The sequence below is a fragment of the Aulonocara sp. 'chitande type north' Nkhata Bay genome, linkage group LG7 (assembly GCF_057382095.1).
Source record: "Aulonocara sp. 'chitande type north' Nkhata Bay isolate Kocher_YH1m ecotype deep benthic linkage group LG7, A_spYH_male_GT1.1, whole genome shotgun sequence".
Lineage (NCBI taxonomy): Eukaryota > Metazoa > Chordata > Actinopteri > Cichliformes > Cichlidae > Aulonocara > Aulonocara sp. 'chitande type north' Nkhata Bay.
The window spans coordinates 65,582,191-65,699,823 of record NC_141350.1 but is presented as its reverse complement, the minus strand read 5'-3'; the positions used below and the strand labels follow the sequence as shown (position 1 = coordinate 65,699,823).

General features: G+C 42.5%; 2 protein-coding genes across 5 annotated transcripts; one reads left to right on the top strand and one right to left on the bottom strand.

Moving 5' to 3' along the window:
• Positions 1-31,846: 31,846 nt before the first annotated feature.
• ndrg4 (NDRG family member 4) lies at positions 31,847-94,062 on the top strand. 4 transcript variants are annotated; one of them, XM_086302004.1, is made up of 19 exons: positions 31,847-31,981; positions 35,738-35,811; positions 64,243-64,333; positions 66,665-66,823; positions 72,192-72,230; positions 80,896-81,001; positions 83,593-83,713; positions 84,353-84,415; positions 84,830-84,890; positions 84,982-85,068; positions 85,174-85,230; positions 85,809-85,912; positions 86,043-86,099; positions 86,473-86,524; positions 90,421-90,468; positions 91,122-91,157; positions 91,305-91,356; positions 91,541-91,579; positions 92,906-94,062. In XM_086302004.1, exons 2-19 carry the CDS (start codon positions 35,738-35,740, stop codon positions 93,058-93,060), a joined length of 1,401 nt encoding a protein of 466 aa, XP_086158130.1. In that variant the 5' UTR covers positions 31,847-31,981; the 3' UTR covers positions 93,061-94,062. The 4 variants fall into 4 exon arrangements, with proteins under 4 accessions (XP_086158130.1, XP_086158132.1, XP_086158131.1 ...); XM_086302006.1 differs by lacking the exon at positions 66,665-66,823; XM_086302005.1 differs by lacking the exon at positions 91,541-91,579.
• A 3,802-nt stretch (positions 94,063-97,864) lies between these two features.
• Positions 97,865-105,226, bottom strand: LOC147326671 (olfactomedin-4-like). The gene is made up of 7 exons (XM_086302008.1): positions 105,120-105,226; positions 104,905-105,027; positions 104,606-104,824; positions 103,823-103,976; positions 101,514-101,741; positions 99,556-99,724; positions 97,865-99,298 (listed from the first exon to the last, which is right to left on the bottom strand). The coding sequence occupies exons 1-7, from the start codon at positions 105,171-105,173 to the stop codon at positions 98,845-98,847; spliced, it is 1,401 nt and encodes a 466-aa protein (XP_086158134.1). The 5' UTR covers positions 105,174-105,226; the 3' UTR covers positions 97,865-98,844.
• Between the last annotated feature and the right edge of the window lie 12,407 nt (positions 105,227-117,633).

The following is a 117,633-nucleotide window of genomic DNA, read 5'->3' as shown; positions in this document are numbered from 1 at the left end:
GTTTCTGCCATTGTGAAGTGACAAGATAGTGTATAACCATGGAGACATCAACTTACGTAATAGATCCAGCCCCCAAGGAAGTGCTGGACAGTGAGGCCGAGAGTCTACAATTACAGCTGCAGGTGGTCAGGTGGCCTCTCATCCATCCATCCATCCATCCATCCATCCATCCATCCATCCATCCATCCATCCATCCATTTTCTCAACTGCTTTTCCAGCAGTTGATTTTGGAAATAAGTTGATTTTTATGATTCTTCATGATTGCTTTTTAGTGCTCCTTATTACTGCAGCCATCAGTCACCAGCTTACTGGGATCGATCTGATTTTTATTTTTACCTAAAAGAGCCCTGAGATAACTGTCCTTGTGAATCGCTGCTGCATAAATAAAACCAACTGAACTGAAATGTAAGTAAACCAAAGTGAATGTATGAATATAAAACAGACCTGTTCCACCCCTGAGTTTGCCTGAGCTGACTTTTTTATTTATGCATTCCAACACAACACTGGAATCAATTCTGGTTCTACATTTACACCTGCTGTTGCCATTTCTTTCTGTAAAGTCTGGTCTTCACCTTTTGCAAAACAGATAATGCAGATTCACATAGTCAGACACATACGTATATCAGCAGCTACCAAATAGTTTCCTATTTTTTCCTCTCGGCTGCTGGCCACCTGCTACAGATAATGAAATGAGGCCTACAGTGTGTTGGACTCCCTTCCACTCCCAGCCTGGACAACATGGCATTGTATGAGCTGTTGCTCTTGTGCCAGCTTGGGATGGGGGGTGGGCGGTTGAGGAGGATATAATACTCATTTGGAGAGCATTGCTAGGGCGTTGCTTCAGATACAGCTAATCCTCACACCTCATCACAGGGATGTGGGGGGCTGCTGCAGCATTTCTTTACCCTTGGCTTTTTTCCCCTCCTCTCTTCACACATAAGCCCTCTCCCACTGTGTTTTTTCATCTCTAAGCCCTTTTCACATTTTCCCTTTCCTCTCTGGCATCATTTATCCTCTTTTCTGAGGCATAAGGGCTAAAAAGGCAGTAGAAAGAAGGAGGTAATAGAGGATTTAGTACTAGACAAGACTGGCTGAAAAGAACTGAGGACAGAGCACAGCAGGGATCAAAGCATAAAGTAGACTCTGCATTTGGTTCTGAGCTCCATTAAACGTTAAAAGTGTATTCATAAAATTCCAAGAATCTGCCATAGTTTTAGTGCTCATAATAAATCTTATAATAAACAACCTTTTCAAGCTGTTTAAGCATGCCCACAGTTACTACACATATACAAGCCACTTTGCAACCCACCTCCACCACAGCTATTCCTTTCATGCGTTACCTAAGTTAACCACTGTTATGTTGTAGTCATTCACAACTGCTCTGTTCTGTGCTGACATTTTTCTCTATCTAATCACATGCTCACAGAAAGTTGTTTGTGAGGAGGCAGAACACAACTATGCCACTAAACATAAACCTGGCCAACTTCCCACAGCTTCATAAATATATTCAATATGCACAAAAATGTTGGTCCACACCTCTTAATCTTTGAATTCATGTTTTTTGGTGTCTGTCTTTACAAACATTTGTGAAAGAACATGTCAGTGAAGCTCACTGAGTTCTTGTGTGGTACTGCAATAGAATTTCACCTCTGCGACATGTCTGTTTGTGAAATGTCTTCCCTTTGTGATATTCCACATTCAGCTGTAAGTGGTATTACTGCAAAGGGAAAGTGTGTAGGAACCACAGCAACTCAGCCCCAAAGTAGCAGACCATATAAAGTCACAGAGGGAAAAGTCACCAACAATCTGCCGACTCAAAAACTCCAAAAGTTCCAAACCTCCTCTGGCAATAACATCAGCACAGAAACTGTGTGCTGGAAGCTTCATGACATGGAGTCTCACAGTTCAGCAGCTCCACTGTGTAGATGGCCCCATTCTAACTTTATTATTCTTACTTTATAAATGTTCCTTTTCCAGTCTGTGTTCGTCTAATAAATAGAAGGATAGAAGGATGTAGCACATAGTGTCACTTTTATTTAATTTGGGAATTTTTCACAATGCTTAATATACCAAATAATATGGTGATAATAATGTTAGTTTCCAAATTTGTTATTCCAACTTTATTTTCTTGTGCTGGTTTTTTTATTATGCCAGATCCTTTTAAGGCACTTTTTGATTTCCTGTTTGTTTCAAAATTATTGTTTTATCTGTTAATAATGTAACTTTTTTCTGAATGATATTCTACACTCACCAGCACATTATCCTGATAACCGTGTCATAAAGCTCAGGCTCATCTTAGAGTGCTTTCTTGAACATGACAATGAGTTCACTGTACTCCAGTGACCTCCATAGTCACCAGTGATAACTCTCTGACGTCTGACCCTAACTATAGGAAATCAAAATATGTATTTGTATGCCACCTATTGTGACTCTGACCTCAGAGGATTAAGACGCTATGTTAATATCAGTGAAAAATGGCAAATGGACGTGTTGTCATATATCGCTTTCTACTCTATCAGAGCACTCAAAGCACTGACTTCTGTTTGGGAAATGGTGGTTAATCTAAAGCTTAACACTGAACACCAGTCGGAAAGCTCAAAACATACTAGTTTACCTTCTTATTTGTAAAGTTATGATTTGTGCAAAACAAATAAACAAAACAAAAGAAGAAAACAAAACAAAAAGCTGCGGCAGCTGAAAGAAAACATCATTTTAACTGGAGCCCTCTAAGAGAGCTTCATCCACTTTTCAACAGTTGCTTCCAAAACGTGAGCTCTGGGGTTCCTGGTGTGAGCTCAGGTGCAGCCCTGAGGTTTCAGCAAAGGTTAAGCAATTCAATCTCGGCCAAAGTAGTGACATTCACGTCATTAGGATTCAATTCATCGAATGTGGTTCTCAAAATTAAACAGCTTAGACCAGATGGGTTTCTATGTGACATTTGAGGCAATCAGTACTTTGGCACTTTTTGGAGATTTTATAATACAGCTCACAGGCACAAAAACCAGAGCAACACATTCAATTACATTATTTTGTTTTGGTAGTATGACTGGTAAAATTACATAACAACATGATAAATACTAGGTAGGAAAAGGAGCTGAGCTGGGGGAGATTTGATATATGGCACACGGGAATGAACTCAGGATATGCTCAGGAAGCAGCTGCAGTATTTTTCATTAATCCATTTGTTTGTCAGCGTTAACAAACTGCAGCTCGTACAGGTGTACAGACCTGTGGACCGTATCTCAGCTAAAGGAAAGAAGAAAAAAAGAAACCCCAGTCTTGAGCAGTATACACATAGTGTCCATCACTAAAAACTGCAGAATACTTTCAATTTGATGTGTGTTTGTGCTTTTCAGACATTTATGAATTGGTGTTCTTAGATAGATTTAAAAAAATGTCTTTGTGTGTTGTTGCCAAATGTATATTTGTACCCTCTCAACACCAGTTAGATTAGAAGTTGTGGTCAAAATGAAGAATATCCACTCATGAATGTTCTGGTAACTTTAGTTTTTAATGAAATCCTTGAATTGTTCTTTTTCCAGTTTGAAATGATTATACAGAATCAATTTCTTAATGGCTTAAAAGAAACAAGAATTTGAGTTTGAATTTGTTTTGGATTTTCTCTAAATCACACAGAACATTAGTGTCATGATCCGGCTGTGTGCAGGCAGGAAGAGGACCTAAATGCAGACTTAGATGTAGGACGTGAACTCAAAAACCCCAGTTTTGTTGCTCGATGCAAAACAATACAAAACTAAACTGGAAAAACCTAAGAATCTAAATCCACAGGGAGAAACACAGCCGTGAGGGAGAACGCAACACAGAACGGAGGGAGATGCTGATAAACGTGATGGAATAAAACACAAGGAGGGAAAACAAGGCACAAGAACTCAAACAACTATATAAACACAGATGCACAGACGGGGACACAGAGAGCAAAGAGACGAGGGGAGCCTAAATGTACAAAGCTTAACACAGAATAAACTCAGGATTACCACTAAGAATAATAAACCATAACACAAAAGGTCATAAAAACACAAGAAACATAAAATGCTGAGTCAAAAGGACCCAGAACCATGACAATTAGTAAGGTAAAGTAACTTGTTTCACTGCCCACTACTCTTGATGGACTTTCCCTCCCACTTCTTGCTCACGATATGAACATCTTCATTCTGGTCTCCATTCTTTCCATAGTACAAAAACAGCTCTTGTGACCACCTCTCTCATGGTTCACTCTACTTCAGTTAATTGGGGTGTGCCCCAGGGGTTTTCTCTTTATTATTTATCTCCTATCTCTGCAGTATTTTAGGGAATATAATATTCAGTTTCACTTTTATGCAGATGACACCCAGTTCTATTTCTTTTCCAAACCCTCTCCCATTTTCCTGCCCACTAGGGCTGGGCCATATCATACCGTTCACGGTAATACCGGTATAATGTTGGGCAATGATAAGAAAATGAAATATCGCAATAGAATATGGGTAAAACGCGCATGAGCAGTGCCTTTGTTTTCATACGCACATGGCGGAAAAAGCATGGCGGAGAATGAGAAGGGCGAAAGCGGATCGTTGAATGAAACGGATGAACCAGAATTGGTTTGTGAAAATGCTGCAACTTCACTGGTGTGGAACTGGTTTAGCTTTCGTCCATCAGATATACAACAAAGCACTATTTTTGGTAGAGCATGCTAGCGGGCCGTCGTTATTTTGGAAAATACGGCACACTTAAAATCAATCCTTTGATTTTTCTGAAAATCGACAGTGCCCCTTATAATCAGGGGTGCACATAAGTGGTCCGCAGGTGCGCATTCGCTGTCAAAATAAAAGACGTGCACCAGATAAGAAGTTGCAACGCGCGTTACACTAGTAGTAGCACAGGAACAGAGCCGGAGGGAAAGAGAGAGAAAGAGACACAACAGACAACAAATACATTGATGGGGTTTTTTTTTTTGCACTAATAAAGTTGTGGAGTTTAGTATTGGAGTAAAGTATTTTGTCTAGTGTCAATTATATCGTCAGTTATATCGTTATCACAAATTTTCAAATGTATATCGTGATAAATATTTTTGGTCATATTGCCCTGCTCTACTGCCCACACCCGCTTCTGTCAGCCGGTGATCGGCTGTGATCAGCTGATCACGGGGCCGGGGTTAAAAGAGAGACGCCACCCACCTGTTCGCCGCTCAGACATCAGTATCTTCGTGTCAGGAGCTCCGAAACTCTGCCGACGTCAATCTCCGCCTGATTCAGCAACTGTGAGTTACAATCCCTTTCAATCCTTTTTCTCTTCCCGGCTCCGCTCGCTCTCTGTCTGTAACGACCGTTCCGAAGCCACGCTTCGTGCTCTGGTCATTACTAGAATAACTGCGTGTCTGCTCCAAACCCACCGCTAGCCTTCGCCGCGCTTGGGTCTAGCCAGCACGCCACACGGGCACGCCGAATCACTGTGTGTGATCCGCCCGGCCGTGACAGGATGTCTGAGCCGCATATAGACCCAGCGGAATTCGAACGGCTGAAAGCCGAAGTGTTATATCTTCGCGGTGTGGTGGATCGGATGAGCACAAAGATGGAGTCTCTCACCGAAACTGTCCTCCAGCTTTCCTCTTCCGTCACCTCGCTGCAACGTCAGCCAGCGCCGGTGAGCGCTGAACCCCGGATCGGACTACCCGACAAGTGGAACGGAGTAGACGGCCGGCCTGATGGATTGCTCGCCACCTTAGACATGATGTTTGAATGTCAACCCACTAAATACGCCACTGCCCGTGCAAAAGTGGCGATGCTCACCTCTCTCTTGTCTGGCCAGGCTCAGGAATGGGCCGCGGCTCTCTACAACAATAAGTCTGCAGCGTGTAATGACTATGCTCTGTTTGTGGAGGAGTTAAAAAAGACTTTCGTTCCCCCCAGCAGTGAAGTGGAAGTGGAGTCACAGCTGCTTCATCTACGCCAGGGCAGCCGACCAGTCTGTTACTTCGCCTCCCAATTCCGCACCCTGGCTGCTAAGCTTCAATGGGGAGATGCTTCTCTGCGCTCCATCTTTCTAGAGGGGCTGGCTGATTACATCAGAGACGAGATGGCCGGCCGTGAGGCCCCAAAGACCTTGGATGAGGCCGTGGACCTTGCCCTGAAGATCGACCAACGTGTGATGTCGCGGCCTCGCCATGCCCCTCGGGCCTTAAAACCCTTCCAGCCTCAGCGGACCACGTCGTCGCGACCTCCTCCCCCCTCTGATGGAGCCACGGCTAGCCCAAGCAGCACATCCAGCGAGGAGCCCATGCAGCTGGGTGGACTCCCCAAAGAGGAGAAAGAGAGACGCTGGCGTGAGGGCCTCTGCGCCTACTGTGGATCAGCTCGACACCGTCGTCCCCAGTGCCCGCTACGGCCGGGAAACGACGACGCCAGGTAGACTGCGGGGGTGTCCCACCTGGCCCTTCCCACTCCTCCGATCCCTCTCGTTTTCTGTTACCGGTCACATTTCACCTGAAACACCAACAGCTCTCATCCGAAGCCCTCCTGGACACCGGAGCCGCCGAGAACTTCATCGACCAAAAACTAGCCTCTCGGCTTCGCATCCCATTGGCTTCCGTCGACCGATTTCTCCCGGTGACCTCAGTAGACGGGCGACCACTCCAACCCTACCCGGTCCAGTTCCAGACCCAGCCAGTCCGCATGTCTGTCGGGGATCATCAGGAGGAGATCCGGTTTCTAGTAGTCTCGGCCTCTTCCTCTCCTCTCATCCTCGGATACCCCTGGTTCCGTCGACATGACCCCCACGTCTCCTGGTCTTCCTGCCAGATCCTGGACTGGGGTCCCCGGTGTCCACGCCACTGCCTTCTCCTCCGGACTGGACAGGACTCAAAGTCAGAAGAGGCGTCACCCCCGGAGCCCGTCGATCTGGATAGGATCCCTCCGGCTTACCATGACCTGTCCGAGGTCTTCAGTAAGAGGCGAGCCTCCGCTCTCCCTCCTCATCGCTCCTACGACATGGCCATCGAGCTCCTCCCGGGAGCAGTCCCTCCTCGTGGTCGCCTGTTCTCGCTGTCAACCGCAGAGAACAAAGCCATGGAGGAGTACGTCGCTGAGGCTCTCCAACAGGGCTTCATTCGCCCTTCTACCTCCCCTGCAGCTGCGGGGTTCTTCTTTGTAAAGAAGAAAGACGGCGGGCTTCGCCCCTGTATAGACTACCGAGGCTTGAATAAAATCACCGTTAAGAACCGCCATCCTCTTCCTCTGCTATCCACCGCGCTCGATTCCCTCTCCCAGGCCTGCATCTTCACCAAACTAGACCTACGCAGCGCTTACAATTTGGTGCGGATTAGAGAAGGGGACGAATGGAAGACGGCCTTCATCACCCCTAACGGGCACTGGGAGTATCTGGTGATGCCCTTCGGCCTCTGCAACAGCCCTGCTGTCTTCCAACACCTGATCAACGATGTCTTGCGGGACATGCTGGGCCGATGGGTGTTTGCCTATCTGGATGACATCCTGATCTACTCCCGCACCGAAGTGGACCATATTCGCCATGTGCGGGCCGTGCTAAGCAGGCTGCTCGAGTACCAGCTGTTCTGCAAACTGGAAAAGTGTGCCTTCCATCAACGGTCCACTACCTTCCTGGGCTTCACCATCTCCTCCAATGGCCTGACCATGGACCCGCAAAAGCTCCAAGCCGTGACCCAGTGGCCTCAGCCTTCCAGCCTTAAGCAGCTACAGAGCTTCCTGGGCTTTGCCAATTTTTATCGGCGCTTTATCCGCAATTTCAGCACCATTGTCGCGCCACTGACATCCCTCACTAAACCAGCTAACCTGCCCAGGCCCTTCTGCCTCCCCCCTGGTGCGAAACTGGCCTTCCGAGACCTTATCCGTCGGTTTGCTACAGCTCCCGTCCTGCTCCACCCTGATCCTGCCGGAGATTTTGTGGTGGAGGTGGATGCCTCCGATGTTGGCGCTGGCGCCGTCCTCTCTCAACATGGCCCGGATGGAAAACTTCACCCGTGCTGCTATTTTTCAAGGAAGTTCTCTGACACGCAGCGACGGTATGGTGTCGGCGACCGGGAACTCCTGGCCATCAAGTGGGCCTTGGAAGAATGGCGGCATTGGCTCCTGGGAGCGAAAGAACCATTTCTGATCTGGACTGATCACCAGAACCTGATCCATATTCGTTCTGCCAAGCAGCTCAACCCAAGGCAGGCCCGTTGGGCCTTATTCTTCGAACCGTACAACTTCCACCTCGCCTACCGCCCTGGCTCCAAGAACACCAAGGCAGACGCCCTCTCCAGGCAGTTCGCCCAGGACGACTTCACGTCAGACCCTGGACCTATCCTACCGTCTCATTGTTTCGCTGCCCCCCTTCGGTGGCCCTTGGAGGACTCTATCCGGGACGCCCTGACCGCCGAACCGCCTCCGCCGGAGACCCCAGCTGGGCGGCTCTATGTGCCATCCCGGTGCCGTCAGGAGGCCTTGCTCTGGGCTCACTCCTCCCCGCTCTCTGGTCACCCAGGGCCCGACAGAACCCTCCAGCTCCTCCGTCGTGCCTTCTGGTGGCCCTCCATGACTCGGGACGTCTGTGACTTCGTTTCCGCCTGTGACACCTGTGCTCGGGCCAAGTCCTCCACCCAGCCGCCCGCTGGCGACCTTCACCCTCTCCCGGTGCCGAGACGTCCCTGGTCCCATGTCGGCCTCGACTTTGTTACCGGCCTTCCATCTGTGGACGGTCTTGACACCATCCTCACCTTTGTGGACCGGTTTTCTAAGGCGGTGCACCTGGTCGCCCTGGCCGGCCTCCCCTCCGCCAAACGGACGGCCGAGCTCCTCCTGGACCATGTCGTCTGGCTTCACGGATTCCCCAAGGACATAGTCTCCGATCGGGGGCCACAGTTCACCACCAGGTTCTGGAAGGCCTTCTGCCGCCTGATTGGAGCGTCTCCCAGCCTCTCGTCCGGCTATCACCCTCAGACCAATGGGCAGGTTGAACGGACCAATCAACAGTTGGGGCGCTTCTTACGGTGCTTCGTCTCCGCCCAACCGTCGCTATGGCCTCGTTACCTGGTGTGGGCTGAGTTGTCTCATAACCTTCACATCTCTTCCGCCACCGGTCTCTCGCCCTTCGAGGTCTGTCATGGATTTCAACCTCCTATCTTCAGCCATCAGGAAGCGGAGGTCGACGTGCCGGCTGCTGAACGGATGGTCCGCCGCTGTCGCCAGGCCTGGATCAAGGCGCGGGCTGCCATTTCCCGGGCCAACGCTCTGTACACCCGGCAGCATCGTCGCCGCCACCGCCCGGGTCACCCCTTCCGGCCGGGGGACCGCGTCTGGCTCTCCACTAAGCACCTACGGCTGCGCGGTGAGTCCAAGAAGCTCGCTCCCCGGTTCGTCGGCCCGTACGAAGTCACCGCCCGGCTCAACCCCGTGGCTTACCGTCTCCGGCTTCCGCCCGCCATGAAGGTCCATCCGGTTTTCCACGTCTCGCAGCTTAAGCGGCACGTCGCTTCCCCACTGGCGCCCCCCTCCCGGGCCCCGCCCCCGCCCAGGATCGTCGATGGGGGTCCTGTCTACGCTGTCCGTCGGATCTTGGACTCCCGTCCCCGGGGCCGGGGGGTCCAGTATTTGGTGGACTGGGCTGGCTACGGCCCTGATGAGCGCTCCTGGGTGCCGTCCCGCTTCATCTTGGATCCTTCCCTCATCTCGGATTTCCGTCGCCGCCGTCCTGGCCCGTCGGGTGCCGGTCCTCGGGGGGGGGGTCCTGTCAGCCGGTGATCGGCTGTGATCAGCTGATCACGGGGCCGGGGTTAAAAGAGAGACGCCACCCACCTGTTCGCCGCTCAGACATCAGTATCTTCGTGTCAGGAGCTCCGAAACTCTGCCGACGTCAGTCTCCGCCTGATTCAGCAACTGTGAGTTACAATCCCTTTCAATCCTTTTTCTCTTCCCGGCTCCGCTCGCTCTCTGTCTGTAACGACCGTTCCGAAGCCACGCTTCGTGCTCTGGTCATTACTAGAATAACTGCGTGTCTGCTCCAAACCCACCGCTAGCCTTCGCCGCGCTTGGGTCTAGCCAGCACGCCACACGGGCACGCCGAATCACTGTGTGTGATCCGCCCGGCCGTGACAGGTTCTGATCGTTTAAAGGAAATTAAAGTCATTCCTTCCCTTCAGGTTTAGACTCTGGGTGTCATCCTCGACAGCACTCTTGTCCTTCATGGCAGAATTCAGCTGACAACATTATATCCAGAACCAGAACATATAACACCTGGAGTAAAGTGGCTCCATTGGGTTCCAGTTCACCTAAGCATTAACTTCAAGACCCTCCTTCACATTTTCAAACCTCTTCATAACCTTGATTCTCCACACTTGTCTGTTCTCCTGGATACATGCTCGCCCTCTTTGACACTTCAGTCCTCTTCAGCTTTTCTTTTCTTTACTGCAGCTGCTCACACGACTACTGTGTCAGAGCGTTTAGTCCATCTTTTGACCTCTCTCTCTCTCTCTCTCTTTCTCTTTTTAGCAAAATTGGTAGAGCGTATTTAAACTCTTTTGCACAAACCAGGCTTTATAAATAATGTCCACTAATTTTTAATATTGTTGAGGTCAGAGCTTTAGGAAGGCAATTTTATACCTTTTATTTTAAAGGTATAAACGATGGGCTTCACACAGCTGAGATATTCAAAATTACAGTGGTAAGGTAAATCTACAAACTGCAAGTTTGTATTCATACATTGTTTTGGTTAATCAAGATAATCAGCTGATGATAAAACTTTCTGCCCATCACTGTTTCTGTGTGTTAAAAAAAGTATATTATCTTTTCAGGTTGCCTTGTTTAATTAAAAAAGGAACTAAATTTGAAGTATGTAATGACCATCTGAGACCATTAAACACAGCAGTAATAGGTTATAACACAATAATTTATGTTGCAGTTGTACCTAACACCATCACTTTAAAATAATCCTCTGAAAGGATGTCTCAGGTTGTTAAATGTTCTCAGCTCGTCTCTCCTCATGTCCCGAACTTGCCTCCTTGGCTCACATTTCTGGTGGGAATCAGAAGAAATTAGAAAGGAGGTGTGATATGTACACGCAGAGCGGATGAACAATCGAACAGGTGAACCTATTGAAAGCAGCACAGATAGCATGAAAGGAGGGAAAACACCAGACATGCACAAGTTAACTTTACAAACTAGACCAGAAAGCAAGTGGAAAAGACAGAAAGCAGAAAATCAAAGAAAAGCACAAAAGGCACAAAACAAATAATGCCGGATAAAATGAAAGTTACAAAAGAGACAGTTGTACAAAGTACCACAACCTTGTTGGGTGCTTGTTATAGTTGGTTGTGACCCAAATTAAAAACTGAATAAATAAATAAATAATAAGAGAAGAACACATTTATGTTCTAGGCCTGGTCATTCAAAGCCATTTCCTGCATCTGTGGCTGACTACAGAACGCCTGGCTCTGTCTCTTTTGTAAACTATACAACTTCACAACAGTTACTAGAAGCAGTTGATGCCTGTAATGACCCCATACTGCACAGAAACACTTTGGCATACATATCTTTGGAGGCCAATTTGCAGCATAACAGGCAGATGAGTCACAATAATTAAAACAGCAGCTCACTTCTCTCAGAGGTCAGTCAGTCTGTTGGCAGCAGACGCTGTTTGGGCTTCTATAGTTAGGCTATAGTTAGGGCTGGACCAGGTGACCCTGAATCCTCCCTTTGTTATGCTGCAATAGATGTAGGCTGCCGGGGGATTCCCATGATGCATTGAGTTTTTCCTTTCCAGTCACCTTTCTCACTCACTATGTATTAATAGACCTCTCTGCATTGAATCATATCTGTTATTAACCTCTGTCTCTCTTCCACAGCATGTCTTTATCCTGTCTTCCTTCTCTCACCCCAACCGGTCGCAGCAGATGGCCGCCCCTCCCTGAGCCTGGTTCTGCCGGAGGTTTCTTCCTGTTAAAAGGGAGTTTTTCCTTCCCACTGTCGCCAAAGTGCTTGCTCATAGGGGGTCATATGATTGTTGGGTTTTTCTCTGTATCTATGAAGCGCCTTGAGGCGACTTTTGTTGTGATTTGGCGCTATATAAATAAAATTGAATTGAATTGAATTGAATTCTGTGACGTTCGTGCACAGAAAAAGTGCTTTTTAGACTGGATCAATAGGACCGGACATCTGGGACAGGCATGCCAGGGAATTAGCTTTGGGACTCATGCTTCGTTTTAATTTCCTGTCTGTGTTTGAACAGTTGTGCTTCCTAACTGTATGTCTTAAAGAGCATTTTAAAGGTATTTTAAAGGCACTGGGAAGTAGAGATGGCACGATACCACTTTTTAATGTCCGATACCGATTCTGATATCATAAATTTGGATATCTGCCGATACCAATATGGATCCGATATAGCGTATTTTGTAATCAACAAAACTGTTTTATATAACACTGATCAATCTAATAAATTTAAACCTACACCATCCTCCCTATTCTGGTATTTTAAAGAGTACTAACTAATAGGGTTGCCAACTCCCAGCAAAAATATCAGTGAACCACCCCCGCACTTAATCGATGTAATCAACTTTAATTTAATGCGTGTAAAACAAATGCACAGAATCAATTATTTTTCTACAATAATTAAATAGATTCAACATCTTTCTTCAACAGAATTGCAGACTGCACAGATGGTACCTTCCCAAAGGAAAAAGTACTATAGCTTACTAGGGTGTATATTACTATATACAATAATGGATTTCTATACATTTAATCGGATGACCACTTTTGTTTTAAGATTCAGATAATTATTTATTCAAAGTTTTTAAATGACATAACAAAGAAAACTATTTCTTTGTGCCCCCCTTTCCCTGTTAATGCCCAACCTGGCCCCTGACAAAACTTTGCTAGAGTCGCCCCTGCACAGTTACCAGCTGTCAGCTACTTAGAAAAGGATCCTGGTGTTATTTGTCTCTCAGAAACAGTTCATAACTTCCCTTCAACTCATTCATGTCACCTAAAAGGTAAACCTGTTTCTCCATCACCTGTTCAGCTCTGATGATTCAGTAAGGACATCTCCTGGTTTCATCTTCAAGTTTCCCTCTCACCACATATCCAAACCGACATCATGACCAGCAGCTTTTACAGCTGTGGCTCCAGCAAACATCAGCTGATAGTAGAAAGTAATATTAAATAAATTCTAACAACAGCTTATCACTTTTAAACGTGCTGCTGTTGTTTATCCACTGGTTTCCTCTTTCTAGCGCAAAGTGGGTGATAAACAAGAAAGACAGGACTTGCAGCAGAAAAGCCGATCAGCTGATCATTGATCAGTTTCATGTTTGAAGTAATAACAGGAGAGGGAGGGGGAGTGAATGAAAGAAGTAGATGCAACTGCGCAGCAAAGACAGAATAACTCCAGCTTTGTGTCTATTTTTTAATTCTAGCTGAAGTACGGGACAAATTGCTTCCTTTTCACCTCAACATGGAACTCCGATGGCCAGTCCAGCTGTGGCTCAATATATCAGTTGTTAAGCTTAATGTGGAAATACTATGCAAACATTCAGGGATGAACTTACACACTTGCTTTACTTCTCTGGGATAGTTTTCGCCGAGATGAAATGCTGCGATTAGGAAGCATGTAGCGAGGCTCCAAATGCACCAACAGACCACCGACAGGTCTGGCAGACAACAGCCGCTCTGTCACGTGACACATACTGCTCCGATGCGGCGAGCTAGGTTACGCCAAGTAGCGCATTTTGTGAGGTCATTTTGTGATACTCGGATTACATTTTTTTTTATTTCTCTCCGATATCCGATCCAGTAATTTAGTTCAGTATCGGACCGATACCGATACATAATATCGGATCGGTCCATCTCTACTGGGAAGGTGGGTGAAACAAAGATTTTGGTGTTTCCGTTCATATATTTGGCAAGAGAAGAAAAAGCTAATTTAACAGACCCGATACAAACAATCTGTAACAGATTGACAGCCATGCCCACCACAGCTCTGTGAAGCTGTGATGCACTTCAGTACTAATATCAGCTTTCATGTTTTTGACATGTGTTAAATGAGGATGAAGGCACTAGATAAGCAGTTTTTTGATTAGAAATGTCATAATTTATATTGTTTCAGTTTATAGCGATCCATCCAACAGTTGCGGAGACATTCAAAACCACAAGCCAAACCTCATCATAGCAATAAAGGAAAATTTAAATGAAATGAAATGAGGACTGACTGTATGGGGAAAACTGTGTAATAATTAATAGCAGATCAAGGTGCTAGTTTAAGGTCACCAAAACCATGTAAATGACTCTTCTGGAGAGGTTGCATAGAACAATTTGAATGAAAACCCAAAACACATATTTCATAAACCTAATGGTGCGAGTGAAAATACAAATTAAGTCAGGAGGATTAATTGATTAGTAACATTAATTATCAACATGCAATCGAGTCCTAGTTTATATATATATTGTGGTGGACCACTGGAGGGCTCCACTCACACCCAGTTCTCAGGAAGTGTGGTGGCTGTGTTTTGGAGGGAAAGTGTTCAGTTCTGTGGTGATGAGTAATAAACGAGCAGTGTTTATCGAGAGCTCTCGTGTCGTCTGTGTTTACCTCCACATTGGTGACCCCTGACTCGAACATGCTGCAGTCCAATGGTGGCGCCGACTCCGCTCTGGATGCATCAGCAGCCGCCAGCCCTCTGCCTCCGGCTGCAGCTACGTTTGCTGTGGCGCTCGAGCTGCCGGACTTTTGGCTTCACGATCTCCCGTCGTGGTTCGTGCACGTGGAGGCTCAGTTCGCCCTTCGTGGCATCTCGGCTGACGACACGAAATAGCACCATGTGGTGGCTTCTCTCGACCCGCTAGCCACCCGTCGTGCGTTGACTCTCCTCCGGGACCCACCCACCCGAGGGAAGTACGCCGCCCTTAAGGAGCTGCTTCTTCGGCGCTATGCCCTCACCGACGCAGAGCGAGCCGAGAAGCTCCTCTCCCTCTCAGGCCTGGGTGGCGGTACGGCTCTCGAACTGATGGAGCACATACTATCCTTTCTCGGACCAGATGACGGGGGATTCCTCTTCGCCCACATTTTCCTCCGACAGCTGCCGGCGGCCGTGAGAGCCGGCCTCGCCAACTCTCCGCTTCTGGGCACGAAGGATTATCGCTCCCTGGCTGAGGATGCGGATCGTATTCTCCTGGCTACCCGCACTTTCCACGATCACGACCTAGTTCCAGCCTCGTCGGCGGTGCCTTCCACTTCCCCGCTGACCTGCCACGACGTACCCGATCCTTCGCTGACGGCAAAGATCGCGGCACAGCGACACCACGGACGGGACCTCTGTTTCTACCATCAGCGTTTTGGCGCCGGAGCACGCTGCTGCCTGCCGCCTTGCGCTTTTCCGACCCTGGGACATGGACCCCGCCAGCGCGCTGTAGCGGCCGCGACCGCTGGCGACAAAGAAAAACTGCTCTTCATAGAAGACTCGCGCTCTGGGAGACGTTTCCTGGTTGACTCCGGCTCCCAGAAGAGCCTCCTTCCCCCGTCCGGAGCCGACAGTTTAGCAGCGGGCTGCGGACCGCAGCTTATTGCGGCTAATGGCTCTCCCATCGCAACGTTCGGGGAAAGGTTCGTGACTGTTTGTTTTCATGGTCGGGATTTCCAATGGACCTTTGTTGTTGCCGCTAGCTCTGTACCTATTTTGGGCGCTGATTTTCTTTGTGCCCACGGACTGCTGGTCGATGTCGCTAACAGACGCTTAATCGATGCACTGTCTTTTTCTTCAATGCCCTGTTTCACTCGCGCCATCGAGCCCCTGAATTGGGCTAATTTAGTGACTTCAGGGAATGTTTTTCAGCGTTTGCTCTTGGAGTTCCCTTCACTGACTGTTCCTAATTTCTCGAACACGGCAACGAAGCACGGGGTTGAACATTATATTCCGACGGTCGGTCCCCCGGTGTTCGCACGCGCGTGCCGCCTCGACCCCGCGAAACAAATCAAACGTTCCCAAATCAAAAACCCTGGATTAACGGAGATGTTCGCGCGGCACTGGCGGCACGGAGCACCGCCTTTGCCTCCGCGAACACATCGGACTACAAACACGCACATTACCAACTCCGGAAGACGATCAAAGCAGCCAAACGTGAATACAGGGACAGGGTGGAGCAACAGTTTGACAACCCTCGGAGTATGTGGCAGGGACTAAACACGATCACAGACTTTAGAGGGAAAACCAGCACACCGCAGACCACGGCCTCTCTGTGTGAGGATCTAAACGTATTCTACGCTAGATTCGACACAGCGAACACCATGAGACCGGACAGTGTGCGCACCGCGGATGACGTCAGTGCGCACACTGTGTCTGAGGAGGATGTGCGGAGGTGCTTCAGGAAGGTGAACGCACGCAAAGCTACTGGTCCGGACGGGATTCCCGGCCACGTCCTCAAGTCATGCGCGGCTCAGCTGGCTGGAGTGTTCACGCACATCTTCAACCTTTCCCTCTCTCTGTCTGTACTCCCAGCCTGCTTCAAAATGGCCACCATCGTCCCTGTACCCAAATCCTCCACCATCTCCTCATTGAACGACTGGCGACCTGTAGCCCTGACCCCCATCGTAAGCAAATGCTTCGAGAAGCTGGTCAGGAACTTCATCTGCTCTGCACTACCCGACTCACTGGACCCTCTACAGTTCGCATACTGCCACAACAGGTCCACTGATGATGCCATAGCCCTGACACTACATACTGCCCTGTCACACCTGGAGAAGAGAGACACGTATGTGAGAAGGCTGTTTGTAGATTACAGCTTAGCATTCAATACCATCGTTCCCTCGAAGCTGGACAGGAAGCTGCAGGATCTAGGACTGAGCAGCTCCCTCTGCAGCTGGATCCTTAGCTTCCTGTCTGACAGACGCCAAGTTGTCAGACTGGGCAGCATCACCTCATCCCCCATCACACTGAACACTGGTGCTCCACAGGGGTGTGTACTGAGCCCTCTCCTATACTCACTCTACACCTACGACTGCACAGCCACTAACAGCTCCAACATCATTGTGAAGTTTGCGGACGACACTACAGTGGTGGGTCTTATCACCAACAGTGATGAGACAGCTTACAGGGAGGAGGTCAGCGCCCTGACCCACTGGTGTCAAGACAACCATCTCACCCTCAACGTCGCAAAGACAAAGGAGTTGATAGTGGACTTCCGGAGGTGCAGAGAAGTACACACCCCCATCACCATCAACGGCGCTGCTGTGGAGAGAGTGAGCAGCTTCCGGTTCCTTGGTGTACATCTGGCTGAGGATCTTACGTGGTCAGTACACACAAACAAAACAGTGAAGAAGGCCCAGCAGCGCCTCTTCTTTCTCAGGAGACTGAAAAGATTCGGCATGAGCCCCCGCATCCTCAGGACCTTCTATCACTGTGCCATTGAGAGCATCCTCACTGGATGCATCACCACCTGGTATGGCAACAGCACCGCCTACAACTGCAAAGCTCTCCAGCGAGTAGTGCGGTGCTCTGAACGGATAATTGGAGGTGAGCTTCCCTCCCTCCAAGACATCTACAGGAAGCGGTGCCTGAGGAAAGCGGGGAGGATCATCAAGGACTCCAGTCACCCCAGCCATAAACTGTTCAGACTACTTCCATCAGGAAGGAGGTTCTGCAGCATCCGGTCCCGTACCAGCAGACTGAGAGACAGCTTCTTCCATCAGGCCATCAGACTGCTGAACACTTCATAGACACCTCAGCTTCACTACTGGAACTTTAACATTATGCACTACATACTGTACAGTAACGCCACTGTTTTGCACATGTCTCACTCTGTATATTTTATTTTATATATTTTATTTATTGTTTACTCTATTTAATTTGTAAAATATGTGTACACACACACACACACACACACACACACACACACACACACACACACACACACACACGTAGAAAAATATTTAGTATACACATCCAAAAATGCATATACTATTATATATTGTACATATATTTATTAGTTTCAGATGTAGCCATTATTGTATTTTGCACAACTCTGTTGCTTGTGAAGCTCGCACACAAGAATTTCACTCACATGTGCTGTACCAATGTACCTGCACATGTGATGTGACAATAAAAGTGATTTGATTTGATTTGAAACTCTCCGTCGCTCGGGAAGAGTTTGCCGCAATGTGCAGCGCTCGAATAGTGCCTGGGCTTCTCCGCTACACATGGTGCCCAAGTCAGACGGTCTGTGGCGGCCGTGTGGGGATTTTCGCCGTTTGAATAATGTCACGGAGAATGACCGTTACCCCATTCCCCACATCCAGGATTTTTCCGCCCACCTCGCCGGCACCTCGATTTTTTCTAAAATTGACTTGGTGCGGGGGTATAACCAGGTTCCCGTGCGCGCCGAAGACGTCCCCAAAACTGCCGTTATTACCCCTTTCGGCCTGTTTGAATTTTTGCGCATGCCGTTCGGTCTGAAAGGCGCCGCCCAGACTTTTCAGCGGTTGATGGCCACCGCATTTCCGCTGACGGTGTGGTTCCGTTGCCAGACAAGGTCCGGGCCATTTCGGCTTTTCCGCGTCCTACGTCCGTTAAAGCGCTGCAGGAGTTCTTGGGGATGGTCAATTTCTACAACCGCTTTCTCCCCAGAGCTGCGCACCTGCTGCAGCCTCTCTATGCTGCCTTGAAGGGTAAAACAGCTAAGGACCCGATTGATTGGCTCCCTGAACGCATCCAGGCATTTTCTGGGGCCAAGACCGCGCTGGCAAACGCCGCCCTGCTGGCCCACCCGTTTCCGTCGGCGGAGATTGCGTTGACCTCCGACGCGTCGGACGTGGCAGTGGGCGCAGTGTTAGAGCAGCGGGTCTCCGGTGTCTGGCAACCGCTCGCTTTTTTTTAGTCGCACGCTTAGAGACAGTGAGCGCAAATATAGCGTTTTTGACAGGAAGTTGCTTGCCCTACACCTCACCACACGGCATTTTCGTTTTTTTCTCGAGGGTCGGAGCTTCACTGCGTACGTCGATCATAAAGGTCTCTGATCTGTGGAGCGGGCGCCAGCAGCGCCAGTTGGCAGCCATTTCCGAGTTCACAACTGACATTCAGCACGTGGCTGGTAAGTCCAACTGCGTGGCTGACTGTCTATCCCGTGTGCTGGTTTCTCCTGTTTATGTTGGCATAGACTTTGAGGCTATGGCCGCTGACCAACAGGCCGACCCGGACGTCCTTGCCCTTCGGTCTGCGCAAACGGGCCTTGTACTGGAGGACAGACCCGTGTGGAACGGCGGGCCTAGCCTGCTTTGCAATGTTTCCACCAGCCGTCCACGCCCTGTAGTTCCCCTTTCGTGGCGTCGTCGCGTTTTCGACTCCGTACACGCCCTCTCTCATCCAGGCGTCTGGGCCTCGGTCAGGCTGGTCAGCTCTAGGTTCGTTTGGCCAGGCCTTCGTAAATCGGTGAAAGACTGGGCAGCCGCGTGCATCCCATGCCAACGCGCTAAGATCCATAGGCACACACAGGCGCCCCTCGAATCCTTCCGCGTTCCAGGGAGGCGTTTTGATCATGTGCATGTGGATCTGGTTGGTCCTCTGCCGCAGTCACAAGGTTTCACGCACCTTTTGACTGTAGTGGACCGCACAACCCGCTGGCCTGAGGCAGTGCCTCTGGCGTCCACTACAGCAGCAGCAGTGGCCAGGGCATTTTTGTCAACGTGGGTTTCACGTTTCGGTCCCCCCGCTGACATTACCTCAGACAGGGGCCCCCAGTTCGTTTCCAAGCTTTGGTCTGCCATGGCTGACGGCCTGGGGGTCAAGGTCCACCGCACCACTGCGTACCACCCGCAGGCCAACGGGATGTGCAAACGTTTCCACCGGTCGCTTAAGGCCGCATTCCGTGCTTCTCTCACAGATGGCAACTGGGTTGACCGCCTTCCATGGGTTTTACTGGGGTTGCGCTGCACGGTTAAAGAAGACCTTGGGGTTTCCCCGGCTGAACTTGTCCTTGGTCAGCCCCTCCGGGTCCCCGGGGAATTCTTTCCTGAGAGCCCACCCCCGTGCTTTGCTCCCTCTGTGCTGTCTCTCCGTCCCCCTAGAGACTCGTTTTCTCTTCCTGGCCCAGTGCACCATTGTGTGCCCGACACCTTTGTTCCGAGGTCGTTGGACTCTTTGCAGTTTGTTTTTGTCAGGCATGACGCTCACAGGCCTCCGCTGCGTCCACTGTATGACGGCCCCTTTCGGGTTATTCAACCGGCCGGAAGCATTTCCTTTTGGATTTTGGGGGTCGGCAGGAGGCTGTTTCTATTGACAGACTTAAACCAGCACATGTGCTTCTGGATGACCAGGTGGTGCTGGCTCAGGCCCCCCGCCTTCCACTCCCGCCTTCCACTGGACTGGACAACCCTGCTTCTTCCTCTGGGAGCTCCCCCCACCTGGCGGGGCCCGAGCTATCTTCAGTTTTTCCTGACCGCCCATGCCAGCCTGGCCCTCAGGCTCGTTTCCCCTCCGCCAGCTCTCCACCTCCCCGGTTCAGCCGTTCTGGACGTTTAATTAAAGCAAGGGTTCTGGACTAGGGGATGACCCTACTGGGTGTTCGGGGGGGGGGGTGGGGGGGGGGGGGCATGTGTGGTGGACCACTGGAGGGCTCCACTCACACCCAGTTCTCAGGAAGTGTGGTGGCTGTGTTTTGGAGGGAAAGTGTTCAGTTCTGTGGTGATGAGTAATAAACGAGCAGTGTTTATCGAGAGCTCTCGTGTCGTCTGTGTTTACCGCCACAATAATATATATATATATATATATATATATATATATACCATCCGACTACACTTCTCCAGTCCAAACGACATTCCAATGTCATTGCTGTATAGCCTGGTAGTGTGGATCAGTGAATCGATGTCTCGTTCACTCTTGGCATACAGCTTGATGTCATCCATGTACAGGAGGTGGCTGACAACTGCTCCGTTCCGTAGTCGGTATCCGTAGCCAGTCTTGTTAATGATCTCACTGAGGGGGTTCAGGCCTATGCAGAACAGCAGTGGGGACAGAGCATCTCCTTGGTAAGCTAAGATCCTGTGGGACTTCCAGATACAGACGGACAAAATGGTGGTAGCTAACCAACCGGACATAGTGGTGGTAGACAAACAGAAGAAGACGGCCGTAGTGATCGATGTAGCGGTTCCGAATGACAGCAATATCAGGAAGAAGGAACACGAGAAGCTGGAGAAATACCAAGGGCTCAGAGAAGAGCTCGAGAGGATGTGGAGGGTGAAGGTAACGGTGGTCCCCGTGGTAATCGGAGCACTAGGTGCGGTGACTCCCAAGATAGGCGAGTGGCTCCAGCAGATCCCGGGAACAACATCGGAGATCTCTGTCCAGAAGAGCGCAGTCCTGGGAACAGCTAAGATACTGCGCAGGACCCTCAAGCTCCCAGGCCTCTGGTAGAGGACCCGAGCTTGAAGGATAAACCGCCCGCAGGGGCGTGCTGGGTGTTTTTTTTTACTAGGGGTGCAACGATACTCGTATCGATATTGAACCGTTCGATACAGTGCTTTCGGTTCGGTAGGCATATGTATCGAACAATACAAAATTTTTTATTTATTTTATCAACTTTCCTTCTGACGATGCTGTCTGTGTTGAGCGCTCAGTGCAGCCTAGGCGGAGTAGTCAAACGCAGATTCACTGAGTGCAGGGCAAACTAGCGAGACAGAAGCTAAGCTCGTTGCAACATGGCAAATTGAAGCTCCCCCACCCTCATTCAGATCTGGCGTTTGGAACTATTTTGGTTTTCATGTGACCCAGAAGGTAAGCGCGTCATGGACAAAAGTAAAACAGTATGTTGGATGTGCCACGCAATGCTCAGTTACATTGGTGGGAACTAGTGTGTTAGCGCAGTTAGCTCGTTAACGTGTTGGCCGTCCAGCCCCACGCACGCACGGGCGATCCGCAGTAGCTCGTTAACGGAGATTTGCCGTGTTGTGGCGTTAATGTCATTTCAACGAGATTAACGCTGACAGCACTAGTGGGAACACAACGAATATGACTGCACATTTACTCCGACATCATCCTAGTGCAAAGACAAGTGGAAGCAGACAAAAACAACAAGCACGCATGCTACAAACTTTACCCGAGTCATTTAGACAGCCGTTAGCACAGGATTCTCCTTATGCTGGGCATACTGTGTGATTTTTTTTGCTCATTTTGAGCCCATCTCTGAGTCGTGCGACCGTTTTGGCGATCGGCCCGATTTTGCCTTCATCGTGCGTCGTGCATCGTGTAGTATACGTGGGGTAACGAGAAGCGATTAACACCTCACGACCAGCTCCCGATCATCAATTGCTTGGTCGTGAGGATTTCGCGACTGTCGTGAGGCTGTCACCGCAGTTTCTCACACTGCGCACACGCAAAGACAAATGTCAGTGAAAAAGATCTGGACACAAGCGATGGAGGCACAACTTGTAGAACTTTGGAAAGCTCATCCGAGCCTTTTCGATGTGGCCTCACAAAATTATCACGACCACAACAACCGTGAAAATAGTTGGATCTACATCGCTGCTCAATCACAGCTGCCTGATCAATGTTTTTTATTAGCAATTTAGCAAAGTTGATGGTCTGTGTGAGTGCGAGCGACAGAATTTCTGTTATAACCTTCATTTTATGGACGCACAGTGTGAGCACTCGGGTCGCATCAGAGCATCGGGTCGTACAGTGTGAGACCCTGCATTGTGACCTACGAACTTCTAACCCCTGCGAGTCAATCGTACAGTTTGAGCAGGAGCTGTATCGCGCGACTGAAAAAATCGCACAGTGTAAGCCCAGCATTATAGGAACCTGATATGTTTAATATGCTGCTGAGAATATAGCCCAGAAGAAGCGTATAGTATAGCTTTTATTTTGGAAAGAGCCATTTCTCTGTAATAAACTCTCTTTTGCAAAGATGTGGGATTTCTCCATCAGATAGATTAATTTTTTTTATTACTTTGTTGTTTCAGCAACATTAAATTTAAAAACTGTACTTTTGAGTTAAAATGTATATTTATAATTTTAATAAATGACAAATTAAAAATGCTTGAACATTTTTTTTTGTATCAAAAAAATATCGAACCGTGACACCAAAGTATCGAACCGAACCGAACCGTGAATTTTGTGTATCGTTGCACCCCTAATATATATATATATATATATATATATATATATATATCCAGTTTCTTGGCTGCAGGTTCCAGCTACTGCTGTCCGACTATGTTCAGACATAGAAGTATAGTTTAGTTATAGCTATAGTTACAACTAACACTTCTCATTATTGCTGGAAATTCCACCGTTGTGTGACAAGCTCATTGTCAGGTTGATATCACAAAGCCTTGATATTTGTGTATGTGTTGATTATAGAGGATTAGTTTTCCCAGTGGATTCACTGATGCAGCTTATATTCTTTTGCTCCCTATAAGAGGGAAAAACCAGCTATGCAAGGTCCTCCAAAAGTGCCACCAGGTGCATTTTTGTTCATCTGTTGTTATTTTTTTCTTTTTCAGCACATTTTGAAAGGATGAAAAATTAAAACTGGAATCCTAAAGGGGCAATGAACCACAGGCAGAATCATTAAACATAATAAATATGCTGTTACTTTCAAACAAAGATTAATGTAAGGGTTAGAGGAAATGATTAATTCCAGCTCTACAGTGTGGGAACAGTTCCCTAATACATGGAAGCATCAGCCTATATTGCTCTATTATTATGAGATTATTAAAGTCAGTATAAAAAAAAATTCAAATACACAGATGTTACCATTTTATTGCTAGCATACTGTTACCAAACTACTGGTTTACTAACTGGTTTTGCTCTGGCACATTTCTACCTCCAGTTTCTGACCCTTGTTCCCCAGTTACATACATTTCAGCGTAACATTACTCAGATACAACATTGTTGATACAAGATATAACTTGGCCATTACTTGGATATTACTTTGGTTATTTAGAGGTAATAGCTTGCTATTTCAATATTATTACATTCTTGTTTTCATATTATTACCTCAGTATTACAGCATAATTACCAAGCTGGAATAGACACTTACACTGATGAGCTCTTTGAAAAGTTATTCCTCCATCCTCACTGTTTATGTGCTTCTAAATAAGATTTTGTAAATGAATGCATCTATTTTCTATTTTAATAAGAATGGTAAATGGCCTGTATTTGTATAGCACTTTACTCAGTCCCTATGGACCCCAAAGCACTTTACACTACATTCAGTCATCCACCCATTCACACACACATTCACACACTGGTGATGGCAGCTACATTGTAGCCACAGCTGCCCTGGGGTGCACTGACAGAGGCGAGGCTGCCGGACACTGGCGCCACTGTGTCTCGCCCAAGGACACAACGGCCGAGACTGTCGGAGCCGGGGCTTGAACCGGCAACCTTCCGATTACAAGACAAACTGCCAACTCTTGAGCCACGTTAGCCCCAAACCTCTTAATAAAATGGAAAATAGAGTTAAATTGAAAAATCTAAATTTAAAAGAACAGCAATGAACATCCCAAAAAAACACTTAAGCACTTAATTAATTAGCCATAAGAACATAAAATTAGTGAATATTGTGACCTGTTATAAAAATATGTCATTCATATCATGCCTTTAACGGCTCTTTCAATGTCATTTTGATTTTTTTCTTCGTAGTTTAATGAAGCCCCTATAAAAAAAAGTTCACCAGCTGTTTATCTTCATGATTCTGAAACTGTAACGTAGCAGTGAACACAAACATGATAAAAAATAAAATGCTGCACAGACCAACTGAACAGATGAAATTCAATTAAAAAACCTTGAACTATTAAGACAGCGCTATTTCTTTGGCGCGCTCTCCACACAATCCATGCATAGTTTTAACCCTGTGATGCCAAATTGCACTGTACAAAAAATGCCAGATGTAAACAAAAAGAGTACAAATAAAAATTCATATATGCAAATTTCTATTTAATTTCCTTAAAAAAATGACAGAGGGTAAACACTCAAAAAAATTGAATTTTCTAGCAGTTACAATCACACTTAGACTGAACATGTTACATACCTCAGTAAATTGCAGTGTTATGTATTCAGCGGTGTGTTAATGATCTTTATATTGATGTTATGCAACTGTCACATTTAATCCCGGACTGACTCTGACTGCAGTGGCAAAGTCGGCTGCAGTTCGACGTGCGGTTAAAACAACCTTTGAAGGGAAGTCTGAGTTTGCTCGGCAGTGAACGAAACAATTTTCAGGTTGCAGTCTAAAAGTTTCTGACACGTGTCAACAGATATCAAGTAACTCCACATGACACAAATGTGTCAGGAAAAGCTGCTGCTGGCTGTCACAGGGTTGATGAAGAAATCTCATCTGTTCTTTACATTTCCTTTTTTCCTCCTGAGGAAAGTTGTCACATAGCGGTGCTCAATAGTGATGTGCGGATCGATCCTGAAATATCGATTCCTCCGATACCAGTCATTTATGTTCTAGGATCGATTCTCACATTAAAATATCGATATTTTTAATAATTGAGGGTTAATTTGTAGTTTATCATTAACAGCAACACAGTGGAAAGAAACTATAACATTCGGATTGTCTACATTCAAAGGAACTACTTCCTCTTCCGCCTTTCATAGTCATGTGCGAAATACGGCTGTATAAATGTCTTGCAGCGCCTTGGCGTGTGCACTCACAACAATGGCTGAGCCTAATTGTGCGGACTTATTTTACCTCCACAAACAGCTGAGACGTGGTTTGAGATACATGTGGCAAAAACGTGCTCCAAGAGTGAGATGTTGTGGCCATACTTTCCCAACCTTGAGACCTCAAAATTAGGGAGACAATCAAAAGGGCACATTTTACAGTGTTTATTTATCGGATAAAATACGCGAAATGTCACCGTTATTATTGGCCGGCCTGGAAACAGCGGGGGTGTCCAAATTCAGAGGCTGCTTCCACCTGAGGACCCGCCCTTCGCGGTCTTCCCTCGGTGGAGTGAAACTCAGCCGTCTGCTCCTTGCTCTCTAAAACATAACCGGGCGCTGGCGTAAACTCTCGACCATCTCACACTTTCTTTAATTAGTTTTCTGTTTGACGTTTATTCAGCTGTGTGAAAACCCCGGAGGAACCCACCCGAGGGATTAATAAAGTTAAATTTAATTTAAACATTTAAAAGCCAAACCGATTTACTCACGAACAAACAAAACACTGAAAAGGCCAAACAATTAACATTTTTAAATTATCAAAGTGACTTATATATCATGTTTAACCCGAGTAGTGAAAGCCTGCGGGGGTTTGAAGACGATGTGTCGGCTCAGATATTTGAAGTTTACACAACTACATTCTCACCTGAAAACATGTTAAAAGTTGGGTTTTTTTGCGACCCAGAAAGAGAAATAAGAGTAATATTAAAACTAAGTAGCTGCCGCCATTGTTGGAAACTGGAATTGGCTCGGCCACGCTATGAATTCTGCAATATGGTTTTTCAACTTTGTTGTCCAGTTGGAAATTCGGGAGAATGGTGGCTCCGGGATTCTCCCGGAAAAATCGGGAGGGTTGGCATGTTTGGTTGTGGCAACATCACTAACCTTGTCAAACACCTCAGAGTAAATCATATCACAGAATATGAGGCGCGTATGTTGAGGCGAATCGTGTCTCTCACGGAGTCCTTTAGTGCTGCAGGCAGGCAACGTATTCAAATAGCGCACAACTTCAGTTTTTTTTATTTCTATATGATGAACAAGTAATCTGATGTCCTGTAATCATTATGACGCTATAATTTGAGATACAATAAATAAAATACGTTTTTTTGTATAAAGTATCGGTATCGGATCAGTATCGTCGATACCACCCTGAAAAGTACTTGGTATCGGATCGGAAAGGAAATCAGTGGTATCGCACATCACTAGTGCTCAACTCTTTTTTACTAAAAAAACCTTGAATCTTTAATTTTAAAGTTCGTGCACTCGGCTGGCATCTCAGCGCAGAGGGATTTGGAGTAAGCTGATGGGGTCTAAGTTTTTTTGCTCTAGGATGTTTTTGCTGGATACATGACTGTTGATGGACACATTGGGAGATTGCAGAGATTGAGCCTGTGGCGGTCTAGTTAGAGAACAGTTAAGGTCTCCAGCCTCGCTGTAGGGAGCTGACTGGTGTTGAGTCATAATGAGATTAGCCTTTTGGGTTATACCACAAACTCGTTAGGCAGCATTCAGTCAGTGAATACAAATTATGTAAATATATATAGAAAAATTGCTAAAGTATTCAAATATTTATCACCATTTTCCATTACATCACTGACTAAAATGTTTCGTTGTTCTTCAGCAGTAAGTAAGACTGCAAATACACTTATTTGTCAGCTGCTGATAAGCTATGGTTTTTATAATAAACAGTTTCTTAATGTAAATACTTCAAGGGCTACACTGAAAGCAGCACTGTTCTCGTGATAGACCTGGTGACTGGAAAAAAAGGACAGTTACTGGTTAATAAGCCTACGTTAGTGTATTTATACACCACACGCGACAACCGCCAAAGCTAAAAGATGACGGCAGAGCGGAAATTTTCAAAAACTTGTGAACCACAATGAAATTATGTTCACAGCTGGTACAAAACTGGCCTATATGAACAGTTTCTCCCTTAAAAACAACATTATGCTGGGTGATTTTTTTTTAGTGGTTTACTCAAAACCAATGATGTCATGTGAACTGGGTACACCTTTTAAACGTCGTCTATAATCCAAAGTGTTTTCACTGTACAGCTGGTGCCAGAAAAACAACCAAAGAAATCATAATTACTAAAGATTTGTGTTAATAAAGGAACACAGTTTGTGGGCAAAGTACATCTGATGATAATTGTGATTAATATCAGAGTCTAATGCCCAAACACATTTGCAGACATATCAACTATCTAATAACAAAATATATCTGATCTGTAATGCAGTGGGATAAAGTGATCACATAACAAACTGTTCTGCATTTTGTTATTACTGTGAACTCTGTATGAGAGGGCAGGCTGATTATTATTACAGTAATTACTCTCATTTGCAAAACCTTCTTTATCCTGCCAAATAGATATTTTTTGAAAAACAGGCCTGAGTTGCCCACCTACACTCCACTCCCTCACCCCCACCCCCCACCCCCCTCCTCGCTCCCTCCCCCTCCTCAAATATGACTCATCTGTGTGAAATTTTAATTCATCCTCAGGTGGCACTAAAATGAATGAAGATAACTTGGTGGGGGTAATTTGTTGAAGTGTATTGTTGATGAATCATGCAATGTATGAAATACTGCAGAAAGGCTTTATTTACCTTACAACTTTGCTCACTAATTACCACTTATATGATGCTGAATTGTTCCATCTCTTGCGGCATCTCTTTGATTTGTGATTCTGGGCTATTAAAATAAAACTGAGCTGTCTTTCGGCAAATAAAATCACTGCAATTAAAATGTCTCAACTTATTAGTGGCATTGTTGTAAATGCTCTCCACTGCAGCAGCACTAAAGGAAGCAGGTATGAGAAAAAAGTGGCTTCTATCGCTGTCTGAGTCTGAAAGAAAGGAGAATCTCATCACAAGCACCATATGGATGCCAAATCTGCCAAATGCTCTAAATTTGCATGTGATGACGTAAATTGGACTCACATATGTCTTTAAAAGCTCTATCTGTATCACATTTAGTGCTTTATTGAATGACACAGCATAGCTTTACATAATGACGGTCTGAGTCATGCATCCCTTTAAACCGAATACATTAAATTTAAATTGGACTCAGAGGAATTCTTAAATGCTGCTCGATCAAGATGAGTTGTGAGAGTGCGTTGGCAAGATCGCCATCAGTTTGGACGTGCTGTGTAATGGGTCAGCTCAGGGTTTGCTACATAGGTTAGACTGTCTGTGACAATAATACGATCCTCATCTTGCCCCGATACATCAGATGATCCTTATCCTTTAGTTGCTTCCTTTTTTAAATTTTCTAACCAGTTATTTACAATCCAACAATGAAGACGACAATCCTACAGCCTAGTAACAACAAACATTTGATGAAAGCGCTCTGACAGCGAGGTTATGGGAGCTGCCTGTAGACACAGATGCTTGTGATTAGATCATAAATGTCAAGTGTTTCAAGCAAAATGTGATATGTTTGTATTTTCTGTTATTATCTAATATTTTCTATTAAGAATGATATCATGTTAAGCAGCCACACGGTTTTGGTAACAAGAACAGACCACTCATTTTATCATCTAATATATGTGTACATGGAGTATGATGATATTACCAGCAGTGTTTAATGTTACGTTTTATCGTACTGTCAGTATTTATAAATATACATTCATTATGTGTCTTATTATGTCTTTCAACAAATTGATACATTCTCATAAATACTAAAAATGAACAAAAATAATAAATGCATAATTCTATTAATTAAAAACTACACAAGATAAGGCTGGTTTGTTGAATTCAGTGGTCGAATACAGTCGTATGCACGTGGCCAGACACAAATGCAGAACACTGAAGCTGGAGAAGAAGGGAACTCGTAGGCATGTGTGTGCCGTGGAGGCATATTTTGTTTTGTGTCTGCACCTTCAGATTCAAGTTATGCAGGACCATACCTATATTTTATCATCTGAGATAAAACGCGAGGAAAGAGACGACGCCACCAGCACCTGAATACCACGTGATCCTCTTCCTCCTCACCTCATCTCCTCAACTGAAGTCAGGGCTTTATCAAAAACATTATTTATTAATTATTCCTGATCTTGTCGCAATTACTTATTGTCAGCAAATTAGCCATACAACCGTCCTGTAAGAAAACAGGATTCCCTTGACTGAAATCTGTAATGCGCTGACATCTAGTGGTGAGATTTTATGCACTGTAACTTTAACAGATTAATCCTAATAAAGTATGAGAAGAGTAACTTACTCTACCTTTAAGTGTAACGATTTAGTGCATATCAAGTTGATATTTGCAGCGTTTCCTTTATCATGTAACCAGCAGCAGGCATGTTAATTCTCCCACAGAGGGACAGCTTCTGCCAAGCTAAAAGTTTAGCCATTGCTGGAACGCTGGCATCATTCTCCTCCTCAGTTTTCTTCAAGTGTTGTGGATCCTCGTGCAGGTGCTTCTTCGTAATCTCATTAGGGCTCTTAATGCACACGACAGACGTACGAGCACTGTGCCTTAAATCTACTTTCTTGCTAATGGCCAACAGATGGTGTTTGGGTGTAAAAGAAAATTACTCGTTGGCTCTAACTTGCTCCGTGACCCGGCGTTTGTCATCTCATTGAATGAAACGTGCTTTTCATTTAGCCTATTACGGTCGAGTACCTCAGGCCACGCTTGGATTCCAAAACACCAAGATGACAATGCCAAAAACATGGAACCAAAAGGAACAGCGAATGGTATCTAAAAGTAAAGAAACAGTAAAAATGAAGTGGGAAACGAATGCTTAATGTCACTAGTTTTAACAAAAAGTAATTGGAGAGCTATGATGAGTTTCTTTTCATTGCCCCATCACTCACACTGGTGCTTGCTTCATCTGTGATTGTCTCTAATGTTTAGGCACATCAATATCTGGTAACATCACAAATGTGAGTCGTGATTCAGATGTCAGGAAACAGGTCGGAGCTACCCAAATCTTTAAATGTTTAAACAATATCAGGCTCTGTTTATTCTCGGGCCGGCAGCGATGTAAGGTGCCCAAAAAAGGGGATTATGTGACCGTCCCATATGCTCTCCAATCCTGTAAACAACACACTCCCATCTCTGGAACACGGGGTTACAGATGGAAGGTGGACAAGTTTAAATTGCAGGCCTAAAATTAATCTTTTCTTATAAACAAGTCTTACTGTATTCAAAGCAGAGCTGAGGTCAGTGCTCTGCCAGAGACACATGGATGATGCCGCTATCAGTGCCCCTATCACTTCATGCCCCAGTTGCCCAAACATGGTAAGCTCCTCTGACGCTTGCTTTACCCAGACAAAATAGCTCTTCTGTTTGCCTGTGGGCTGTTGGGTTGAGTGTGTGTGCGTTTGTGTGTGTCTGTGGGTGTGAAGACGTCTGAGAGCCGTGTCAGAATTGGGCGTTCAGAAAAGGATACGTTCTTCCAGATTTGGATGGATGTATTTTCATTGCTTGGTTTCAAAATCACGAGTAAATTCAAAGCTTGCCAGCTCAGGGCTGCAGAACGGCACCGGTGCAGAGCCTGGCTGGTTCTATAGGTACAACTTACACGTGTGTCACGTGTAGGCAAACAAAAACGAAACAATTACACATTTACAGACTCTTAGTAGTTCTCCCGAGAACCACTAATCGAAACAACATGAGTGAATTAAATCATTAATCACAGAACATTAAAGCCAGGAAACAGATCGTGCTGAGTAAAGACTTTACAGCTTTATCTTCACGAGGCTGAGATTTACAGTTAGAATAATGTTTGGCACTTATTTAAACTTAATGTCAATGAATGTCATTCAAACACGCTTGTGTTTATATATGCCCCTCCCCCTGCACACAGACACAGTAGAGCAGGCACTATAGTCATCCTTATGACCTCCGACTCTGCAGTGCACCTACTCGTGTGTCCTGCACACCTGGTGAGTTTGAAGCAGATCAGATGACTAGTTGTTGAAACTGGCGAGGAAAAAAAAAGACTTCTGGATTTTTGGTATGATGAACAAGATCGTTCCCACGCTTTCCTTCTAACCAGACTCACTTTGTTATACTTTTACCAGCGTCTTTCTCCTTCATCCTTCACTTCTCTCCTCGCTTCTCGGTGCTGTGATTGTCAGCGTGCTGCATCATTGGTGAAGCCACGTGCTCTGTGTTTATCATCAGGAAGGGGAGGGAGATAGAGGGAGGGAGAGAGAGAGAGCTCTTTCTCTCTCATTTCTAGTGCGACCACAGGAAGACACACACATTCACGCACAAACACTCTGAGACGTACACTCAGCCAGTCTGTAGCAGCCTGAGGGACGGACACAGAAAACACAGCTACACCAGACTTTGCGGCCACAGAAGCTCTGAACAACACCACAGGTACCGTAAAGCTTTGTCTGCCTGGATTGTGATATTGATTCAACAGTTTCTACCTAAGTGGCAAACAGTCATTTGCAGGTGAACTCTTTGAGAAGCTTCGTGTTTTGACTCTACCCTCAGCTTTGAGCTCGGATGCAGTGAGCCTGCTTTGTGTTTGAGGACTAGAGGAGGAGGATGTTAAAATGAGGACAGGAATTTTGGCACGGTGTATGTGAATGCTGCTGCTGGAGCTTTGTGCTTTTTACTTTTCCTCTCTCTCTCTCTCACAGACACACACACACACACACATATACACACCCCTGTTTCCAGCCTCTGCATTGGTGAGAACAGGATGTCAAGAGGTTGAATTTATTGACCCCACAGGAACAAAAGTGCGACATTTAGAAAACCAGACGGGATTATTATTATGTATTAAACCCAAAGCCTTTGCATTTATATTGTATTTCCCTGGTTTACAGTTGGATTATAAAGTTGTAGTTTAAAAAAGTCTTGATGCTTTTAATAATCGTCTCATTCTGATGTGTCTGACTTTGGCAATGGCAGGGGAGGGAGCGATGCGTGCTAAAGAAAACAATGCTGGATTTGAAGGAGATTGAGTCAGCTGGATGATGAATCGACAGTAGGTGGAAGTCATAAAAGTTGATTGAATCTGGTGCAGGCTTGTGTTAGTGGTGCCCTGAAAGTGCCTGCATTTGTCTCAGTGGTCTTGGCAGGACCAGACAGATTAGAACCATCAAGCATTGGGGCATCGTGGTCAAAATAAAGTGGCTGGGTGATCGCATTTAAAAACTAAGAACCATATAAGACAACATTAATGTATATGCAGATTTTATCAGAACTCGGTGAGGTTTGCAGCGTCACACCAGCAGCAGAATGAACAGATGAACAGATTAAAGAGCATTTTTCATATCCTTGAAAAAGCAACAGTGTTGATGTCTCATTTTTATTTGCACCTCTTACATAATTTCTCTATCAGATCAGCAAATGCACTTCCCTTATCATTTTCTTGCAGTGCATCTTTTGCTATGTTCAGATTTCAAGCTACTACAAAACTTATTGACTCGTATTCTTCCTGCTGCTTCTTGAGAACATGAAACAGCCGCTGAATCCGAGCTGGCCTCCCCTTCGGGAGCGGGTCTGTTTCTCAGCTCACAGTTTATAAATAGATTTACAAAGAGCAATACGCTCCTGCTCTTGTTCATCACGAGCCACACAGCAATGCTAGCTCACACCTTATCGCCAATCCAGTTAGTCCATATTTGGCCAGAGGGGATTTTTGGGGATATAGATTTATCACATTATTCCAGAATTTTCTACAAGTATGAACAACATGAGTTAAAATCTTGCTTAATTTCCAGTGGAAGAGATGCAGTTTTGGGTTTTTCTTATAAATCATGTCACCTCCTGCTACTATGCTCCGATTAACAGCTCATAATTATCCGCAATTTTACTGCTCCCTACATCCAACTCACTATGTATTGCACTACAACTCAAAGTAAAAAGGTCACTATCCCCTATCAAAAGCACAATAAGGGTTACTACGTGTCCAAAATGGCAATAAGATACGAGCGATCCTGCTTCCATGTTTCACCTGCTGGTTCTAACCACAAGTTCAAGCTCTGACTTTACATCTTGTGGACTTCATGAAAATCAAAGGTATTGGGAAATTTCACAGCCACGCATCTGTGCAGATGAAAAATTTAAGACAACCTGTCAGATCAACAAAGCATATGAAGTAGTAGGAAAGTCCCAATACCAAGCCCCAAGTCAGAGGAGCTTTAAAAGCTAGCAAGCAGCCACTGCTTAGGAAGCTAAATGTAATTAGCACAGTTCTGACAGTTCACGACATCTGCATAGCAAACATACAATTGCACATGCATAAAGCACAGATATGAATCATTAAGGACTTAACACTGACCAGCCCATCCAGGGTTAGACTTAGTGTTGTTGATGTTATTTTTTAATTACATGCTAAATGGGGAAAATCCTTTATAAACTACAAGATGATAAATAGATAGAAGTCAGATAAAAAATGGACATTGCAGTCACATGACTCTTTTAATCTTTTCAATTTGTTCACCTTGAATTCACGATCAAGGTAGGAGGTGAAGTTTTCTAACAATCTTATGAAAACCCTAAATAGGAAAAGATCTCACGTAGAATTTTCCAATTGATTTCAAACGTGCATCTACTGGGAGGCTGATGGATAGCACTGGTGATATTTTTGCTATTGTCAGCATAAACTTCAAGAGTTTTCACACCTTAAAAACCTTTTAGCCACAATTTGATCTTCATAAAGCTCTGACTAGTTCAAATCACTTTACTTTGGTCACAAGTAAATTGCTTGAAACAAAGCAAAGAGAAAAGTTTGACTTTTGGATGGGGATTACTTTATTACTTTGAATTAACAGATAAGAAATAAGATAAGATAAGATAAGATAAGATAAAACTTTAATAATCCCTCGGGTGGGTTCCTCTGGGAAATTCGGTTTCCAAAAGCACAGCACTGACAGAAGTTACAGTTACAGAATATTATATATATATATATATATATATACACACACACACATATATAAATACAGAGACATATATAAATAAAATATACGAAGGGGATAAATAGAATAAATAGGAATAAAAATAAAAATACAAGTGAATTGCACATTTCAAGTATGGAGTCTATTGCACCGTTGACTATTAACAAAAGTATTGCACAAAAGGTATTGCACAGTGAGGTGAAGAGGCACTACAGCTTAGAAATAGAGTGCTGAAGTCAGAGGCTACATGTTGTGAGATTTGACAGTGTGGTTACGTGGTGATCTCCTCTCTAAAATACAAGACAAACACATGAAATCACATACTGTACTGTTGAAATTATGCTTCTAGAACATTTAACTATTTAGTAAGGAATGCTAAATGGCTAATTCCCCAACTTTAACCTCTGAGCAGAACTTAAGCTGACTGTGAGGTGCTTAGCAGTCACATCAGCTCTCAAGTTGGCTACACACTTTTATTCTGTTAAGACATTTCCTTGTACAAAACAGCAAGATTAACCTACATTTCAGATGGGGGTAACAAAACTATGCCTTAGAAGAGATGTCGGGTATGTGAAGCTTTCATTGCTCGCTTTCTTGTTCCTTCTGTTTGGAAACAACTCTTCTTGCTCTTTGGGTTCTTTGCACCACTCCATAGCCCCCATCTCCCTCCCCCCAGTGGCATTTTCAATAGCTAGACAATGAGGCTGGCACTGAGAGCGAGCCACTGCAAAAGCAAAACTGTTATTACCGTGTTTTGCATGCTGATACATTTCCCCTTTGCGTCCCCATTTGTGTTGGATCTTTGCTCTAACCCAGTAGCATCCTTGTGTCTCCTGGAAACTATATCTATATAAATTATAAAGGGTTGTTGCATGTCTTTCTGGCCACTATTAGAGGCCAGTAAAAGTCAGTTGATGTATTATTAGAAACCCCATGGCTTTTTTATTGATTTGAAAATCTGACTAATTAAATATCACTCACCTAATAACAGAAAAGTCCTTTTCTATCATTTAACCTTTACATTTTTCTCCCTAATTTTTTATGACCATTTTCTTACTGACCTCTGTCGCCTGTCTTATTATTCCTTCTGTCTGTTCTCTGTAGCTTTGCTGCATGACCTTTCCTCTTATAACCTGTGAATTTTATTATTGCCTTTGCACCTGCAATGCACCAACGCTAGTACAGTAGTTCTTGTCTCTTGTATTTTTATACCTGCTGCTAGATGGGGCCTGGATTGTTTTGGAACTTCCCTCCCAAGGCTGGCTGCACGGTTCCACAAAGCCTCCTGCAGACCATGTACGTAGGATCGTAAAGCCACTGTACCTACCTACCTACATAACCTACCATACTGTACCACATAGGTCTCTCCTTTATCCAACCCGAGTGGATATACATCTATGGCATTCTCTGTCCATTCGCCCCATTCTGTCAATCAGTCAGACCAGTGTTTCAAGCATTCATTCTGCAGCAGCCAGCAAATGCCCATAAATCCAATCAAAAATCATAATTCTGTTGTTAAACAAACATGCATTTGACAGGAGCAGTCCATCTGCCATATATATATATATATATATATATATATATATATATATATTTTTTTTTTTTTTTTTTTTTTTTTTTTTAAATTTTATTTTATTTTTTTAAACTTTTTTTTTTTAAGAAGAAAAAAACCACACAACAGATACTGGAACAGATACTAGGAATTAGGCCGGGAATAACGCCAGACTCTTGAATTGAAAATTCTCTCTACAACCGTTGGCAAAAACCTCATCCAGGTGACACACCGCGTGGTATGAGCCTCTTCCAGCGTGTGCAGTTTGCTCATCCTTCAGACTCTTCATTGCTTTAATATGCATATTTTTAAATGCATCACTCTATTTAATTCTGACTGTATAGAAAACACCTGAACAGTTTAAATTCAACCTGTAGCTGGGCTTTTGCTAAGCTCGTGCTTACAGGATGCTAATACTACTGTTTTAAATGACAGTGAATGATTTCCTATATACCATTATTTGTTATCTTACCACTGAATTCCCATACTGTTTTACATCCCATATTATTGTATCCTAGTTCTTATATGTAGGCTTGATATTTGGATTATATCATAAATTCTAAATAAAGAATCATAAATCAGTACAGAGATGTACGCAGGAATGCACTAATAGCTATGAACTTCTTCTTAAAGGCTGCTGTTGTTTAAGGATTGTAGTTTAACAGATTAGCAGCTTTTAGAAAACTTGGGTTGTACGTATTAACAGTTATTTATTTTGATGCTTGATAAGGAATCTTGGCTCTAAATAAATACACAATCCCAAAAATGTGGTGAAAAAACAAAAAACAAACACACAAGATGCTGGATTTCACCTTTCATAACATCAGCTGAAATTTGCTTGTACAGCTGATCCTAGCCTGGTCACTTTTGTCTTGTGTTTGGGCCTAACTGATTCAGTTTAATGTGATTAAATACTCCCGTCAGTTTTGTTGGTTCACACAACAATCCTTTGCACATTCATATTTCTGTAAAGTTTCAGTTCCATGTTGGAGTCTATGAGGCCTGACTGGAGATGAATCTTTCTCCAAACTGCTAATGTTACTAAAGCATATCAGCATGCCCCGTCATCGCACACATTGTTTTGTTTTTTCCCCTCGGTGTGTGTGTTATGTTTTGCTGTCACCCATTAATTTTGAAATGCCAGCCCTGGTGCTGACTATCCTGTGTGACTGACTCATTGTTGATGGAACTCCATGTTCCACACATCTCTGCATGCATATTAATGCCTCTTTGTTGCAGAGCTTCACCGTGTGCTCAAAATATAGTTTGCAAACAAAACCGAGTATGCTTCTAAGGAATATCCCTTTAATGTCAAATGATTCAAAGCTGTATCACCTCACGGTAACTGCAGGATTAGTTGAGTATTCTGTCTTGTGAACAACTGAAAAACCTTTTATTGAGAATATAGTACAAGGAGAAGCTTCATACAGTGAAAGTAAGTACATCTACATACAGCTAGAAACCTGTGGACTTGAATGAAGTACACTTGTAGGAACAATAATAGCACTTTTTCAACATAACAATCAGAATAAAATGAGTAAATGTTGCGATTTATCTTTTTTTTAATCTATTTTGCTGATATTTTTTATTCAAGAGCTACAATCATTAAATTAGCTAATGTATCTCATCAAACTATACTTCCCATTAATAGATTTTATTAGCTCAAAAATACATACGGATGGACACTGGTGGACTAAAAATGAATGGAAAAACAGCTGCTGTATAGAATAAGTTTTCAGCAGCGATCACACCTTTTAAGCCCTGAAAATTTGATGCATGTCCTGTACTTAAGATGTTAAGAGGGCTCAAGCATGTTCGTAAAGTATCTAATTTCCCATGTATTTCTGGAAAATATTGGAAAATATTTATAGAACGGTACAATTTTCAGTTGAATTTATTAAATATACAAGAAGTATTATACAAAAAAAATTAATCAGCTGATTCCGAGAAGTGCAGGAGGAGGCACTGACGAGTGCCTTTCATGGAGTGCCTGTGGCTATATTGAAAAACTGGCTGAGAAGATGAATCCCAGTGTCCAGAAGCTTGGCAGCAGAGGAATATTCCAGCATGAGAGCAAACCCAAGAAAAAAGAGTTTTCTAAAGAAGCAAAAGTGACGACTGTGAGCTGGCTGAGCATGTTTTACCGAAGAAAGGAAGAATTCCTACTGTGTGACCTTTAATGTCACACAAGAACAAACACCAGAGACATTAAATTAGACAGACATGCCTCTCAATGCACCATGAATTAAAATCTATGGCAGAACTCTGTAACAGCAAACATGTTGTTCCAAAGGAAAAATGTGCCTTTTTAATGCCATTTTGAGACAAAGTCAGCAAACAGATTTGTCTGGTGATTCTATGCATGTAGTCTTTATGTTCCTTTGAAATGAATTAAAATAATTGTCATTTATTTTATTTGTAATCACTGCCCAAATACTCAAAGAGATCCTTCAAAATAGAGCCTAGGAGCTGAGATTTGCTTCTAGAAGGATTTCTTCTTGGAGGCAAGCAGTTACTGTGACAAGTTTGAAACATTTGATACCAAAGCAACATCACTCTGGGGTTTACTCACTTTTCCTCCTGACTGTAAGTCATCTTTTGTAAAGAGCAAAATTTGTGGGTTTTACGCTGCAGTATAAAACACAGAATGTTCATGGTGTATTAGAGTAAAAATGATCCGATCGATAAGAGAATGCTGCTGCTTACATACTGGCTATTGAATGCCAGCTCTGTGCTACTCTGTGGTCACTAATGGAGGGCATATATTAAAAATGGAGGCTGGCACAGCACAAGCAACAGCTTCATATAATATGCAGAAACATGACTTTGCCCTCAGGTTCAGATGTAAATCAGTAGAAAACTGGACACACCTCTCATCAGAAAAGCAGCAGGAGAAGTACGGAAATAGCGATGTGATCATTTCTTGATTACTGATTAAGCGTTAAGTGTTGGGTTATTTGTCTAGAATGAAAATAGTATCCTGACATATCAGGAAAATAATCCATCAAGCTAAAAATAAAACATGTGGCGTGTTTCTCTTGCACCTCCTCATATTTCCCTCAAATGGCTGTCAAGCAGCAACAAGAGGACAATTCAGTCTTCAGTTATTAACGCTACAATGTTACAGAACGAAAATGTGAATGTAGAAATATATTATTGAATATGCAACCTTTTTGTCATTAAAAATATGAGAAATGCATTGTTTAAATATATTTCTACATTTCTGTGCATTCTTTTTTATTTGGACGGTCTCTATCTCTCTACATATCTCCATGCACACTGCTCAAAAAAGTGAATCTGGACCAGAGCATCACTGAGCTCCTGAACACCTTCAGGTGCAACCTGGAACGATTGGATCAAAAGATGGATTGAACAATAATGTCCCACTGGTGTTCGATTGGCTTTAGGTCAGGCGAGCGTGGGGGGAGGTCAGAGGTATCAATTCCTTCATCCTCCAGGAGCTGCCTCATACTCTGGCAACATGAAGCTGGGATTGTCATGCACCCAGAGTAACTCAGCACCCTCTGTGCCAGCGTAGGGTCTGACACTGGGTCCAGTGATTTCATCTTGATATCTACCTGGCCTCTAGGGGCCTGTGAGTCCCTCTGTGGACTGTCTACAGGAATCTCCTCTGTGCTCTCGAAACTCTGCTGGGTGACAGAGCAAACCTTCTGGCAGTGGAAAGTTTTGATGTGGCATCCTGGAAGAGTGGACTACCTGTTGCACAGGTAGTTTGTATACCCTAACCCAGAGGTGTCCAAGTCCAGGCCTAAAGGGCTGGTATCCTGCAGGTTTTAGATCTCACCCTGGGTCAACAGACCTGAATCAAATGATTAGTTCATTACCAGGCCTCGAGGGCCGGTGTTCTGCAAGTTTTAGATGTGTCCTTGATCCAACACAGCTGATTTAAATGGCTCAACATGTCTTGAAGTTCTCCAGAGGCCTGGTAATGAACTAATTGGACACCCCTGCCCTAACTAAATACAAGACCAGTGAAACAACAGTCAGACAAGATGAGGAGGTAAACATGTTAGTGGCCTCCACCTGTAAATTTCATGTTTTTGCTGGTTGTCTCAATGCTGCCCCTCTAGTTCACCTGTTTTTATTTAATTTAAGATCAAAACAGCTGAACATGATTAACAACCCTCTCTGTTATGTAACTGATAGGATCAATACCTCAGAGGCTTCACTGACTTGATGCTATAGCCTGACTAAAAGATATTCCTTTAATTTTTTTGAGCAGTGTATTTATTCCAGTATCAGTGGGCGTATGGTTCTACACTCAGTCTAAAGCAGGACCGGTCAGCTTAATGAGCAACAAATCGACACAACACAGACAAATGACGACACATCAGAGCACATTAAGTCCACACAACAACACGTGTATTAGGGCGATTGTGGCTTAAAGAGTTGGCAGTTTGTCTTGTAACCAGAAGGTTGTTGGTTCGAGCCCTGGCTCGGACAGTCTCGGTCATTGCGTTCTTGGGCAAGGCACTTCGCCTACTGGTGATGGCCAGAGGGGCTGATGGCGCAATATGGCAGCCTGCCATGTCAGTCTGCCCCAGGGCAGCTGTAGCTCACCTCCACCAGTATGCGAGAGTGAATAGTGGAATTGTAAAGCACTTTGAGGGTCTCGAAAAGCGCTATATAAATGCAGCCCATTAAATTGTTAGTGTTACCCAAGTCTTTAAATAATAGGCATGTACAACACTTCTAAGACTTTTATGTTTATGTAACTCTAAAATGATCTAAACATCTGAACATTAAATAGATTTAAATGTGACAAATATTGACAATTTAGCTCAAAATTTCCATCTCAATGCCTGTTTGGTGTAACACCTCCAGTCTCAGTGAGGTATAAAATGCAGGGCCAATCACTGCTGTTGGGGTTGTGGGTTATGGCCTGTCTTGCAGTGGTAGTGGCATTAAACCCATGCGTCTGTGGAGGAAGTGACTGCGGCTTGCTCAGGAAACCATTCATCCCTTCACCGTGGGTCATTGGGCTTCGCTTCTTGACATCGGGTTCTCCGTTCGGTTCAGGAAAGAATCCACCGACCGCTCCCCTCCCCCATCAGTGTACTGCTGGTGACCACACGCTGTCTGCCCGTCTGTCCTGCTGGCGCTCGTCCTACAGCGCCGTGGGCGGACCATAGAAACACAATCACTAGAAGGGACATTTGGTTGCATTTTTCAGCGCCGCTGCCGGACGATCCAACTGTGCCATTCAGCATGAGCCAAATAAATTCAAGTCATGACGTGTGAATGTCGGTGACTAAAATACAGTGGATGATGATAGTGCTGGGCTGTTAGCAGGTTCTAAAAGTTCAGTTCTGCAGCATCATGACATAACTGCGAGGAGGATGAGACGCTTGCAATGTGAAGGAAATATTTTTTAGAAGAAGCCCCAGAAGAGCAAACGATGCAGAGCCACACTCAGTGAAAACCTTGAATCACGTCAGTCTCTTCATATAAGTTACACAAACAACTCTGGCAGCATTTTACAAGTCCTAGAACCTTTCTGTTTGGGGGAATTGTCACGCTGGAAAAGGAGAGGATTTTTTTTATCCAACACCAAAAGAACACAATGAAAAACAGCCCGGGGCCTTTATTCCTCATTCACCGTGAACACCTGCCGCTGTGCATTCACGTAAAACTCCTGAGGCAGTGTCCCATCATCAGTGTCCATCAAAGTTTGCAGGTAAAGAAAGCAACGCATCACTGTCTGGGGAAATGTTTCCATAGCCTGCAGCGGGTCTCGCGCTGCAATGTGGCTCAGCAGTTACACAGAAAACTCTTGTCTCGATGCATGCTGAGTCATCCCGGTATGAAAATCCCAGAAAGCTTCCTTCATCACACTGTAGCATTTTTATTGGGAGAAATACAAAGTGACTTCTTCAGTCTCAGACCAAATGTTCCTCCCACTGAAAATGCCACATCCAGGTGAACAGAGAAGGAAATTATAAACCACAGGACAAATCATTAAAACTAGGAAGTTCACAGATGTTCTACTGATGTTTTGTTTTTCCTTTTCAATTCACTTCAATTCAATTTTATTTATATAAAAAAAACAGTCCTTCATGCATGTTCTCTTCAGCCTCTGACTTTGCAAAGACATGAAAACAGCAAAATCAGCAAACACTGAGAAGCGAGCTGTAAGACTTTAGTATTCAACACCTACGAGCTTTGGTTCAGTGTGAAGAGCTGCTCGCCCTTGGGCTGTTGTCCCTTTGGGAGTCTTTGTTTAAAACTTGTAGCAGTATAATGTTATTATTTAGGTCATGATTTTACACAGTGGTGGAGAATAACAGCTACAGGCAGCCGTATGTGTTGCCTCAGCTTTTTTTTTTATTGCAGCTGTTCGACATCAGTTCAAGTTATCTTATTCAACTTTCTGCAAACTTGCTGAGTAAAGTTGCAGCTGTGAACACACCCCTGTGTGTGTGAAACAAGGTGATGATCAAAAACAAAATGTTTACTCAGCCAAAACTGCTGGAAGGAAAAGCTAAGGAGGACCCGGTACAGTGCCTCTGAACATGTCGTCGGTTCCATTACGGGGGAATTAATGAGGTGAATAACTGTATGTGCTGTGGGACTCAAGTGGGTTTCACTTTAATCACTGATCACACTTCAGGCAGTGCCAGCTCCTCATCCACCCAAGAAACTCCTTCAAAGCTGGGATCACATATCAGAATGTACATCAGTGTGGCATTTACTTAAGTTATGTGTAAAAATGATGGCATGCAGACAAAGTCAAAGTCTTGCATCCCTCAACTGATGAATAATAATGTCAGCTCTTAGATTGAGATGAATCAGAGATAAAGCTCATTCTCCTTCCCAGGCTGTGAATCTCATCACTTCCTGCAAATAGAAACTGAGAATTAATGGGTAAACATCCTGAATGGTGATTGCTGGAGGAGTTGAAACAGCAGGGCAGCAACAGTGCAGACATGTCACAGGGACGTGGTCACCAAAGTAGGAGGCTGAGTTCAGTGCATGACCTGAAAAGAGTGAAGCATGACACAATGCAGCTCGAGTTGCCCATGCAAATGTACTGAGACATTCACCAGGGGGAAAAATACAACACAAAGTTAAATTGGTCTCGAACTGAATTCTGGTGCGAGCTGAAGATACTTTAGAGACGCTTAAATTTGTCTTCTGAAAGCTGCCAATAACCGGAGTGTTTCGTCCTCTTTGCAAATCTAAACTAATGTAAGCGTTATCATTTCACTGCTGCGGTAAGTCCAGCTCTCAGGAGCATGACCCTGTCACACCCTGACTCTGACGTTCCCGCTGAGAGATGAGGTGAAAATAGAGCTCTGAGCGAATGTGCTGTCAAACGTGTGAGCTCACCACTGTGCGGCCGGACCCTCCTTACATCCTCTATGCTGGTTTTCCATTTTAAACTCACCCTGTCTGATTCAGGTCACATTACGTTCTGAATATCCTGAGTATGAATGCACTTTACTTATTGTCTCTAAGCTGCTTTTCTGACTCCAGAGTGAAGCATTTTTTGCAGACGCAAAGCTTTCATCTGATTTCTCTGACGAGGAAACTTTTTCTGCCAGAACAGAAAGTGCCGCTGTGTGTTTGTCTGGAGCCGATAGCTGATATTTAATATTTAATCTTCCACTCCTACATTGATAGCTTGGCTCTGAGGTAGCTTCTCAGCCATCTCCAGACATTCAGCAGCTATAAATATTTAAAAGTCTCATTTCAAATAGTGGAAATAGCTCTGTTACTAATTGTGAGTTAAAAACAGTTTTAAGAAATGTTGAGATTTTTTTTTTCTTTGCATTAAAAAGGAAGAAGATGCATGTGAAGGTGTGTTTCTCCACCCACAAGCCAACAGCATAGGTAATGGAGATGAAAGAGATGTTGTGAGTTGTAGGAGTGAATGCTGGGTTGTGTCAGCAAGGATTAACATCTGCTGGAAGCTCCTTTAGGAATTGCATCTACTTAGCTCAATATCATAAAAAAGACAAGATCAAGTGAACAAGGGATGAAACAAGGCAGCAGATACAGGACGAGATAGATGGCTGTTCGGGGACAGGGCTGTGCTGCTGTTTAACATTTTAAGTGGCTTCATTTCAAAATCTGAGACATGTTTAAGCATTTTGATAAATGACATACCAGTTAATCTGCCCCAGAGAGGTTTTTGGAATCAGGTAGTGAAGCAGTCGACAGTGTACTAATGCTCACATTCACTGAAGAACAAGGGATGCAAGATCCGGTGGAGCAAAGCTCAGTGAAGGTGACTTAAAGCAGAACACCAGGAACGAGACTTTTATTGATTCTAAGCTTAAAACAACTTGTTTTGTATCAGGACTGAAACACAGCTATACCATCTTTTTCTTCTTAAGCAGGCTGCCATTAGCAATGCTCCCACAGGCTCCTGATAGCTAGTTCTGGTACAGTGCCATGCAAAAGTGTACACAAGCCTGTTTTATATCAGGCTTTAAAAATGCTTTTTAATGTTTTAATTTTAACATTTTAACAAACTGAACTGCAAATTAATCTACTGACATATAAAAAATTATTTTCTCCTAATTTATTTCTGCAAAAATCGACCACAAAGCCTCGTTTTTAGCACTGCTAACAAAATCTCCTGTGCTTTTCAGTCCTCATTGCTTTTAAAATGTTCAGTATAGAATATAAAACAGATGAAAATCCAGAGAATTTCATTAAATTCAAGCATAAATGGCTAACCAGCAATGTTCAGTAACACCCTGTGACTTCTTATATCCTCAAAAAGTCTAAATATGCCACAAAACCCTAATTTAAAGCTTGGCTGACATGGTTTAAATTTAAGGCATCAAAGTTAAACTGAAGCTTAGTGTTTGAGAGCAAGGAAGCTAAAGTCTATTCAGTTCATCATTAATTCCAGAGATACTTGTCAAATGTAAATAAATTCATAAATTTGAAGTTTTACAGATCTAGAAGTGAATAAATTCATCCTTGAGTCTAAGTGAAAGTTTGTGCCAATCGAAGTCCTTCGGGAGTCCTAGAGATATTTCTTTCGCAAGAATGGGATATTTGGCAGAGTCAAAATGCAGCAGCTAGTTATGTGAAGCTCAGTGTGCTCATATTGAGGCTAGACAGGAAGCAGAACATCAGTTCTGTGAGGATTCTTGTTGGCAGTTACAGAATCACAGCAGAGCTCCTTTTGGACATATTTCATCCCTGACTTCCACCTTTGTGACTGAGCGTCCTCATTTATTAGCAAACATTTTTTCTTCAAACTATTTACATTTTTTCCTCCTATATCTATCTGTCTATCTATAGATAGATGTGTGTGATCACAGTGAAAAAGGAGAAGGGTTAGAGACCCACATCCATATCCTTTGGTGGGCAGTGTGGCAGCCATATGTCTAATTAATACACTCGAGCAGAGTCGGTAACCTTGTATCCTCCGTGCAGGAGAGGAAGCTGAGCCTCAGCACTTTTGCTCAAAGTGTTGGAATCAGTGACCGAAAAGCCTTTAGGGCACGTTGAGCAAACTATAGCACTACAAGGCGGGGAGTACATATAATGTGACACTTGCACATCACACCAGTGTTTCTGCCTCACTGCTTTTTATTAAAGGGGCTTCTGCTGGTTTATGTTGGCCTTGTAAACATTTAAACATGGTTTTTGTGACACTATGTCGTCATATTTGTCCCTCTGCTGTCCTGTGCTGTCCCACTTTCCAAGCATCGATTGAGCGAGTGTCCGTCAGATCAGATGGTTCCCCTCCACATGGCAGTGCAATTGATTTCCTGACAGGAAGCGTCACTCTTAGCCTCTATACTGTAACTGCATCCACTTAAAGTGCTTCACTGTCACTGAATGACTAGACCTGCGACACAGTTTCCAACCTTCCCCTCAGAGTTGCATAACTAACACAGATACAGGAAATCCGTGTGTAGCTTTACTCTCATGACGGTTTGTTCCAACTGTAGCAGCAAAATGTCCAGTACCTGACAAACTTGAACTAACTGAGTTTTTAGCTGCCTCAGGCCTCATTCAGATGAGATTCACAAGGGTTTTATTGTTATGTTCTCTGATCACTTTCTATAAATATCAACAGCCAAGATTGACTCCTGGTTTTCTGTTCATGTAGTTTTTATCGCACCTATTTTCTGTCTTTTACCTACATTATATTAGTGTATCAATGCAGACAGTTTTCTCCAAGTTGAAAAACCACTATTACCACTGACGTCTAACCCAGACTTAGGAAATGATATGACAGGCAAAAGAAATAAAAGTTATCAAGAGAGCAAAAATAATTCAGAATCTTTGAAAATTAACAAAGTTAATTCATATACAATATATCAGGGAAATGCTGTACTTTGTGTAATACAAATTTGTACCAAAAGGTGTTGCAATAAATCATTGTAGCCTGTATTTGGATTATGGATTAACAACACATTTTAATTACAACGGAGGCCTTCGCCTCGAGGAAATGGGGTAGAGGTAAAAAGAAGCAAAAAACCCCCATCAGAGCATAAAGGTTCAGCAGCACACAGCATTGCATGTGTACTGTGTGCTTACTTCTGATGTGCACCAATATTTCCTATAATTCATAGAACATCTTTTTTTATAAAGACTTATTAAAATCCTTCCACTAGTTCTCTAACCTGCCCTGAGTTCACCTGAACAGATACACAGTAACAATCCAAAGTGATACAAATGGTTTCATAACCCTACACAAATGAGCAGGGACAAGGAAGCAGTGTGAGAAAGGGTTACCATGGTGCGACACTGAGATGTGTAATTTGGCAAGAGGTCCTCGTGAATGAAGAACAAAAGAGGGCATTATGTGTAATTTTAAAGCAGGGCTAGGAGTGAGAGTGATAATAGAGTTAATACAATAATGGAATTCGTGCCACTATGTGCCTTCCTGGGAATCGTTCTGTCAGTAATGTTTAATTCAAGTCAGTTTTATTTATATCATACCAAATCACAACAACAGTGCTTTTGATTATAAGGTGAAACCCTGAAATAATAGAGACAAATATGTGTAACTTTACTCGTGAAGTCATGTGCAGATTGCAAGGAAAGTGACAGTTTCCTGTCACACCTGTATAATGTAAAATGATACCAGTTTTTAACTGAAGTCTTCCAGCTTTTCACTCACTGTTTCGTGTTGTTTTGTGGGTCACATGTATTATCATCATGTAAAGCAGGTTTTCCCTTCCAGCACATATTTTCTATAGAAAACACCCGACCATAATCCCACCGAATATTTTTGCACAGACCAGATTTTGTACAAAAAAAGTTTCACTTTCACCTTTGAACTTTAGTATATTTTGTTCCTGTTTCCTCTTTCTAGATTGATGACTACACTACTTCAAATTCGAGTTCTAATTCAGCTCTGCGATTGATTAATAAAGCAGTGAGGTGAAGTAAACAAACAAATATAAAGAAAAAAAAAAGAGAAGTCAAAAGAACAAAGACGAAGCTTTCATCAAAGCAGTAAACATTTAAAACGTAGAAAATGTGCAAATTTGCTAGTTTAGATTCATTAAAATAAGAAAATAAATGTTTAAAAGCGAAAAAGGTGAGCCATGCCTGGTGGGACTGAGCTTGGTTGTCATGGCAACCATTCCTAGGCAGAGCTAAAGAGAGAAACAGAAGCATCAGAGGCAGAGAAAAGAAAAGAGGACAGGTCCATTTTGTTCTCAAGAAACTGCTGTAGAGACTGACTGTTTCTCCCCAAACTCGAAAAGCTCACTGAAGGAAAAAAAGCTCTTTTTTTGTTGCTGTTTTCTGGGCAGCATTCCTCAGTGAAAGGGACACTGAAAACAGGTCTGTAAATAACTTCTCACCCACTGACACTTTGGCTGCCTGACCACAGTTAGTTAAGAGGATGAAGAGAGGCTTTGAAGTTAGGCCCTCCTCTGTGGCAAGTTGACTGTGATATCCACATGCCTCACTGGTCATCTCAGTAGCTTTGCCGACAGTGCTGTTTACCAGATCCTTCACACTGCTGAAGGAGAACTCAGCAGATACACGAGGGGTGGGGAAACAGGAATTTATTGCGTAGTAGAAAACCTGTACCAACTACAGTGATAATTATTAATCGGGTAGAGGTTCTCTGTGAAGACACAAAACAGCAGCAATAAGAAATAATACAAAAGACAAAAGAGGCGCAACTACAACACCAAGACACAAAAACACAAAGAGACTCGAACTTACAAGAACAGAGATTAAAACAAGAACAGACTCTGATCAACGCCAAAACAACCGCAAAGAGATGCACGACATTCACAAAGAGGGCCAAAGCAACGACACATACACAAAATATCTACGGAGACGCAAAGCAAGCAAAAAAAAAGAAGAAGAAAGATATACTAAAGTAGCACAAAGACATTCAACCACAAAATGAGCTCAAAGAATATATGATGAGAAAGATTAATAACCCTGGCTCTTTCGCATGACATTTGAGAAATTGTTGTTAATATAAGGACCTAACAGTGTTTTACAAAAGCTCAGGTACATTTTTAATAACCTAATAATTCATTCTAGAAGATCCTAAAGCTTCCACGTTGCAGAGGAAATATGCTGACCTAATAACTTGCTTATGGGTTACGTCCAACTGTGTCCTAAACTATCTTAGAAAACATTTCTTGGGGCAATGTCGACACCAAATCCTACACACATCTAATGGAAAACACCTTCTCAATAGAAATTTAAAAATCATCTACAGATGATCCACAGTTACACACCACACAGACTTCATAGGAGATGATAATGGTATCTTTCCACTAGTAGCAATGGCGTCACAAGGACAAATATAGCCGATGTAATGCAACGGTAATTGATTTCACAACCAGCTGTCTTACATAAGCACGACAAAGTGAATAATAGAGCTGGTGAGAAAGAGCCTGGAAAAAGGCAGAGACGAGGGGATGAGACAACGGCGTGAAAGAAAGAAAAAAGGTTAAAGAGATGGGGTAGGCGTTCAACCACAGACATATCCAAGAGGGGCAAGAAGAGAACTAATGTGTCAAGTCTGTTTAGAAGAATGGACGAAAAACTAAGAGACAGAAAACTGTCAAACAGCTGTGACAAATCCTAAATTCAGAGAAACAAAAATATGCAGAGACAAAGTAAGTACCAGTAAAGAACACCACACAGACAGCTGCAGCCAGTGCTGGGAACATCACATTTATACTCAGACCCACAACAAACTGTTAACTAAAACTAAATATTCAAAGTTTAAAAGTCCACAATGTTTAACTCTTTTTAAGTTGAGCTAATACGTCTGAAAAAGGGATTCCTCTTTATGTTTTTAGTCTACTTGAATGAAAGAGATTGTTTAACAAGTTATTTCAAATACATACGTTACATTAATTTAAATGCAACTAAAATCAACAAACTCTACATTTCTGGAAACGTCTGAAAGAGCAGACGATACTCTGCTAAGAAGCTACACTATTTGTTGCAGTTATTTTCCCCCTGTAAGATTTTATTTTTCAATTATCAGTGGGCCAAAAATATAAAATTAGCTTTAACCAAAGCTAAGAACTAACCTTAATGAGCCTTATATGACTGGCTTTAGGTTTTTCTTCTTCTCTGTATTCTGGGTCCAGTCAAACTTGAATTTGAATCTCCATAATGATACATTTTTAAGCTAAGTTTTTACCATCTTGACATTTTCAAATCAATAGAAACCATATTTAGATGAAAGAGTGAAGATGGTGAGTGACACTTGCTCACACCTACTTTGAATGCCTAATATCAACTTAATGATGATATTATTTTAAAAAGGGGGCACCAGTAATCTCAAAATAAAGAGTGACTTTAGCTACTTGAGAAAATAATATAGATTTTTCAATCAGAGCCCAGCAAACAGAAATATTTTGGATAATGAACTATAAGCTATCCTTATATCTCAGATATATTATGATGACCCTGGAGGCAGGACTGCAACACTTTCTATGCAGACAAATGAGAAATTCATTCCAAGGATTTATTGAGGTGAAATCAGGATAAAGTGCTAATCCTTGAAGATTTATTTTTATCCGTTACATCTTTAAGGTTCAGAGCTCACAGATACTCTAAACATGTGCATAGTGTGGGTAAAGTTGTCATTTTCACTGGATTATTGGTCAGTGACGTTCGTGTCTCTGTACTAGGGTTTGTCTGTTCAGACATTAGACAGCTCACACATTCTGTGCGATACGAGTTGATCTCCACCAGACTGTGTTGGAGTCTGAAGACCCACAAAAGTGCATTCCCAGTTGACATAAGAATTTATAGTTTTATTCTTAGATTACGTTGAGCTGCAGTATCTGTGTCACATCCAAGCAGCTCTGCTATCTTCTGTGACTAAGTGCAATCTCTCAGCTTAACCAGTCACTTCCTTTGTTACTTTAATATGAAGGTAACATAAAGTAATCTATTACATATTACTGGTTATTTACTTAATGATACATTATTTCCATGTTACTCCATAACATGGCTAAACTGTTGCATAATTACCAATTAAAAATATAAACAAACTACAGCAGTGCTTCTCAATTATTTTCTCTTACGTCCCCATTAGGAAGAAGAAAACATTTTGAAAACACACATCCTGCTGTGTGCTGTGTGTGTGCACATGCTCGGTGCAAAAAACCCTGCCACCTACTGTAGTGGATGTGCAATTGCACTTTATTCTAGTACTTATTCTAGCACGGCGAAAAAAGCATGTTCCCTGGGGTCACATTGTTACATTAGTCCAAGACTACAGTCCATGGTGGCACAAATCCCGGTCCTATGAGGACAAACATGTGATCTTTATGTTAGTGTTTATGTTCAAATGCAAAGCCCACTACACGACAATTAATTGGGTATCATATAACTACTGAGATTACGCTTTTCAACAGGCAAACAAAAGCCTTCATATGAAACGGACAAAAAAGGCGTAAAAAATACTGGATTCCTTTGAAAAAAGAGACCCTGAAATGTAGAAACAGATGAATAGTTTTAACAGCTTTCAAAACATCCAGAATAGTTTGATGTTATTGAGTGGTCATACAGGGGTTTCCAGTGAGCAATCTAAAAAGAAAGCGTTAAAGGGGGGATTAGCTAAATTTAAACAGTTTCTGTTTCTATGGGCCTCGCTTTAATCACACCCTGTACAGCAAAACAATTTTCATGGTTTTTTAACTTCACTTCACAATTTATATAAACAAAAACACCTCGGTCATGGTCAGTGTTTGTTATACTATGAGCTCTGACATTTTATCAGCAAGACAGCTTAAGTACCTCTGAAGTGCAGCATTGATGAAAAATAACTATCGCTACGATTACAGTTTTTGTCTAATTCTGGTATTCATAGTGACAAATATGCCACCATTATTGTATTAACTGCATATAACTCAAACCCATTTTGACATATTTCTTCTCAGTTTAACAAACTGGAAAACTAAGTGTTGCTTTTCTATAAAGATGAAGGATGATGAAGATGAAATGGTGATAATGAGGCAAAGTGATTACAGAGGAAAAAGGAAGACAGGCAGCTATTCAGTGAGGAAGCAGGACGAAGGGAGGTGTTGTTGTCTGGTCTCTGTTCTCATATTAATGCCCCTCATGGCTCTGTTCCAGTGGCTCCAGAAAGGTCACATTCAGCCATTTAATAAACTAGACAGGAGGGGAAGGAAACAAGGAGGAAAGAGGTAAACAGACATGTGGTCTGGAAGAAGGCTTGACTGACGGTTGTGTGAATGTTGTTTTAAAAGAACTCAGTTTTTAATGTGAAGACAAGTAGTCAGAGATTCTTCTTCTGTTTTCTTTCCTCAGCGCTAATAACACCAAGCAACATGTAACTTTAATGAGCATAAACTCTTTGATATTGCTATTAAAGCCCAAGCTAACGAAACAAAGAAGAGTCTGGGTCTGTGTCCACTAAGGGGCGTTTTATTCTTTTGCCTTGAAGCACTAATGACCTCATTTTCAAAGTGTTCCTCTCAAGCACTTGCTAATGCTAGGTTACAAAAGACTTTCCTCCAGTACGCAACGAGTGTAGCTATGATCCAAAAGTTTAACTTCAACTGAGAGTCCTGTGGCACAGTGGAAAATAACCTCATTCTGATTTGTCCTTGTCTTCCTCTTTAACTCATATTAGTTGGACTGAGGGCAAGTGAAAAACTGTCCTGTGCCCTGACCCTTCTAAAAGCTGAAATTGGATGCCGTGTCCTACAGCCTAAAGAGACACTCTGTCACGTCTAGCTAGCTCAGAATACAGCACCTTAGCATCTTACTGGTTTTAGCAGATACAATCACTGTCTTTGTCACTCATTTCTTGAAAAAAACTATAGGCTATATGTTTTATTCTCAATATCAAACTTTATAATGAAGTGATATTTTTTTACTGCTGGTTTTGTTTTTATTGATCTAAACTAAAGAAAACATTGGGGTGAACTATGCTGCACATTTTGTAGTCTGCCTTAGTGATATTGTAGTTTCAATGCGGGACTATCACATTGTTAAGGTGTCCACTGTTAGTGCAGTCGTGGATCATGAGTTTATTATCTACACCTGCTTTCATTTTGTTAAATCTTTTTCCATTGTGATTTTTTAAAAATTTCAGCCTTTTACTAATTAACTTATATTTGAGCTTTCTTTTTAAACCCCTTTGAATGCTGGTGGTCTGAGTACACCTACATTAGGAAAAAAGAGTCCAAAACAATAAAACTACATAGTTCAAAATTAATTAAACTATAATAAAATGCACATGGCTCGTCTCTATACAGTGATATTTGTTTCTCTATCAAGTTTTGACCTGATAGCATCTTTGCTATGGTGAGAACAAAGTGACTGAGGTGGCTAGCACATTTTTGTTTTCTAGTAATATTAGATGTTTTTGCAAAAGACTGAAACAAGAATTCTTACTTTAAAAGGCTGATGTGCAGCAGCGTATTCCTCTCTCTTCAGAGCCATGGCGGGGGGGGGGGGGGGGGGGGGGGGCACGGTATGACAGGCTTTTGATGGGGCTCCCACACAAACGCAAGGCAGGAGATGAAGCATCGCCAAATATGTTTCCAAACCAACTTCCTTCCATGCCAAAGACTAGAAAATATGGTGCAAAACCTTCCAAACATGTCTGTGTCTTGTGGCTGCACGTTACTATGCTATATCATATTTGGTGAAGACAGGACCCCAAAGAAAGACTCTTATTCAGGAAGATATCAAATGAAACGATCATTTATTGAAGGTCAAACCAAGTCCATAGAAATCGCAGTAAAATTAATCTGTAGAATGAAGGTAATTTCATCATGCCACCATATCTCCATCTAAAAATGAAAGGTTTGCTTAACGTATTTTGATTAAGTTTCATGAACAGGTCATAAATTTGTCAGTTAAATTTCATTCACTTGTATAGTGTCAATTTATTAATAGTTCATTAAGTTCAAATATTTGAATTTGGTAAACCAAACAAAATTCATGTTAATTTTCTCAGAGTTAAAATTAAGTAACGTGAACGTTTCATAGTTTGTGAGCACACAAAAACTAGAAAACGTCACCACATGTTGGATTTCACACACTCTGTTTGGAAAGCTCTTTTGAAACAACCAGTTAAAATTAATATTTGACTCAGTGTCCCATTAAATCTGTTTAACCTGATTTAATTGTAACAGACTCTAACAGTGATGTTAGTGCTGAATGTTGTAAAAATCCTAAGTGTAGCAACTTTTATACATAAGAAATTCCATACAGTACTGTAAAATTAAATACATTTGTTTTTTATAGTTAATATAAAAAGCTTACTGTTTAAAATTAACAGATATCTTAAATATATTTAAGATAAATTAAACAGTAAAAGGCAAAAATTGAGTTTAGTATTCGTGGGCGTTGCTATTTTGTTGTTCTGGCTGTAAAACTGCACGCTCATTTGGTAACAACTTTAATCATTTAAGTGTTAATCACCAGTCATTAGCCAATGATCACATCACACACTCACACATATGACCAAGAGTTGTTAAATTGACTTAAACTTTTTATTCAATATGACCTGAAATGACTGAATGACACCATAAACTCGATAGCAAAGTGTTTACAGAGGTCCAGTAGACTTGTGGTGTAATCTATATTGGTGAATATCATGCGCCACTAGGGGGCAGTACTTACCCTTCTAGACAGGAAGTGATGCTATGTCATGAACATAGAGTGAGCTGGAATAAAGATGGTGGGATTCCACGTTATCGCCTAAATGAGGAGTTTTATTAAAAGAGCCCAACGCAACATGGTGTCAGAAGTGCACTCGCTCTAGGCGGCGAAGAGAGACAGTGAAAAAAAAATAACCGTCAGCTTGGCGAACGGCTAGTGACGAAAATGACGGAGCAAGCAGCAGCATTACCGGCGACTCCTGGCCCGGTTACGGCAGCTCCACCAGCGGCTACTTTCACCATCAAGCCACCGGAACCGTTCGACTTCACAAAGCCCCAAGAATGGGAGAAGTGGATCAGACGTTTCGAGCGTTTCAGAATGGCAAGTAATCTGAATGGTTCAACTGATGCTAACCAAGTGAACACATTAGTATACTGCATGGGAGACGAGGCTGACGACGTGCTAAGGGGACTAGACCTAACAGACGGGCAGCGCCAGCAGTACGATGCGGTCAGAAACGCATTTGACAGACATTTTGTCCCCAGAAAGAATGTGATTTATGAAAGAGCAAAGTTTAATAAGTGAGTACAACAGCCAGCGGAAACAGTTGACTCCTTCATAACAGCTCTATATGCTCTCGCTGAAAACTGTGAATATGGTGAACTCCACGATGAACTTTTGAGGGATAGGCTCGTTGTGGGTCTTAAAGATTCATCACTGTCGGAGAGAATGCAGCTCAACAAAGATTTGACGCTAACCAAAGCTATCACAATGGCGAGACAATCTGAGGAAATAAAAAGACAGCAAACTGACCTCAGAGGCGAAAGCAGCACAGGCAAAACAGCCATGGACGCCGTGCATGTCAGAAAGTCACAGCCCAATAAATTCAGAAGCAGAGAGCAAAAGCAGTTCAAGCCACGAAAACCACAAATAAAAAAACAAGAAAATAAAACGTGTTTTAAATGTGGAAAAACACAGATGCACCCAGCAGCACAGTGCCCAGCTAAAAATGCGGAATGCCACAACTGCGGGAAACGTGGACACTACGGGAGAGTTTGTAGGTCTACAGCTGTGCATGAGGTGGCAGACTGTGCAGATGGACTCTTCCTAGGTGAACTGGATTCAGGAGAAGACCCGTGGCTTGCTAACATCTGCGTGAGAGGCAAAAGCATGACCTTCAAATTAGACTCGGGGGCAGATGTCACAGCTATCTCAGAAGAGACATTCAAAGACATTAAGCACCCAAATGAGCATCTGCAAAAAGCTGAGAAGCCACTGTATGGACCAGGAGGTGCAGCACTGACCGTGCTTGGGTCCACAAAGGAGGACATTTCCTACAGTGACAGGAGCACTGCAGAGACAATCTATGTAGTCAGAAATCTGCGTGTAGCTCTCTTAAGCAGGACAGCTTCTGTGAGACTGAAACTAATTGCCCGAATGGACAATGTTGACCTTGAGACAGTGAAGAAAGCGTACCCGAAGCTATGGGATGGGCTCGGGCTTGTTCAAAAACCGTACACGATTAAGCTGAAGCCCGACGCTAAACCTTATTCACTGAAAGTGCCCAGGCGTGTTCCGCTCCCACTACTGGGCAAAGTCAAAGCAGAGCTACAGAGGATGGAACAGTTGGGGGTGATCAGTCGTGTGGAGGAGCCCACAGACTGGTGTTGCGGCATGGTCGTAGCCCCTAAAAAGGACAAAGAGACAGTCCGCATCTGCGTGGACATGACACCTTTAAATGGGTCGGTGTGTCGTGAAAGATATATTCTTCCCTCTGTCGACCAAACACTAGGCATGCTCACAGGGGCGCAGTATTTCTCCAAGCTTGATGCTAACATGGGCTTTTGGCAAATACCGCTGTCCAAAGAATCTGCTCTCCTCACCACATTTATTACGCCATTTGGGAGGTACCATTTCAACCGTCTGCCATTTGGTATTTCCAGTGCACCAGAGCATTTCCAAAACATGATGGTGACGGAAGTGACAGCCGGCCTCGCGGGAGTCGTATGCCACATGGACGACATCCTGGTCTGGGGATCTACGAGAGAGGAGCACGACATGAGACTCCACGCTGTCCTCGACCGTGCAGAGAAGGCAGGCGTCACCCTGAACATGTCAAAATGTGAGTTTGGCAAAAGAGCAGTGAAATTCTTAGGATTCATTGTGTCATCTGAAGGCATGAGCCCCGACCCTGACAAAACAGTGCGGTGCAGAAGATGAAAGAACCAAGCACTGTGAGTGAGCTTAGGAGCTTCTTAGGAATGGTGAACCAGCTGGGGAAATTCATCCCAAACCTTTCTGAAAAAGACAAACCACTGAGAGACTTGCTTTCAACTAAAAACATGTGGTACTGGGGGCATGAGCAACAAAACGCCTTTAACAGTTTAAAACAAGAACTGTCATCTGCACCAGTGCTACAGCTCTACAACCCAAACAAACCCCAGAAGATCTCAGCAGATGCTTCTTCATATGGGTTGGGGGCAGTCTTACTACAGAAAGACAATGATTGACATTGACAGCCACAGAGCAGCGCTACGCTCAGCTGGAAAAAGAAGCGCTAGCGCTCACCTGGGCCTGTGAAAGATTCAGTGACTTTATTCTAGGGCTACACTTTGAGCTTGAGACCGACCATAAGCCACTAGTGAGCCTACTCGGAGGACAAGCCCTGGATTTGCTTCCACCGCGGATACAGAGATTCCGCATGCGCCTGATGAGGTATTCTTACACTATAAGGCACATTCCAGGCAAAAGCCTCACCACGGCCGACACGCTGTCACGGTTGCCGTTGGCAGGCAACGTGATTCCCAGAGACAATGACCTTATGGAGGACACTGATATCTACGTTGACACAGTGCTGGAGGGCCTTCCTACTAGCAGCAAATACCTTTCAGATCTCCGTGAGCAGCTGCAGTCTGACAGCGTCTGTTCGCAAGTCATGAAGTACTGTGCAGAGGGCTGGCCGGACAGGAACCAGCTGCAGGGAGTGGTAAAGCACTACTGGTCTGAAAGAGCAGTTTTGAGTGTACACAATGGACTACTACTGAGAGGTACAAGGTTGGTCATACCTGCAAACATGCGAAACGCAGTTCTGGACAAAATACACGAGGGACACCAAGGAGTAGTCAAGTGTAGAGAACGTGCGCGACAAGCAGTGTGGTGGCCAGGCCTGAGTAACCAGATCGGTGAACTTGTCCTTAAGTGCAGGCTGTGCATTCAGGAGAGAGTTAATGTGAGGGAACCTCTTATGCCCACACGTTTACCTGAGAGGCCATGGCAGAACTTAGGAGCTGATCTGTTCACACTAAAAGACAAAAACTATCTGTTAGTAGTGGATTACTTCTCGAGATATGTCGAGATTGCTCAACTCAGTCCAACTCGTTCAGCCAATGTGATTGTGCATTTACAGTCAATATTTGCACGCCATGGAATCCCTGAAGTATTGATCACCGATAATGGGCCACAATTTGCATGTCAAGAAATGAGAGACTTTGCAAAGGACTACTGTTTTGAGCATGTTACCAGTAGTCCCAGGTACCCGCAGAGCAACGGCAAAGCGGAGAGAGGCGTCCAGACCGTCAAGAATCTCCTCAAAAAGGTTAGCGATCCATACAAGGCGTTGCTGGCATACAGAACAACAGCACTGGCAAATGGCTACAGCCCGGCTCAACTTCTCATGGGGCGCAGGCTTCGTACTACCTTGCCAATGCTTCCTGAAACCTTACAGCCCCGTCTGCCTGATTTTCAGCAGGTTAGTTGTTCGGAGAGAGAGAAACGGCTGAGACAAACCGAAAGTTTTAACAAGAGACATAGAAAAAGAGAACTGGATAAATTGGTGCCAGGACAACCAGTCTGGATCACGGATGCAAGAGCACAGGGCACAGTGACAGCAGTCCACCCGACTCCACGATCGTACGTCATCAGTGGGCCCCAAGGGACAATTAGAAGGAACCGCAGTCATCTTGTGCCGATCCCGCAAACAGAGGCTCAAACCGAAGCCACACAGATCCAAGCTACTCCTACAGAGACAGTTTCTGAGCCAAGCGCACCCCATACACCAGGTGTGGTTAGAACCCGGTCTGGTAGGGAGGTGATTAAACCGAAAAGACTTGATCTGTGAAGCTGATTGTTTGAAAACGGAAAAGTGTGTTTCAAATGCTAAGTTGTGGTTTTAAGAGTAGCATGTTGAAAAGAAAAAAGTGTTTATTCTGTTACAGGTTGAAAAGAAAAGAGAAAGTGTTTATTCTGTTACAGGAGGAAAAGAAAAAGTGTTTATGACAATACTGACTTTATGTTTCCTGAAATGTTGGGGTATGCCTGTATTGAAAAAACTATATGCAGTTATGTTTTGTTTGAAGAACAAAAGAATGTACCAGTCTGACTTCAGTAAAGGGGATGTGGTGTAATCTATATTGGTGAATATCATGCGCCACTAGGGGGCAGTACTTACCCTTCTAGACAGGAAGTGATGCTATGTCATGAACATAGAGTGAGCTGGAATAAAGATGGTGGGATTCCACGTTATCGCCTAAATGAGGAGTTTTATTAAAAGAGCCCAACGCAACAGACTAGGGCTGGGTGTCCTCACTGATTTCTAGAATCAGTTCGATTACAATTCACAAGACCTCGATTCGATCGATTTGATTTGAATCGGGGAAATTTTGCCTCAGACAGTCAGAAATATTATAATTCTCATCATTTATCAGTACATATCCATATTTTTATATCTAGAAAAAGAAAGGTGACAATTGTGAGACTTTATCAAAGGCGTAAGCATCACAGTGTTAAAGTAATGGACCAAAAAACACCGAAAAACATGGAGGAGATTTTCCTGGCCTGTCTTTTTATAGCAGGCGGTACAACAAAAACAGAAGAAAACCATGAATCAACATATTGCGGCGAGCTCAGACAAGGAGGAGACAGAGGTGTCATTTGGTCTTGCTTCCCGCAAGTTAGCCAGGGAGCACAGCCGTTATTTAGCATTCAACAGAAAACACAACAACAACAAAAAGGCGCTCTCTCCACCCAGAAACACACAGTCGCAGAGAGAGAGCGTCACCTGTAATCATAGCAACATAATGCTGCCGCCTGGAACAACAGAACGTAGCTGTCAAACGCCAAACACCCCTGACCCACTACATAGCCCACACCTAAGGGGTCAGTCGTCCCCGACAACCCCATTACCCAACACAAAGGCGATCTCGAATAGCAGGGGACCCCATCAGAACATGGGGTGCCACCAACATCCCCTGCCCCGGCGGCTGCTGGAGCGGGCGGTCGGTACGGTGTCTGTCCTGGTGCAACATTACCATGCGCCCCGGGCCTGGTATGCAGATACGGTAAACCAGTTCTGTTAGCCGCTCCACGACCTCTGCCGGTCCTTGCCAGTGACTGCACAGCCTGGGGGGCACTCCTCTCTTGCGAACCGGGCAGCACACCCAAACCTTGTCGCCAGGCATGAAAGCTCCCCCTTGGCACCTGGTGTCGCAGGCTCTTTTCTAGGAGGCCGTCGTGGGTCTCCACATTGTTGTACTGGCAGTGGTAGACCTTCACTTCGAGCCCCTGTCCCGACACCCCCGTCCAACCTGGGCATTGTGCCGCCTCCAGCCAGGCCCTCACCTGAACCAACGTTGCGTCAGCCTCCTGCTCCCGCTTCAGCTGCTGCGTGGTCAACGGGAGCCATCCCCCTCGGCTGGCTGTGGCCTGAGCAGTAGCCATGCCCAGTGCCTCCTGGGCCCGGTTCTCCTGTCGTTTCGAGAGGGGCAGCTGGTGTGGGCGCAGACGGATGGGTTGAGCAGAGCCGGTGTCGATGGTGTGCTGAACCAGCCGCGTCTGCCTGCAGTCTTTGTCACTAGCGGCGATGATGTCCACATTCTCGTCCAGGAGGCACCTCAACCGCTGGCACTGGTCAACGGTGAGACCTACGCTGCTGCGCTGCCACAGGTCATCAACAGCTTGGGTTGTCTCGGTCGAGGGAGGTTTGTCTGGCCTAGAGGCTGGGGCTGAGGCGAGTAGAGATGGTCCAGAGCCACCGGCATCCGAAGTCTGTTGAGTGGCAGCTGCCTGAAGCCCGGCTTGTCTGTCTGTGGTCCCCTCCGTTCCCTGCTTTTGGCCGCACTGGAGGGCCAGAGTCTCTGTACCAAGAGTGATAGCCAGCTTTACGGTGTCAACACAGGCCCCCCAGCGGGTCAGTAGATCAAGGCTGATGATGCACTGGTCTTGGATGTCAGCAAGCCAGAAGTCATGCACCAGCTCCAGATCCTTCACTCGGATCCGCAATGGTTTCTTCCCCCGCATGTCAGTCCTATCCCCTGTCACCGTCATCAGCTGGGTGTCGGTGGGTGACCAACCCATCACAAGTGGCCCGGACATCCCAGGGAGCACCCCAGGTCGTATTAGGGAAATAGTAGACCCCGTATCCACCGGAGCCCGGCAGGGCTGGTCCTCAAAACAGCAGCTCAGGTAGAGTCCCTTGATATGCCCGACTCGGCCCACCACCGTGCATTGTTCTTGGAGGGGGGCAGGAAGCTGGAGCGGTGGTCCCCTCGCTACACCGCTCCCCCTCTTGTTTCCCTGAGGCCGCATAGTTCTGGTCTTCGGGGCGGGCGCCAGGCAGTCGCGTGCCACATGGCCAGGCTCATCACACCGGTAGCAACGGTCGGTCTGTTGATGGGACGCCCAAGTTCGAGGCATGGCCAGGCGTCCGTGTTGGCGCAGTCACTCTGGAAAGAGTCCTCGCAGAAAAGCATGCAGGCTAAGCTCCTCACGGGCTGCTGCTGGGAAATCCGGGTAGCCACGACAAGCATACAGCAAAACATCCACAGCAAAGGTGCCCAGGCTCTCCCCCGGCCAGATGGTCAGATGCTCCCTGCTCTGATCAGTGGAGTGCCGCTGCCCAAATCGCCTCTTGATGCCATGGTGAGGGCCTGGAGCTCATGCTGCTCTGCCGGGGCTAGGTCAAGGAGTACCTGCAGTGCATCTCCTTCCAATGCTAGCGCTAGGTGCGTAGCAGCGCTCTCTCCACACAGAAACACCAGGGAACACAGCTGTAACTAATCAGGAAAACTAGACAGGGAAGGTAAAACTAAATACCAAACATACAAGAAAGGGCTTACCAAAATAAAACAGGAAATAAGTAAACTGGGGAAATCACTGATTGAGACTTTTACAATGGAAGGGTGACAGAAGGGAGGAAGGGTAAACTGAAAGAAGGAATACCAAAAATATAAACCAGCAATCAGCAGGACTTAGAAGTTCAGCACACAAAATACTGTGTTAGACATCCAAAACCACAACATACATTCTTAATTCTTGTTTTTAAAACATTAAAAATAAATTAACTTGTGATTGTATACATGAAGTTTTTAGGTCCCAGTGACTTTCTATATATTCTGTGCCATGAAACACATGCCCAGCATTAAGTGACAGACTCAGTAAACTGACGTAGGCATTCAGCTCTGGAGAATTTAGTTGAGCACCAGACACAAAGGCTGCAGTCTACTCTGTGCTCAGAAAGTCACCTTCTGTCACTGCCACTAGCACAGACAGAGCAAGTCATATATTTGTTTTGACTGGTGAAGCTTTGCTTAAAAAACGCTGCTGCGATGATGTGTTTTGTTTCCTAGGGTGGAAGATTCTTTCCATGTTAAGTAGTAGTTCTGACATTGTAAGGTCACACACACCCACACAAACACACACTTCATCAGCGTCCAGGAGCAAGTGTAAGTGGCATCTGGGCTTTGTCTCTTTAAGGGTGTTGGATAAAACGCAGAGATTATGCTGCATGACTGCCAGAGAGAGGAGAGAGGCTGCAGTAGAGGACAAAAGAGGCTGGAGAGAACGAAAAATGAGACAGAAGGGATCAGACGCAGAGATGATGATGTCACGGTCAGGGTGGTGCTGAAGGGGATTTATCCAAATCTCATTAAACATTTTGGATATTTCATATAGTTTTGGTTTTATGTTATATTTTCAGTATCTATTGCTTTGATATTTAATCGATTCATGTAACTGAAATTTGAGAAAATTTGAAAAGGAAAATGTCAAATAACACCTGCTGCACATCTATTACTGAAAATATTAGGAGTTGGTTTGACAAGGCAGTTAGCTGGTGACCATACCTGCAGCTTTGTATGGTCACCTACAGAATCCATACATGCTTCACCAAAGCCTGAAAGTGGTTAGCATTTACAGACAGCAACACAGTGGCAATGTAATTACAGTGATCAAATCCTGGCTGGGGCCTTTCCTTTTTTGCTCTTTGCCTGCGTGGGCTTCCTCCGGGTGCTCTGGCTTTCTACTGCAGTCCAAAGATGTGCATGTTAGCCTAATTGGTGATGAAACTGGCCATAAATGTGAGGCAGAGAAAGTCCTTAAAGTGTATAGAGTGAAGTACTTTTTGAAATCAAACTGTAACACAATTCTGTCAGCCGTGCATGCAGCTGATTTGGGCTGATGGTTACCAGTGAAGGGCATTGCATCTCCTCAGTTTGTCTTGATAGTGCTATTTAATGTAAAATAAATGCAACAAAGCCTTCCAGTGCTGAGGCCTGCAGTATCAGCTAAATTAGCCCTGAGCCCTTTGAGCGTGGGCATGCTCCTCTGTGTTTCACTGTTGGTGGACTGATGTCAACATCTAGCACTGTTAATCTTCTGATGCTGGCTGAGCCCACTCGCAGGGTGTGTTCATGTGTCAGTGTCTGTTGGCTTCCTTGTGTGTAACTACGTGCTGTGGCCGTGTTGTAAAGCACAATAAGCCTGCTTGATCAGACCTTCACGTAGCCCTGTTTTTCTTGCAGCGTGTGTACTCCCAAGCTCCACTTTTAAAAGAGGAATTGCGGTCAGTAAGCATCTATGTCCACTCCAATTGTGAATGCGTTTTTGTTACTTTGCAAAGTATGATCATTACAGTGATGATCATACTTTTCCTCTTTATTCCTCTCCACTTTGGTTTACTCCTCGGGGACTGACATACAGAGTCTAGAATTGTGCAGAACCACACACTATGTAAAAGATGGACATAGTGTCTGTGCTTTAGCCCATATTTTATAGTGTGTGCATTTTAAGCCTCAGTGTTAGTATTTTGGCTACAGCCATGTTTTTGGAGCAAGCATTAGCCATATTTGAACAAGAGCATGGAGCGCTATCATACCTGCTAACTAACTTGTTAGAGACCAGTTGGCATGTGTTTGGCTGCTGCAACATTTTCTAGTATTTACATGTTTACAGTAGCGTTTAAATACAGCATGTTTTTTTTTATATAAAAAGTGGGCGTAATCATAGCAACATCACTCACGGATTTTGAACAAGAAGCTTTAACATTAGCATTTTGGTTGCTAGTATATTGTGCTTTCGAAGCCAGAAGCTAGTCTATGAAACATGCTTCAAAAGCTACCAACAAGCATTTACAGAAGTGTACATTGATGTTTAAGAAAAAGCATCACTTTAAATTTAGGGCTCAGGTTTAACATGAAATGCATTCTTGGAGTCATTTTTTGTTTAATTGTGCTCTTGAATTATTTTTGGATAAAACTGCCATGTTTTACCCTTTTGTTACAACCAATATCACAAAAAGAGAAGGCAAAAATATGCATCTACAAATGTCATAAATGCCTCCAGTGGATCGACTGACTCACTGTGGGGGATTTGCTCTTAGACATTTCTCCCAGGCTTTTTAAAATTCTGGTCATTACTGTGCTCTAGATTCTCTCCCCCACTGTATATGTAAATTTTGTCTCTATGTTTCCAAAAAGTGATAGAAATACATTTTTCATTGCCGTAAAAATTTTCAAAGGATGGCAGCAGGTTTGTAGCAAAGCTGTTTTGCATCATGATTCCGTCTCTGTTTCCAATCAGCTCCTCATCTGTGAGCAGCTCTGTTTATTCCAGGTCAGCAGAAACATTTAATCAGCGATCCGATTCCTCCCAGATTTCTGAAATCATCCGGTGAAGGACGTCACCGCTGCCGTCTTCTCACAGAGATGCGAATGATTGTTTTATTTTAACTGTTGTTTTAAGGTCAGCTCCACAGCGTGCTCTGTGTGATGAAATGCGAGCGTAACCTTAGATGTGTCTTTTTCTGCGTGTTGCCATGGTGATTGCAGGTTGCTGTCCAGGATGGCGGGGATGAAGGAGCAGCAGTTCACGGAGGAGAAGCCCCTGCTGCCGGAGCAGAGAGGAGTGGACTCAGACATGGTTAGTCGACCTGTTTATTTACCGTGCGTTCTCTTTGTTGCCATTAACCTTCCTGTCTTGTAGCTGATTAGCGTGCGCAGGACGACGTCCTCAGAAACTCTTGGCATATTATAACGGAGATGTTTGTGCTCATTAGCTGTGATGACTTATAATTAGACAATGAGCTTGTTTACCAGTGGAGGAGGAAATTAATGAACTCCATCCAACCATGACTCTTTGATAGCAGCACTGTGAGAAGATGAAAGCTCATTTAAGAGGAGGGTAAGAGAGAGGGAGGGAGCGGTGCAGGACATAGAGTGAAAAACAGCGAATAGGCAGTAGGTGGTTAAATAAGAGCCACTTATTCCAGTCCACTTATCCATTAAATAAGCAACAGGTACAAGTTGTGGCTGAGTCAGGGGCGCTTGAATGCCTCTCATTGCAGTAATGATAAAAATGGTATAGACAATACCAAATGAAAAAGTTACTTGAAGAGGCCAGATATGAGCAATTTCCTGGTGAAGTGACTTTGTGTTAATGGAGAAGAAAGAAAAGAGATGAAGGATGCTTGAGCCAATACAGCAGGGCAAGTTCAGAGAAAGAAAATTGATTGCGCACCCTGATTGGGCAATTGTGACAAAGCTGTTGTGATCATCATAGAAACAAATTGGCAACAACATCAATCAAACCCAGAAGAACACGAAAACAAGCATAAATACATGTGGACAAGTCCTGTGCTTCAGACAGGCCTCTTATTTGTGCTGGAGGAATCAGAGAGGCGGCAAATAAAACCACATTAGGCGTGACTCACTTTACCAGTGCGTCAGAAATAAGACATCTAGTATATAGAGTAGGTCTTTTTTGTCTCAGTAGCTTATTTGAAGGAGCACAACATGCCACGCATCAATATGAACGACTAATTCTGCCATTGATCAGCTAAAGGTTGTTAGCCCTGCTCATTACGACTCTCTGCTTGTAAATAACGGAGCCATCGATCAAGCTACGTGTCTGCACGACTCAAGTTATCGTTCAGTCGAAGAGCACTTCACCCCAGACACACTCACACTTTTATCCCCCCCAGCTCTTTCAAAGTCTGTTGCTCCGGTGTTTGCAGTAGCATGTTAGTGACCTTTAAGAGCGGTTACTGAGTGATTACCTTCTGGAACCAAACACTGGTAAACTTGTCGTAAGGCATGTCGGACTAATGCTGCATTCAGTTCATATGGGGACAGCGGAGACGTCCTAAAATCCAGCGAAACAGAAACTGTAAGATTTTCATGTGTCTAAGCTTTTAAAACTAGAAATAAACTAACAGTGGTGCATTTAAATGGTAGAAAAAACTTAGAAGGTTCTCTAACTAATACGTCCCTATAGTGAAGCGCGGTGGTGGCAGCATTATGCTTTCTTTTTCTCAGCATAATATAATATTGCTGCGACATGAATAACCACAAGCCAAGGAAAAAACAACAACAGCTGTTGTTTCACACTAAAAGCCTCATAACAAATAAAAGATTTTTGTACACTAACTTACTAGTGCTTGAAATTTGAATTAGTTTAGATTTTAGGGGTACTAAGGCTAAAAGGACATCGCACAAAATGTTACTTATGTCTTATTATATCATATAACCTGTAATAATAATTCATTCTAACATGACATCTAGTATGTCTAAAAGCTGAGACACACTTTTCCGCTCTGAAGCTTCCCTTGTGATATGAATCCAGCATGGTCCTGGTTTTGAGTTGCATGTGGACAGTCTACTCCAGCAGGTCTCTGCCCACAACTTGTTCCTCAATAAAAGGAAGGCCACAGATCTTCAGCCTGACCTTTTGGGATGACACTGGAACAGAAACAAAGCAATTAAGTTACGCAAGAAATCTCCTTCCTTGGACATTTAAAGGCTTCGAGCAGGCGTGTCAAACTCATTATTTTTCACTGGCCTGATTTACAGCCCAGTGGTGCTTTGTTGGTAAGTCACAATATAAATGCCGGTTCATTCTAATTTGATTTAAAGTAATTAATATTAATAAACTCGGTCTTAGTAGAGAAGTAAAAGATCCTTCTGAAAATGTCCAAAACACATAGATAGTCAGAGTTGTGGGATTTTTTCCGCACATTCACTTTAAGGTTTACAGTTTTTACCCATCGAGGGACAAAAACATGCAGCGTATATGAATTTAGATCAGGCCTGTGAACCTTATGTTTGATGTTTGACACCCCTGGAGCTCATTTCTAAGCGTATTAGAAATAAACCATGAATGATTAGCATGTTTTCATGTTGACTGTATGTTGCTGCTATGTCTTCCCCAGATGTTTCCCAGTAACCACCTTGTTATGCTTGTTTCACAACACAGCAGGATAAAGGAGAGGAGGCATCAGGGGGGCTCCAGGGCCCCACCGCCCCCGCGCCTCTTAACAACCCCCCTCCCCCCAGTCGCTCCACTCACCGCTGGCATGTCTTCGCACGGCACTGGCTCCGCCAGACCCGCCGTCGGACCAGCGGGGTCCTCCCGGTAACTACCATAACAAGTAGAAACATCTGATCACTAGTACACTGATTCAAACACACACTAGACTAGACACTAAAGTAGATGTTTAATATTCTAAGGTGGATGACAAAGTCGGGAGCAATTATGGTAAAAAACAGTTCCTGTGTAGAAAATCTCACTTAAGTAATAAGATCAGTAAATTGTTCACAATATTTAGTTTTAAATTCAAAAATCTCAACACAAGTAAAGGTTTATGTAAAGATATTTGCCATTTTTGGCACCGGTAATTATGGTTATGATATTTTTTTAAACATAAATTGTGTTAAATTATAATAATAATAATAAAAATAATAAATTTTATTTATGAGCGCCTTTCAAGTCACCCAAGGACACTTTACAATAGGATAAAACACTTAGTAAAACAATGGCAGAATAAGAACAATAAAATAAAAGCACAAGATAAAATGAACAAACTGTGGATTCACAGTGAATATGCAGATTTGAACAGATGAGTTTTGAGTTGTGATTTAAACTGGGGGAGAGAACCAATGTTTCTTATTTCTGGGGGCAGAGAGTTCCACAGCCTGGGAGCAGAGCAGCTGAAAGCTCTGCTTCCCATGGTGGTGAGGCGGAAGGAAGGTACAGCAAGCTGGATAGAAGAAGAAGAACAAAGTGAACGGGCAGAACAGGTGGTGGTTAACAGGTCAGAAAGGTAAGGAGGAGCGAGGTTATGAATGGCCTTGAAGGTGAGCAGAAGAAGTTTGAAAATTATCCGGAATTTCACAGGGAGCCAGTGAAGTTCCTGAAGAACAGGTGATGTGCTGGTAGGAGGGGGTTCTGGTGATAATGCGAGCAGCAGAGTTCTGAACCAGTTGAAGCTTATGGAGGGATTTTTGGGGGAGACCATGCAAAAGAGAATTGCAGTGGTCAATACGGGAGGTAACAAGACTATGGACAAGAATGGACGTAGACTGGGTGGAAAGAGAAGGAAGCAATCTATTAATGTTACGTAGATGGAAGTAGGCAGAACGGGTGAGATTACTGATGTGAGATTTATAGGAAAGTGAACTGTCTAGGATGACACCAAGGCTCTTAACCTGAGGAGAAGGGAAAACTGTGGAGTTATCGATGGTGAGTGAGAAATGGTTTGCCTTCAAAAGGTTGGATTTGGTGCCAATAAGGAGGATCTCAGTTTTATCCTCATTGAGCTTTAGAAAATTAGAGCTAAACCAGGATTTTAACTCGGATAGACATTCTGTAAGGGAAGAAGGTGGGAGGGAGGAATCAGGTTTGCAAGAGAGATATAACTGGGTGTCATCAGCAAATTGTCATTGTCACTATAGAAGAATGTAGCATTTAGTATCAGTATTAGCATGACAGTAGCTAGCATGACAGTTGTAGTGACGCATTGTAAACTTCTTGTCAGATTCAGAGTCAAACTCTATAAACAAACAAAAACTAAGTCCAATGACCGAGCATCAGTTTTTTCTCTTTCACCAAATGAATAAACAATAAAACTGAAGCGTTGTTACCATACGTAGTTTGTTATATCACATAAAAATATTATATCATATATCAATATAATCATATTACAAGAAAAAAGTAAAAAATGTGTCAAAAAAACAACCGACCTGGAAACTACCACAGCTTTGCAAATTAGCCTTTAACTCTGATCAAATGTAATTTTTTAGACTTCCAATTTTATTTTTCAATGTTTTATTCTTAAATGTTAAATATTTTAAATGTGTTAACAGCTGCAGAAGAAACATGTTTGGTTTGCAGTGCATATTTTCCTTTATACGTCAAATACTTTCACAATAAAATCCCCATATCTTACTCTTATATATAATCTATAAAACCACTTGCAACACACAAACCTGTGACTAGGCCTACTATCTTGTAGAGTATTATTTATGCTGCTTTATACTTGTTGCCTCAATGACAACATTGTTTCCCCTCTCCGTTCTAAGATCAGACTTTATCACATCATTCCTCAGATCTTTCTCTACCTGATTAATTATACGTAGTCCTGCATTTCAACAAAAATATCTGGCGGGGAAGAAAAGAAAACCCCTAAAAATGAAGGCAAACATTCACTAAACCAGCTACTGACAGCGAGTCAGAGATGCCGGCAAAGAACCACAACATCTCCACAACAGCGTCACTATGCAGCCTTACAGAGTACACAGTCTGTGGGGATCACCTGCAGTAAAGGAAGCCTTACACCATCTCTAAGAGTTCATCCCTATTGGTTTCCATGAGCAGTGTGTTTGTGATCTTCCTTTTCCCTGAACTGAGATGCAGCACATCCCCTACTCTGCTGGGGATGGGAGTAATAAGAAAGAGAAGAGTGCCACCTGCTGGTGCGACCACCGTACTATCATCACTAACATTTTCCATCTGAGAACAATGCATGAAATCTGCGGGGACCGAAGTTGCCCTTTACGTTTCTGTGTCACCCTCACACCTTCACCTTCTCTAACAACCACACAGTTAGCTCATTCTGTTCTGCTGGGCAACTTCAGGTCCCGCTGTTTTTAGTGACATCTTTCTTTCTTTTTAGGTGTGTCCCTGATCTGACTCTGAGTGCCACTCCTTTCTTTTTTTTCAGTATTCATTGCTAATTACTTAAACTTCTATCATCCCTTATTCCAGCACTTTTTCTTTTGACTATGCATATGTGCAGATTCCATTTTTAATGTTGTCATATTTTCTTTCAGAAATGTTTCCAGAATCCCTCATATAAACTCACAACCTAAGACTCAAACTGTGCATGTTTAATAACGAAGCAGTGTGAAGACCATCTGTGTGATGTTCTGATTGGTGTCTAACCTCATGTGCATGCACTCACTTTTTTTTTTTTTACCGGATTTCCAGATGTTCCTGCTCTGCTTTAAGCTTTCCAAAAGCAGCAGAGCAAGAATAAGTGATACATTCCAAAATAACACAGGTTAGGATGGGTGAAGTCACCGTTGTCATGACAAATGGCAACAAAATCCTTTTAAATGTTACTCCTAATCATGTGTTATTTTATTACACATTAGGATGCATTTATTTATGACAGAAAAGAAAAAAGCTTTTTATAAATACATCTGCTCTCAAACGATGGGCTCACTGTGTTTATTTGTGTCTTAAAACAAACATCAGTTTAGCTGAGCACTGAAACGTGATGAACTGTGGGATACTGTGGGACATAAATCAAGTGTCTGCCTGTATTTAAAACTGTGCACGTGTGTGATACTAATGACATCATTATGAAATTTAAAAAAGTAAAAATTCCTTAATAAATGGCTAAAAATGTACATTTAAATAGCTATTCCCTTTCTGATATAGCGTGCTTTCCAGTTAATATGTATGTCTCTAGATTGGACGCTGCCAGTGGAGGTAGGTCAGACATGACTAGAACCCCACCTGGATGCTTCCTTGGTGAGGTGTTTAGGGAATGGGAGGAGATCCCGGGGCAGACCTAACACATGCTGAGGGCTGAGGGTGGCACAATCTCTGCCTAGGTCGCTGCCTCTATGGCCCAGACCCCAATAAACACCAAAAAGATTGATTTTCTTATGTTACTTTTATGGAGCCGGATCAGTAGTTGTTGGGTTGTCCATTAAAACAGTGGTTTCACTGTAATATCAAAAAATATTGTCTGTTTGGACATATTTACTTAATTTTATTAGTTCGTATACCATCATAATAGCATTTTAGTTTTCTACCATTAACATAATGTTAATTAACATACCATTAACAGTATGTTTTATGATACTCGCCGTTTTTTGAGCTTGAAATGTCATTTTAACTTAATATATAATATATAAAAAATATCACTTTAATATCAAAAGTGTTTTTTTTTTAAAAGTAGCATCATATCCTGGGATGATTTTTTTAATGGATATTAATATTATATTCTGCTTAATATTTTGTATTGTCGACTTAAACCTGTACATGTGTTACCATAACTTCAGCAGCAAGTACTTTTTTAAATGAAATTTTACTCTGGATGAGAGTCACTTGATTGAAATCTCACGTGTGAGCGTTGTTTTAAGACTTTAGAAAAGGTGAGCCCATCCTTTCAACTGTCAGTCGAGACCAGGTTCCCTAAAAAGTGAGCCCCTCGTGCAAGATTAAAAAATATCGACTGTCTGATTAATAATTTGTCTGGCAGAGCTGGAACGCTTTGACTGTCACAGCTGTCACGTTGACTCAAACCAGCTTGTCATCAATCAGTCTCTGAATTTGATTTGATTTTTTTTATTTTTGGCAGTGAAGGTGTCAGACTGGCCCAGAGGACGTGACTCATTTCACCGCTGAGGCCAGACGACAAAAGTGTTATTTTTATGCCTCGATCATTTACCTCAGCGTTACAGCTGCACACGCTGCTGAAGTGGCTCCTGTCAAGGGGATCTGGCTGTTTACTTCTTTTTTTTAAAAAAATCACCATTCTCCATCACTTTTTCTTTTCTTACTGCGGATTTGTTCCCAGTTTCCCACATGCGCTTTAATAAATCATCTTTGTTGAATGGGAATGCACATTACAGCACTAACCGCACACGCAGACGTTTGATAGACTGCAAACTATTAACTAGATGTAAAGTAAGAACACTTTTTTATCAGTGTTTATCTAGTATTGCATTGCATCAAGTATACTGTGGCTCAGGAATCAAAATGAAAAATAGTCAGTGCTGGAAAGAAAGCCTGCATTTCAGATTCTGCTGATTTTTACTGCTCTCTGCAGCACTGTCCTGTGTGTGTGGACGCAGGCGTCTTCAGTTTATTGTTTCCCTCTTTCTTTCTCAATAAGCAACATTTACGTTGTATGTAAAATATCAAATTGGGCATCCAAAATGGTACATTCATAAAGAAGAAGCACGATAACCACGAAATCAAAGCTGTGGTTTTATCCGGTTCTGTAATTTTACACAGTTCTTGAAGATTAATTCAGTTATTTCCGCATACAGTTTTAATGATATAATAATTCTATCTATCAAGAAGTTATTAAGCAATAACCAGATGAATGCAGAAACAGGTGACTGCAGAGAGGAGTTAAACACTGTGCTGATTTGCAGCTTCAGGTTGTCTTGCCCTCTGTTGAATCCATTCGGACTGTTGTGTAAAAACACATGTATATTTAGAGTCACAGAAATGACCATAATGACTGTAAAAGTCACAGACAGTACAGTGCATTTTGTGTGCTGTACTGCTGACGCGCCTCTGGGAAACTGTGTTGTTGTGTGTCTGTGGTTTGGACCTACAGTGCACAGTCTGTGCTGCTCTTCAGTTCCAACAGTGCATGTGTGAGGAATATTTCTTTGTGTGACTTCAGACTACTTCTTCTTCCAGTTTTAATTCTTTCTCTCTCTCTCTGTCTGTTATGTCTGCTTGTCTCTCTCTGCAGGATAGCTGTGAACAGCTGATGCCACCAGGTGACTGGAAGGTATGAGTAGATGTGTGAGAGAGGAAGCTCGACTTTCTCTCTCCGTTACCTTTTTTATCATGTGTTTTGTGGCCTTTTCATCTTTCTTTGTTATTACTTTGTGTCAGCTTACTTGGGTAAACAGTGATGTCTTCCTGAATCAAATGATCCCTTCAAGAGGGAGATGACAATGAAGTATGGAAGTGCCTTCTGGACACTGGCACCAATATATTGCTAAATATTGAAAAAAATCAAATGTATATTGAGCAGTATTGAAACTACTTAGAAGCTACATCTGGCGATGTAGTGTGCTTCTTGCTTGGACTGATCTTTTTCTCCTAATCCTGCTAAGTACTGTAACTCCACACTCAAACACACTGCTGCTTGTAAAACTTTTCAAGCTAACCCTTGTTGAAATCTCCCAATTCTTTTAATCTTTGGGCTGAAGGAAGGACAATACTCGGTGTATAAATGCTCAATCAACAATCATTTATTTCCATACAATTCAACAATCAGAGCATTACAGCGTCCGGACGGGAGAGATGCTTGCAGAGGGTCAACAGCATGTCTCAAAATGGTAGCAACTTTCACAGACTTTTATAGCTAGTAACAGCCCCCCTCCTTGTCATAAAAGCTGCATCTTCACATGTTTTCTAATTCTTAGCGAGCCTGGCTCCTGACCTTGCCTCCCTGTCTTTCCGTGTGAAGTAGGAAGGGGGTTAAGGAATGTGGTTTTATCTCTTCTGCCCAGACACCTAGTCTACTTCACATGATTCAGCAATAAAACATTTCAAGAAAACAGTGTAAGACATTCACAGCTGATCAAGGATACAGAGTAATGCACACTTTATCTAATGAACTACAAGTATAATAGAGACTAAACTACATACATAGCACACCATCAGAACTAAAGGATAATATATGGCCTACATCTGTTAACCTAATTTACTACATTGACTACTGGTCATAAAATGGCATATGTTTAACTACTAGTCTCAACACCCTCTCTGTCCTTATGGCCAGTGCAATAGCTCAGTAGTTAGCACTAGGTTTGAATGCAGGCCAGAGTGGGACCCTTCTGTGTGTGTTCTCTTTATACTGGCACTGATTAATTCTCCCTGGACCAAGGCTTGCAGGTTCGAGTTGGTCCCCTGACACCTTATGATAGCTGCTAATTGCTCCTAATTCAGTAAATGAGTTTCCATATGGGGATCAGCAAAGAATATCTTATCCACCTTCAACTCAGACTGCTTCCTTGTGCAACCTTTGCTCTTAAATATTTGTGTCATTGGTGCTGACTTGGTTTAGCTGAGTAGTTTAGCTCTTAAAATGTGGCCTTGAATATATAAGTTACATTTTGGCTACTTGGTACATAGAACACAGAGCTGACCATAAAGAGGCATCACAGTGTCACAAACATCAAGTAAACAAATGTCTTTTATTTGCAACATATAGAATAACTGCTGTTATCTAAATTTGCACATTTTATGACCTGCATCACATTTGAAGTATTATCATTCCCGGAACGTTTAATTAAACTTTTATTTATACATGTAGTCCCATTGAGACTCAGAGAATACACATTAAAACACAGGAGGGAAGCAAAAGCTAGAATTACAACAGAGCCAACAATAAATCAATAAAACAAACTCACAACGAGGGCTTTTCACAGCAAAAACGACTTTGTCACCAACTTGACTATGAGTTGCTGGGCCATGATTTTTAACTGGACCCAGCTAATTAGCTAATAACACCTGAATAAACTTTCATGAACTGTTACATAATCTGGTGAATAAGCCTTGAGTGGAGCTTCACACTTCACCTCTGCTGGTTTATTTTAATCAAACGTGTGCTGAGCGTCAGACGTTTCACAGAACACGTCTGCTTTACACTTCCACCTGATGCTTCAGATGATAACGCTGCATTTTAAAGGTTTCTGCCTCACTTATAAAAGTCATTCTTTTCCACGTGATGTGCGATTTCTGTGAAAGTCTGTGTACGATGGGTAGGGTAGGGAAAGTTTTTACTACTTCCTCCATGATCCATCGTGATTGCTCAACTGATAAAGGAGCTCTCACACAGCTTTCTAGTGGTGACACAAAGTACGTCATTATTTTTAAAACATCAGCATTGATACTGGACTGTATGAACATGTGTGTGATCTAAAGATGAAAATGATTTTTAAAGGACTTTACAGTTTGTTATAAAACAGTTTGACTTCAACAAAAATATGAGTGACAGAATTCAGCATCTAAGATCAAAAGGAAAGCCCCGAAGTAGAGCAAGCCAGGAAAGGCCTCGACCCACTACACGCAGTAGATGTGGGGCAGAAAAACTTGTTGCAGTTCTTTGGCATCTCGTTTTGTGGTTTAGTGTTTTTGTGGTCTGTTTGGATCCTTGTCGGTTCACGTTTTAACTGTTTAAAGTCATTTTATGGCTGCTTTTGTGCTGTTGTTGGGTTTCTTTTTGTGTTTTTTTGTAGTAGTTTTGCATCCCTTTGCGATTTGTTTGCATAATGCAAACGATCTGCATTATATTGTTTAATTACAGCGCTCATTAATGTAATGGAGGCACATAGTGGCAGCTGATGGGCTGACTCTAATTACAAAACCCCAAGTCTTTCACATTCACAGCTCTGACTGCAGAAACACTGCTAATACACATGTTGTTTTAAATAAGCTTAGTTAATTATTCCCTGAGTAAAAGGAGCTTAAAAGCTTTATTTAAACAGGCTGTCGCAGTGAGATCTTTTTTTCTCAAGCGATAACTGTGCACGGTTTCACAAAAGACAAAATATACAGATGTTCAGAACTTCTTGCGCCTCTTCTTGTTCTTTGTGCTGCTCCCTTTAGGGGACAGGACTGTCTCACCAACCCTCTGCTTCTCACTACATTTATCAATCTTATCTGTCATCTTCCTCTTTTCCTCCTGCCTGGCAGCTCTGTATTCACTGTCCAATATATCCACTATCCCTCCACTGCAAATGCCCAAAACAGTTTAAAGCATCTAATATCCAAGTGAAATAAAATAATGTTGCTTCATTCTGTTTATACGCAGCAAACATTTGAACTCCTTTTCTCCAGTTTCAGAGTGAACATGTTAAGAGGTACAGCTAGTATTACTGAATCCTTAGAGTTAGCTGTAACTTTTGATAGAAGACTCAGAGACACATATTTGTGGTTTTGCCTTATAGAATTCAGCATCTCTGTGCTGGGGAAATAGGTTTTGCAGCTGTTTGAGCTACTGTATTTTAATATAACCAGTGATCAGCAGTAACCCAGGAATCTACAGCCATAAATAAACACCATCTCTTCATCAACAGTTCTAATTTTACGATCGTAAGGTGTTTGGAGATGGACGATGAGCTAAAAAAATCTCTGCTGAATTTGTGAAAATGTGCAGTTGGTTTGATCAGAGTATCGAACAAAGCTTTGCCGGATGAGAGATTCCTGAAATGTGCCAAAAGCAGACTTTAGAATTGTAGGGAAGAGTCACTGGGATTTAAATTACTGTCATTTATGTACAAATGCAGATTATGGTTTTAATAGTAAACAAAATATCAGCGGGCATCTACTCCTTTTTGTCCAAGAAACAATTACAGTGCGTAGGCTGCTGTGAAATCACAATGTGCCATTTTTATTTTTGCACACAGACTAACAGTGGACACTGCGTCTGTAGTCACACAGTAAAGCTGCTCGTATTAAAGGGACGGAAATTTCAAAACGTTATTTTGGTCTATCGGGCTACGGTGTGAATAAGCTGTTGTTCTCTTTACAAATAAAAGATTGCATCATAAAAATTCTTCTAGCTGTTGGTAAAAGGAACATTTTCTTCCAGAGGACTGAGGTTTAATCCCAGTTGGTAACATTTTCTTTCTGTTCCCTTTGAGGCTTTTTTCATGTTCACTCACTCTTTGGTTAGGTCGAGGTACTAAAAGTAAGTGTACAAAAACATCATGATTTATATGTTTTGTATTAAAAAATTTTTTTTTTCTTTTCCTCTAAAGCTGGCAGACTGATTGACTGTAGACCTAATATAGGCGTATAAGAACTGACTGGGTTAAAATTTACATTCATCACATGATGTGAAAACATCAGTTTATTGTGAAATTTTTGGTAGAAATGCTCATAGACATTCAGATGATTATAGATCAGCACCAAATTTAAATTATGATCTGAAAAAAGACGTGAGGAATCAGAATAGTTGTGCCTGCGTGGGCCTACGAATTGCTGCTGAGATAAAAATGTTTGACATTTAATGAGCAACATATTGTATTTCATTCCTGCGTTTGAATCCGTTTCTGCGTTGATTTTCCCATTGCTGCTCCTCGAAAGCTTGATGGCAGAGACTGTATGTTTAACGCAGACAGCATGATGCAGACTCAGCAGGGAGAGAGTTAATCTCCAGCAGGAAGGGAAAGGGGGGACAAAGTAAAAGAGAAAGGATGGGAAAGCAAAGAGTGGTGTTTACAGTTACTAAGTCAGCATGTCGAGCGCTCTCTCTCAACAGGAAAGGGGGATAGAGTGGGAAAGAAAAGAAGGCAGAAAGGGAGAGGAAAGAGGGAGAACTGAGAGACAGGACTAAATGCAGGGCTGCTAAATGAGAGCGCAGAGAGAAGAGGGGGAGGGCCTGCAGCCAGCTCGATAGTCACTCAGACACCATCCCAGCCATGAGAACATGCACGTATCCCTCGCTCTCTCCACCTTAGCATGCTTCCCTCAAAATGGAGAAATACAGCAACTGTACACAGTATTATTCATTAAAGATAAAGACTGATAACACCAACGATCCTGTTACAGAGCAATACCCTGCAGGGAAACATCAGGTACTAACATTCATGTGGATGTGACTTCGACACGTACCACACGTACTTCAGCAATGTTGCTGAGCATGCACGATTCCATCTATAACAAAAGCTACTCTGAGCTCCGGCAAGCTCTCACAGCAGGACACCACACTTCATCCACAGAGACCTAAAACTGCAGCTCGCAGGATCCAAATATTCTGCTGACAGTGTCCCAGGGCCAGACAGCACAGGACACCCTCAGAGAGTCTTTGTCCATGACCCAAATCTGCCACACCATGCTGGGCAGATGGCTGTATTATTGTAGCTGAGTTTTATGATACACAAGCACACGATTACAGTATCAATACTGTTTGTGCTATGCTACTTTATCCTGCTGATGTATATCATCTGCAACACACGCTGAGGTGTTGCCACTGATTGCTCGCTGTACTCTGTGTACATTGTCTTTACCAGTTCAATACCTGTCAGTACCTAAATGTCTGACCTCTTTGGCTTCATGTGGCTCACTCACCACTCATTCTTTGGCCCATGTGACTCCTTTGCTGTAAACCTCTGTCTAGTTAAATGCTCCTCGCTGGTACTTAACTTCCAGGAATGCAAACACACACTGAGTTTTGCTTGTTGCTTGCCCCAAAGGTTGGTGTCTGAAGCTCAGATTAAACATGAACAAAGTCTCACATACTCAGCTATACTCAGCTCAATCAGGTACAAATAATCTCTGTGAGTCAAAAGCTCAGTTTTCTCCTTTTGGCTTTTTATGATATCCTTTAACTGCATAATAATCAATCTCATCACCACATTAAATGCCATGTCCAGTCTGGCACACAGTAAAGGCTTTTAACAAAACGTTTTCTATAATTCATGAAGAGGAAAAGGCTCAAAGGTAACTGGTTGCTGAGAAAAACAGCAAAGCAAAACAAGATCAAAAGTAGAGCAGTGGTGCTGATGCGAGAGCCACAGAAGACTCACAGGCCAGCGGACCAATCCAGGGGAGGGGAGGCAGCACGGTGAGCCAATTGTCTCCGGCCTGCCTCGGGTGCCTGCAGAATGTCAGAGAGAGAGAGTGGGAGTGGGGAGGGCGGCTCCAGCTCCTTGTTTAAGAGCGTGGCTGGGAGCGCAGCAAAGCAGACAAAGACTCTGCAGCATCCACTAGCCAACCCTTCGTCCTGCAGACCACCCTCACCAGGACCTAGTCCCGTAACACAGGAGAGGTCTGGCTGCTCGCTTGCCTGTCTGCACCCTCCTCTTCTTCTTCATCAGCTGAGCGTAGACTTGAGAGGGAGCCATGCCTGAGTGTTGGGACGGGGTGAGTGACTGATCAGGACCAATCCTGAGTGTCATCAACACCACAAACACTGCTTTTCCTGCTCTTTGCCAGTTCATTTTGTGATGCTTCTGTTTATTCTGAATCATATAGAACGCAGGTGTTGCTGCAGGAGATAAAAGCAGCGTGTTTTCTGTGTACTGCTGTGTGCTGCTGTTTTGTATTCAGCTGAAACTGCAGCGTCAGTGTCAGTTGATGGGCTGCTCTGACTCTGGCCCACTGACACACTTAAGCGCACTAACACAGATTCTGTGCAATGCTCTGATGCGCATACCTCTGCAGACGAGGGCGTGTGGGGCAAGTGTTAATCCTTCTGCAGTGTCATTTATGCAACCTTGAAGCAGACGAGTAAGGTTGGTGCATACTTGGGATGAGATGATGAGATGAGATAGCCTTTATTTGTCAGTTGCAGGTCTTTTGCCCACAACCGAGATGACAGACCTTGCCGACAGTACATACAATACACAAACATCACATTGGGGAGACAGGTCAGGCTAGGCAGCCTTCTCTTTCTGTTCACCTAGTTTTGTAATACAAACGAAATAACATAATTCGCTTTTGTCATGTTGCTGCACAGACGGTTATTGTTGGAAGCTTGGATTCTCTCTTAAAGATATCGCAATTATCTGAGGAGCTCATGTGTCTGTGTAATGTCACTACAACAGACTGCAAACAAAGCCTCTGATGCAGTAACTGCCTCAAATTAGAATGCTGATTGCAGATAACACTGATGTCAACGCTGAAATAATAGAGAGATAATCCGGCCGGATTAACTCCTAGCTGTTGGCTGCATGACTATTTGCTGCTAGAAGAGAGGGTTATGTGGAATTTTGTCACTTGGCTGCATCCGTGGCACTGCTGTATTTCTGCACTGTGAGTCATTTGGGAGTTATTTAAATAACTCCACAATGATTGTGTGTTATTTTAGAAGAAGCAGGCAGGGCGTCGGAGATGCTGCAGATTGACAGCAGCAGGCTGACAGAGAATTTAAGGCAGTTGTTTCTCTGCATCTGAACAGTTTAAGGTGTGAACGGATGCTGAGGGGAGGACAGTAATGGCAGCCTGTCAGCGTGTGTTTGCTTCAGAGTGGAAAATATAGACCAGAGTGGGAGCAGCATCAATAAAGGCTTCAGTGCAGTTTACCGCCTGAACCTGGCATAATAATCCCAAAGCATCACTCTGCTGTGTGAAGAGTGTGTGTGTGTGTGTGTGTGTATTAGTTGCGCAGTTGATGGTTTCTCATTTTTCCTGCCTCCATTTTGAGTTTGGCTTTTTGTGGTCAGCAGATGCTGACAAAATGTGGGTCATAACTCGACACATTTGCACACATAAGTTATTTGATGATGTCACATCGGTAAAAAACACAGGACTCATATTCTCTGAAATATGATTTTTTTTTCCATATTTGCATATTTGGAGCTTTTAAATTGCCAAGGATTTTATACTAAGCATTCGTGCGAGTCTTTTTGCATACAAATAACGATTATTGTTTATTATTAATAACAACAATAATAAAAGAGCATCTCTAGTAGATTCTGCATTATTTCGATGTAAGTCGGGATGCGCAGATATACATCAGCATCGGCTCAAGGTGTTTATTTATATGACATATTATTTTTCCCTCGAGGTAAACATATCAACATTCCAACAAAAATATAAATGCAAACAATAAAGCTAACATAGATCAGCCCAAATCACAGATATGGATCGCTAATATTCATCTGTCATGTTTCTTATTCTGAATGTGAAACAGAGAGTTTGACAGTTTATTTTTAAACATTGTTTTCTGCCAAAATAAAATAAACATATAGAAAAAAATATCAGCATTTACTCTTTTTAAGCATCAGTTTCTGTTTCTGTATTAGCAGTGGTTTTATTTTAAAGTGTTACCAAAGGTGTACAAAGGTTATGAAGATTAGCTTAACCCTCATCAGAAGTGACAGTTTCCAGTTTAGAGACCGTTGAGCTGTTTTCAGAGTTGGAGCCTCAAACTCACAAGAACCACACATGGTGTCTCCCACTGGTGTAAGACTGGATGACAGTTTGTCAGTCAGTCCAAAGGGTGTCATGACTTTTACTGAAAGTCTCCACACAATTTGCAGCTGAATTATTTTAGTTGTTTTTGCAATTTCTAAACAGTAGTTAGCCACTGATACTGAAATTGTTTTCATATTTCATATTCCTGCTTTTTAAAATAGTCCATCAGAGTCTGGACTCTAGACCTTGAAAGCCACTGACTGTTGAATTATTTAAAACACGACCTTCTAAGTAAATTAACGTCCAATAGATCATCTGTAGGATTATCCACTAATTATCGCTGCACTTGCCTCTGTCATGGAAGATTAATGAGGAGCGTAGTGTGAACTGGCTGTTAATGAGAAAAGAGCAAGTTCAACAAAAAGCAGGTGAAATTATGAGTGTTTAATGTGTGCTGGCGCACAAAGGGAAACTCTTGCGATAACGGATTAATGAGGACATCTGTTCACCCTCGAAGGAGTTGTTTGGCGACTATGTGCGAACCACCAGGTAAATGTCTGCTTTTGTGTATTTCACAGGAACATGATGTTGAGACCCCTTATGGGATGCTGCATGTGGTGATCCGAGGGGCGCCCAAGGGAAACAAGCCCGCTATCCTCACCTACCACGATGTGGGACTGAACCGTGAGTATTGTGTTGGTGTCTTAACAGATGCTCCTGTTTCTGCACTTATCAAAGGTGATAATTGGCTTTCTACCTTTACTTTGCACGCTCACACACACATACACACACAAACACACACTTTTTCAGCCTGAGTCACATTTAAAAGAAGCACGTGTATTGGATTAGATTTTTATTAATTAATTTCTTTAAAAAAATTATTAAAGAAATCAGCTTGATATAAACTGAATGTGTCCCATTCAAGAAAATGTCTTTTGACCAGATTACATGAAATGAACATTTTACGTTGTAATCAATGACTTAGAGTCAGCAGTTTGGGGCATGTATACTATTTCAGTGGTGGACGGTCATCGTAACCATGGTCAAATATTTGTGAATCATGCTGACAGTTTTTTATAGTCTTGGCTCTCCATGATGTCAGCTCTCGCCATGAACACAGGAGAAGCCCACAACTAATGTTCAAACCTGCTGTTTACAAGAACCAGCCAATCAGAAGAAACTTGGCATGAACATGAAAGTGTCTCTGTGTTTCTGACAGACGATGTACTGAGTCACTGCACCAGAGTCCAGTACAACATAATTAAGGATTAATTTGAAGAGGGACTCATTCAAAGCTCCTTCAGTCATTTCCAATCACCAATATAAAGGTTTCCTCTGAAACTAGCACAGCAAAGACTTCATCATCTCACAGAAACAAATAAAAACCATTAAATTACTTAAAAAGCTGTGTGCATTTGGTGCTTGACAAGATTAATTATCTTTGACAAGAAAATATGTTGTCATCATTAGATAACATATCATCGCGACTTGATTTTCATTCCATGCACCAAGAGCTGGATGCTGTCATGACACTCCCATCATTGAGCAAAGGCACTGCTGCACTTAATTTAATTTAATGAGGCATATACATAGGTGGGGTAAAAATAAAAACAATGAAAAAAACCAAAGCATTTGTCTTAAATTGAGATGCTGAGAGGCATCGATGAAATGTAGGTCAGAAAAACATGGACATCCTGCAGAGGGAGGTGAGGCGGCGCCAGCGGCACTGCGGTGCTGCTTTGATGGGTGGAGGTGGGATAAGGAGGGTGGGGTGAATTAGGATGGTATGAGAGGAAGCGGAGGTGATATATGTATGACTGCAAATATCTGACTACATTTTTCTGCATCAGTCTGTCTCAGGTGGTGAAAAAAACCCACGTAAATCCACTCACTCCAGAAAAAAGTACACACAAATATTATGCATATAGAAAATGTTCTGCTGCTGCAGCAGAACCACAGGGCTATTAGTATTCACAGCTAGTCACTAAATCAGTTGACTGCAGCACACAATCACATAGGATGGAGCAAGAGCGAGGGATGAAAGGAGTCACAGTAAAAAATAGAAAGCATAAAGAAAAATTGGTGGGGGGCTTATTGTTCCATTAAAATGACTCCCAATCAGCAGATGGCACAGCAATCTGCCAGTTCCCTCTATTAAAAACACAGATCAAGAGAGAACAAGAGAACAGGAGGGGGCTGGGAAAAAATAGAAAGTGAAATAAAGATAAAGAGATTAGGAGTGCAGCAAAAAGAGAGAGAGGCCGAGGGAGAGAAGGGCTCATTTAAGAAGTAGAAATCAGGTCACGGAGTAGAAATTGTTAGGAAAGAAAACAAAGTGTGCATCTAATTGTACAGGATGCAGGGCATGGGAAATAAAAGGAGAGGAAGAACGAGAGGCAGATAAAGAAAGTACAGAGGGAGAAAGTAGGTCACGGAGTCAGTAGGAGTATAATGTGAAAGAGCTGAGCGGTGATTCAGCGTGTTGGTGATGAGAAACTTCTCACGTCAGTGGTCACGTAGCATTCATATTATTGCCCGCAAGCCGGCACTGCGGCAAAGTCAGAGCGTCCAGCTCCCCTCCCCTGATTTTCATCTCTAGCCTAGTTGTCTTGTTAATTGGTCCGTTTAATTAGCATTGCTCAGGCAGAGCCCAAGGAGGAAACAATGTTGCTGCATGGCTTCACTGAGTCTGACACACATGAGCAGAAAATAGGCCAACTGCAGAGCCGGTGGGAGGAGGGCATAAGAGAACTGACATCTTTTATACATGAAGCTATTTCAGAATTTAATGTTCTCTGTGGTGGTTCAGGAAATAGAGCTCTACAGTGAGGGAAATCCTCCGTGACCCTGGAAATAAATCAGACATTCCTTCCAAGAAAAGAATATGGATCCTCTCTTTTTTGTGCAATGAATGTCCCACTACTGCATATGCAGCATCTCCACGCAGCCCTTGGCTATTCTCACTGTTTTCTCATCACCAAGCATCAGTGACATTTGAAGATCATTTTCAGACCATTTTGTAAAGTGTAAAAACCACATTAAAATAAAGAAATTCATCAGTTCAGTTAGAAACAAAGGTGAATAAAAGCTGTGTGTCAGATTTGCTAGAAGGAGACTTTGCCTTTCCTTGCTGGCAGAGGATGAGCTGCACAGATGGCCACCTTCAAGATCCTCTCAGAGTGTGGTGCACATTCAATGTGATCACGTTCCTCTGCTCCCAGCCCTCCGTCCTCTCACCCCGTGCTACCTCTGCTTATTTCCTCACTCTCCTACAGACAAGCTGTGCTTCAACACTTTCTTCAGTAATGAAGACATGCAGGAGATCACCAAGCATTTTGTGGTGTGCCACGTCGATGCCCCGGGACAGCAGACTGGAGCATCACAGTTCCCACAAGGGTACAAAAAACACATCTAATGAATGGAGAATTATTTATTCTTCCCTGATTAATTATCTCGTGTTTAGTGGAGTCATTTACAAACTGAGAAGTTTTATAGGTTTTTATGCCTTAAATCATTAATTGAATTAATTTCTTAAATTGTGATATTCCCTTTATTGATTATACTATAGAATAATTTTATTATCTAGTTTTATTGTATTTATTTATGGGGGTGTAATGGTTTTACATTTGAAAAGTCTTATTATGAGCTGGTCAGTCCAAAAATTATTATTATTCAAACTTGTGATTCCTATTAAGCAGTTTCCTTAATAGGAATCACAACAAACAGAAAGACAAAAAGGGTAATTTCATTCATCAATGGTCATCAATGATAGTGCATAATCTGTTTAAACATGAGTGCAGATAGTGCCATTATCTAGAACCATTAACTGAGGGGAACAGAGACGTCACTGAACCGTCCAGATCCTGCACATAGAACTCTATATAATTACTTTCACTTTAAACAGCGCCCATTTACACAGCATAACGGGTGGTTGACATTTGAAAGAAAAATGTTGGGAATAACTCATCTGAGTTCTGAATCTGATAGATTTTTAAATTGTTTCGAGTGAAATGAGTCATTACTTTCTCTCCATAGGTACCAGTACCCCACCATGGACCAACTGGCTGGCATGCTGCCCATTGTTGTGGAGCACTTTGGGTGGGTGCTCTGTGCTTTGAATTTACAAAAATTCTGTATTTTTCTTGTATTTTCATGTTAAATTGTTCAAAATCAGAGAAAAATGTTTCTGCTCCCATTTGTGTTCTACACAAAATCACCTCACATGAAAACGAGTGTCATGCATTTTCAGTTCATTTAATGACAACTGTAGAAAATTAATTTATAGGACTAGAAAATATCAGATGTTGCCAGCTGGATATAATTTTAGTCTGAGCCTACAGTACCTTTCATGTCTGAGATATAGAACACTTGTTCTTTGCATGTATAAATTTCCCATCTGTGTGTCCTACAGTAGTTTTCTGTCATGTAGGCACTGCAGCAATACTTGTGGTATCCACACATATGAATTATTTAAACCATTGCATCCTTATTTGTCTCATTGATCTTGTTTAGATTCAAGAGCATCGTTGGAATCGGTGTTGGAGCTGGAGCTTATATTCTGGCCAAATTTGCTGTAAGTCAAAAGTTATTCATTGTTATTTATGAAACAACAATAGCATTTCCATTTAGGTGTGCAAAAAGATTCTATTGTCTTTTACGCTCAGCTGATCTTCCCTGAGCTGGTAGAGGGTTTGGTTCTGCTCAACATCGACCCCAATGGCAAGGGATGGATTGACTGGGCTGCTACCAAGGTACCTCTCCTATACTGTGTCCATCCATTAATCCATCCATTTTCACATTTATCAGCCTACGTATGCCTTTTATATTTCTCATTGCAATAACTCTGTTTCCCTTAGCTGTCAGGTCTGACCAGCGCTCTGCCGGATACGGTGCTGCCACATCTTTTCAGCCAGGTAAACTCACCTTTAAACATAATGTTGTTTAATTTCCAGTGTGCTTAAGTTTCTGAGGTCAAAGTCATTGCAGGTGAAAACCATAGAAACCTAACCCTAATCCAAACCCCATTAGAATATGAGATTTTTGCTCTCTTCAAAAACTGTTTGTGCCAGGGAAAAAACATTGTAATTGTCCAAAAAAATTACAGTTACAGTTATTGTTCAAGCATGACGGGAAAACAGGAAGAAAATATGTTTACTGTAACTCTTTGAAGTTTAATAACAGGTTCCTCATTCTAAGAAGCAATTATGGTTTTCTTTTGTTCCAAAACTTTGGGGAACAATTTCATCATAACAATGAAAACAAACATCAAGTATTTGGATTACCAAAGGTACAGGTACGGTTAGGGTTTGCATTCAGCACCAGTTCAGTGGGGGCTAAACCTCACAGAGCAGCACAAAAATCCTCACAGAGCAGCACAAAAAAAACCAAAAAAACAATTTTAATAAAGTAATTTTGTCATCATCCAATTCGACTGATTATTTATTCTTGTATAACTGCGAGTACTACTGACCACAGCTGTATTTCTGTGCAGGAGGAGCTGGTGAGCAACACAGAGCTGGTGCAGAGCTACAGGCAGCAGATCAACAACAACATTAACCACTTCAACCTGCAGCTTTTCTGGAACATGTACAACAGGTGGAAGCTCAAACTCAGTGTATTTTTAAGTAATATAAATATATGTAATATGAATAATAAACGTAACAACAAACATAAACACGCAGCGTTTTTTTTTTTAAACTCGTCTATCTTGTCTTACCCCTTTCAGTCGGAGGGACTTGGAGATGAACCGCAGTGGGACAGTGCTTAACGCCAAGACCCTGAAGTAAGTCTTCAGATGTGCCATCACAGCACAGTGTTATCTAAGGTTTAGTGGAGGTTAAAGCTTTTATTTTTGTTAATTTTGGACAGACTGACACACCACTGGAATCAGCTGACCAGCTGTTAGAATAATGAGTTTCTTGTGTTGAGTAAATACAGTCACATGATATTATAAACAGCTATAAAAGATTAGATAATATAATGTAAAAGATTCTCTTGTAAAAGGCATCTTCAAACATGTAGTCTGGACCCGACAGCAGAACAACAGACATATATTTAATCTGAGAGAGTTACGTGTGCTGTAAGTGATAATTAGCAAAATCATGTCAATGCTTAAAATTTTTAAGATGTTCACAAAGAGTACTGATGGCCTCTAGGTGTCCTGTGATGTTGGTTGTTGGAGACAATGCGCCTGCAGAGGAAGGAGTGGTGAGTCATTGTTCTTTTTCTTTCTGTTTGTCTAAAGCCAGTTAAGACAAACAAAAAATCTTTCAGTTGGATTCATATTTTATATTCATTACTTGGATAGCTACACTGATCAAAATCTTCTCTTTCCTACTTGCAAAACATCAAAACTTTACATTTATTCCGACCAATGTTTCTGGCAATGTGACAAACATTAGTCTAGTTTACGCTCTTTTAGCTTCGCTTTTGATCTCCACCAGCTCCTTAGAGAAAGATCTGGTTCTTTAGTTGCTAAATGCTCACGTGTTAATCACTAACTGTGTCTGTCTGATGCCACCAATAAGGCCACCATGAATGCACTAAAGCTCCATAAAAACAACTGTAATGCTTGACCAATGCATTCATCAGGGTATTTAACAAAAACTCTCTCCCTGTTTAGGTACCAAACATGATCCCGCACAGGTTTTATATTGGTCACACCCCAAATGGCCTTAAACCACTAGTACCAGAACCTCTACTCTGTTACCATTAAAGCACTTTAATAACAGCTGAATAAGTAGCTGAAACCCCTAAACGCTCATTAAAGCTGAAGATTCAGTGGATAAGTCTCTGCAGGTTTTAAACATTTCTCACTTAATGAACTTATCTTTGAGAAAATGTGCAGAGTGGGATCACTTAGGCTTGTATGACTATTTTGAGGGGACTTGGAATTAGTCTGTGACCTTTTTGTCTCATCATGTAGTAGCCGTGCTTCATCAGTTTCTTTTCGTCTTTATGTTGCTTCTATAAATTCCCCACAGAGCTGACTCAGTTTGTCAGAGTAAATAAAAATTAGCTTACCAGCAGACCCTCCCCTCCTTCTTCCTCCACCTGTTCTCACTCTGTTCAGTATTTTGTTCTCACTCTGTGCTCATTCGTGAATAAAGAAACAGGTCAGCCAGCAGAGACATCTCTACAAGCCTCCTTCTCCCCTGCCTGTCTGCATTACTATAGGTGTACTATAGGTGTGTGTGTCTATTTGTGTACGTGTTCTCCAGAGGCCAGATGGCCTCGTTCTCGCTCTGGGGCTGTCTGAAGTGGCCCAGATATGTGTGCTTCTGCACCAGTTAATCTGCCGCCTGTTCAAATTGATATCAAATCACTCCATCCTCTGTGAGATGGAGAACGAGATGCAGGGAGAGTGATGTTGTTGTTATAAAACCTCTTGAAAAGATAGAAGGATGGAGAGATGGAAGCAGGGATGGAGGGAAGGGAAGCGAGGAAGTGAGAGATGTGAACAGAGGTTAATTTATTGGATGTGACAGATGGAGGTCATATTAATATTTCATATCTGCTGATATGACCAGCTGAGGCTGCTGAGTATGCTCCACTTACTTTACGCTTTTCTTTCTTCCTTTTTTTAAGCATAAATATACGGCACATTTTGTACATATTCTTATACATATTTCCCTTTACTTACTAATTTGCATGCTCCATCTGCCTGGCAATTTTGCAATAAAGGCAATAAAGGCTATTTCTATTCCATTCTATTCTGTTAATGCAGAGTGAGTGGAATATGGAGAGATGCATATTTATAAGAGTCACATTTGCATTTCCTGCAACTAATTTGCAACTGTTTTGTTGTAGCTGTGCAAATAATTTGTAATTGATATGCAGTTTTGTATCAGCAGATGAAGCTTGTCTAAAAAAATTTTTAAGAAAAATTCTTATTTTATTCAAAAAAGTGCAGATGTGCATTCATCTCACAGTTATACGTGTTTATTTTGTCAAGATTACCAAAAATGTATTTTTGGAATCTGTGTAAAGGATTAAAGATTAAATGCAGCAGAGAGCAAAAGCATGTTCTCGTTGGTTTCTGTGTGATGCCCTGAATGTGCTTTTGCATGTCCACATGTGAGCAGTTAGGCATCGTTTGTGTTTCTGTGCACATCTGTGTGTGCACACACTGCGGATGAATCTTATCCTGCTGGAGTGAGTCATCTCTGCAGCATACTGCAGTATCTGGGTCGTCTCCATATATGGACTATACATTCACCATCTCTGATAAAGTCCTGACACTGTTTATCTTGGAGTTGAAAGTTTTCCATCTATAGCAAGTGTTTCAGTGTGTGTTGAAAGCACGCCAGCACTCTATATGGGTTAGTAGTTTAAGGTGTGTCGTGTCTTTTAATTATAGCAAGCAGTTTCATTTGGCTTTATAGCTGTTGCTTGCTCACTGCAATTTGCATTTTTAGATCTTAGACTTGATTCTTGCACTGAAGTCTAAAATCAATAGAATTAGAATATCTTCATTAAGATAGGCCAACGGTGGATGTTAGTTATGAACTCACTGTCAGCTCACATTTCCCCAATCAACCTTTGAGTGTGTTCATTTGTAAGGTTTGGCATAATATGGCCAATCACATGGACATGAACAACAGCAGAGCCCCAAAAAGAAAACCAAGCAATATAGCCAAACAGATCTGAGGAATTAAAAAATATAATCCAAGCTAAAAGTGACACAGTAAAACCCGTATGGAAGTCTCTGCAGCATATGCAGTATATTAGGCATAACTGGTTAAATGGTACATGACATGTACCCTTGTAAGAGATGAGAAGTTTAACTCTTTTCCCTTTGGATTAGGGGTAAGTTTGATAATATCTGTGTCACGGTTCACGAGGCGAGCCGTATGGAATTATTAAAGGACCCAAGATGCAGCACAACTGAGGTGAGGAAGCTTTATTAAAGGAGCGTGCTCAAACAAAGGCGAGGGTGGCAAAAACAGAACTGAGTAAAACCTAAACTGGGAAAACTAAGCATAGAAAACAAACCTGAAACCTAGAGACACATGGAGATGCAGGAGACATAGAGAGACAACCAGCGACAACAGAGGAAGACACGCAGACAAACCAGCAACTAACAGAGGCAGACAGGTTTAAATACAGAGAAGGATAACGAGGGAATGAGACACAGAAGGCGGGCACAGCTGGGAGTAATCAGACATGACGGGACAGGGGAAACGTAAACTGAACATACTGAGATCACACACGGACCTTCAAAGTAAAACAGGAAAAACACACACACACATGCAAAGACACAGACTCAGAGACTTGGGCTAAACACAGAGACCTGACTACACTAGAGGTAATACACAGGCAGGGATGACACCAAACAGAGGGAGCACAAACTAAACCCTGGGAAACTAAAACACAACAGTCATAATACATAAAACTATCAAAAGTAAAAGTACAAAAAGTCACCGACCCAGGACCATGACAATCCGTCACATTTGCTCAGTCAGAAGAGGGTGAGCTCTGCCTATACAGCTTACCTGTACAGGAAAAATCCAGAATCTGTTCTAATGGTCATCAAACCATGTTTTTATTGATTTATACTGAGGTTTCAAAACTCATCATAAAGGTACAGTGGAGGTCATCCAATGTCAACTTTATGGGGGAAAGAGTTAACTCTAAGAAGCCAGTGTTATCTTGTGTTGTCTTGTGTTATCTTGTTAATCTCTTTTAAGTGTTACTGTATTTGGTATGTGTGCAGAAAATTACATAGTTTGGGAAACATACTGATCATGGTGTCACCAATCTTGCTAGTGTGACTTTTGGCCCCCGGCTCTGTATTCTGCAACAATTTTTGACGTAACCAGTGAGGCCATGCAAACCACTACTATAAAAACAGTAGCTCACTTATTTTGCCTGAGAGTAAAGGAACGCCTTTCAACAATATATTTTTGTGTGTTATTACGTTTTTAGTAAAACACTCTGAATTTCCCTGTATCTAAATAAACGTGATTGTACTTGAATGTTATCTGTAAATGTGTGGACATTTATGTTATGTTGCCTGATGAAGTCATCAGAAAGCATGCAAAAAGATGTGATTGTTCTTGTTATCTGGCTTAGTCAGCTCAACCTGCTGTTTTGTCTTTAAGGTCGAGTGTAACTCCAAACTGGACCCGACCAACACCACCTTCCTGAAGGTAAACGTTTGCTCTCGTTTCACCTACTACTGCTGTAGATTCACTGAAGCAACATTTTAAAGTCAGACACACAAAGGAAAAGTAGACGTGTGATCATCAGCAATAAAACAACTTGTTTCAGTTTTCAGTAATTTTCTAAAAAGCTATTTTGACTCTTTTTACTTTAGTGTTGTGTTGTTCAAAGAAATATGTTTAATTTTGGTAAACATCCTAAATAGCTATTTCTTAATTACTCTACATTGGAAGTAATTCAGTGTGTAGAAGTTGAATAATAAATCTGAACACATTTATGAACATATTCACAAACAAGAAATACTGAACCCAAGCTTTAGAAATACTTGGGTCGATATATTCTGACAGAATGTTTCATAAAGAAGAAAATACAAGAAAAATAATAACATAGACATTGTTTACCTTGATGATAGACCACCAAAGACACCAAACAGATAGATAGATAGATAGATAGATAGATAGATAGATAGATAGATAGATAGATAGATAGATAGATAGATAGATAGATAGATAGATAGATAGATAGATAGATAGATAGATAGATAGATAGATAGATAGATAGATAGATCTGTCACACAGACAGAGATGGTTGATTGATCATATGCTAGTTGGCTGATGGCTGCTGTCTCCTCCCGTGGCAGATGGCTGACTCTGGTGGACTGCCCCAGCTCACACAGGTAACACAAACAAACCACTTTGCATCATGAAGATGCTGCTACACAAACAAATAAAAACACCACAGAGCACAAACTCACCATCCACATTTAAGACACTGTTTCCTCAGAATTGAGTGGAATAAAAACTCTGATGTGTTTTTTTTCCAGCCCGGCAAACTGACAGAAGCCTTCAAGTATTTCCTGCAGGGGATGGGCTACAGTAAGTCTCCAAACCGCCATAGTTAGTGAGACAGAGTGGGATTCAGTGTTTTTTGTTTTATTTTTAAAATTTACTTTCAGGTGTATTTTTGTAGTGTCGAGTGAGTGTGCTATGATGTATTTTATGCAGAGGGTTATGACCAATATTAATCTTGCCCTCTGTCTTCCTTGCCCCGTTCTTTCAGTCGCTAATGTGAAGGATCGGAGGTTGAGTGGAGGGCCAGGTACTTCCTCCTCCCCGTTCACCTCTGACCTGTTATTGCCCTATTCAATGACTGTGGTATTTTAGAATTTCTTTTGAATTTCATTTGGTTGTGAATATAATATTTTGGGCTAATTATTATTATTATGTTTTTTTTTTTTTTTACTTTTGCTCTCATTTTTGGAGTTTCTTTTATCCTAAGGACATTAACCCCCCATCTTTGTTTTATCAAATATAATTTTTCCTCCAATGGAAAAATATACTGCCCTTACTTCCACTCCCCCCATTCCTTTACCATTGCATCTCCAGTCCTGCTCTTTGCATGGCGTTCAGCTAGCTTTGAGCAAAGACTTTCAGACCAAGTTAACAATAATTCACCATGTCTTTAAAAAACGTAAATAAACTGTTGACAAAACCAAGTTGTTTTTAGTTACACTGGTTAAAAATTTATTTTTCCCTTGTATCACAGAAAGATGGAATGAAATGAACTGAACTTTGTTTAGAAGATTTTAAAAAGCATAGCTTACCTGATAGGAGAATTTTAAGTCCAGAGCTTTGAGTGTTTTTCTGCAAATAGCCATGATTTTCTGACCTTATTTAAAACTCAGCTTTGATATTCAAATATCCCAGGGTTACCTTTGCATTCCAATTTATTACAAATTATGGATTTTTGCTCATTTTTCCTATCAGCAAATTTTAGTTTTATTTTCAGTGGGAAGCAAAACAAAATACCCAGGTAATAATGGAGGTCAAAGAAGAAATATTAAACTTTAATGTGCAAATTGGCTGAAAACAGGCTCCTGATGTTGGTCTTTGTCTACTGACTGTGTAAGTGAAAAACTGTAGGCTAACGTGTGTGGTGTTAAAACTGTCAGGGATGCTTTTCTGGGTTGTTTCACCTTCCTGAAGGAGCCATAATAAGTCAGTGAAGTGTGAATACAGGTTAACTTAATCCTGATTACTCTAAGGAAATCCAAAAATGTCTTTGCTCAACTTGTTATCTTTCTTCAGTGCAGTCATTTAATAATGACCAAACAAACCCAGTTCCACACTAATCATAGTCTGTTCCCATGAGAACAACTGAGCTTATTATATCACAGACTGAGTACATGGTGCTGTTAATGTGTCTCCAGGTAGACACATTAACAGCTTTAATTAACAAGCCTAACAATTCATGACTGTTGTATGAGCCAGTCAGCTGCCGTTTCTCACCTGCTATGAAGAAACATATTCTTCAGTTATCCACATTAGCATGTGCTCCCTACATCCCCCCAACATCTACTGATTGCACTTTTTTATTTATTTTTTCAAAAATGTAAGAAATTTGACATGTTGAAATTTCTCCCAGTGCCCTCAGCCAGTATGACCCGCCTAGCTCGCTCCAGGACGGCTTCCCTGACCAGCGGCGGCTCCGTGGAGGGATCCCGCTCACGAGCCTGCACCCACTCGGACAGCACTGAGGGAGTCGGCGCAGTCACCCATACCATGGAGGTGTCCTGCTGAGAAACCACAGGAAGAAAGAGGGAGGGAGGAAGTAGAGGGATGGAGAGAGAAACAGTGAGGCGGGCTGTGCAAACAAGAGGTGAAATTGAAGGTGTGAGAGAGGTAGTCAGGCTTGATGGACAGGGATAGTAATATTTGAAGACAGCTCTCTTTGTCTTCATCTACGTCCTCCTTATCCCTGTGTCTGCCATTTTCTTCCCTCCTCCACTGTAAAATTCCATATGTAACGCTACTTTAACACCCTAAACACATTTAAATATCCACCTCAATTTCCTTTCTCCCACCACTCAATGATTTAGCATTTACTCTTGAAGTGTCATTCTTGTGTTTGCTGAGTGTGGCCTCATTCTTTGCGTGCACCCTTTCTAACCTCCCACCCCCCAAACACACAAAACAGTAATTCTGTCAACAGTCCATACAGAAATATGCTGTAAAGAGCTAGTGATGAAATCTGATACGAGCTGGTAAAAGTGCAGGACATAGCAATGAGAGCCAGACCGTTCTCACTCCCGAGGCGTAACATCCCGACGTTTTGTCACGTCCCGCGGCGTTCCTGAGGAACGCGAAAGGTGACCTTCCGCGTTCTTATGGTACGCGCCGGGTTATGGCAGAAATCCAGTGGAATGACGGTCCCGCGGTAATAGACGTTCCAGCCCTGTATTCCAGCCCTAAACCTAACCTTCTCCCTAACCCTAACCATAACCTTGTTCCTAAGCTTAACCAGTGTTAAATAGTGTTTTCCCAAGCGATTTGAAGGAGAAGAGTAAACATGTGTAGATTGAGTCCAAACGGTTGTCATAGGTCCTCAGTTTTCCTTTGTCGTCATGTAGGAACGTGTTGGGTGCCCGAAAACGTAATATGTTGACGATTTGTCACCTAGCGTAAAATGTTACTGTTTGGGATGAGAACGTGTTGTGAGAGCAGTACTTTTATGGGGTGTTTTCTGTTTTTATGTGACAGATTGTGAGCATCTCTCTCTGTGAAGTTTGAGAATCATGCGGGTGGGGGGGGGGGGGGGTGTCCAGAATTAGGCAGACGGCAGAACACAGCATGTCGTAGCCGAGTGCACCTGTAGCGCTAGAGAGGATTTGTAAGCATAGTTAGAGCTCACAACGTTGCTATAAAGCTGCACTTGGTAAGACCTTATTTCAAATGGGTGAACTATAACTAGATTGAAACAGTGTGATATTGTCAGTATATGCTTCAACTTATCTCCACTGATGCATTTACATTAAAATATTAATAGTCCAGGTTTATAACAGCTCAAACTTTGAAATAATAAGCTATTTTTCAGGCTGTCTGTGCTTCTGCATGTGTAGTATCTGAGACATATTCTGAGGCTCATTACCTCAAAACAGGAAATTACACGTGGGCCGCCAGTCACAAGCGCACCAAAACCAAGCCACTACACCACCAGGGAGCTTTATCAGTTTATCTGCTTTACCTTCTTCTTTTTGCCACAATAATATTTACATTAACGTCTTTGAGTCATCTTGATTTTGCGTGAGAAGACAATCTGGAGCTGTTTGGTATCAAATGAGCCAAAAATTATTTAAAAACATCAAATCCAACGTAGCCAATGTAGCAGCAAAGTTGTTATGAAGCACTTGAAAAACACCTTCTGTGAAATCAAGTGAGCCTGAAACTATTAATATCTTACACTGCAAAACATGTAAATGCTTAATAAAGACGGTGGAAAATGCACCCATACGAGCAAAATACTTATATATAGTTTGCAAAGTGAGGAATATTAATGTAGCTATATGAGCTTGAAGTGCAGATTAACCTGTTTGTGTTAACGAGGAACTTGTCAGAAAGCTAGAATTTCAATTTCAATTGCATTTAAAAAATCGTTTATTCACAGAAAGCCCCTTTACATTCCCATCATGAGCAGGGCCGGCACAGGAACATGATGTTACAATGCATCAGCTCCAAAATTTCGCTTGGAGCTAAATTAGCGTAATACACCAGAGTGCAGCTTTAAGCCGCGTGTCATCTCACATTTCTCAGATAATCCACTGCATAATACTAGAATAGAAGAAGTATTTATTAACATGTATATGCATGTCAATGTGAAAGTAATCTTAGGGCATTCTAGTATGTAATTAGTTTCTAGTATTAGGGCATTCTTCATTAGCACCTTACTTGTGGCTAGTTAAATAGAGGATGCAAACACCTTCATTAGCCTGCAGCTGTAGTGCATGGATGTGGTTCTCGCCATAGGCAGCTCTTTGTGGTCTCTTAAGATGACAATCACAGCCTGACTCAAACCAAACTTGACCAGGGAGGGGAGATGAGGCAGGACCAGGCCAGCCCGACAACCTCTCGCTTCTGGGTCGACGTCACAGAAACTTGCCTTCCGTTACAGCATCCAGCCCCTCTTTGTGGATATACCAAAGCTACCTACCCACACAAACACACACACACACACACACATTTTCGCACATCTACTGAAGTGAAAGCTGCGTGGGCTGGATTTTGTAATGGAAAAAAAGGAATACACAAAATTCACATGCAAGATGGAATCCATTGCTATGTGGTTAGTGGGTGTTTTGATGTGCCGTGAAGCCACGATCTCACTGGTGTAGTGCAACATAGTGAGTATATATGTGTAGTTTTAGACTAGTGCAACTGTGTGCTGCAATCTGCTGTAATCCTGGATCACCTTAATAGTGATCAGGGATGGGCTCCCTTGGATTTTAGCTCATTAATGTACAGTATTCATGTACCATAGTCACCTTCGTCTGCTTTCAGTTTTACAGGAAAACCCTTTGGTCCCCTGTCAGAAGGGGCGTAGCTACCAATTGCTGAGGTGTGCACTTCCCTGAGGCAGCCTGTAAGGGGCGGGGCTTTTTTGGCGCCATTTGGGCTCCAAGCTCGGAATGTAGGGTAACCCCCAGCCACTTAAAAAAACAAAAAACAAAACCCCTCCCTCTAAAAAAATAAAAATAAAATAAAACAAAAAAAAAATCACAAGGTGCCCCGGCTCTCACAGGCAAACCCAGCTGCACCCTAAAGGGCTATCAGCTGAAGTCACTTTTTAAGATGTCGGTAGTGTTTTAGTCATAGTTGTGAGCACCAGGGGGCCCTAAAAAGCAACAGGCTGGGAATGAAAATGAGAAAATGCTATATTTGTGTAAAGAGGAAGGGAAAAGATCATTACCAAAACACAGAGAGAGATTCTGACCTGAAACATGGCTGAATGAATGTTAAAGGAAAAGAATGTGAATTCGTTTAAGCTGGAGAGATTGTTGAATTGCTTGAAATATTCAGTAATGGTCTCAAAACGCAGAAAACAGGGATCAGATCAAAGACGTTCTTATAGAACCTCATCGGCCAACTTCACAAAAACTCAAGGTTGCATGTAGCAGATTTTGTGATCATTTTCACTGTTTCTTCTGTTCACTAAGCTATTTTCTGCCATCCTCCTACATGACTCAAACTGCCTGGGGGGGCTCCTGAATGTATCTTGTCCCTTTTTGAAGTGCTGTACAGTATTGTCAACCCACACCTCATCCTCACTATGTTTTCCATTTCTTTTATCTTTGACATTTAAACATATACATGAAAACCCATCTCCTATCTGCTCCTTCCTCTTCGAGGTCTTTAAATAGTGAAGTTGAATTGTGAAAGTCCACAGGTCCTGTAAGCTAGCGCTGGATCAGTTTGTATAGACCTTGGTCCTCCTTGCACTTGTAGATACTTCTTATTTATAGAGCGGGTTACCCCAACCGAGCACTCTAACATTACCGTATTGTGAGAAAATGTATTTCTTTTCCTCTTCTCTTGGAGATTTTTTTTAAAGACAATAATAGGGTGTAACCTCTTCATGGTATTTTATTGGTCCATGTGCTAACACTATTTCTCTTCTTACTGCCATTATGACCAATTTGTATTAAGCAATAAGTTCTTTTTTCTCATTTGGATCGTTTCATATTGTGGGAATCTTCCCTCTGAGCTTGTTTCTATTCACAACAGTAGGACTCTTACCGACTTCGTTGTCATCCAGATGTGTACTGTAAAGTTTAAATATATTATATAAATACATATACAAAGTAAACTGTCTCTGTCAATGTACTGATCAAGTAACAAGTGAGAAATAAAGACTTTACGTCAGAATTTGACGACTCAGGTGTTTTCTGTCACGTTTTGGGTGCATGGGAAGCCTAATAGAGAGACGCCCTTAGACACCAAAAATGTGGTTAATATAGAGCAGCTCAAGGTTCAAGGTTCTCTTCATAACCAGTGCGCAATATTGCGTTTATGATGCCAGAGGCCACAGGGTAAAGTGTGGTTTGAGGCCTGTTCTTATACAAGCTTGCTCTCTGTACGCAAGCTAGCTTTGGCTAGCAGTCTATGTACTGTACACCTGAGTAATGGGAACATATACCAGATACATACAATGTAGGCAAGTAATAAAATATTCAAAGTAGATCATCTCATTAAAACGCTTGAAAATAATGTGAACATACATTTGGAAACTGTTGGCTCTGTCTAGCACAGGCCCACCACTGGAACGAGACAATTTAACTACACAGCAAAGACATTGAACACCAAGTAGGCAAAGTTCTTTGTGTTACTCATGCATGAGGGAGACCTGCCTGGAGCCAAGTGTCGTTCCACCCACTTGACCTCCGTCAGACTCTCAGCCAGGTTCCCCATAGCACTCCTTTTATTGAGCTCACATGAATATACATAGGTTCATTAACATATGACGTCTACATACACACAAAGAGTACCTTGCCTGTGCGTTGTGTAAGCATGTGTGTGTGTGTGTGTGTGTGTGTGTGGGGGGGGGGGGGGGGGGGGGGGGGTCAAGATGTGACCCTGTGAAGACTCCCCAAAGCTGGTGCCAGGAGTCTAGCGGTCCATCTAAACAAAAGGCACTTAGCCTAAAACTGATATAGCTACGTTTATCCTACCATAAAACAATAAGAGAAGGTTTGACCTCTCCCAGGATGTAGGTGTGAATGCCAGAACACTCTGGAATGTACACAAAGCCTTTGCAGACTATTAAGGATCAAACCTCTACCAACATGACATTGATTATAACACTCTAAGCATATATGAGTAGATATTTCTAAGCATAAATGACAATCAAGAATACAAATCTAACAGAAACTTGTAGTTTGTAAACTTGTAAATCAAACATTTTGAAGGTGGAGAGAAGAAGGGTCAACATGTTTCAGCCAACTGATGTTGGAGATGAGGGAACTATTAGGCAAAATATCAGAAGTCATTTCTGGTACAGAAGGCAATACCCAGCACTGAGGCCTTGTCTGCTGAAGGATATTGCATCTTTTTATAATATTGTGGAAATACCATACCTTGTGGTCTTTAAATATTTCTAATTTTCAGAAGTGAGATGTGTTTGCCAGTTGAACTGACTTCCTGATGGAGTCGTATAATATACCAATGACGTGGATTTGCTCAAGCTTTCCAAAGCTGTCCACATCTCTCTTTACGTCTGAGTTGCTCTTTACCCTTTTTGTAAGCTGATGTCAGTTAAATTCTACACTTCCTATACAATTACTTGATCTAAATTTATACCAGTAGCTCCATGTTGACTTTTGAAACATAGCCTGAATATAACACTGAATAAAACCACACCAGAAGTGTATGCTTTTAATTGATTGAAGGAAAACAGTAAAAAGAAAGACACAACAGTAAATTGGTTTAGTATGTAAATTGATAATGCATATTGTGTATAGTATGTGTCATTTTTCAGAAATTCAATGCTTGTTTTTATTCTTTAGTAACTATTACTGGAGTCAGTATTTAGCTTCAGGACTGATTATCCAGTAACTCAAACTGCACCTTGTAAGAGACCATGTAGGAGTCACAGTAGGCATGAAGCATCTGGTCCACAGGGCTGTAGTTCAGGGCTTGAATGTTAGGAGCCAACTTCTTCATGAAGATGCCAACGTTGAACCTCTCCTGTCCCGTCACGGGGTTGAAGGAGTAAAAGATCTCCTCGACCTCTTCGTTGACGTAACGTGTGGCGTAGAGGACGCCGCAGGCCATGAAGGTGTTGGTCACTGCCTGCTTGTAGACTGAAGTGTGCCAGGTTTGTCCGAGCTTTGGTGGTTCACCCTCTTCCACCTTGGACAGAACCAAGTTGCCAAAGTCCTGGGTGGTGGTGTAGACCACCCAGATGCCAGACTCATCTGTTGCCAGGTCCAGGTCAGTGCATTGGTAGCATTCTTCAAGGTTGCAGAAGTTACCCTTTGCATTGTACCTGATTAACAGAGGACAGAAATGAATGTTTTACACCAAAAAATGTCATGTTTGCTTATCTCTTAAAGACCTGTACTTTATGGTTTCTCCTTTTTAAAAGAATATATTTCCCATGAGAGTGTTTGCAAAACTAATATTTATACTGAGTAAAATATGAGTAAAAAGAGTATTTGCTATTCTTGTTATAAAAATAAAAACTGTATTTATTATCTTTATTACAAAATAACCATTTTTAAAAACAGAGTTAAGTGAATCAACCTGGTTCCTTTGGGTAGATGTAAGGTGGTAACAATTTTGGAAGTGAGGTTGAAACGACAAACGGCATCCTTGTTGTAACAGTTGTAGTACAAAGCGCCTCCATACAGAACATTATTTGGACCTTGGATGGTGTTGGTAGTTGGATTTGAGGGACTGATCTGGACGTTGCCTGAAAAAGGAAGAAAAAGATAATAACTGACAAGCCTGATTAAAAAACAAAACCTATTACATTTTATAATACTGTTTTTATATTATCCACAAAAAAATAATTGTGCTTTTTTGGTGGGTACATCTTTTCATTGGTCTTTGATTATTGTTTAAATTATTTTCAGGATCACAAACATTCTCTTGTGTGTCAATCCTCTGCTGAAATTAGCCTTCAACAAATTTGAAGTGTATTCCCGTCTGACCCAATGTTGCTAAAACCAGCAGTGCCTAGCTTTTTAAAAAGTTTAAGGATTGACTGAATTTTCTTTAAAATTAGTTACACCTTCAGGGTGAACCTTTGGTGCTGAGATTGTCAGGAAGAGAGCCGGATTTTGAAAGTATCAGAAGATTTCGCATGATTCATGCTGTGTTTTTTTAAAAAAAAAAAAAAAAAAAAAACTACTGAGAGACTGGAGGAGTTTACTGGAGTCACTATCTACAACTTACTTTTAGACTGGCAGTATAGACAGAGCAAGGTGATTAGGGATGGGTATTGATAAGATTTTCATGATTCCGATTCCATTTTCGATTCTGTTTAACGATTCGATTCTTTATTGATTCTCTTATCGATTCTTTTTTTAAAAGGAGAACACTAAGGTCGATTAGCTTAGAACTTTGCTTTATATCTTCTCTTTGAACAAGATAGAAATTTAGAAGTAACATGGCCTTACAAACCCAACAGTGAGATCTTAAGAGATCCAACCTACGGCTCTTCAATGGGGTGTCACAGGGGCCCCAGGAAAAAAAATGTAAATGTAAAATAATAAAATAAATATTCTCCTGTAGCAATAACAAAGTATAACATAAATTATTCTGTAGCAATTACACAAGAATATCCAGTAATGTCCCTGCCTACAATTAAACACATTCACTTAGCGAAAATCGGGGACATCTGCTGTGGCAAATGGGTGCAAGCCTTTTACCACAAACTCAGTCACTGCTCGGTGACATTCGTCTATCCTGGCCTGAAAGGAGACGCTACCGGTAGACTGCAGTGAGAACTGCCAGCATCTGAGCCAGACTCTGTCTCTCTCATCACGGTCACCTAAATGCACAGTAATGGCAGGTTTTGTAATAAGGCAGATCGCGCTAACATAATATGCACTGGTAGTTGATTATTTACCTGCCGCATTAACGGGAGAGGACGTGCAAATGTTACCGCTGCTGCTGGGTTGAGATTCACGAGTCCGGAGCGGAATTAAAAACACGACATTCATTTAAGGTCATCGCGTGTTTTGTGAGCAAATGTTTTTGCATATTTGTAGTGTTTCCTCCCTTAAATGAAATATCTACTTTGCAAGTTGCCGTGTTGTCATCAGTTCTTGTAAAGTATAACCACACTTTTGAGTGTTTGAGCCACCATGTTTCCTGCCAGGTAAATGACGCTCCGCAATGTGGTGACGTCATTCGGGGCGACTGGAATCGATATCGACAATTCCAAGGAATTTTGAAACAGTGGGAACCTCAACAACCTCAGCTGTTCTCAACAAGAACTGGTTTTTGATACTCATCCCTAAACGTGATGCTGTTATAGAGCCAGTTCTGCTTTTGTGCCTTTTGTGAAACAACTTACATTTCCACAATTTTGGGAACTGACTCTGTAGTGTGACTAGCAGAAGTGTTTAGTTCTAGCTTACGTTTTTTTATTGGAGGAAAGTCAGTCTACACCTTGCCTTCCGTACTGTAAATAGTTTACACTTAAATGTTCCCCAGTATGCCACAAAAAATATTACAAAAGGACAGGTTCTTACCAGGGACGCTCACCCCAATGATGAGGGAGCTCAAGGTGGAATAGAAACGGACGTAGTGGGCATATCTGTTGCTGGAAGTCAATATTACCCGCCAATACCAACTCTCCTTCCCGGCTTCTGGTTTGGGATCCCGACCCCAGGCACCATACTTGTATGAACCAGGATACTCTCCTGCTGTGTAGACCCTCGGTTCACTTATATTCAGAAACTGACCATAGGGACAATTACCTGAGGATAAAATGTTAAAGGAAACAAAGCGAGAGTGTTAATTTGCATGGCCGATTTCTTCCCATATATGGCTATAGTAGTTCATTCAGCAGGATTATAGTCAAGGTAAGACTACTATTTATATCTGCAAGAGTTAATGTTTGGTTGCATTGCTCTGCTCCGGGCCTTTCATGGAAAGTGGAGAGCAGCAGCAAAACTCCAGTACAGAACAAAGCTCTGTGCTGGAAGTTGGTTGCAAAGTTGTTGGTTACAAATGGAGTCCTCTTCGCACACTAAGGTTAATTTTGGAGTTTCACAGGGTTCAGTGCTAGGACCAATTCTGTTTACATTATACACGCTGCCTTTAGGCAGTATCATCAGAAGACACCGCATACATTTTCACTGCTAAGCTGATGACACCCAACTCTATCTACCCATAAAGCCATAAAACACACACCAATTAGTTAAACTGCAGGAATATCTTAAAGACATAAAGACCTGGATGGCCGCTAACTTTCTGCTTCTTAATTCAGATAAAACTGAGGTTATTGTACTCGGCCCTGAAAATCTTAGAAATATGATATCTAACCAGATTCTTACTCTGGATGGCATAACCTTGGCCTCCAGTAACGCTGTGAGGAACCTTGGAGTCATTTTTGACCAGGACATGTCCTTTGATGCCCATATTAAACAAATATGTAAGACTGCGTTCTTCCATTTGCACAACATCTCTAAAATTAGAAATATCCTGTCTCAGAGTGATGCTGAAAAACTAGTTCATGCATTTATTACTTCCAGGCTGGACGACTGTAATTCATTATTATCAGGATGTCCAAAAACCTCCCTGAAAAACCTTCAGTTAATCCAAAATGCTGCAGCAAGAGTCCTGACAGGGACTAGAAAGAGAGAGCAGATTTCTCCTGTTTTGGCTTCCCTTCATTGGCTTCCTGTTAAATCCAGATTTCAAAATCCTGCTCCTCACATACAAGGTCTTAAAAAATCAGGCCCCATCATATTTTAATGACCTTGTAGTACCATATCACCCTATTAGAGCACTTCGCTCTCACTCTGCAGGCTTACTTGTTGTTCCTAGAGTAAAAGTAGAATGGGAGGCAGAGCCTTCAGTTTTCAGGCCCCTCTTCTGTGGAACCAGCTTCCATGATGTTTTGTTTTACTTCATATGTTTATATGTTTCATATGTTGTTTGTTTAATTTAAGAAAAAAAAATTAAATGAATGAGAGGTAAAACTTGAGGGGGTAGGGACAAATAAGTAAATACTTCAGCCTACTCCTTTTCAAACAAATAATGGAATGATATTTTGTAATGATTGTGAAGGCACATGTTTGAAATGTTTGAAATAAAAATGAACTGAACTGAACTGAACTGAACTGGAACCAGCTTCCAGTTTGGATTCGGGAGACAGACACTATCTCTACTTTTAAGATTAGGCTTGAAACTTTCCTTTTTGCTAAAGCATATAGTTAGGGCTGGACCAGGTGACCCTGAATCCTCCCTTAGTTATGCTGCAATAGGTGTACACTATTGGGGGATTCCCATGATGCATTGAGTATTTCTTCTTCAGTCACCTTGCTCAGTCGTTATGTGTTAATAGACCTCTCTGCATTAAATCATACTTATTATTAATTTCTGTCTCTCTTCCACAGCATGTCTTTATCCTGTTTCCTTATCTCACCCCAACTGGTTGCAGCAGATGGCCCCGCCCCTCCCTGAACCTGGTTCTGTTGGAGGTTTCTTCCTGTTAAAAGGGAGTTTTTCCTTCCCACTGTCGCCAAAGTGCTGCTCATAGGGGGTCATTTGATTGTTGGGTTTTTCTTTGTATGTATTATTGTAGGGTCTACCTTACAATATAAAGCACCTTGATGCGACTGTTGTTGTGATTTGGCGCTATATAACTAAAACTAAAATTGAATTGAATTTAAAGTGGCTTGCAGAAATGTGGACATGCTAAAGCAGCTTAAATAGCACACTTTTTGATATCTGCCAAATTAATGTTGGGTATCTGTGCAGGTGTGGAGATATGCAAATGCTATGCTATAGTCAGATCGCTTTGAGCTGCATAAAGGAAGCTTTTGGGGATTACCATGTGGAGGCTCAGTGGGTTGGTGGGTGGGATGAAGCCCGTTCTTGCATTGTTGCAGGTCCCTCTTCAGGCGTTGGTTGGCTTGTTGTCTTTTCACCACTTGCATTGTGTCAAATGTCTCTAGCTCCTGCATCTCTTCTCTCAGGTCCTGAAGCTGACATCAGCACAGATATCTGATCAAAATCTCATTTTATTTGCACGTAAAATATGGTAAGAGTTTTGAATGAGCATTTACTCAAAATACAAGCTGACACATGAAAATGGTGCATTAAGTAAGGCTGGGTTTATGCCTGACTGAAGACCTTGCCATGGATAAAAATTAGACAAAGCATTTATTCTACAGGTAGAAACAATGCTTTGTGTTGAGCCTTTAATTAGGAGCAGTCTTTGAGGAAAACAAGAGCAACCACTGAGCAGTCTGTGAATTAGAGAAGCAGACTACTTTTTGGGAAGGCTGCCAGGCTCGGCACATACAGTGAGAAGGCCAAGTCATAGCAGTACTGTGACTAAGCAGACTATAGTGTTGTTATGATGTATTTCTGTCATTGCAGAATTTATAGAATTCAGTAGCTTCAAAAACATCAATTTCAGTAACTCATTTTGAAAAGGTTCTAATGGGAATGTAAATTATTTTAGATGTGTGTAAGTCAGAGTGACCATTTGCTTTGTCTGCCAAGTACCAAGACTTCAGAGATCAAGTGAAAAAAGCATTCTACGTTAAAACGCGATCGAGACTTGAAAAGCAAGTTCTTAATATAATGCCTCATCTGTTTGTGAATTTACCTGTTGAGTTGTCGCAGCAGTAACACGCTCCTGTTCCAGACTGGTGCTGTTGAGCTTATCAATCAGCTCATTGATCTCAGTCATTTCGTTCTCTATGACGTAGAGGCTGAGAACACCGTAGAGCTCTCCATCATCTTCTTTCTCCAGCATCGATACATCCTTCTCCAGTACAGGCAGACGGCGATCCAAACCAAGGAGCAAACTCTCCAGCTTTATAATCTGCAGGCAGAGCAGTGGCTATAAAGTACTTAGCATGAATGCACACATACATACACACACACACACACACACACATATACCTTCTGTGGCATAAGGTTGCTGTTGCAGTCTAAGGCAGCACCTTGAACTCTTTCCAGTTTGTCATGAGGGAAACTTTTCTCAGATTGTGCAAATTCACAGACACAATTCTCAGACAAAGATATCTGAAATTTAAAATGTTAAACAAAGCAAAAATCAGTTAATAAAAAGCAGTTAATTTAATTAAAATATCACAATGTCTTCTGTGTTTTCTTACCTGCTGGGTGATGGTAAACAGCACACACAGTGGAACAATCACATACAGCTTCATGTTGGATCGCTCGGCAGAACTGCATGAAAGTGTCTTAGTGTGATTTTGGCATGTGTGTGACTGCAGCAGCTAACTTGTGTACACTCCCATTAAGCTCTACTGTGAGCGTGTGTTGAGTTTCACTTCCCCTCTTGTGGTTGGGATTGCAGCAACACATGAAATTTTCTACCTGATGAGGAAAAATTGAACGAGTGACAGATGGGGGTCCTGCTGCTCCATTACTGATGAGGAGAACAAACACTTTGTTTGGAGAAGCACAAAAATGACTTTTTGGAAAAGGTCTGTCATCCACCAAACAGTTATTACTCATATTCCCAAAACACCAAAATGTTAGCATCAGATCCTTTAACTTCAGCATCCACCAGGAATCAGCCAGTGGCTTAGGAATACTGCTAGGGTTGGGTTGCATTTGAGCTACATGCTGAACAAGCATATTTTCAGAAACTAGAAGATGTTGATTTCAAAATGAACTCTTATCTTTTGTACTTGGTCTTACGGACCTTGCACACATTTCCAGTTATGCATTTCACATAGAGAGGTTGGACCTCCTGCACATCCTCCAGATACTGAGTTGGAGATCCTGGTAGAGCTACTTTGTCAGAGTAACACTTTTATGACATCCCTAAAATATTATCATGCTCTGTGACACGTTTTCCTCCTGGGGCTCTTCACTTCAATACAGTTTAATTTATACAGCACCAGATCACAACAACAGTTGCATCAAGGCACTTTTTATTGCAAGCTAAACACACTACAGAAAAAAACAAAAAAATATTTGTTCTGGTTTATGGTTTATGTGTAAAAATGTGTAAAAATTACAATGTCGATTTTTTTTTTAACACCTGAAAAATTCTCAAAAGCCAAAAATATCACGTAGCACGGGATTGGAGTTATGTAGTACTTTGCCTTTTAAACACATTAGCTTTAGGCAGACTAAACCATCTGAGGTCTAAGCCATTGTCGGTGATGACCCCAACCATAACCCTCTGAACTCTGAACCTCTGCAATCAGAATATATCATTTTTGTTTTTATTAAATTTTTCTCCAAGACTTGCAATTGGGCAACACAGAAAATAACCATTCTAACTGCAACACATGGAAAACAAATTTTACCCCCCCAAAAAGGAAAAAAAAAACGTCTGCTTTGCTCTTCTCCAAAATACAGGGTTAGGGTGGGTTAAGGTCAGACCTCAGGGGGTTAATAGCAACACAACTTATACACTCAAAAGGACAGAGGTCCTTCAAAATGCAGTTCTGTGGCATGTTGTTGGGAAATCCTGTGAGGGAAGTGTGATTAACATGTATTTGAACCTTTCAGATTTCCTGAGATGTGCAAACAGCTTCTGTATTGAACCACTGAACTTAGGAAATATCACACCCATTAAGAGTGCTGACAACATTTAATTTCGGTAGCTTAAATTTCCAAATAATCCAGATGACCTGAGAATACATGTCAATTACACAGAACTCTAGTGTCATTTTATTGTCAATCATATAAACGTTATTAATTAACAGGCAAACCTGATTTAGGCAATGCAGTGGAAGAACTATTCTGAGTATTTTCCCCCTTCGTGCACTGCAAAATCTCCAGTGTTAAATTGACACTAGAAAGTGTCTCTATGTGTCCGCTCTTTTGAGTGTTAAATTAACACTTTTGACAGTGTTATATTTCTAACAGTAAGCTAGTCACTGAGCAGTGCTGACTTTCTATCACTGGGAAATAACTAAAGATGCTAGTAATATTTCAGTGTTAGACAAACAACACTGCTAATGTTAGTCATTGTTAATCTTTAACACTGACTAGGTTACTGCAGAAATATAACGCTGTCAAAAGTGTTAATAAAACAGTGTCGAAATTGTTAATTTAACACTGGAGATTTTGCAGTGATGAGTTCATAGTTTTTGGATATTTGTCACATTTACATATTTCTATGAATTGCTTTGCAAGTTTGATACCAGCTCTGATGTGACTCCAAAGCCTTCCAAAAAGTGAAGCTTATGTTTCATGAGTCCACAAAATATTTTCCCAAATGCTTCGAGGATCATCAAGATGTTTTTTATAGCAAATCTGTGATAGCCATCTTGTTACATACTAACAGCCACTTGGTCACAAGCAAACCACTTAGGGTTAGGGTCAGTGTTGGGACTAACGCGTTATTAAGTAACGCGTTACAGTAACTACGTTATTATTGTGGTAACGAGCACGGTAACTAGTTATGCCAAAATCAGGAACGCGTTAATCGTTACTGGGATTTAGGGTCATTATTCGTTACTTTTTGAGGTGCCTATCACGGAGCTTCCACAGATTTAGTAGCATTAGCAAGTGGTGGAGGCCAGCAGGTGGAGGAGGGAAAGGGGACGGAGGAGGAGTAGAGACCCGAGGCAGCCGCCGGTCCGAGTGTCAGGTGAGCTGAACTTCAGGTAAGAAGTTATGACCTGGGCCCTATTTCAGGAAGCCGGTTTAGAAAACTCAGAGTGAAAAATGATACACAGGGTTGAGTAACCCCGAACTGTCCAACTCGGAATATTCGGTTTCACAAAGGCTGATAACAATTAGTTCAGTCAACGCGGAGTTGCTTTAACCCCAAGTTAAGCGCGCACACGAGGATACATAAAGCCCTGATTAGTGGAGCACAGATTAAGCGAGTCACCATGGAGACGGAGGGAAAGAAGGCGCGGTCAATGTATTTTACAGCGCTTGAGGCCGAAATTCTGATGGCAGCATATGCCGATAACATGCGAATTTGGGCTTCAACATCTACTGGCTCTTCAAGGAAGGAGCACGCCATGTCTGACACTTCCTACAGTCAGGTTTCTGACAAAGAGGCGGAGAAGGTCAGGGTTAGTTGAAGTAAACCTGCTAGGGGGCATTTTAGCTTCACGGAGTGTGTCGTCATAGTAACTCACTCAGAATTAATCTAAACTCGCTTTGTGAAACCGAAAACCCAGAGTTTTCTTTAACTCAGGGTATACTTACTCAGAGTTTGCACTAAACCGGCTTCCTGAAATAGGGCCCTGCAGTCTATCTGGGTCAGATATAAACCAAGTTTAGGTGGAGTTTATTTTCGTTATGCTGACTTTTTCGTACTGTGTACTAGCTAGCATGACGGAGTTTCTATACATCTGGGTGGGTGCTATGATGTTACTGATGTTGAAATTTATTTTGTTCATAAGGTTGGTTAGTAGAGTTGCCAACCGTCCTGTAAAAAAACGGAATCGTCTGGTATTCAGAGAAAATATTATACGTTTCTTATTGAGCTGAAAAGGAACAGTTTGTCCCGAACTTCAGCTACAATAAAAAAGACACAAAGCTGGAGTTATTCTGTGTCTTTGCTGCACAGCTGCCTCCTCTTCTCTCATTCTCCCCCTCCCTCTCCTGTTTCTACTTCAATCATGAAACTGATCAGCTGATCAGCTTTTCTCTCTTGTTTGTTTATCACCCACTTTGCCCCAGAAAGAAGAAACCAGCAGATGTCGCGCTAAACAACAGCGGCACGTTTAAGCTTGATCAGCTGTTGTTAGAATTTATTTAATATTATTCTCTAGTATCAGCTGATGTTTGCTGGAGCCACAGCTGTAAAAGCTGCTGGTCATGATATCGGTTTGTATATCTGGTGAGAGGGAAACATGAAGATGAAACCAGGAGATGTCCTTACTGAAGCATCAGAGCTGAACAGGTGATGGAGAAACAGGTTTACCTTTTAGGTGACATGAATGAGTTGAAGGGAAGTTATGAACTGTTTCTGAGAGACAAATAACACCAGGATCCTTTTCTAAGCAGCTGACAGCTGGTAACTGTGCAGGGGCGGGTCTAGCAAAGTGTTGCCAGGGGGCCAGGTAGGGCATTAACAGGGAAAGGGGGGCACAAAGAAATACTTTTCTTTCTTATTCTCATTTAAAATGTCTCGCTTTTAAAAAATAATTATCTGAATCTTACAAACAATTGATAGATTGATGCATATATACCATCAGAACAATGAACATCACTGTCAGAACAGCGTTTGTTTTCATTCAAAGGCTTTATGATTTTTACTATAATGGCGGCCGGTCTCTAGTCAAAATGCCCGGGCCGATTTTTTGTCCCAGTCCAGCCCTGTATGCAGCTCATCTGCAGTCTGGTGTTACCTACATCTTCCTATTCAGAAGGCAGAATTTCCGAGTTCTGAGTACAATCGAAAGCACCACGACTGCAGTTTTTGTGTTAGATGTAAAAAGCGCACATGACTCTGTGACGTAGGCTAGAATCATGGCGGCGGTCAACAACGGTCCAGGCGTGGGGTTTCTCTCGTGGAAATATGCACATTATCTTTTTCTTTCTATTGGTAGGTGGCACAGTGCACTTGTGGCAAGTAAGCAAGCTAGAAGACTGACAAAGTTATGGAAGCAACACATTAACAAGAGAATTCTGAGTAAAACCAAAGTTACTTTCCCTAGTTACTCGTTACTTTGAAAGTAACGAGTAACGGAGTTACTTTTGATAGAAGTAACTAGTAATGTAACTAAGTTGCTAATTTAAAGTAACTTACCCAACACTGGTTAGGGTTAGGTTGCACTTTAGCCACATGCCATTTTTTTCTCTTTTTCTCTTTTGGCTCTCAGCGAAGGCGGTCGCACTTTTCTCCTCTCCTGCCCTTATCTTTCCTGCTTAGCTGCTTATGTCCTTGTCTTGTCTTGTGTTTTTACTTACTTTTCCCTGGAACACTCTCACAGTCTGTTCTCTAAAACCTAAAAGAGGAATTATGGATTTGATCAACTGGTCCCTAAATGCAATTGACACCCCTTCTCAACGAGAAGTCTGGGCTTGGGTGAGCCTGACTGCTGAAGATATCTACCTATTTGGAACCATGATAACAGGGTTCTTGCTGATCGGAGCTGGCTTGGCCCTGACTTATCGAAGAATTAAGGAAATGGAACCGACTGTTCAAACCCCCACAAGGCTGCCCGCTGGGATTGAAATGATGGGACGAGGCGTGAGTTTCTCAAAATGGGCTCATTGTGTGCAGCACGGAGAAGATCTTGGAGAACACACGGCTGCCGTGAATACTAAGAACAAGACCTCTGAGTGAAAAACTGGATTATATCTGGAGGGGCTAGCTCCAATAACACCTTTGAGCGCTAATTCAATCACATCTTGGGGAAGTGCACTGCGGTCGTGAGTTCTCAGAACCTGCTCTTTGAGCAAAAAGAATGACAACATCACGGAACGTAAGTTTGGATAACATCATAGAAAGCTCACGGCTCTCCAACAGGAGATTGAGAGACCAGTGTTGGACTGTTAGAACAGCTTTGAAATTCATATGAGTTGTTCGCTCTGAAGTAAAAACCATCATCACTTCATGCGCAGACCCCTTCGGCGCCAGCTGCAGCCTCAAGGCTGGAGCTGAACAAAACACCCTGATAACAACTGTGTTTAGACTGTTCCCCCCATATGGAATGGGCCTTGCATGGAGCAAGGCCACCTGGGTTGGCTGGAAGACTGTTTACTTAGCCTGGCAGGGCGAAGGACACTGTCTCAGCTGAACTCTGGACACACACATACACTGATATGCACACACTGATCCCCCCTCCCTTTCCAAACGCCTTCGATGCTTGTGCCCTACCGGGGAAGATGGCGGGTCGACTGGACCAGCGCAGACACGCTGCAGGACCGGATGCGCTGTCTACACCGGCTCTCTCTTACCCTTTACCCGCCCCTGTTGCTTGTCTTGTGTTTCTATGGTGTATTGATAGTCATGTGCTTTTTGTGCTGAGGTGTTTTTTCTGTTATCAAACTGTTCTCCCACTAGGAGCTTAGTCTGAGTGGAGTTTTTTTCTCCTCCTCTTACCTCATGTTATGTATTTTCGTTGTTTTTTTCCTATCAGCCTACTTTTCTGACATGTCTCCCCAATGTGTTGTTTGTGTAAAGTTTGGTCAGAAGGTTCCTTTGTAAGTGCGTATGCGCCATTAGCGTGCTGCCAGCTGTAACCCTAATTTCCTTCGGGATTAATAAAGTATTCTGATTCGGATGCCAAACAAAAATGTGGTTAAAATAGGTTGCAGTCCTGTTAAAAGATTTCCCTTTCAGTGGTGCGAGATGGTTAACAATTCCCAATAAAGAGGTAAATGTGAACCTAACCCTAAACAGGTCACTGTTGACTGGACCGATGTTAACAGCATTGCATACTTTAAATATCTTCATGGTTTCACCTGGAGCTTGCTTGACAGCTGTTTTCCCTTGACTTTGTACTCTAGCTCAGACCTTCCCAAAGTGTGGGGCCCACCCCCTAGGGGGGGCGCAGAGCCATTGCAGGGAGGGCGCGGTATGTAAAGGGAAAAAACCAAAAAAAACCAACGCTTGGACACTGGTAGCATGGGGCGCCTCCACAAACGCAAAGCAGGAGATGAAGCATCGCTGAATATGTTTCCAAGCCAACTTCATTCTAAGCCAAACACTAGAAAATATGGTGAAGCATATCTGCCCTTTGGTTTCACCTGCACAAGTGCCGAGGTAGGTCTCCCCTGCAGAATTGGTTTTCCCTTCGTCGGGAGCACACACTGGGCTGTTCAAATCACGGACAAACAGTATCCCACATTCCTTATTTTTAGTTCACAAACACTTGTTGTTGGTTAAGGTCAGACCTCAGAGGGTTAATAGCAACACAACTTATACACTCAAAAGGACAGAGGTCCTTCAACATGCAGTTCTGTGGCATGTTGTTGGGAAATCCTGTGAGGGAAGTGTGATTAACATGTATTTGAACCTTTCAGATTTCCTGAGATGTGCAAACAGCTTCTGTATTTAACATGTTACAAAAGTTAGGAACAGAAAGTGACCACTTGGCACTGAACTCAGGAAATATCACACCCATTAAGAGTGCTGACAACATTTAATTTCGGTAGCTTAAATTTCCAAATAATCCAGATAACGTGAGAATACATGTCAATTACACAGAACTCTAGTTTCATTTTATTGTCAATTATATAAACGTTATTAATGAACAGGCAAACCTGATTTAGGCAATGCAGTGGAAGAACTATTCTGAGTATTTTCCCCCTTCATGCACTGCAAAATCTCCAGTGTTAAATTGACACTAGAAAGTGTCTATATGTGTCCGCTCTTTTGAGTGTTAAATTAACACTTTTGCCAGTGTTATATTTCCAACAGTAAGCTAGTCACTGAGCAGTGCTGATTTTCTATCACTGGAAAATAACTAAAGATGCTAGTAATATTTCAGTGTTAGACAAACAACACTGCTAATGTTAGTCATTGTTAATCTTTAACACTGACTAGGTTACTGGTAGAAATATAACGCTGTCAAAAGTGTTAATAAAACAGTGTCGAAATTGTTAATTTAACACTGGAGATTTTGCAGTGATGAGTTTATAGTTTTTGTATATTTGTCACATTTACATATTTCTATGAATTGCTTTGCAAGTAACAAGGCCGTAACACCCCTTCCCATAAATACAAACCTGTGGTTTGTCAAATGATTATGATAAACAAAACAATTAATCAAATCCATAACTGTTTCAACACCAAAACAGTAGGCTTTCCACCTACCAAACCCCATAGCAACGGTTAGGCATTTCCTGCGGAAGCTGCCAACCCCACCTCAGTGGGTTCACAACATTGACTGAGAGTGGCCCCAGACCCTCGAAACAGTGTCCCATGTGATAGCCAGGGCTTCGAACCATCACATGTGGAGAACCCAGCAGGCAGCTAGCAGGTTTTACTGAAACACAGACATGTTTGCTAGCAAGGGGTGCAGGTCTGAGTGGTGGTGTTATACATGATCTGTCCACCTTCAGGTAATCTTGAGGAACTGGGACACTGTCAACCAGCAGCACCTCAGGGCTAGTTGACCTCTTACACTGATTACAGGGTGCTACTGAGCAATTGTGCTCCAGGTTTAGCCTTTTAGTAGGCCTGGCAACCTTGTCAGTTTGAGAACCACGACTGACTTTTATCAAAGCAGTCACTTTTTGCTTTGAGTGTGCTTTCTGTTTGAGTTTCAGCTTCAAACAGTTAGCAACAAGGTGTCCAGGTTTGTGGCAGAAGAAACAAAGCTTCCTTTTGGGTCTTGAAACCACCAACTTTTTCACCCTTGTTAGCTGGCCCACTCTTACCTCTCCAAGATGTACTATGGCATAGAGGGGTATCACATTAAATAGCATTTATTTTATGACTTAGGGTGAACTCATCTGCCAGTGTGGCAGCCTGCTGTAATGTGGAAACCCTTTGTTCACTTAAATAAAGAGCAATACACTCAGGAACAGAGTTTTTAAAATCCTCCACAAGCATGCGCTCACGTAACGACCCCAAATTGTTAACCTGGCTTGCAGAGCACCACCTATCAAAAAGCTTTGCCTTCTCCCAAGCGAAGTCAAGGTAGGACTGACCCTGTGCCAACTCCAAACCTCGAAAATGCTGCCTATAGGCCTCAGGTACAAGTTCATAGGCTAGGAGGACGGCACTTTTAATCTTTTCATAAACTAGGCAGTCTCCCTAGACAGACCAGAACAAGCTTCCTGAGCCCTACCTGTGAATTTACACAGCAACACCACCCCCCACACGTCTTCAGGCCACTGTGATGCAGTTGCTATGCTTTCAAACACACTGAAGAAGCTCTTCTTCTTCTTCTTCTTCTTCTTCTTCTTCTTCTTCTTCTTCTTCTTCTTCTTCTTCTTCTTCTTCTTCTTCTTCTTCTTCTTCTTCTTCTTCTTCTTCTTCTTCTTCTTCTTCTTTTTTGTGTTTAACGGCGGTTGGCAACCAACATAAAGGAGCATTACCGCCTCCTACTGTTCCGGAGTATGGGCCAGACAGTGAGTTTACAATTTGGATAAAAAAAAAACAAAAAAAACAAAAAAAAAACCTACACTCTTTCATAAACACCTATATCCTTCAGAAACCCCACCAGTTCCCTCACCTGTGCCCTACTACCCTCCAACACACTCTTCAGATTAAATTCCCCAATTCCCCGCTCCGTCAACCTATTCTGCAGAACTGTCCTCTCCACATCATAACCCTTGCACCGCAGTATTACATGCTCTACTGTCTCCACCTCCTCCTGGCACACTCCACAAAGCCCCGTCTCATGTTCTCCTATCATCTCTAGTGTTTTATTTAATGCACAATGTCCGAGTCTAAGCCTGGTAATGACCACCTCATCTCTCCTATTACCCCTATACAACCTACTCTCTGCCACCTCCTTCTTAAGATGATACAATTGTCTGCCCTTACTCCCTGAATCCCACCGCTTCTGCCACTCCTGAACAACCTGCCTCCAAACAATACCTTTTGCTTCAGATCCACTGCTTGTAATTGCCATCTCAGTCCTATTTTTAGTCAACGCTCTTTTTGCCAACCTATCCACCTTTTCATTTCCACTGATCCCTACATGAGCTGGCACCCAAAGAAAGTGAATATTGCCACCACAACACCTTATCCTGCTTATAGTCTCCAGAATAGCATACAGCATGCCCTGCCTTGTCTTCGAACAAAATGATTGTAGACTTGAAAGAACAGCTGCCGAGTCAGAACACACTACCACCTGCCTGATTTTTGAACACTCTACCCATTTCAATGCTACCAAAATTGCTACCATTTCAACCGTTTACACTGCCAGTCCATCCGAACTGCGTCCGTTTATTCCAATATTTTTTGATGGGACTGCTATTCCAAACCCTGTACTTCCAGTAACTGGACTTTTGGCACCATTCGTGAACACATGAACACATTCAGGGTATTCAGTCAAGCTGTGAAAATGAAATGCTGAAACAAGATTGACTCTGCCTTTCAATTTTCTCTTCAGATCCAGCAAGTACCAGTCCACAGGAGGGGTCTCCAATAACCATGGGGGAACCACAGAGAACACCACTGCAGGACATATTTTAAGTTCATACACCTGACATTCCTTAGCCCACTGATTCCCCACCTTTCCAAAATGATCCTTCTGACTTCTTCCATACTCCCAGCATTCCAGAAGTACCTCCTTTGTGGGATGTGCGTCACTATGACCACCAAGATGAACCCAGTAATTCACCGACACTTGCTTCCTCCTAAGATCTAGGGGCATTTCTCCCATCTCCACCTGTAGGGGACTGACTGGAAACGTTTTAAAAACTCCACAGCACACTCTAAGGGCTTCCGATTGCAGAACATCCAAACGTCTCAACACAGAAGGAGCTGCTGAACCATATGCCACACACCCATAATCAAAGACCGACCTAATTAATGCCTGGTAAAGTCTTTTCAAAGCAGAAGAGCTCGCTCCCCAACCCCTCCCAGCTACACACCTCATAACATTAATAACTTTTTTGCATTTGGTTTCAATCCGGTCAATATGCTCCCTCCATGTCAGTCTCGAATCAAACACAACACCTAAGTACTTAAAAGAGCTCACTTTCCCAATTACCTTTTCATACAGTTTCAATGTCAAAGTCTCACTCACTTTTCTTTTGGTAAAGAACATCATTTTTGTTTTTTCCACCGAAAACCTGAATCCCCAGTCAAATCCCCACTCAACCACCATATTTACAGCCTCCTGAACCTTGCCCACTAGGTGCTCAATATTTCTTCCTTTTTTCCATAACACACCATCATCAGCGAACAAAGACCTCCCAATTCCCTCAGGAACATCAGAAAAAACATCATTGATCATTATAACAAAAAGCAGGGTACTAATCGCACTGCCCTGTGGCGTTCCATTCTCAACTATGCACTGACTAGAAATTGTAGACCCAATTCGCACTTGGATCTTCCTACCAGATAAAAAGTCTTGGACCCAATTGAATGTCCTGCCACCAATACCCAACTTATGCAACTTGATTAAAAGCCCATCCCTCCACAACATATCATATGCCTTTTCTATGTCAAAAAACACTGCCAAAACAGACTCTTTAGTGGCCTGCGCTTTCCTAACAACATTCTCAAGTCTAATAATAGCATCAGTTGTGTTCCGAGCTGTCCTGAAACCACTTTGGTAATCGGCTAAAGCCCCTTTTCTTTCCAGCTCAAAAGACAGTCTTGCCATTATCATATGTTCCATTAACTTGCACACATTTGATGTAAGAGCAATTGGTCTGTAGCTAACTGGTTTAGATGGATCCTTCCCGGGTTTTTGTATTGGCACAATAACAGCCTCCTTCCAAGTACTTGGGAGCTCACCCTTAATCTAAACTGTGTTAACCAAACACAGCAGTTTATTAAGCGCTTTCGTACCAAGGTTCTTCAACATTAAATAACAAATTTGATCCTTTCCCGGGGCTGTGGGCTTTGTTTTTTGAAGTGCTCTCACCATTTCTTCCCAAGAAAACACCACATCCAAACTACTACCTATATGCGCCTTTCGTACTAGAGCCTCCGAATACTGTGTTTTAGTGCGGCACATTCTGTGTTTTCCCAACACTGATATGTTATCAGAACTATGAATCTTAGCAAAAGTTTTCACCATAACCTCCACTTTTTCCTGAGCTGTTACAAAGTTCAGTTGGCCTGAAGATAGAACTGGGTAATCCCATTCCCGCCGGTCACCTCCCATTCTTCTGACCATGCCCCAGACCTCCCCCACTGGAGTGGTTCTTCCTATTTTAGAACAGAACAACCTCTAACCTCTAACCTCTAACCACCTGGTATGGCAACAGCACCGCCTACAACTGCAAAGCTCTCCAGCGAGTAGTGCGGTGCTCTGAACGGATAATTGGAGGTGAGCTTCCCTCCCTCCAAGACATCTACAGGAAGCGGTGCCTGAGGAAAGCGGGGAGGATCATCAAGGACTCCAGTCACCCCAGCCATAAACTGTTCAGACTGCTTCCATCAGGAAGGAGGTTCTGCAGCATCCGGTCCCGTACCAGCAGACTGAGAGACAGCTTTTTCCATCAGGCCATCAGACTGCTGAACACGTCATAGACACCTCAGCTTCACTACTGGAACTTCAACATTATGCACTCCACACTGTATATAAATGCCACTTGTTTTGCACATATTCAACTCTGTATATTTTATATATTTTATTATTATTATTATTATTATTATTTTATTTTATTTTTTTACTATTTAATTTGTAAAAATGTGTATACACACACACACACACACACACACACACACACGTAGGAAAATATTTAGTATACACATCCAGAAATGCATACACTATTATATATTGTACATATATTTATTAGTTTCAGGTTGGCCATTCTTGTATTTTGCTCGTTTGTGTTGTTGTGTTTGCACATCTCTGTTGCTTGTGGGGCTCGCACACAAGAATTTCACTCGCATGTGCTGTGCCAGTGTGCCTGCACATGTGATGTGACAATAAAAAAGTGATTTGATTTGATTTGATTTGATTTGAACTGCTCCGCTTTGCTTGTCTCACTGTCCTCCTGACCACTGCCACTGCTTTTCTGTATGCAATCAGAGCTTGTACAGTAAGGGTTCTTTGGAGAAATTTAAACGCCTTGTTTCTTTCCTTTACAGCAATTCGA

Bases quoted from the DNA above. Each gene is read 5' to 3' on its own strand.
- ndrg4 (XM_086302004.1), top strand. From the start codon at position 35,738: ATGGGGCCTGGATTGTTTTGGAACTTCCCTCCCAAGGCTGGCTGCACG. The intron at 64,334-66,664 runs GTTAGTCGACCT...TTCACAACACAG, and splicing joins GAGGAGTGGACTCAGACATG to CAGGATAAAGGAGAGGAGGC. The intron at 90,469-91,121 runs GTAAACGTTTGC...CTCCCGTGGCAG, and splicing joins CCAACACCACCTTCCTGAAG to ATGGCTGACTCTGGTGGACT.
- LOC147326671 (XM_086302008.1), bottom strand. From the start codon at position 105,173: ATGAAGCTGTATGTGATTGTTCCACTGTGTGTGCTGTTTACCATCACC. The intron at 105,028-105,119 runs GTAAGAAAACAC...TTTAAATTTCAG, and splicing joins TGTTTACCATCACCCAGCAG to ATATCTTTGTCTGAGAATTG. The intron at 103,977-104,605 runs GTAAATTCACAA...TGCTGATGTCAG, and splicing joins CTGCTGCGACAACTCAACAG to CTTCAGGACCTGAGAGAAGA.